A 116,084-nucleotide genomic window follows, 5' to 3' on the forward strand; every position below is an offset into this window, starting at 1 on the left:
GCAGCTCAATCATAATTTCAAGAAAAAATACAATAAGTAATTGAGGGTATTAGCGAAGTTCACAAGGAGATCGGCAATGTAAATATGTTGTTGTGTCAAAACCAAAACCACCTGCACGATTTATGAGTCATAGACTACTTCGGGATAGCACTATAGCGGTTTCTGAAACAGGATATTCAGATCGTGATAGATTATTAGATCCAAACACCGTCAGTGTTTCAGAAAAAAATTGGGTTCCTTTTACATTTCGAAAAGCCCGTGGTATATCCAGAATCACTGATAAACATAGGAATGAATTTGAAAATTTTGTGAAACAAATCAAAGAAGTTAAATGAAAGCCATTACCCGGAGATATATTATTCTCCAAAACATCGCCATTCAGACAACCTCGTATCGAGGAAGAAGAAACAACTGGAAGTGGTCTTGTCACTCGAGGAAGTGGTCTTATTAATCCATGCCCCAATAATGTTCTTGCTGATGTTGATAGACTAGAAATTCTAATTAAAGAAGACGAGCAGGCAATAATTCCCCAGAAATAATTAATGAAGCAGCTGCTATTTGTCAGAGATTATTCACAGGCGGTATCATGGACATTAATGTTTATTATTCCCTTCTAGATGAAATCGTGGATGATTACTACAGTGATTGAGGGTATGCAATTAGATCAGTGACAATAAAATAAGATATCATAAATTATGCTCAACGTGGACCTGTAATGCTCAGGGTGAAAAATTCGCTATTACCAACATATACAATTACCTACGGAGATAGACTCGGCGATGTTGTTCAGGGTCTATTCAAAAGGATAGCCCCAAATACAATACCAATTGTAAAGCAACTAGGAATGGAAGTTAATTACATTGTTCGTGATAAGGGTATTGGAAATGTTGGTGATGTTACCAGTAAAGCATTCTCAGCAATCAAGGATAGACTAACACAATTATTACACAGAACGCAGCCAGTAAAAACAAGCCAGTAAAATTACCCAGCACTAAAGTTATGCCTGCAAATGGTAGTAAAATAATAAGTCAAGCTGGAAGTGAACGGTTGAAAGAATTAGCTGGTGAACAAGCTCGAAATATAACTGCAAGATTTATAGCGGAAAGTGGTCTTCGTGTTAATTGATAGCAAATATAATAAATGTTTAATCGTGTATCTGATCCAGCATTTCATATGGACGCACCAGTCCTTAAGGCTGAATCAGTGCGTGATTATCAGTATTATTCTTATGATACGTGTGTACCCTACTCGCGTGGAAGAATCGAATTACAAGTTCAGGATACAAGTAGATATTTCTTGCCCGCTGAGGCATTCATTGAGAACGAAGGTGGAATTTTGAAAGCAGATAATATAGCATACGGAATTGGCCATCGCTGAATGAAGAACAAGGGTTGCTTTCGTTTACTGATTCAGGTGGTAAATCAACGTTGTCATGGTTGACGATGATCACAGTCAGTATTCAAAGCGATATTAATGGTTTCTTCACATGGCATATAGCATCACAGCATGGGGTGTCAGCACCACGACATATATTTATTGTTTCCAAAATGTTGAACGAGTAGATCCGCAGGAACTAAATCAAATGGTGTTTGACACCCTTGGGGTTAGTGAATTTCTTTGAGGATAAATGGACATTAAGAACCGTCTGAAGAAGTGTTGCTCAATTTTGATAATGATCATGTTGCATGTGCTTATCATCGGTTCATGACATTCATGGGGCGCGATCAGAATGTTGATTTTGGTTTCTAAATATATCAACATTATATCAGATCTATTATTTCTCACTGGAACATTTGGATTTGTTTAAACAATCTGTCGTTGATATACATTTTCCAACTCGTGTGAAAAGAAGAATTATTCCTACTTATAGAGTAATCGTTGTTATACTCTCAAGCAAAACAATGTTGCTTGAAGGTGTTGGTGAACGAATGAGAGTTATTGATGTCCCAGTAGAAAACGTGTAATTAAATCACTCATGACATTATAATGTCATGTCATCGTGTTAGCGTTACTCTGACTCCTGGTCAGATTAAAAAGCTACAACCAGTATCAAAAGAGAAATCTGGAATAAAAACATTGCTGAAATCAGCACATATCGCAGGTGGTCCTAATAAACTATCACTGACTGAACATCAACTCAGGCATTTGAATGACACCAAACGATCAGCGACTGGTGTTATACTTGATCTTTCTGCGGGTGCTATTAAAGATTTTGTCGGGGCCCCGAGTGGCCGAGTTGTCTAAAGCGCTCTCCGTTAAGGATCACTGCCATCTCACCTCTGTCTGCGTGGGTTCGAGTCTCGGATTCAGCCAATGCGGGGTGTGAGAAAGCTTGCCGGTAGCTTCTCGTGGGTCGGTGGTTCTTTCTGGGGTTTTCCCGGGTTCTTCCACCACCATTAATACTGGCCGCCATGTATATCCTATCAAGTGCTGAAAATGGCGTTAAACCCTACAACAACAACAACAACAAAGATATTGTCAAGACGGATGCTGGAAAAGCAGCTGCACTTGGTGCTGTTTGAACTGCCGTTGAGATGGCATTAAAGAAAGCAAAAGGTCATGGACTAAAGACGTCTTAAGAAAGACAAAGGTCTAAGACTACCAGGAACCCCTCATTCGTGGTACGGTCAAACCGCTCGCAGGTCTGAGACTACCCGGGATACATCGTTGATGCTTCCCATGTCCAAGTTTGATTTACTTGATGCTGCTAAGAAATTAAACATCAAAATCTTCAGAGGTGTTTTTATGCGTGATCAATTGCCAAAATAACCCAACCGTGTTGAAAACGGTATGATTAATCTCTATCGAAGTTCTGGTCAAGGTACTCATTGAGTTGCATATGCGGTTGACCCACGTGGAGTTGTTTATTTTGATTCGTATCGATTGGCGCAAAAAAAAAAGAATTATTAAAATATTTCAGCAGAGTGCAAAACACTCCCGTATGGTATTCAGCATTACTAACACAGACAATATCTGATCCACCAATATGTAGCCGTGAAGTACTCGCTGTGCTTGACGCTGTGTCAAGATCTCTGACATCACCCCATAAGGTTGTGAATGAATATATACCATCGTGCAACGTTATAAACATGTCTTAGTGTAATATACAATGATACATATTTACGGAAGATCTGCCAGAGACAAACCCAACGGTACCTTATCCAAACATGCAACCCTTGACAATGTCAAGAATGAGTTCGATGATCTTTTACGTCTCAACGATTTGGACCAAAACGAAGTTGTTTTTTTTTTTCAGGATCAACAAGGAAGGTTAAAGACGAGCAATATCCGGCTGACAGATACTATTCTGCGGGTTCCAGGTGCGACCGAAGATAACTTGGTGGTACTTGCTAAAAACGGTAAAATTAAAAAAATCGGAGGAGTCAATTCTAACACTCATGGGAGAGATTACTGGATGTGTCAGAAGAAATTAGATTATATGTATGGCGATTCAACGTGAGCAGAAATACAATTATTAATGTGAGAGAACACAAAGTAGACGATGAGATGGCAACAAAAAATACGTGGATAACAACAACGCCACGATCAGAACTGAGATTAGTGAATACGTTGTTAAAACCGGTGATACAATGACTGGTTCTCTCATTTTGGCTAATAATAAAATTACTGGTCTTGGAGAACCAGAATCAAACGATTTCGCTTCAACGAAGAAATACTTCGACAACAGTGGCATCCCGATGATGACGTCATTATTTACAATCGATGATGGATAGACCGCGTTTAGATATGATTTTAATAATCATGTAGACACGTTTGTTTTGTTTTTTGGATTTTCGCAAAAAAACATAAATAGAATCGCTGATGATTTCTTTTGGAAAGCCAATAGTCAGCGTTAAGCTCGCTAACATTAAAAAGATTACCGATGGTGGAGCTCATCGTACAACCCCAATCAACGCGGTATATACAATATCGTCTGGATCAGCATTATGGTCCCCAGTTAGTAACTCCATCAAACATACCGCTGCGGTTACCGGCGTGTACAGGTTTTCAGTACTCGGTGTTACAGCATTTAAATATCTACCACAATATCATGGTGTTATGCCGTTAGTGGATCTTCTGGATCTGTGTTACTGATATTGGAGAAAAACGAAGAAGAAACATTCGTTGTGGATCCTTGAATCAAGGGATGGGGGTTCTAACCTGTAACAATCTAGGGATGGGGGTTCTAACCTGTAACAATATTTGTTACAGGTTAGAATCCCCATCCCTTGATTCAAGGACGGATATTCCAAATTTTCTTTGTAACGAGCCCCTGTGATTTGCGGCCATCATTACATGATCCAAACTTCTATATTTTTTATTTGCATCGCCCTTTTCCCAAAGCAGTAAATCTAAACTAATGGTTGCATAGGACATTGAAAGTAAATTTCTCATCAACTCAGCTCGCTGTCTATTGTACTTAGGACAAAACATGAAAACGTCCATGGTGTTTCGATCCCATCGCATGAACATATACATTATATGGTATTGATTGATACGTTTGTCTCCTTCGAAAGGGAGGCAACCCATTGTGTGTAGTCTCGCCTCTAATACAGGAAGCGTACGTGTAATTCCAGGTCGCATGAACGCATTGGGTAAAAATTTAGCCAATAAAATTTCGACACATCCGTTAATCCTTATTTCTTGAAGGTACCGGCGAGAAAGTATCATCAACGCTTACCATTAAGGGTGCATGACCAAATAGCAGAGCCTGCTGAAGTTTATGACAGGTATTGTATATGTGAAGGTTCATTCAGATAATTATGTATTTATTTTTACTGTTTGTTTCTAAATTTTGTATTTGCTTTCAACTGAACAGATGTCACGTGGAAAACAACAGCTGACATTCTCCATTTCACAAAACATCGTTCACAAAACATCTGAAAATATCTTCCTTAACAAGTTTGAATCACTGACACAGGTGCTCGACGCAAGCATGATGTTAAGAAAAAAAATAATCTTAAGAAAAAAAACATACAGAGTGACAAGAGTACATTAGACTAGCCCCATGACCCGTTCTGACGTAGGACCCTCTGTATCATACTATGTAATAGTCCTACATGTAAGACATAGCACATTTTGATTTTGTTTAGGTGCTACTATCCAAATAACGGCCTTGTATAGTGTGTTCCGATGGAATGAGTAATCAAAGTTTCAGGAACATCTCACACACTTGGCAGCCTATATCGACATTTTCCCACTAATTTATGTGTAGTTAATATACTTACTGTGCTGACTTTATCCTGGTGGAATGAAAATACGACACTAGCAAATGGATGCATTTTCATGTTCCGTTGACATTTGAATTTGTTGCAATGCAACAGTAGTCGAGGTATGCCGAAGTAGGTTCATGTTGGGGATCTGTTTCTTGAACGAAACGAACCATTGCTTAAAGTTCCAATATTCATAATATATTTTTTATTCATTTCGTTAAAAAATAATATTTCAACTTTATCTGATTTAGGCATTCTCAGCTTTGATCGCTTTCCAGCCAACTGAAATGTAGGCCAAAGAAACTTGAAAACGGGTCCATTTCTTTTGTGAGAATTTGAATTTATTAGAGAAAAGGCATCATAGTAAGTAAAGTCTGACTAAAACATTATAACTTTGTAGAAAAGCGTCATTATTTTAGTTGTCAGTTGTGTGACATATTCCTGAAAATTTTACTTTTGTAACAATGTTAGTCGACATCAAAATACACTACACAGTGTCGTTAGTTAGGCTGTAAGACCCTGATGCCCAAAACATAAATATCAGCATCAGGTCTTAGTCTTACAGGTAGGACTAACTATGTAAGAGAGAAGGTATTTAACTTCCAAATACTTTGTTCCACCCATGACTCTCGATTTCCTTCTGCTCTTTGTCTTTAAAGGCATACGACCATACTCTACGGCTTGTTTTACTCCTGAGATATTTTTCTATTCATCAAGCCATCATTGACTTTTCTGTATTGTACCAAACTGAAGTTACAGACTCCGAAACGTGAGATTTTCGCAAAAAATTGTCACTTGGGATAAGTGCGAGCACATGTGACAACTGGTGAAAAGAGCTACATGTACCGTGTTTGCGACTCTGCGATACAGTCCTTCTTTAATTGCAGAACAGTGGCAGATGCAAAAGTAAGTTTTTACTTTCCAATGACCTGATCCAACTTTAGGAATCCTGTTAAATGGAAGAATTAGACACTGTCTTCACTGCACATGCATCGTATACAAGCAATTCTGTTTTCAAAAGAGGTAAACTATGTGGCACACAGGTCAACGCCGAAATATGATTGGCTCAAAAGGTTATACTTATTGTCACATGAGCTCGAACTTGTCTGAGCAGTAAAAATGGCACATTTCTGACACCAGTACAGGTCGATAAATCATCCCCGCACCCGTGATGATGTTGATTTTTGGGTAAGGGGCTGATCAGTCATACAACATAAGTCACCATCACCCTGTATTTTTGTTCTGGGGGTGATGGGTCTTACTGCCTAAATAACAGTACTGTGTATCAGTTTTGATGTCCACTAACAGTATAACGACAGTCAAATTTTCAGAAATATCACACACAACTGGCAACCAATAACTCCTACAAAGTAAAGTTATGTTTTTGTCTGACTTTACTTGCCCTGATGTCTTTTCTCTAATAAATTCAAATTCCCACAAAAGAAATGGACCTTTTTTCAAGTTTCATTGGCCTACCTTTAAGTTGGCTGGAAAGCAATGAAAGCCAGGAATGCGGAAATCGGGTTAAGTTGAAATATTATTCTTTAACGAAATGAATAAAAAATATATTATGCCTATTGGAACTGTAAAGCAACATTTCTTTCATTCAAGAAACATATCCACCACATGAACCTACTTAAACATACTTCAGCATACCTCGACTACCATCACATTGCAACAAATTCAAATGGATTCAACGGAACATGAAAATGCATCCATTTGCTTGTCATATTTTCATTCTGCCAGAATAAAAACAGCACAGTAAGTATATTAAGTACACATAAATTAGTGGAAGAGCATCAATATATGCTGCCAAATGTGTGAGATATTCTTGAAACTTTGACTACTCGTTCCAGTGTCAACAGACATCAGAACAGGCTATACAAGGCCATTATTTGGATAGTAAGACAGCAGTAAAACAAAACAAACATGTGCTATGTCTTACACTGTATGACATGGAGCTGATATCACCTGTTCATTAAAAGCTGCAATTAATTGCAGTGAAATTTTGGCTGCACACATTGGGGGACATTTTGTATCGTTACTGGTAATTTCCATGGCTGTGGAGCTACCATCAGCTGAATGGTTCTTTTGTTGACATGTACATTATATTTCCGGAGCAAATCCTATGTTTGTTGACTTGTAAAGCCACGTGGAATAGCACAACCCTCTGTTCTGTGGCCATTTTGAATTTTGCGCTAGATATGGCTGTTACCAGTTTCTGGTATGTGTCTAAAGTGTACACAGGATTGTTCTGGAATGATTTGCATATAGCAAAATTGCACATTTTGATGAACATGTGACATTAGGCCCAGATATCATTTATCCGTATCAACACAGATGGGGGGAGTTGATTTATCAGAAAAACACTAGTTGAGAACAACTAAATAAAGACATATCTATGTTGGACAGTTTGTGTGATTATGTGATCAGTCACTACAAATTAATATATTTATCTTGACAGACATTTTCTCTTGGTCCATGGCTTGAAATCATTTTATTTACAACACTCACTTTTTAGAATTAATCCCTATCAGAACAGAATGTGTATTCAGCAGAACTGATGTATGCATTAAAAGCAACAGCAACATCACCCCAAAGCAAGAGCAGTGCATCTTAACTATCCCAAGCATTTGTCCATTCCTGGTGATGTAGGCCTCACAAGATGGTTGTGATGTGTTGCTCTTGCTTTTATGACTCAATAATTCAACTAAAAAGTCTTAAAGACATTTTTCTTCCAAATTCATCTTATATTGTAATGTTAGTGATAAAAGCTTCTTTGAATATTTGCATATATGTGAAACGAGAATGTTGAAGTAAAAAATTGTCACTTGTGTATGTACACAACAAATTGAATCTACCTAGACCTAAAGATTTGAGGTGTCTTAATTGTTGCCCCAGATGTGTGTTTTGGTGAAGCCGTGCTGTTTCTAGTATCTTATTAAAGCCATCTAGTCATAAAGTGTCAGTAAAGTGTAAGATATTGTTTATTTTTTATGTCATTTCAATTAGAGCTTGGCTGTTGTTGTTGAGTTTAATTATAGTGGTGTGCGCACAATTGTGCATGTGCCATTTTTTTCTGACTGCACCGCTGCCTGCTAGTTGTTCCTCAGAAAGGGAATGGTACCACCTCCCCCATGCTTTTATTGATTCAAGGAACCCTGATAGAGCTAGGTATCACTAAAAATGTAGTGCAATGGTATACTGTAATATTTCTGAACATACCACAGTACACATTGAATGTATACCACAATTATATTAGGGACCAGCAATTAAATGTTATTTCTGTCAATAACTGAAAAATTATCTTGCTATGATTTATGGCAAAATAACACCATATTTTATCCAATATATTATTTTTTTAATATAATTATCTGGAGATAAAAGACAAAATATATATCAGCTGCAAAAATAATTCCAGCTCCCTCTGCTGAAATTTGTATGGTCAGTACCTTACAGTAGATGCATATGTCAATTGTTATGCAAGTTGTAATCATAAAACTTAAGTGTAATGGTTCAGCTTATAAAATAGCTGACACCTTGTGAAAGACATCTTGACGATATTAAAGAACTTGTTGGCACTGAAATGCACAATTTACTATCTATACTATTGACAATAATCGGGGATTTTTTGAGTGTGATGCCAACACCTGGACAAGATATTTATCAGGGAGGGCCAGCAAACATAAAACACTGAATGAATGAGAAAATATTTAGTCTACTTGAGAAATTGTTTTTTTTTATATCAATGTTATATTTATAGGTACAGCTATGAGAACTTGAAATGGTGTGAGCAGAAAATTGTTTAAGTTGCAGTGTACCTGTTTTGAGAGCAAGCTTTATGCCATTGATCAAATAATTCATGTTATGGCAAGTATCAGGCTGATTGACATTTAAATTATGAAAGAATTTGTGGTATCTAAAACTGCTACAATTTAAAAAGAAAAATTCCCAGGGATCTCAGAGAGGGTATCACGGATTAAATATATTTAATGGACTTGAAGTTAACAACCCAGGTCATGATCTTGGGTGGGTGGCATGTCATTGTTGATGGGGCAGTGTGGATTATACAATAAAATGGCTTGGGATTTTACCATGGCAAGCTATGAATACAGCTATAATCAGAATTGATGCTGTTTTCATAGGGATGCCTTTTTAGTTCCTAAAATTTACTGATTTAAACTAGATTTTATCACATCAGTATTTAACAAGATCTGGGAAAGTGGAAATATTCTCAGATGTTGGTTTGGTGATTGAGGTGGGTTTTTTGGGGTAATAATCTGTTATACTCATGTTTTCCATAGTACTTTGCTTTCATTACAGATTCTAACTGACATGATTTTGAAAATGAAGTTGGTCTCCATAGCAACCATTCTTGCTGGTCTGTTCAGCCATACAGGTAAATTTATATTTGACCTAAAAGCTATTGTTAAAAAAGTAAATGTTATTGATTTGGAATGTTTCCTTAGGAATTATGTGTACATAAATTTTGTCTCCTTTTCAGTTTATATGAAAATGAAACAATAGGCTTTTAAGTGCAGTTCCTTGACATAGTTTTTTGTTACCCTATGTCATTACATAAACTTATTATATTTCTTTTGTGATAATTCTGTTTTTGATGGCAAGTGTTTCACCACATTTAAGAAAAATAGTGCAGATTTATACCTGAAAGATTTTTCAGTGATAATCCACATCCCTAACCCCATATTACAAAATGTTAAAACACCTGCCACCTGTTAAAACACCTGCCACCTGATCTTACTGCTAAAGTTAAAATGGTTTGAACAATAAATGAATGATGCAACCATAATATTAAAATATCCATTCACCAGGTTTTCATACGTTTAGTTTCAAACAACACTAGCGCAATGCTGAGACTCTGAATAGGCATCATATTTGCCTGCCTGCTATACCAGATTTTTACAGTATTAGAAATTGTTTGCATGATTTCAACTTTGGTTGTATCATAGAAAAAATATTGTGTGGTCATTAATTTATTTTGATAACTGGCATCGTGACCTTAGCATCAATGATGTTAGGAGATATCAAGATTCGTTTGCTTATGTTAATCCATTCTCCATTTATCAGCTACATGTTTTTATATGAACAAAAGAGCATCCAGAAAAATATATAAATTTGTTACTGGATCTTTATACAATTCTTATTATAATTTAGGATCTGTAAAATTAAACCATTGTATTGTATCTGAAAGTTACGAACTGCTCTGGTGGCCGAGTGGTTAGAGCATCCACCTCGGATGCAGTAGGTCATGGGTTCGATCCCCGACCAAGTCATTCCAAAGTCTTATAGAAATGGTACTAACAGCTGCCTCGCTTGGTGCTCAGCATTAAGAGGTTAGGACTGGTCGGCCTGGTGTCAGGATAATGTGACTGGGTGGCACATGATGCTACATGTCTGCGGCATGATGCCCCAGTGCTAGACATCACTATAAACTGCCACACTGCAGACATCATAGCAATATGACTGAAAAATTGTTAAAGCTACATTAAAAATCCAAATCACACACACAATATCACAGTTACAATGGAAAGAAGCATGTAGTGTTTTACTTGTTATATGTAAGACATTATGAGCTGTCAAATTTGTATAATTCCCACTATTTTGCAGGTAAAGAAGATGAGTCTTTCCTCACTATATCGTGGTTCAGTACATAATGTGGTCATCGTATTTAGTCATAACACATAATTATGGATCCATGTTTTTAATGGGGGAGATCAGTATATTGTACATCTTTCTTTCAGTTGCAAGACTTGCTGTTATGTCTGTTGACTTGGGAAGTGAATACATGAAAGTAGCTATAGTAAAGGTAAATCTTGATAATCTTGTATTGGTTTTTCTGAAAATATATTATCATTAACTAGTTTATTTGCATCTAATTGTGTTGTCCAATTTATCAGCTGAAAGATACAGTGTTTAAATTATCCAAATGCGTTAAAGCTTGAATAGTTATAAGGTTTGATAAACAGAAATAAAAAATAAAGTCTTTGCTTCACATCACCCAGATACATGTATGTTTATTATTTGAGGGGTATGGTTGTGGTGGTGACAGTTTATGCAGTTTGGAGAGAAAAAAACCTAGTAGTGGGAAATTGTTAGCTCATCAGTTCATAAAACCAAATGAGTTTATGGTATGACCATGCATGTATCATGACTTGTGTGAAATGTCCATCAACAATTGCTCTTTACACCATTTCTGATCCAGTTTAAGTCAGACTTGGAATATGGGCTTGTATCATAAAAGTCCAGAGATCGCCCTGGGCTTCACCAATGTCGCAAATTTGCGATTTTTTTCCCCTTACTGGCAACAAAATATACCATCTGATGATCTTTTTGGCAACATTTTTCTTTGTTAAAAATTGTATATACAGTCTTGGGTTTGCAGTTGAGAAATTCAAAGACACTATGACAGGAAGCCTCAAACTTGGATATAAATTGCTCATGAATCAATGGTTACATAAACAAATCATTTTTTCATAGTGACAAATCACCCTAACACAGCATTGTTATATCATAATCCACTTATGCTGATGTCTGGTCTTTGTACTCTGTGTTGTAATATGACCCAAATAGTCATGCTACCTGACAATCTACATTCGACCATCTCAGAAGGCGGGAACGGGAACGACTACAATCTCAGACAATGGCAGTTATTTTCCTTTTTGAAACATGTACCAGAAACAATAGTTTTGCTGAAACTTCAAAAAAATCTGATTACATTTGAACCATCAATCATTCTGTGTATATACTAAGCAAATGAATAAAGATTCTGTTTCCATTAATGTTTTACAATTATCTGATGTTGCCGCAGCAATAACAAATAGGCATTTGTTTGGTCCTTCAAAGACCGCCTTTAGCAGCGTCTGCATAACACATGAACCTTCATTCAAGCAAGCCGAAGACCTTTGATCAAAGAAAGTTGGCAGCAAACTTGAGTGATAATAAATAGTGTTTTGAACATATTTATTGTGCTGTGAAAGTTTCCTGTTTGCAACAAAAAAGTATGTGATTACAGTCGCTACCAATGTCGATTTAAAACCCAAATTAAAGTTCCAATATTTTGAACAATAGATATCTGTTGTTCGAATTAAATGAATGTGGGACATCTCGCAAGAATGTTAAAACTTTTTAATTTGTTCACATCTTTTCATTTCCCTGTTAATAGCCTTATCCCTTTGGTAGCCTCGGCATCATGGTGGTTGTCTCTGGCTGACCAAAATATATGCCAATTTAAGTACATGTACATGTAGCAGATAAACAACTATACAACCACGTGCTACATGGATAATAAATATCAGAGTGAATTGTTTCGTAAAATGTATTTATTGACAATGGGATGAAGATCAAACGAGGACTACCGTTTTTTAATTATATTTTAGTTGTGTTTTCAAACATGTCTTGACAGATACATGAATTTTCTAACATTCAAATTCATGGATTTTTCATATGCATGTGTAGTATTTAACACGTGGAGTGTACTACACAAATGTAAGTAGTCAGTATACAAGTGTATTTCAGACTAGTCATCACTGAATCAAAATTTCCACAAAACAATTCTCTGCGTGAATCCTAGTCATTTCTTAAAATTTCACTTGTATGCGGGAAAAAAATTAAAAAATCAGCCCCCCCCCCCACTTATCTAAACATCCGCTTATGTCGACAATATTTCCTTGGTCCCGAGGATGGTGAGATAAATGGATAGTACTGTATTCTGAAAATGGTGACATTTTTTTCAAAATTGGCAACAAAATATTGAGGTTGGCGATTTTTTTCCTGGTGACAACATTTTTAAAGCCAGGGTCATCCCTGAGAGTCTCTGATGGATTTGATATTGTGCAAGTCTCTGATGGATTTGATATTGTGCCAGATCCATGCACAAGGTGATCTTGTATCTGATTGGCTGAGCTTGTAACTAATTTTGAAGCTATATATTTTATTTCATTTTGATGAATCATACTTAAAATATTGGCTTACATGATTAAGCCTTTGCATAAGGTTTCTGGTGTACATGATCCATGCATATTAAATGGTGTGATCTTGCTTATCATTGACTGAGCTTGTTAACACTCTAGAGACTGCATTTCTGGCTGTAATTTGATGAAACTTTGTCAGTGGGCTTAAAGCGTACAGATCTTAGTTGAGTACAGTAATGAGCAAGATCCATGCATATTAATAAGGTGATTTTGCATCTGATTGACTGAGTTTATGTGCCTTTTGGTGAATAGTTCTGATCATGCATATTAATAAGATAATTGGCTGAGCTTAACACGATTATTGAATGACTGATTATGAGCTAGGTTGCACATATTAATGAGACAATCTTTTATTTGATTGGCTGAGCTTGTTACCACGCTTGGTGGCCAAATTCAGATTCCTCCACCGTAAGCTTGTATGATCATTGTTGTAGATGGGTTGTATAGGAAGTGACAGCAGTATATATTAATGAGATACCTTGCGTTGAATTGCCTGAGCTTGTTGGCTGTCTAGACCTTGAGACTGTTCACATGCAAATTTCAGTAGTACTTTTAAATGTTTCTGCACTCTTAGATGTCTTCAGTTTTGAGCAAGAAACTACATTATTTTTACCTTTATCTTCAGAAAGAATTTTATCAGAATGTCACAAAATAGGTAAAATAAACATGGTATACAGTTTGGGAGCTAGTTCGTATAGGTTTCTGTTTTTACAATACTACACAAGCCTGTTAACCTGCTTGGTAAAATGGTCATTGTTAAGATATTAGGCCCGTGTTTGTCTTTTGTTAAATGGAATAGCAGTAATTTACAAAAACAAAATAGTGTTTGCAGTTCATCCAATTAAAATGTATACATTTATATTTCAGCCTGGGGTTCCGATGGAAATTGTCTTGGATACGTAAGTAGCTTTTTTATATTTTTGTCTGACTTCATTAGCAATTGACAATTGATTGGTTTCACTTTTCAGACATTAGCAACAGAAACAGATTCATTGTCTGTTTTTTATCATGTGCTAAAAGGTTGTTTTAGGTGCAGAGTGAAGACAACTTGGTACAGTTGAGTGCCTGTACTGTACAGGTTCCTTGTGCAACTTACACACAAATAGGCGGTAAATCGAGACCTTAGATTCTTAGATTCAATGTTCAGCTAATGAGGTATTTTGTATTTCCTGGTACAGATTTTATAGTTAAACAAATTTGGAGGCAATGTACTTTCCATATACAGGTATTTGCAGATTTAGATGATTTCAGCTTATGCAAATTTCACATCAGTGTGATATCTTTTTAATTTAATTTGTTTAGTCAAAACTAAAAAATCATGAATATTTTTGTCTAAAGCAAACAAATTAGGATTTGTAAAATGGCTAAAATGAATGGTATTAAAGTTAACTGGATTATTTATTTTCAATGAAAATTAAAGGCTGTGAAAGCAAAGATTTAGAGTTAAGTTATTATGAGTTACGTGACCACTCTTGAGTATGAAAGTATCATGTAAGACCATGGTTAGCTGTATATTCAAATCCATGTACCTTCTGAATAAAAAGATCACAATAGTATAGCAGATGTTCATAACATTTAGTGGTTTTATCTCTAAGTAAAACATATTCCCCGATAAAAGCAAAGTCTGTTTTAAGACATATATATGATTGTAGGATCATGATAATTTTTAAAAACGTGCTGAAAATTAACTAAATGCATGAAAATCACATGTTTTCAAACTATACCTCTGTATTGATATGGCAGCCTTAAGGTTTATTAGTGAGTTAATTTGTGATCTGAACTGATAGGCAGGGTTTCCCTTGGACCCTAAAGAGTCCCTGACTTTAAAAAATGTGTAAAAATTATTGAAGTTGTTTTATGATTTCATTTAAAATGTGCATAAATTTAAGAATAAATTTAATTGAAATCATTTCAAGCATTCTATTTCATTTATTACACTACAAGATAATGTAGTAAAATAACCATGAATGTTAACATGTTAATATCTGTTACATGTAATGTCACAGTATAATTGTAACACAAATAATGTTATAAATATGTTACAACACTTGTACTTTCACTAGCATTGGGTGATGCAAGATAGTATAGAAAGGTCTTCATTTCTAAATTTTCGTGTTTTCTGTGAATATGTAATCAGCAATTTTATTGTTCAGAACAGGAACTGAGTGATATCTTTTTATAATCAATTATTCTTTTACAGTGATTCTGCCAGGAAAACTTCATCAGTCATAGTCATAAGGGATGGAGAACGTTTTTATGGAAATGCGGCAGAAAATTTAGTAAGTTTTTTTAGAAATAAGTCAGAATAAACCATTTTACTTTATATATCTTAAGAAATGTTATCATAAAATACCAGAAAATAAAAGCGTTTTGTGCTTATTCTTCTAAAGGACCCCCACCTCCCCAATCTCTTCTACAGGTGTTAGGGTTAATATTTCTTGTCATTTGGGCATCTCAACTTTAATTGTGTTTACTACCTAGTATGCTGACCTGCCAATGTTGCAAATTGATCATAAGGCTACTGAAATGACCCTTAAATTATGGACTTATGAAAATAAGATAGTTGCACTAGAATCTGGAAACTGACTTGTCCATGTTTGATCTGGATCCAGAATTCATAATAGGTTCATTGGAGTTGGTTAGGACACCAGTGAGACTCACAGTAGTACCTCAGATGCTTTTAACTGTCCATATTTTTCATGCGGAATGCGTGATCAAGCTGGTGCTTACATCTTTTTAAAATGGCATTCAACAAACAAAAATACTATGCAGATGGAAGGTTCAGTAAGCTTCTTGAAACATTTAAATAGCACAGAAGTAGAAAAAGGAATATTAAGATTGGGGGGTGGGGAAAGCAGGAAAGGCAGCATTGTGATATTGATTTGGGAATGTCATGGTGGGTGAGATGATTGCCATAGCCACTTAAATTGAAGAAATAAAATCAACAAGCCCAAAGATTGTCAAGTTGAGAGATCTAGCAAGAAAAAGCCTTTGAGCTCCATGAGGTCTGGAATTGCAGCTTCTGAAACTGTCCTGGAGGTAATTACTGTCTTAAAATTTATTTTAAGTTTAACATAACATCCCCCCCCCCTTTCAATGCATTGATCTCAGATCACACTTCTGAACTTTTAAAAGCATGTTTCCACATAGAAAATAGCAGTACATGAAATTTTGTAACACCTTACTGAAAGAAATATCTGCTGCCTTGCTGTGGTTGGCAGGTGTGGACATTTTTCTGCTCTGAATGTTTCTAAAATAATTACATGGTATTTATCTCTAGTTCATATCTCAAATTCATTGCTGTCTTGCTTGCAATATTTCGGCTAATTGAGGAAAATGCAGGCTGAGATTTAAAGCTCAAGCAACTTTCTTTTGCAAGTCTTAAATTTTTGAGTGATGGATGACTATACTGCAAATCTTTAGCAAAACTCCTTAGAGTACTTTTAATAGTTCAGCAAAATATACATGCATCATTTTGGAACATTAAATAAGCTTGCATTATCATTGATAAATCATCCCACAAATTCTGTATTGTTGTGGGGGTTGGTTTATTGGACCAACTTTGTTATTGATCTCTTTGCGGTGAAATTAGCTGTTCAGGTGAAACATGATAATAAATAAACATTGTACTAGGGAACAACCATTATGTTTTAACCAGATGCAAGATATCTCTTTTGCACACTGCCGTTTCTTGGACAAATACTGAAATATTTCCCTGAAATTATCTTCATTTAGAGAAATCTGTTACTATGAATGCTCCATTATTTTTCGTGTGTCAATTGCAGAACTTTGTGTCTCATATTATCCTGACTCTCCACATAAAACTAATGCATCGTTTCCAATGTATTCTTGTTCATTCTGGTGAGACCAAACATTCAAGGTTAAAAGATACAAACTTACATTTGTAATCTTAGTTTGGTGCATCATCATAATTGAAGTACACATTGCAGTATAAAAAACAAATATGTCAGACAAAAGTTGATTGAGCTCATTTTGAACATGTAGCCAGTTGGTGGCTTATGATTTGTATCCTTGGGCAAGGGACTTTATTCTGCCTGCTTCTGGATGATGTAACACCCAAAGAGTTGCTGTGCCATAAAATAACAAACTAGGCTGCCTATCTTTTACATACCCTTCATTGTGCTGATGTGCCATTAAACCCTGTACATACATTGACCTATTTTTCTCAGGGTTCTACAGCTTCTTGCACATCTAATGTCACCCTGAACCAAAGAGTGCACTTAATATAGAGATATTTTCTTAGAACTAAACATGTTAAATAACCGATCTTAAAATAGTATTTTATTTCACATGATTTCAATGTCCGATTTATGTTTCAGGCAGTGAGATTTCCAAACACAGGATTCTGGTATCTGACACAAGTTATTGGGAAAAAGTTTGAAGACCCTCAGGTTGCTAAGTTTCAGAAGCGATTCCACTATTTTAATCTGATCAAAGATGAAGAGAGAGGAACTGTACTTTTCAAAGTTGATGAGTAAGTAATTGTTTTGTCTCCTGATGAATGCATAAAAAAGATATGTGTCATTTAGTTTGATCATGTCACTTGCACTTTAAAACAATTGCTGCTAGCAGTTATGTTTCTTTTTTTAAAAAAAACATATTTTTGTGGGGGGTTTTGTTGTAATTCTTGCACTTGTATTACATTCAGCTGGCAAGAGCACAAGGCTCAGTTTGTACATGGCTTGCAAAAATTGGAGTCAACCTTGGCAAATCATTCCGTCTTCAGATAAATTGCAGTCCAACTTCCTACAGTAGTGTTGCATGGTTGTGACAATACCTATAACATATGGACATATTTCAGTGAAGTATTTCAGTAGCAGCATTATAAAGTACGAGTAGAACATGGCCAATACACTTTCTTTGTGCTGAATATCCCAAGATGAGGTTAAATTTGGAGATCATTGCATAAATGAAATAGTTTTGATCTTTAACAGATCTGTTAATAGATAATAAACTATTTACACCAGTTGGCACTAAATAACCTACTTGTGTTGCTGTGCCATTAAATTTCAGTGCAGTAGACCGGTTAGTTTGTCAGCATGTTTAAGTCTGTTGTCTTAAAATCTCTTGTTCACATTGCAGTGAGACAACATATAGTCCTGAAGAACTGCTTGGAATGCTGCTAGAAAGAGCCAAACACTATGCTGAGAATTTTGCAGGTGAGACTTTTAGCCAGACTGCATTTGATTTTTCTCTGGTTTTTTTCCTTCATAAAGCTCTTTTTCTTTACTTTTTGTATTCTGAAGTGTTTTACTATATTGGACGAGTTCAAAGAAAAACGGTTTATAAACACTGAAAAAAACGATTATTCAGGCTATTTGAGTTTGCTGATTCATATTTCAAATGTAGTTAAGTTTACTAATGTTTGGGATTCAGTCCGATTTATATTGATTCTTTTACAAGTGAACTATCTGTGAAAGAGTGAATTTTTGGGAAAGAGGTCTGATATGAACATTTAGAATTCAACGATTGTGTAATTGCATTACTGTGGGTGAGAACGATTGCAGCGAATTTATAAAGCAAGTTTTCGTGGTAAACTTGACACAAATGTACAAGACTGTTTTGCATTTAAGCTATGGAAAAGAGGGCTAAACATCCCTATTCTATCAATAGATACTGATTTCTTTCATGTGAGCCATCTTTTTTTTTTTATAGCTCAGCCTGTCAAAGATTGTGTTATCACAGTTCCAGCATACTTCAACCAGGCAGAGAGACGTTCCATTCTTTATGCTGCTGAACTGGGTGGACTGAATGTCCTGCAGTTGATAAGTGATAATGCAGCAGGTAAAGAAAGAAGAAATACCACATGATATTGTCTAGCTTGCATTGGTAGCAAGAGATAGGTATCACTTTCCTGTGTTGACATCAACGGTGTTAAGAATTTGTTATGGCAGTATTGGCATTGTTATCAATGTTAAAAATTTGTTTGGCATTTACATCAGTTTCTCTTTTGTATAGAAGTCATGAAACTTGATGATTTATTTATCATGGAGGGACTGCTCATCACACAAAAAATGTCAGTGTGACTACTTTTCATGGTCCTTTGATTACATGAAGCTTTTGCACTTATTCCATTTTTCTCTGACAATCTTACAGGCAAGGCCAACTGTTCTGTGTAATCTTTATAGCTTAATGTTCAGGTTAATCAGTATCGTGTAGTAAAGATTCTCAAACTGTAACGTGACTCCCAACCAGTGTCTGATGACGATGTCCTGATTAATGCAAAGATAGAATATAAAACTAAAGTTCATTAAACTTCATATTTACAAAACATGGTTGACCATTATGTATGCTACTGGCTACAGTTATTTATATGTTTCTAAATTTTGTATTCTTTGAATACTTATGAAGGATCTTATATCGCCATCTCTCATGCTTTGAAAGAAAAGTCTTGCTTGTGCACAATCTGGCCTTGCTATCGGTACCAGCATTTGATGGGTCCTGCAATATTAAATACTGTTCACAAGCAGTAATGAAATTTAATTGGATAAATTGCCATCACACACAAGGATTTTGTTCAGAAATTGTTATCTATTTTCGTGGGATGGAGCTTGAGAGCAATGATGATGGAATTAATAGAAAGACTACAGCTGCTTGATAACAGCCTTGCATGCTTTACGTAATATTTTAAAGACAGGAAGTAGAATGTGCAGGATATTTCATATTCTTTAGCTCAGTGACATAAAAATTACATTAGTCTTGAGTAATCAGTTATTGTTTATCTGAACTAATGGTCACTAATTCAAGATATCATGACTGTCTAAAACAAAGTAATGGTTGAAGGATGACATTAAAGCTCTTAAAATGTAATTTTTGTATGGTAGTCAGAAGAGGTTCACACACATTACACATTATGTAGTATCTAAGTCATGGAGTTCGAGTCTCGGATTCAGCCAATGTGGGTATGTGAGAAAGCTTGCCAGTAGCTTCTCGTGGGTTGGTGGTTTTTTCTGGGGTTTTCCCGGGTTCTTCCTCCACCATTAATACTGGCCACCATCTATAGCCTATCATGTACTGAAAATGGCGTTAAACCCTACAACAACAAGAAGTCATGGAATGTCACAAACTGTACTTGAATTTTTGTATATGATAATAAATGAACAGGAGATAAAAGCTATAGATGAGGCTTTAATACTATTCATTCTTATATTTATATATTTGCAGTCGCCTTAAACTATGGGGTATTCAGGAGAAAAATGTTCAACTCGACCATGCAGTATTATGTGTTTTATGATATGGGTGCCACAAAAACTACAGCTACAGTTGTTGGTAAGTACACATGGACATATGAAAAGACTAGTGTAATTCTGCATTTATGTGATTTAGTCAGTTTTTGCTTTTGTCCACCTGAGTGGTATAAAAAGGAAAAGTTGTATGCCTGTGATCTCGGAATCAAGGTAAGATAGATTCTCCAGCTCTAGTAGTTTAGTTTTTCATGCCGAGGCTAAATATGTCACAGCATAAGTACAAAAGTGACTTTAAAGATTGTCACAATTCTTGGTTAAAAAAATTTGTATATTCTAAATGTCATGTTTGCTTCCATCAGTATTAGTTTTATATCAATATTAGATTGAGCCAAAATCGGAAACTTGTGAATTCAACTTGCCTTGCATTTTTAGCTCTATAGGTCATAGACCAGAAGAGCTTATGGGATGATCAGTTGTCCATTGCCTTTCTGTCCATTAGCACACTACTTCTCCTAAGTTACTTGAAACTGTGCATACACATTTACTCCATGTTCTGTTTGGTCCTAAATGAATATGGTGCTGCTTGCACAACGAATATGGCCTCCACAGTAGCCATCTTGAAAATTTTATTGCTACTCATCTGGAATGGATGTTTATATCAACATAGGGTTTTTAGTAAAGGACTTCTTATGGTGTCTAGCTGGTTCGAAATGAAAATGGTGGTGATCTGACATCCAGTATGGCCAGCATAGTGGCCATCTTGAAAATCTTGTTATAGCCACTCCTCAGTGAATGAATGATGACCATTCATCAATATGACATCAATATGGGTTTTTTGACAGTACAACTGCTTATGTCTTCTTGGTCCTAAATGACAGTGTGGCCATCTTGAAAACTGTTTTATTGCTACTCCTGAATGGATGGTCATCATAATGTTTTGACTGAAAGATTTCTTATGATGTCTAGTTGGTCCTAAAAAAAGTTATATAAATCTAACATCCAATATGGCCACCATGACAGCAATTTTAACAGTCTTGTTATCACAACTCTACTTGAACAGAAAGTCATATTGGTTGAGGTTTGTACCAGAAGACTTCTTACAATGTCTGATTGGTCTTAAATGAAAATGGTGCTGATCTGACATCCAGTAGGGTCAGATCAGCAGCCATCATAAAAATGGAAAGTCATAGCTTGAAAATATTTTTATCTCTGCACATGGATAGCTGTATTAGCATGGGATTTTCAGCAGTAGCCATATGATATCTAGTTGTTCTTGAGTGAAAATGGTGTCAGTCATAGATCTATTGTGGCTGCAATGACAAATGTCCTAAAAATCTTGTTTTCCCTACTCCCTCTAAATGGATGATCATTAAAACATGTGGTCTTTAACATAAAAATTTCTAATGATATCTAGTTTTTCCTAAATGAAAATGGTACAAAGCTGACATCAATATGTGTACCATGGCAGCTAATTTAGAAAACTTGTTATTGTTGAAGAATATCCACGATGGTTTCTTTGCTTGACAGCTGAAAGGAATAAATGGTCTTCTCTTGTATTCCTGGATAATATGTAAGATATAGACTCTGCTCCGTCATGGGATAATTTTTGTAGTGCGGGAAAGGCAAGGGTATATTTACAGGAACAAGTTGCTCACCATGTCTCTAGTTTTAGTTAGAATTTTGCATGTTTAATTAAATCTTGTCACAAATACTTATATTGCCAACATTACAGAAGTGGGACATGTATATTTCACAAACACTAATTCTTTCATGTCAATACCTACAGGATACCAAGTTGTCCAGATGAAAGAGGGTACTAGAGCTGAGAATAACCCACAGTTGGTTATACAAGGAGTTGGGTAAGAACTTCAACTTGAATTACAGTCGATTTGCTAATACAGTGGAGTGTTGGTCTTGCTGTGAAAGGGGAGTATATTAAATTGGTTGTCATCTGTTAATTAGCCTTGTTGGTGCATTATTTTACTCATTGTAACTTTGTAAATTTTTGTTACATTGGGCATTATCCTGTTATGAGAGCTATAAATAACAGCCATAATTCTGTCTTCTCTCATGGTTCAAACCAGAACTATCACTATGTTAGACCTTTGAACAAATTTGGATTTAGATATATTAAGCATATCATTTTATTGTTTTAAATATTTTAGTTCTATTGGTCACAGATCAGATCTTGTGAGTGTTCTGCCATCTGTCCATTAGCACAAGTGTATTATTGCAACTTCTAAATTACTTGGAGAATTGCCTTGAAACTTCATTCATCCCATGGTCTAGTTGGTCCTAAATGGTAATGGTGCCTCTTGGACATCCAATATGGCCACCACTATGGCCCTTTTGAAAATCTTGTTTATGCATCTCTTTCTGAATGGATGGTCATATCAATATGTGATTTTCACTGAAAGAGCCCATAATGAATTTTAGTTGGTCTTAAGTTACAATGGTATGAATTTGAGGTCCAACATCGCTGCCACAATGGTATGAATTTAAGGTCCAGTATGGCTCTCACAAAGGTATGAATTTGAGGATTAATAAGGCTGTTACAGTGGTATGAATTTGAGGTCCAATATGGCTGTTACAGTGGTATGAATTTGAGGTCCAATATGGCTGTCACAGTGGTATGAATTTGAGGTCCAATATGGCTGTCTCAGGATAATGTTTGATTGTTCCTGAATTAAAAATGCTCATCTGCTGTCCAGTATGGCCACCATGGTGACTACCTTGAAAATCCTCTTGTTGCTACTCTTAAATGGAAAGTCATTTTTGACATGGAGGGGGGTCATCAGAAGAGTTCTTCTGGTGTCTATTTGGTCCAAAATAAAAATGATGAAAACTTGCCCTCAATATGCCCAACACAGTGGTTGTCTTGAAAGTGTTATCTCTACTCCTTCCAGATGGATGCTATATTCAGCACTGGATTCTCACCTTTAGACTTCTTATGATACCTAGTTGGCCCTAAATAAAAATGGGGCCAGTTGTAGAACAGTTATTTTTGCTGTGATGACTGTCTTGAAAAATCATGCTGCTGCTACTCCCCCAGATTGTATACAGGTAAACCACCGATTTTCCAGCAACGGATGGTCCAGCACTTCTTTTAGTCCAGACAAAATTACGAGAGGGCACATGAAATTCCTGACACCACCAAATTAGTTTACTGGGTGTGCACTGACTTGGATTGTTTACACTGCAGTTGGTGGTGGTGATACTTGTATTTTGTGCAATTCTTGGCTTATTTCACTTACATTTAACCCAAGCTGCGGCTTCTAAGAAAGATGCAAGTGTCAGTCACTATCTATACAAGATAAAGTAGAACTGTTGAAAAAACTGGACCATGGTATTTCCTTGCGAAAGCTGTGTGACACATAGAGTATGGGACCGTCCATTTAGTATGTACGAATGGAGGGGAAAGGGAATGTTAACCCAAATGAATACTGTTAGTGTACATACGCATAGAAAATGGGTGCGTGTGTGTGAAACCTCGATAATAATTTGTCTAATATGTAACCTGTTTGACTGCGTTTAGTAGGCGTTTTAATTTTAGCAGACACTAGACAAACTTTTTAAAGTTACACAGCTTATTTATTTTATGCAGCAAGACATTCAACATTGGCGGACTATTTTATTGAACACGTTATTATTAATCCTTGATCGTTTCTGTGTGGATTAAATATAGGCTATTTTGTTGAATTCTGGGGAGGAGGTAGTCAAAGCCTACGTACACAGGTGGGGGGGGTGTAAAAAAGTGTACAGGTGGGGTAGGGGTCACGCTTTGCCAGATTTTTGTGTACATACTAAATGGATGACCCCTGTTGGTTCATCAGCTGTTTATGATATAAAGACGCAGAAGGAAAAATAATGAAATTCTATTCAGACAGTGATTCCAACAAGTGAACGAACATTAGAAAAACTATGAAAGATGGTAAGAGGACTGAGTGATGATAGAATGGTTTCGACAACATCGGAGTGATGGAGTGGACATGTCTGGCAGAATGGTAATGGACCAGTCTCAATTGTTTCATAAAGAACTTCAAGTAGAACATGAGTGTGACTACAGTGAAGAATAGCTTCAAAGGTTCAAGAAGCGTCCTGAAATTTTCATGTATAAAGTGTGTGGAGAAGAACTGTCCACAGACCACGAAGGAGCTGCCGAGTATGTTGACAAATTTCAGAAGCTTGTAGTTGATGAGCACCTCAATCCTGAGCAGGTGTGTAATGCAGATGAAACTGCATTATATTGGCGATGCTTGACCTTGGTTGGTCCGGCAAGGCTTTGGAACCAAGGGTGCCGGAAAATCTGTGGTTTACCTGTATTCGTATTGACATGGGGTTTTCACCAAAAGACTTCTATTGTCTACTTGGTCCCAAAATGAAAATGGTACTAATCTGGTTGCAATATGGCCAGTACAGCAGCTAAATTGAAAATCTTGTTTTCTATGAAGAGTATCATGTATGATTTTAGCACTCTGTGGTTTAAAGGAAGAAATAGTCTTATCCTGAATTCATGAAATTTGATTTTTGCCCAGTGGAGCATCAGGCCCACTGGGGGCCTCCCATTCACAGTATGGCTTCGATTCCTTTCTAGTGTCAGGTCATATAACAAAAACAAAGAAATAATTGCTTACATGATTATAGCAGAGAGCCAATGTAATATTACAAATTGTCAGTGTTAGATGTGTTTTTGCTACTCTTTTGAAGTGATAGAGCATCCGCCTCGGATGCAGGAGGTCGTGGGTTCGATCCCCCAGCTGAGTCATACCAACAAAAATGTCGCTCAGCATTATGAGGCTAGTGTTAGGACTGGTCGTCCCAGTGTCAGGATAATGTGACTGGGGGGACATAATGCCACATGTCTGCGGCATGATGCACCAGTGCTAGACATCACTATAAAACCGTAACACTGCAGACATCTTGGCGATATGACTGAATTTTTTTAAAAGCTATGTTAAAAATTCAAATCACACACACTTTTGAAGTGAATTTTGCAGGTATTTAACATGTTCTTGCATATAAAAACTTGGTTTTATTATACATTTTAGCTATGACCGTGATCTTGGTGGTTTGGAATTTTCCATGAGGTTACGTGATCACCTGGCCAGAATATTTAACAGTCAGAAGAAGACCAAGACGGATGTCTTCACAAATCCCAGAGCTATGGCCAAGCTGTTCAAAGAAGCACACCGAGTGAAGAAAATCCTCAGTGCCAACAATGACCACATGGCTCAGGTCCGAGTTTTATTTATATACTGGTTGCCATGATTAGACCATGCTTGATGATGCACACATTACCCTCCTTCACAAATGTTTTTCAAATGTTTCCTTTAGGATGATTTCTGGTAACATATTAGAGGATTTTTTTTTTTTTAAGTGGATATTTTACGTAGCTAGTGGTCCAAGCAATCCAGAAGCATGAAAATATTATAGGTGCATTTTCTAGTACCACCCTTAGTTGAATATACATCCCTATGTAGTAGTCATTACATAAAAATGTGTAGGAAACTGCTGTGTCACCATCACTTCATAACATAATTGCTGAATGAACAGATTTCTTTTAGCAGATACATAAAAGTGGAAATACCTTGGTGTTTGATTTTCTTCATTATGACGCAGTTGTTGAGCTTATATCAGAATAACAAGACAAAAAAGCCTCTGAGGCTAATTTATGGCAAGTCACTAATAGATGAAGTTTTTCCAAAGGGTTTTTTACACTTTTAGTGGACTCTTATCATTTTCGTTTGCAGCACTATTCTTGCAAATATTAAATATATATATATATATGTAAAAACATACATTTTTTTTTCTATTCATTGTAACAAGTGATGCCATATCAGTGAAGTAATGGAATGAGATGTCGTTTCAGTCTGCATGGTTTTACAAAAGCAGACATCCTTTGCAGAACCTTTTCCTACAGTATGCATACCCTATTTTAAAAAATATGTACAATTGAAAGTGCTGTACAACTAGAATTGGCAAATGGAAATGTGTACAAGATGTATTTGTATGACTCATTTTTTTCTGATCTTTAGTTTACGCACAACTTGCCAAGTGTTAAAATTGACACAATATTATGAATTTCTTGAGCTTTTGAGATTTATGGATTCCCAATCCGTGTTGGAAAAGAATTTGATGCAGATTTTTTCTCTGAAGAACATTTCAAAAGATCATCTAAGCAACCATCATACCTCTGCTCTGATTTTTTTTAAATATGTTGTTTTGTGGGGTTTTTTTGTTGTTTTTTTTTTTCAAATTGTGTGTTGCATATTCTATTGCATTGTTTTTATGGCCTTTTGGGTATGTTCAAATATTGTTTATATATATAAATTCACAGCACCTGTTTATGTTCACAGGGTCAAATTAATAAAGTTCATGCATATTATTATTTATGTAAAATGCTTCCTTTGCAGGGACCAATGGATTTACCTGATAGGGTGACAAGCCAACATCTGATTCATCAGATGGGTGTAAACTTCAAGTGTAGCAAGAAATTTTATTTTGTAAACCTTTTTGTGCATATTTTTAGGATTGAGACAGCACATGATAATAACCTTTTGGGTATATAAATCTAGCACAAGCTACCATGTTATTTTCATATGTAAGCAAAAGCTATTAATATTCAAGCTTTATTGGATTACTAATGCTTTTAATATCTCTACCCACGAGACTGAGCATATCAGGTTCCTTTATCACAACAGGAATTACGATACAAATTGTGTTATGTATTGTGCTGGGACCAAGCCGGTGATGCATAGCAATATAAGGCACCTGTCGATATTGGCTCATTAGGTAACATGTCAGCTGGAGAGAAAAAATGGTTTTAGCAAGAAACCACTTTTCTTTTGCCACCTTGATCAAATTTTGTAAATATTTTTTTTTTAAGCAAGGAAAATACAATCTCAGCTGAAGAGGTCTAGATTAAGGTCACAATGGCTATAACAAAGAGATACTTTTATGTCATGTACCTAGTCCATTAGTAGCCTGCATTACTGGCAGCCATTTTTGCTTGCTTTCATATGACAGGGAAGAAACCTATTGATTTTGGAGTCAATAGGTCAAGGTCACAGCAACTACTTGCATAGTACAAAAGTTAAATGGGTAGTCTTTTGACTACCTGTGTGACTGACCAGTGAAAAAGAAATATACATAAAGACAGTCAAGAATGCATTTTACTATATGGTGGTAGTATAATAAAGCATTTACAGTACTCTTATATGGTACTTGGCTCCTAAACAGCCTAGAGCATAGGGTCCGGCTTCCAAGTCAGCCTTGGTTGGTTGCCATGGTTCGTGGATCATTTCCATGGCACAGTGTAACCAATACTGTGTTAAAGGGATTTTTAAAACCATTTTTTTAAAACTACCTAACATTACATCTGGCCTTTTTGTGTATTTTCTTATTTATTACAGTTTAAGGCTTTCCAGATATTTACCCTTTTGGTCCAGTAGGGAGATATTTTTAAAAAATTAGCTTGAACAGTTTATTTTAACTGTAGCCAGGTACATTGAGTGAAGTTGGGTGTGCACAGCATTCCCTTTTGAAACGATGAGTGCAACTCGTGAATTACCATTAGTCATCCAGCTGAGAATAAAGCTCTCCAATGATTTACCAATGGGTCTCTTGGACTGCTCCAGTTTTAACAGTTAAAACAGAAAAGACTTTTGATCTGAAATTCGTGTACAAAAATCTTGTATGACAAATTCCCATATCCATTAAAGTTTGTTTAACCCATGTATTTTTGTAATGGTGACAAGTCTTTGTCAAGAATGAACTAAATAAAAACTAATCGTGGTAATTTGATTTACATTAGATACCTAGCATCACCTTATTCAGAGATTTGCCAGTCCTAAAACATGTTTAGAAACACCTGTATGAAGCCCCTATTATAAGATTGGCCAGTCCAAAAACATGTTTAAAACACCCATATAGAGACCTTATTTTGAGATTGGCCAGTCCAAGAACATGTTTATAACACCTGTATAGAGACCTTATTTTGAGATTGGCCAGTCCTAAAACATGTTTAAAACACTTATATGGAGACAGTATTTTGAAATTTTTCTGTCCTTAAGCAATTTGAAAAATGCATGTATGAAGACATTATTCTGACATTGGCCTGTCCTAAAGCATGTTTGAAAACACCTGTATGAAAATTGTTGGAGAGCTGTGTGGGTTTGACTGTTTGCAGTATTATTTGCTATTTACAAAGCTCAAATTATCTCATTTGAACTGTATTGTAAAATATGGAAATATGATCTGTTTGCAGGTTGAGGGTTTGTTGGACGATCAGGATTTCAAAACCAGAATTACAAGAGCAGAGTTTGAGGAGATGTGTGCAGATTTGTTTGAGAGAGTCACCAAACCATTAGAGGAAGCTTTGAAAGTTTCTGAAGTAACTTTGGTGAGTTATTCATGATTATTCACATCTTTAGAAACAACTACAGGAGAAACGGTATGAAATTCTAATAATCAGAATGTAGTGTAGAATGTTTGATGTAATTTTGAACACATTGTTTTTGAACGAATTGATGATCTACAATTATTGGCCGTGGTTGAGGTCAGTATGTTTTTGAACCATTAATTCTTACATGAGTGACAGAAAGTGGAGAGCATATTTTAGGTTCATTGAATTTGTATTTACCAAAACAAAGTTATATAATTGTGTTATTACATGATTCCTTTGCAGTCTTCTCAATGTTTGTGTGTGGTGATCTTATCTGACAATACAAAGTGTGCCAACCATTTTTGGGGTACACAAATTAAATGATTCAAAGAAAACAATTAAAATTTACAGTGATGTCAAGTCCATACACTAAATTGTACAATGTCATTTATTGTGTGGGTTATATGCCCCCATAGCACTGCCATAGAGGTTGGCAAGTATGCACTCCACTTCACTGGATTTGTGGGCAGGAATTTTTTTAAAAAGTTTGATCCATGTGTATATATCAAATGCTGACTCTAGCCCATATCGCTGATGAGATTTGAAGTTGCTTCATATACATTTTGGGACTGGAGATTTCTCTTACTGGGGTAAGATAATGTAACTCCTTTTCTCCTCGTGTATACGACCAGAAAAGTGTATTTAAAAAAGAAACCAATTTTCGGAGTTAAGTTGTTTTTTTTTATAAAATATAATTCTTGCCTGATCGTATTACATGCACACCCTTGTAGCCTCATCAGGTACCTTGAAACCAGATACAGCGTGCACATCCATTAAAGCAATAACATATGGACAGCATTTAGTATGAACGCCTTTACACAAGGGGAAATCACTCTTGTTTATCCTACCTAGGTGGAAGGTTTGGTTTGCTTTTGTGAGGGTTTGATGCCATTTGTCATCACATGATAAGCTATGATTTTTAGCATTGCTGCGATATACTGATAATTCAACATTTCAACGACAATACAGTCCTTTCAAGTAATGTACGGAAACAAAAGCAAAGACAAAAACAGGCATATTGAGTGAGACAGAAACATACAAAGACAGAATGAAGAGTCAATATGGTAGAATTTATTTTGTGCTGTGTGTTGAACTTTGTTAATAGTAGCATCGAAGTACTGATAGACAATGAATAAAGTTATTTTTTATGTATTTACATTATTTTATGTAGTTTACATAGTACTTGCCAGCTTTTTAAGACGAGTTGAATGTAAAATTTATGAATGTTGTACATCTTTTATTTACGTATATTCAGGGCGAAATAACTGAAGTCATTTTAATGGGTGGATCAACCAGAATTCCAAAGGTTCAAGATTTACTGATGAAATATATTGGCAGGTATGTGTATTGGAACTTAAATTATATTGTGATGTAATAATTAATTTTGTTTTTAGACATGTAAGATTTTTTAAAATTTAAATTTTTTAACATTTTTCATACATTTCTTCATTTACTTTTCTCATTCTAATACATTCCCAATCAGTTATGTTAGGAATATTAGCCTTAACCTTGCAAATCCAGCCCTACTAAAGGACAAAAATTGTCTTTTCCTATTTCCAATAGACAAAGGTCAATAACTCTTGCCCATTATATCCCTTTGGCACCTCCAGGTGTCTCCAGTTTTCAGCTTCGCTACTGTACTGATCACACTGTGCAGTTTATCCTCCGATAATCCAAGCCATTTTTTTGTTCTATATTCCTTTTGGATCTTTTGTGTGGATTAATAATTCTACTGCAGGTTGTATACTTTTTTCAATGTCTGCCATATCTGAGTGATTTTTTTTTAACTTTAGGGACTTTTAAGTCCATGTCACATCACACCAGTTACCAGTCATCCATCCGTCACCAGCCTTACAGTTGTCACAAAACGTATAGCACCGAAGACCTTTTGAGAAGATGGCCCAGCCAACTAGTTTGTTGCTTTCATTTTGACTTATTGGTGGAACGTTTCTGAATTTTAAGCAGCCCAGTGAGTGCAAGTATCCCTGCACATGCAAGCATCTTTCTGGCTCATTCCCCAATCAGATAGACTTGAAGCAACAGATACCTTCAGTACTGATTTACTGACACTTGACAAGAATGTAGCAGCTGTTCATATGTCTGCTTGTCTGTTTTATAAGGTGGGCGAATATGTTTCATAGCTGGTTTGGGATGTCGTTTCACCGTCTTCATTATTGGCACTTTTCAGACTCGACAGAGACACCTGACAATAGCCATGCTGGGATCATTGACCAGGGCTGTTCACCATACCATGGCCAATTGTTGTTGTTGTTGTTGTAGGGTTTAACGCCATTTTTTCAGTACACGATAGGCTATACATGGCGGCCAGTGGTGGAGAAAGAACCCGGGAAAACCCTGGAAAGGACCACCGACCCATGAGAAGCTACTGGCAAGCTTTCTCACATACCCACATTAGCTGAATCCGAGATTAGAACCCACACAGACAGAGGTGAGATGGCAGTGATCTGTAACGGAGAGCGCTCGGGGCACCCTATGGCCAGTACTTTGAAGGTTTCAGCCAATTTACTCTTGATACGCTATCTTGCATGCCTGCAATCCACCAATGCTTTGGAGGAAAAATAGAGGAACTTCTGAGACAGGCAGCTTGGGAACTGCCCCTCCACCTCGCCGCATATTCCATGTGTACATTGGAACCACTCAACCCCCGCCAGTGTGAAGGTATGTTAAGTGGCCTCAGAACTGAACTTCTCAGTCACATGCACCAATATTGATCCCCAGGAAGCAGTCATACAGAGGCGGTAAGAAGCTGAAGTTTGAGTTCACTAGATCTCCCAATTCCCGCAGAACAAGGGGGAGAGTTCTGAGTGGCTTTGGGTTAAATTAAAACTAACTCTCTTCTCTCTTCCTTCTTCACGGATGCTTCATCAAATTGGAAGAAGGATGCCTTTGTACAACAAGAGATATGGTTGTCATACCCCTACCAAACAAAAACAAAAAGACAGGTGGTGGAGCTTGTGCAAAGACCACAATGCCTGGGGTTTTATTCAAGGCCATTTCTTGTTTGGAAATAAAATCACAATTTGAGACCCATCAATCTGCCTTCACATTCGATGTGACGAGTATTCCATCAGTCTTGATCTGACACATTATTTTCACATCCACCCTGTTTTGAACATTTTCTGTTTTGCTTACCACTTCACAAGTTCAAAGTTCTCCCTTTTGCCTGAACATCAGCCCTTGGGCTTTTCCCAAGATTATGGATTTAGTATCACCATCATCTACAACGATGGCTGTGTAGCTGGATGACGTCCTCCAGAAACATACGGTAAGTTCTATTCTACCCCAGGGCAGGAATGATCTCTTTTTGTTTATAGATCAATCAGGCTTTCTAGTGATCGAGGAAAAAACAGACCTCCATCGATCCCAAAAGTTTATCAACGTGGACATTGATTTTTTGAACCATCTGGAATCTGGTGCCTATTCTCCTGTTCACATAATCAGAATCATTGAGCTCATTTCCAACAGACTTGGATTTCAGTGAGAGCAGTTTATTCAATGCTGCAGCAAACTTGATCCAACTAGGCCATCATTTTTATGCAGACATTGCTAGCACAGTGGCGCCCCTTTTCTACTCCCTCAATCAAATAGAGATCATGTTAGAGATTCAATCATTCCTGCAACCCAGGTTGACTGACCATGGAAATCCTGCTGGAGAAGACCCAAGTGGAAATAATGGTAGGTACCAATGCTAGAGAGAAGCCTGTGGAATTACCTCTGCACATTCAACATCACAGAAATGAAGGCTGTCATCAGCACCTTTCACTTCTGAAAAGATCAAATCTGAGGCCAAGCCGGTCCTCATTAGTTCCTATTAGTCTGTGGTGGTGACCTATCTCGAACAGGGAGGCACTAAATCACCCGACCTTTGTGTCCTGATTTGGCAGTTTCTGCATTGGTATGACAATCTCCATATCAGCATACAAACCAGAGACATTACTGGCAGATTCAACGTCTTCGTCGCTCTGTCCAGAAGAGGTCAGCCCTTCACACGGAATGGTCTCTCTGTCAATCAATCTTCACTCACATGTGCGTACTTTTGGGACATCTGATGATTGACCTCTTTGCAGTGAGGTAAAATCAACAAGCTACCCACTTTATTCTCTCCAGTTCCAAACCCTAAAGCTTGTGCCATGCTATATGCACTACCAATCATTTGGGAGGGGTTGTGGGCATTTGCCTCGCCTCCCACGGTGCTGATACCAAAACTAATCCAGACATTATGGGATCAGAATGGCAAGATGATTCTGATAGTTCCCGTCAGATGGGACGAGTCCTGGGTCACTGATCAGTTTGTTCTAGCGATAGATCTGCCCAGAAAAGACCACTCCAGTGGCCTAGTGGTTAGAGCGTCTGCCTCGGATGCAGGAGGTCATGGGTTCGATCCCCAGCTGAGTCATACCAAAGACTTACAAAAATGGTGCTAACAGCTGCTTCGCTTGGAGTTCAGCATTAAGACCAGGGCTGAGCAAATTTATTTTTTAACCAATAGTCCAGGACAAGTGGTTTCAGAAAATTCACTAGTCCCACTTTCTCTTTACTAGTCCCACCTTACTTTTCACTGGTCCCAAAATGGTAATCACTTGCCAAGATTTGATGAGACGTATATACTTAATCCATAGAAGAAGACGAAATAATATACAACATAATTATTTCTTAAAAGAATTTAATTTTTAAAAACATTGGTTGTTAAACATTTGGCTTCTTCAGGTTCAAGTATATATGTTTTAGCTCACGGATTTGAAAATATGTCCATGTATATGTCTGCCACCTTCCGAGTCATTATATTCAAGACAGGGATTAGAAGCACACTCAGTATCCGTCTTACGTTTTATTCCTCCATTTTCAAACAAATTTACCTTCTCCGAATCGCCGTCATTACCTTCCTTGCGAAAATAATTTAGCAAACTCATTGTATCTGCAGAGTAACTATCAGCTTGCTTGACAACTACTTCTAAAGTGATCATAAGATCAAATTTATCTTTTAAATACGAACTGAAACGGCTCATTAATTAGCGTAATTGTTTCGCTTCAAACACAATATCGCACATGGAAGTTAATCATCTGTAAAGTCAATTATAAATTAAAGAATCGTTACTGTCATTTAATCAGTTCATAAAGGAAACCAACACTGATGTCGGTAAAGTACCTTTCATTAATTTAATTACACTGACTCGCTGGATTAAAATCATAGTGAGCCGCTGGTTATGATCTAGATTGAGTAAACTCATTGCAACAAAACCGCTTACAACACTGCTAATTGATCATACTGGCTTTCATTTGTTTGACGTGTTTTGATTTGCCGATAATTTGGTCGCTTAGCCCAATATGCAGTCAAGCGATAACAGGATGTAAATGTATACACGAAGAGGAGTAGAATCAAGTATTCAGTACACCCAGAAGGCATGACTGGCCAAATAAAGGTCGATATAGTGATTAAAGCACAAAAATAAGGACTAGCCCGATTTTTTTAAAAAGCACTTGTCCCGAACTAGCGACTTGGAAAATTTTACTTGCCAGACTTCAAAAATGACTAGTCCGGGACGTCGGGCTATGGGATTTGCTCAGCCCTGAAGACGTTAGTGTTAGGACTGGGAGGCCTGTTGTCAGGATAGTGTGACTGGTTGGGACATCATGCTACATGTCTGCAGCATGATGCCTCAGTGCTAGACATCGCTATAAACTGTCACACTGCAGACATTGTAGCAATATGACTGAAAAATTGTTAAAGCTATGTTAAAAATCCAAATGACACACACACACACACTGCCCAGGAAGATTCTGGCCAATCCAAATCTCCAGCAACCATGGTCATGGGTGGACCTTCCCTGCCCAGACTGTCCTCTTGTTATATGCTTGGCTATTATCAGAAAAGCATTGTGAGACAGACAATTCAAACCTTTAATTGTGGAGTGAATCTCAAGAGCATGAAGGCCCTCCTTGCTGTAGGCTTATGAGGGAAAGTGGCATGTTTTCAGGAACTGGTGCAATACCAACAACATTGGCCCTCTACATGCCTCAATCCCTCAAATGGCCAACTTTTTTCTCTGGTTCTTTGAAGAGCAACAGTTGGCCCCAATCTCTGTCAAAGGCTACCACCCCATGATATTGAACACATACCAGCATCATGACATACATGACTTTGGGCATGATATAGACCTGTCAGATCTTTCAGACCTTTTTAATTTCAATCAGCCAAAGTCCCTCACTAGCTTTTAAATGGAACAAATCCTAGGTTTCAACATGGCTCGTTTAGAATCCATTCATACATCTAGCCCATACTTCATTATAGTCACTATCAGGTTTCCTGATAGCTTTAGCATCTGCATGTAGGTTAAGTAAGCTGTTAACCCGAACTCTTTTCGGTTCAGATCGGATGTATCAGTGGTTCTCTTGACACAACCAAGCTTTGTAGCCTGAAACAGGTTACCATCTGTAGGTAACCATAGTCATCACCTGCTCACTCTCTTCCAATATATAATACAAGCTGTTGCTTGGCTTGCTGAGTCAACCTTCATGCCTTCATCTCGGCGATTTAGCATCATAGAGGCAACCTTAATTCAATTTAAATCAATCTTTAAGCCAGTTAGCTTTGCTGGATTCGCTAGTAATAATTCATTGATAAGAAGATTTCAATCTTCTTCTTCTTAATCATAGAAAAGGGTTACAGATCTTGTTACCTCAGGCTGTGTTGCTTTTATATTTAGGAGAACACATCATTTTCACGGGAAATCGAACTCTTCTTCCCTAGAAAGTTGCCCAAAGTAGAAGTCAGATGCTCAGCATCTCCTGTATCTATTACTGACTCTCCTAACATAATGTGATTGTGGGAAGTATTCAATGCAGAACGCAAATTTTATAGTAAATTGTTTTTCTAAGAATACTTACCCAATCACATAACTTAAAAACCCACCCCGCCTTAGTATCTCACTCAGATAAAGACCTGGTGCTGCGAATGGGAGGTAATGTGCATGATTTATTGCCCTTTGTCTATTGGAAATGGACAGGAAAATACTATTTTTGCCATATAGCAGGGCTAGATTCATAAGGTACAATGCTAATATTCCTAACATAATGTGATTGGGTAAGTATTCTTGGAGAAACATGATTTACTTGAAAATTTGCATTCACCAAATTAAATCCAATTAAATTTCTATCAGATCTGAACTTGGAAAAAGTATCAATACAGATGAAGCAGCCGCCATGGGAGCCGTGTATCAGGCAGCATACTTGGGGAAGGGATTCAAGGTTAAGACATTTGGTGTCAAGGAAGGAAACATTTACCCAATTGTTGTGAGTACAGTTTTCTGATGTTTAATTTTATTTCAGATCTGTTATATCAGAAATTTTAAAGGAAAAGACTGACATGTCTCAATGGTATGGATGGTGTTCTGAGTTGAAAAAGAGACTGTATTACAAACCACCAAAAATTAGTATGATGCATTAGCTAAATGTGTAATTGTTGTCTCAATATATCCTTTAGTGATATGTGTTTTGGCTAAAGTTGGAAATTTCTGGTTCAGTGCAGTGCAGTATATAAGAACTGAGCTTTTCTCAAAACTTGTACAATATATTTTGCATCATGATACATATAAGAAATAAGAATATATAATACCATAGAATTAAACATTTTTCTGATTTCAACATTACAGAGAGTTCTTTATAATAGAGCAAACAATAGCAGTACAGGAGTATGTTGATGAGTGTTGTATAGCCTGCTGCTTGAAGATTATGTAGCCCAGAGTACTGTGGTATCATCAGTCTTAAATAAACAATAAATAAAAGTATTTATTACCTTTATTACGACTGTTGTCTTAAGTAGCAGAAAAGAGTGAAGTTTTGTAAAATTCAACAAATAATTTATTTCCCTAGAATAGAAAGTGAAAATTAATAAAGGACTTGAGAGTATTGAGAATTAAATCCCAAAAAGTTCTATCACCAGTCCTAATCAGTAAAGTTGGACTAGTAAACAAGTACATGTGATATTGACAAAATGGAAAATTTGTGATTTCAGAGTCCTGATAGGTTAAATTCATGGTACTACTTACATGTAAGTCGCCTATCCAATGTTGCTGTTAGAAAATGTAGAAACAAAATATAGCTCTCTACTATCCAGAATTGAAGCTTATGCGAGTGCTGATGTAGCAGTGTTGTCACAATGATTTTTATTTTGAGGCAGCAGCTTTTGGGGTAGGGTGAAATTTTTAAGATTGAGTTTGATCATGTATCCTTATATTAATAAATTTTTACAAGAATTCAAGTGGCCACATTTCCCTGGTTATGACACTTAAATAAGGTAACCTGCTTATTACAGGTAGAGTTTGAAAAGCACCATTCCAGTGAAGAAAGCTCAGAGCATGGCAAGGTCATCAAGAGAACCTTGTTTGGAAGAATGAACCCCTACCCTCAGAGGAAAGTCATGACATTTAACAAGCACCTGAAAGACTTTAACTTCAATGTCAGCTATGGAGATTTGTCATTCCTTTCCCAAGATGAGGCTGCGTAAGTTTGTTTTAATGAACTTTAAAATCTGGGAAATAAAATGTCTGGTAAATTTTGTACTTTACTTTTGATGTTTGTGTTGGTTATCACGCAGTCATACTGACAATGTAAACAAGTTGTTTGTTGGGTGTAACGCCATTTTTCAGCACACGATAAGCTATACATGGCGGCCAGTATTAATGGTGGAGGAAGAACCCGGAAAACCCCCCTGAAAGAACCACCAACCCACGAGAAGCTACTGGCAAGCTTTCTCACAAATAACAATCTGGTTCTATTTTGGGATTTAGTGGAAATAGGACAGACAATAATTGCAATGAACACGATAAATCTAAAAATATACAGCTAAGCTGAAAGAAATATTAATACATCTAATATGAAATAGTTTAAAATATCCATACGCTGTTTTTAAATAAGCAATAATGTAAAAAAATATCTTTAATTTTTTGGGTTTATGGGGATGAGTGAAGAAAGGAAGGTACTGAAAAAGACACTGAGACAATGACAGCTGATGATGATGACTATGCATTGAAAGTAAAGATCCATAGGAAAATTTATCATGACATCAAAATAATCTGAGGAAAAGTGAAAAGGACAAAATTGCTGAACTTGGAGCTCTTGAAAAACAGCTTGATGACAAGCTACAAGAACTGAAAAATTCACTCTAAAATATTTTGGAATTTGTAAATAGTGTAGTGTAGACAGAATAAAATGAAAATTTGTTCAGTGACTACTTTATTCTAATGCCCAGATGTAGGATGTTAAATATTAATGGGAAAGATATCAGTGATCATACCATTGACCTCCTGTTTTATTTTTATTTTTAAAATAAATTTGCAAGATATGTTCCTCATTTGGAGTAATAGTAAGTATTAACTTGTGTTTACTTACAGTTTCATTTACGTATCCTTTAAAATTAATGTAATAATACACCTTAAAAAACATGATTTGGAACCTTGAAAAACCAAGGGGAAAAAACTTGAAATTTTTTTTTAATGAAATATGCTAATAACCATGGAAAGAGACTGACCTATAAATAAAATGAAATAATTTAATTACATGATTTATTCCTTTGATTTTGTCTCTTTGAAAGTAAATTTGTCATTTTATGTGCCTTCAGTTATCTCTTTCATGCACTATATGACATTGTCACATGACTGGTCATTTGGATCATTACCTGTATGGCAGAATACTATAGACTTGCCAAACCATTCAAGTCTATAAATTCTTTTTGTATGCAAATTATACTTAAATTTTCTAATTTCACATAATAAATAATAAATATGCACAGTCCTAGACTTGAACCCACGCAGACAGAGATGAGATGGCGGTGATCCGTAACGTAAAGCGTTTTAGACCTCTCGGCCACTCAGAGCCCCTGCTATCCTGTAACACAGTTATAGCCCCCATTTGATGTGAAACTTTGCCCATCAATAGCAGTATCATTTCTGCTCCGTGGCTTTTGAAAACATATGGATTCAAACCAAAATTGTGTTTGAGGTTTTCATTTTTCCAGTTATCCAACAAAATTTAATGGAGTTATATCCCCTGTTTGGCAGAGAACGTTATCCCTTCAATTTCATGAAAATTTTGTTTATGCCCATTTAATCTATTTCATGTACAAAAAAACAAATTTGGTAGTAGGCTTTAAATTTGGGAGACCTGTTTGATTTTCACTTTATTTTTCAAAAAGAAAGAATTTTACTGAATGAAGGCCCCTATTATGTATTTGGACTCGAAAATAAGTAAATCAATCAATCACTCAGCTTAAGAAAAATGTAAACTATGATAAAATTTACATTAATCATGTTGGTGGGGTCATCCTCATTGTGTTGACCCATTTCTAGTTTGAAAAGTATCACACAATCAAGATGATAGACATTAAAAGGTGAACTCTGTTCATAACATTTCATCTGATTGGATTCTTAAAAAAGCAAGTAGCCATTCAGAATATCACTTAGAAATGGATTTGGTCTCAGTGTTGAAATTCTTTAGCTGTTTGTTGATGGAGGTACATTTGTTTAATGTCAGCTCTTGGTGGAAGATAAAGACAAAAAGGTGCATCTAAAGTGGAGCCTGCACTTACCAAATGATTTGTTATAGCTAAGTATAGTACAGCTTTTTATGACTGTGACACCTGTGATTGGTTTGAAGATAGCCAAGACAAAGAAGTACAACTTGCCATATGATCTGTTATATCTATGTGTAGTACAGCAGGGTTGCAGAAATCCATTGTCTAAATTGTCTGATTTGTTAATTTGTTTTTCTGGAAGAGCAACTTTTACAAGGTTACATTCCATAGGCAAGTAAAATGCGACTGAAAACGTTAAAGGATGGTAATTCCCTTTTGGTCTTGAATGGTGATATTCATATTTGCCAGTATGTACCATACCATACGCATACATTATTCGTTCTACACGTAGTGAAGGCAGCAATTTATTGAATAGGATTAAAACAAGCTGCAGCTATTTTGGTTACAGCCAACTGATGCAGATGGACTCGTTTAGGAGATATTTTTTATGCTTACATCCATTGTTTTGAACCAATCAGTAGGCTCCTAACAATGATGAGAAAGTGTAATGACAGTATTTTCCTGGTAACTTTCCTCAGTGGATAGTTTTCTTATAAAATGAAAGAAAGTCATTGTGACCTGCACTTCATACTTTACTAACACAAGTTGAATACTTTTGTTCATGATCACATTGATTTGTCCATGACTGCAAACAATTCAGGTCTTTTGTAAGAAACATTGCTTAGTTAACTTTTGTCCATGGTTGTAGGTATATTTTAAGATAATATTTGTAAACATGTTTTATGTGGCCTTTTGAATTTAGAATGTTCGTGAAAGTGAACCAGTTTACAGTTTTGGGTTATTTTCCAATGAGATGATAGAGTTGAATTGTGATATTGGTTAGGTGGGAATGTGACAGTGATCAGCTTGGGATGTATTGCAACATGGAATCCTGGGGATGTATATAAGGAGAAAGAAGTAACAATTATTCATTCTTATTCATGTTTTAATTACAATTTGCAGAAGAATTTAATGTTGTGTTTAGATTTAATTTGAGAGAAATCATTCCTTTAAATTATTTATTACCATTACAAAATGCTCATATGACGGTTTGGACTAAAACACCATTTTAAGATTATTGTGAATTAAAGATATTCAGGATTACATCATTATGACTCATTGTTCACTTGGACGATAATGACAATGTTTGGCCAAATTACTCTACTTTTGTGGTAAGGACACTATCTATCAAAGGAGAAAATTAAAACATTGAAAATGATAAACTGTGCTGCTTGCTTTTGAGAAAAATTCCCTTGTGGGTGTCCACTATAACAATCTGACCTGGCAAGATCCCGCCCTCAACCCCCCTTCACATCCAATAGTACCTCAGGAGCTACAGTAACAAAAAATGAGAATGGTTGGTGGTCCAGATATTTTTATTGCTTGTAATTTACACATACTGAGGCTTCTTCTGAAAAATTTTGTTAATTTTTCCTGCAGCTATTTTTAGCTAGTTAGCAACATTCATTCTCTTAAATACAATATTTTATTCTACCACACCGCTCCAGTGGCCTAGTGGTTAGAGCGTCCACCTCAGATGCGGGGGATCATGGGTTCGATCCCCCGGCCGAGTCATATCATACCAAAGACTTACAAAAATGGTACTGACAGCTACCTTGGTTGGCACTCAGCATTAAGAGGTTAATGTTAGGACTGGTCAGCCTGGTGTCAGGATAATGTGACTGGGTGGGACATCATGCGGCATGATGCCCCAGTGCTAGACATCACTATAAACTGCCTCACTGCAGACATCGTAGTGATATGACTAAAAAATTGTTAAAGCTGCATTAAAAATCCAAGTCACATACACACACACTCATTCTACCAGACATATTCTGGTTCTGTAATTAGGTGACTCTGACTATGTATACCTGTAAAAAGGATGTCAAATATGTATACTCTGAATTTTAACAACTCTCTAAAAGCTTGTACATTATTCATATATAACTGATGGCTACACCTGAATTTAAAAATTATGAGTACTTACCTCATCTGCAAAAAAGAATTATTTGGAGCTCTGATATTGGACATATGTTTTTACCATATGTTCAGGAATTTGTTGTTATACACCTGATAATTTCAGTAAACTTTATAAATGTGCTGTTTACAATTTTAGGTTGTTTGCATCGCCCCTACTTTACCAGGTAAACCTGACTGGCGTGGCAGAGGTATATAGTAAACATGCAGAGAATGTAGACAGTAAAGGTATCAAAGCCCACTTCAGAATGGATGAGAGTGGATTTCTAAAAATAGAGAAGGTAATTATACCATGTATGAACAAGTACCTGTTGATTTAAGTGGCTTTCACAGGAACTTGAGACAAGATAGTGTGTTTTCTCCCCATGAATTGTACCCTCTATATATTAGAGAAAAAGACTTGCTGTCACCATCTTTGCTTCACTAAAGTAGAGTAATTTATTGTGAGTGCAGCACATCATAATGAATAATTATCTGCTGGTAAGACTGTGCTGAAGGGAAGCAAAGATTGCAACTCTACATCATTGTCTTGTTATACAGAGAGTATAATCCATGGGGAATGCATATATTGTTATACAGAGAGTATAATCCAGGGGGAATCCATATATTGTTATACAGAGAGTATAATCCAGGGGGAATCCATATATTGTTATACAGAGAGTATAATCCAGGGGGAATCCGTATATTGTTATACAGAGAGTATAATCCAGGGGGAATCCATACATTGTTATACAGAGAATATAATCCAAGGGGAATTCTTACATTGTTATATAGAGAGTATAATCCTGGGGAATGCATATATTGTTATACAGAGAGTATAATCCAGGGGGAATCCATATATTGTTATACAGAGAGTATAATCCAAGGGGAATGCATATATTGTTATACAGAGAGTATAATCCAGGGGGAATCCACATATTGTTATACAGAGAGTATAATCCAAGGGGAATGCATATATTGTTATACAGAGAGTATAATCCAGGGGGAATCCATATATTGTTATACAGAGAGTATAATCCAGGGGGAATCCATATATTGTTATACAGAAAGTATAATCCAGGAGGAATCCATACATTGTTATACAGAGAATATAATCCAAGGGGAATTCATACATTGTTATATAGAGAGTATAATCCTGGGGAATCCATACATTGTTATACAGAGAGTATAATCTGGGGGATTCCATACATTGTTATACAGAGAGTGTAATCCAGGAGGAATCCATACATTGTTATACATATAGTATAATCCAGGGGGAATCCATACATTGTTATACAGAGAGTATAATCCAGGGGGAAAAAAAACATTACAGACAATATCTTGCTCACGCCGTGGCTTTATACTAGCAAATCCAGCTACAAGGAAAAGCTTTCTACACAGGGTACCAAACTCACGCCTCGGACCCCTTCAGTTTTCAGGAAGAAATGTTAAAGTATTGTCAATCCGACGTGGACAATTTACGGAGTTGCTGTGGAAAATTTCAAGAATTATTCATGGAGTTCAGAGGGATTGATCCTCTAATTTTTGTTTGCCCTGTCATGAATGTAGACGAGATAAACAATATCTGTTTATTTCTTGAGATTGCAAATTCAAAACTTAAGTCCATTAAAAAAAATCATTTTGCCTTGCATGCACATTTTTCGAGATTGAGTATCACTTTTTCATTGATGAGAACAGGAACCACGTTAAAAGAGACCTTCATAGACTAGTTTTTGAAACATTGTCAAAATACTGTCCAGTAGAAAATATACCAAACTTAGCCTCATTACTAGACTTACTTATAGTCAAGTTGTTGGTCAGTTTCAGTTTGATTTATCTTTGTAAAATGAAGAACAATAATATAAAAAAATGTCCTGAATCCTTATTTCCCAAAATTAAACTCCAAACAATGACTGTGTCATCATATGGTATGAACTATAACCAGCTATGTTTACATAACTGAACTCATCAAACCAGTCTGTCAAGAAGAATTAGATTGAAATACTTTGCATCTAGAACATGCAAGGGGAAGAGATACAAGAAAATCCAAACATCATAATCAAGTGCAACAGGAACACCAATGTATGCTTAAAATCCAAACATCATGATCAAGTGCAACAGGAACACCAATGTACGCATAAAATCCAAACATCATGATCAAGTGCAACAGGAACACCAGTGTACGCTTAAAATCCAAACGTCATGATCAAGTGCAACAGGAACACCAATGTACGCTTAAAATCCAAACATCATGATCAAGTGCAACAGGAACACCAATGTACGCTTAAAATCCAAACATCATGATCAAGTGCAACAGGAACACCAATGTATGCTTAAAATCCAAACATCATGATCAAGTGCAACAGGAACACCAATGTACACTTAAAATCCAAACATCATGATCAAGTGCAACAGGAACACCAATGTACGCTTAAAATCCAAACATCATGATCAAGTGCAACAGGAACACCAGTGTACGCTTAAAATCCAAACATCATGATCAAGTGCAACAGGAACACCAGTGTACGCTTAGGCATGTTCAGAAGAATACAAAATAAATAATGCCAGCATGCATCATTTTATAAAAGACACCACATACATCACTTCACCAATGGGTTTTATATGGAGTGAGTTTTCATCTGTATGCCTAATAGAGTGTAGTTCACAAATTTGTGTTAATTTGAGGATATCCATACCAAATGGCAATACTTAACACAAAAACTACCAAAGAATGGTGTAGGTCAGACCATATTAACGCAAGGTATTTGGCATTAAATTTTGTCTTTTTTTAAAATTAAAATTGCTAGCAACAGCCGTTGCCAAGCTGTTAGTGTTAGGAGAGACATCTTAAATGATCATTTGTAAAATTTAGAGATAAAGCAAAATTTAGTGCTACAGCATGGTCTCACTTTGAAGTTAAACCATTATAACATGATCACTGTTCCTGGATCCCATTTCATTATTAGATAGAAGTAGATGTATTATTTACTTCATTATAAGACTGCTTTGTTGGCCTAGTGGTTGGAGCATCTGCTTCAGATGTGAGAGGTCATGGGTTCAAACCCCAGCCAAGTCATACCAAAGACTTGTAAAAATGATACCAACAACTGCCTCTATAGGCGCACAGCATTAAGAGGTTAGTGTTAGGACTGATTGGCCTGGCGTCAGGATAATATGGCTGTGTTGGACATCATGCTACATGTCTGGGCATGATGTCCCAGTGCTAGACATCACTACAAACTGCCACTGGTATGCAGTGATATAACTGATTTTTTTAAAAAGCTACATTAAAAATAAAACACACACACACAGACATACATACATGCACACACACACATACTTCATTATAAGGTGGTCTTACTGTAAGGCTTCCATTGACAGTATTATAAGGAGGGAATGCTGTATTTGTGAAAGAGTTCCTTTAAAATTTTTTGTTCACTTTCATTTGTGAATGCTTTTTCAGAACAGTTCCGTTAAGCATCATAGAAAGGAAGACAAGCAAGGTACCACATTCAGTGGAGTCCTTCTTAAGTTGCTGAAGACTTTCAATTACAAAGCAAGATAGGACATTTAGCAGTTTTTGCAGCAAAGCATAAAGAATGACTTCATGACCTGACACAATAACTTGTTATAATTGCTGTATTTATTAAAGCTGAAACAAACAATGACATTTGAGTCGGAATAATTTTTGCAAATATTTCAGTAGATAATCAGTATTAAAATAAATGTTTACATAATGAGTGGCAACACCAACAACCATTCAAAGTACTCAGCTTTGCTGACCATTGACCACTACTGTGCTGTTTGTAAACTGTACAACTTTAAAGTAGCTTACAAGGAACAACTGTAAATCACCAGAAATGTTTTTACCATCAATACTCACTTATAAGTTGATTTAAACCTTAAATAACAAAGATCTTGATCTGCCATTGCATAATGCACCTGCAGGGCAGAGTCTTTGCTGTTTGTGCTGCAAATTATTCTGAGCAGACGACACTGACTCAGATCTGCAGGCATATTATGTGACAATGGATCTAGGTCTTTGTAGTTGGACTTGCAAGTGAATATACAGTGGAGCCTCGTTAATCCGGACACATTCGTTCCCAGCAAATATGTCCGGATTAATGAGTTTTCTGGATAATTGAATCATGCACATTTTTTATTTTACGATATCATCACACCGTATTTATGTACATGTATATGCTAGCTTTAAATGTAATGTACTGTATGTTCAATAATGGTTGAAATAAATTAATGAATACATCTATTAATTTGTGTTTATTTCACATTATTATGACATGTGCTTGTATGTACATATACAGTAAATAGAAGTTTAGACAATTAACACATCGAACACATCACACTATGTTCATGTACATGTATGTACTGTACATACATTTATTATGACAGTTTCCTGAAGAAGTCTGTAACCTTTGTTTGCCTGGATTCTTTGAAGCCCTATACTGTCCACAGCTTAAAAATGTCAACTGTATTTGCACAGCAAACAATAAACTGTGATTGTTACATACAATTGGTAAACAACAAAGAGGCTTAATGACACTTTTAATTTATTTACCATATGTTATGTCAGAAAGCATGGACGATTTGATCTCAGTGTGTTTATTTAATTAACACCCCCGTCGGCGACTAGCTAAAACAGACATTGTTTATACAATCGCTGGTTACAATATGGTCACGCTACTTTGTTATTGATAGTGGCCATAGATTCTCAAGGGCTTCACTACTGTGTTTTATGTATTATTCTTCTGATTGTATTTTCACATACGATTTTTCGAATTTTCTTATTTTTGGACAGATTATTTCCGGATTATCAAGACAAGTTTTAATGTAATTTTACACTTTGGTCCCTGATTTTGATTTCGGGATCCGGAACGCGGATTTCTTGATTAACAGAGCAAATTAACGTTTAGGAATTCCGTTCCTGTTGAATTATGTCCGGATAGCGAGGTTTCTGCATAAACGGAGTCCAGATTAACGAGGTTCCACTGTATATGGTAATTCCTTTTCAGTATGGTTTGATGAGGGTGGCATGGGCAGAGTCAATAAATACAAAAGGAGACTAGAAAGACATATCTTAATTTATTTTATGAACAGCAATATTTGGTATTTATTGCTGCTATAATATTTTTGCTATAGGTTGAGGCAGTGTTTGAAAAGACAGAAGAGGAAAAGGCAGAGGAATCAACATGGAGCAGTAAGCATCATAACTTGATTTTCTTTATCATTATGCACGTGTATAGACATTGAAAACAAAAAATAAACTTTTCTCTTCAGGATGGGATTTCAAGGCAAGGGTACGCATAATGATAATTATTATGCCAGGAAAAATTGGGTTTACATTTTTCAGTTTTATTTAGCTACCATAAGTTGGGATATATTAAATTATTAATTCATTTGTCTGTTGCTACATACATCAGGATGTTCCACACAGTAATTCAACTTCTCCACAATTTGCCAATACCCACTTTGTAAGTAGCTTGCATTTAGGGGCAAGGAAGAAGTCCATCATTTTATGCACCAAAGGTCAAATGTCAAGGTCACAGGTGACAAAAGAATTAAAATGTTTCCACATAACTGACGTATAACAGATAACTTGACCAAACTTTGGAAATGGCTTGCATTTGAGATAAGAAAGACTTCAGAAGTATTTAGGGTCAGAGGTCAAGATCACATAATTCTAAATGAAGAAAAATTGTTTCATCATGATTTCTTTATTTTTTCATTAGCTACTGTGACCAAACTTTATGGATGTCTTGCATATGAAAAAAATAAAGACTATTCATTTGTGGTCAAAAGGTAAAAGGTCATGGTCACAAGAATTAAAATGAGGAAAAACAATTTCCTTAAAGCTAACTTCTGTCCTACTTAGGTGGCTTGTATTTGAGCAAGGATTTTGAGGCTTTAGTAACATGTTACACATCTTTCTTTTAAGTAATTGTCATATGAGAATTGTACAGATTATTTTATTGTATAGTAATTGTTTCCTTTACTGATCAAAGACTGACATAAGCTAAGGAACTTTCAAATACAAATAAATTCACTTTTTTATTTTTTAACAGGTCAAGCCAAAAGTTCAATTTCTATTTACATTTTCTGATTCTATACATTAGTTGAACTGCGCTTTGAATAATTATTAAGAAAGCCATTACAGTTAAACATTTTTGAGACCAGCAAAATTCATCCATTAAAATCAAAATTATAACAAACTGGAAAAGTTATTTAGTCAAAATTGTGTACCTTGATTTTATTTTAAATTGATTCCACTTTGACTGGGAATTATTTATTTTTACCAAGTATTATCTTGAACATACAAAACGAGTCAAGTATTATAACAGTATCTTGGCAAAAAGGTTTTTGAATGTTCAGATTGTTTGGAAATTGATTATTTTTAATTTGACTCTTCAGAGCTTGGGGATACAATTAGTGGTCTTTTTGGGTCGTCTGAAGGTAAAGATGCTGAGGTTAAACCAACAGAAAGCTCAGAGGTAAGTTTTTCACATGTTCTGGTGTTTGTTTTCAGTTATTTGGTGAATGGCAGTGAAGGTTATTTCAAAATGAAATGTCAGAAGCAGGAGGCACTTTTTAAAAAATTTGTCACTTTTATATTGGACTTGTACAGTACATTGTCAGTATGCTTTCTTTGCACCTTTGCATTCATGGGGTTTGATCCTCAGCTTAGAGGGCCTTCTAGTTTTTGTCTCATTTGCAAAGTCTAGGTACAACATTTCTGATGGTGTTTGTGTTGGAGTAGGTGTCAGCATTATCAGTGTTTTGCATTTATCTAACTTTCTCCGAGACTGATTAATGTACAGTCATGACATTTGATGGGTGCATTCATCACAAAGGGTACTACCCATCCTTGGCAGAAGGGGTCACTATGACCTACTTTTCATGTTTCATTGATTTTGCTCAGATTTTGGAATAAGCTTTGGTGTAGAGTCAGTGAAAGTATGTAAATAATGTAAATATAAGATGCAAAGGATAATAGTACCATTAGCAGAATGACCTGCTATATAAACACTTTTACGTAATTCTGATTGTTTGGTTTGGAGTCCAGCAACACAAGTAGGTTATTTAGTGCCAAGGCAATTGAAGTAAAAACCTTGTTCAGGGACACACCACAGTAGCTAACCCAGGGGTAGGATTTGAACCTACACCCATTTGGTCTAAAGTACTCTTCGTTATGGATCACTGCCATCTCACCTGTCTGTGTGGGTTCAAGTCTCGGATTCAGCCAATGTGGGTATGTGAGAAAGCTTGTCAGTAGCTTCTCATGGGTCGTTGATTCTTTCCAGGGTTTTCCCGGGTTCTTCCTCCACCATTAATACTGGCCGCAATGTATAGCCTATTGTGTGCTGAAAAATAGTGTGAAACCCTATAACAATAACAATTAGACTGGCATGGCGGGTATCAAACTCGTGACCGTTAGGTTATGAGTCTGACACACTACCATGGCTCCCTCAGGACATATTTTACATTGGATTGCACTATTACAGCATGACATAAGCATGCCTAATGAAATGGTCTGCTGTTAAAATATATTTTGTTAAATTGTATAAGCCAGGAGAGTGATATCGGGCCCCTGCTTGTTTTTGTTACTCCTCCGCGTATCACGAATGGCCCACATCAATTGCCTTCACCCTAAATGTTCAGCAGTATAGTGAAGTTTATAATATGCCATCATTTCCTGTGGCCTTGATATGTTTCTATTTGAAATTTGGCAGAATTTTTTTTTTATAGATCTGGGGGTTTATTTGTTTGGTGTTTTATGGCACAGCAACACAAATAACACATGTAGGTTATTTAGCATTGAGGCAAGTGGAGTAAAGTGCCTTTCCAAAGGATAAGCCATGGCAGCCAACCTAGGCTGATCCAGTGTTAGGATTCAAAATCGTACCCTATCAGTTGTGAGTCTGGCACAACTATAAACCATGAAGCTAGCATTGCAGGACTACAGGTACTGACATTAATTTCTTCCCCTATGGTATTCAGAGCACCACAGTCTTTACACTCATAAAAATAGTCTGTCCCTGCCAAATATACATAAAATGATTCAAGTTAGTATAAATTATAGATTTAAATTATGTTCAAAACTGAGAACACAGAGTACCATTGCTACAGCAGTTGCCTCCCCTTCATGGTTTATTTCATTTTGGATCAACCTCTTTCAGATAGTTAGAACTAATTTAATAAATATTTGGATTTTTAAGGATGCATGCTTTTTTAAATTGTATGAATATTTTCAAAACTTGGTTAGCTGTTATTTTATTTATATTTAATAACATGGTACATATTCATATAGTTTTTTATAGGAGAAATGACCATTACATGGGGATGTATATTCAGCTAAGAGTAGTACAAGAAAATGCACATTAACCTATATATTTTTGATTGCTTGGATCCTTAGTGATATAAAAATATCAGATTTTCAAAATGCTAGATATTCCAACATCTGTAAGGCCTTCTATTTCATGCAGCACCACAACAATGGTTAGGACATAGTGTTAACCTTATCTATCCATATGTCCATCTATCACAGTATGCTAGAAGTTTTATCATTTTAGGCACTGTGGTGGGGCATTCTCACTTGATGAACATGTTTATTATTTTTGTAGCTGTTGTTTTTGCATGTTTTGTGTCCTTTTTTGTAAACTTTTCTGTTGAATATCTTTTGAAAGCTTTTAGCACAACTCGGGATAATTTATTTAGATGGCAGACCCAGTTTATGATGAACATCTTGAGATTTATTAGTCATGAACAGAATTCTGTTTTAATTGGAAACAATTACATGTCTTACATTTTTTAATTGAATCAGATTTTTGATAATCTGAATTTAGGTGAAATTGTCCATTGTTCATCAGCATTTGCTGTTTTAATTTCTCAAATTGTACTGGACCAGTTTCCACCCATTGTTTGGCATTGAGCTTTCTGCATTAAATATAAATAATGCCAGTCTGCCATCAAACAAATGTTACAAAAATAAAAAATGTTTAAATAACTTCTGTCCAAAAACTGCTTGACATAACTACTAAATTTCACTGAAAGCACCTTCACAGCTAGGCTTTTGAGGTTGTTACCCATGATGCCAAAGTCTACCATAAGATATGGTCACGATTACTAAAAATAGAAGGACCTTTGATCAACTTCTAAACAAAAACTGCTCAGCTGATATGGAACTGATTTGCCAGAAAGAATTGTGACATCAAGGGCTTTCCAGTCTGTGATCATACATGTACGTAGCCACCATTACTATCAATAGAAAACCTTTAAACAACTTGCTGTCAAAAACCACTTGCCAGAATTTGACCAAATTTTACAGAAAACACCCTAAAAATTTGAGCCTTGCACATGTGTAAAAAAAAAGATAGATGTTCAATTAAATATGGCCACCATTATTACTAAAAAAATCAGAACCTTTAAACAACTTAATGAAAAAAATTCTCAACAGAATTTTACCAACTTTGACTGAAGGCATCCTGGCATAAAAGTCCTTTTATTCTTTTATGAACAAGGCTGATCAACCATTGAAAGTGAAATCAGATGGAAAAAAATAGAGAAACATTGAATTGGTTGTTTTTATAATTGTCCAGTTGACAGAACTGGTGGAAAGTTTGTACTGAAATCATTCTGCTAACCCAAGGTGTTCCTTTTCATTTTTGGGGGGTCCAACTGTGACAAGTTATTGTTCTTTTGCCATTGAATTCACCCTTTTGCATATCATTTTCCATGGTGTTGGGGAAAGTGACCTTTATGTTAGTGGATTTTGGAACAGTTTTTCTTGTTTATGAAGAGCAATCATTCTTTGGGTCTTTACATTTGTGGTTTATAGCAACCATTAAAACCATGAAAACTGATGTTCAACAAAAAAATCATTTTAAGTTAAATGGATAGCTTCTATTTGTGAAAGGTTTTATCAGTTTGTACTCACCATTTTGCTTTTGTGGACAGGTTTGCTTTTTTTATTGCATGCCTTTTATATTCTTAACTTTGCATTGTTGTATTACAATAAGGGAAAGAAAGAGGAAGAGGGTTCAAACCAGACTACAGCAGATCAAACCAGTTCAGACCATTCTGAATCTGAGGAAACCGGATCCACAGAGAAGGTCGGCACTAGATCTGACAGCTAAAATATATATCACATTATCTCGGCATATTTTATTGTATGAATCTGCTGTTATGCTATTTAGTAAATTGTCTTTTTCTTACTAATATGGATTTTTGTTACATTATGCTAATTATATTTAGCTTGCATGTACAGTGATGAGAGGAGTTGCTTATCATGAATGAAAAGGGCTTTTTTGGCAGAGTTTGAGTGGGTGAGGTGGGGACAGTAGCAGGAATAAAGCAAGAAAAATTATAATGTGTAGATTTTTTTTCTCGTACAAAAAAATATTGAAACCTCACAATACAGAAGGAATGCTAGGCATGTATGGGCAAGACGTAAGAACCACATTCTTAGCAATTGTGGCATGAACGCTAAGGTGTTGCTATTAGCTCAGTTACTGTGACATTGTTGTCAGGAAACTTGATGTGTGCTTTTTAGTTTTACAGACAGTATTGAATGTACAGTCATTAAACTTGTTGGGTGCATTTACCATGGAGGTTAGTATGCACTACAGGCCAAAGTAGGTCACAGTCACCTACATTTCATGTTCCAGTGATTAAGTTTTGGGGTGTACTGCTCACTTCAGTCAACTACTGTGGTTGCCATGCTTGAGCAATTTGACATTTTTTATTTTTTATCACCTATTCGTCTTTTTTCATTACAAATAACACAAATTTAGAGCACGTTTTGTTTTGTCATTCTTTGCACTACATTGTCAGCCATCTATACCATGTTGTATGGATTGTTCTACTTTCAAAGGTTTTCCATTGAAGAATGTATGATGACACATGTCATGCACTTTGTGATATTGTAGGAGTTTATAACCCATCACTTTTTCTACCTTTGTTACATTGGCATAGGAATTGATTAATTATGCATATTGTACTACCTTGCTAGACATCTATACACAATTCTTGTTTATGATTTTACACGTCGTTGAATGATAAAGGGTGTGGGAAGACATCAGAATGTTTCCATTTTGGAGAATTTGGTTTAATTTTCCCTATTGACCCAGCTTTTGAAGATGTCTTATTACGTGCAGTGGTGATCCATATTTTGTAAGTTTCTTTTACAAACACAGTCCAAAGCCAACTTTTCTTTAAGTCGATTATGTATGGCTTTGCCATCGATCTTGTTGCATTTCTTATTCTTCAGTCTTCATTCGTATTATGGGAATCTAGCTTGAACTTTTACATAAAGTTAGAATTTGAAGACAAAAAGTTATTCTGGTTGATTTTTAAACGAAGTCATCACTCTTTGCTCTGATTCTTTGGAAGTGTTTTGTGTGCAGTGGTGAAAGTTGCTGAATGTTTTCAGCTTTTAGGGTAGTACTGACCATGGGCGGGAGGTCATAGTTACCCACTTTTTATATTCCTTTGAATAGACCAGTTTTTTGCATTTATTTTCTTTCTCTGACACTGTACAGTCATGAATAAATTTTAATCTAAACTACATTAGATTCTTGTGACTCACACATCTCAGGAATCATTCACATATTCTGATACAGTTTGGATTATGCGTGGACTATAGCCTTGTGTAGGTTTGTCTCCATTGTTTTAAATCGAGCATTCTACATTATTATTGTAAAGCTGTATTACATTATTATTGTAAAGCTGTATAGTGGCTAAATGCCCATCCTCCTTACTTGACTTTATGCAGCATAACTTTATGTAGGAATATTAGATTTAAACCAGAGTTATTAGGCAGGTTTACATTGACACCTTGAATGAACTGAGTTTCCCTCATTTAAAAGAGTTATGGCCCCTAAATGCTCTTCAAAATTTCTGTTTTACAAAAATTGTTTAAAGCTTGGCAGAGCAAGCCACAGTGAGTGTGTCTTTGTGATAGACCCCTCTCAGATAGTTTTGTTTATTATTGCCTCATCAAGGAGAGTTAACAACTGTTTTACTGGTGATTGTTAATGTAGAAGAAGAACTGAACCAGTATCAGGAGACTTGTTGAAGTTACCTTTCTCAACTTTGATTTTTCCAGCTTTTGAATTTTTGTATATATTCATTCTGCTGCTTACTAACCATGCATCAATCTACCATGTATGTCAGTCTGTCTGAGGTTTTATCAATACATGCATCCTTCATCTGTCCATCCATAAATCAGTATACAAGCTATTTACCTTATTTTTGACCTAATAAAACCATGTACCAAACCGTTGATAGGTTACATTTTTTGTCTGTCAGTCTGTCTGCCTGCTTTTCAGCTGTTCTTGTCATGTCGCTTGGTCTTACACATCACTTTAACTGAATTTTACCCCAACAGCAGTCTATATTGATTTAGATAAATAATTAAAACTTCATTGTAGACAGATACTTCCTAATGCTCAATTTAAAAAAAATACTGGCAGAATACTCAGATTTGCAGGATGCCGCTTACTAAGGCAAACACTGTCATGAAAAGGAAAATAAGAGTGCTAAATATTTTCACTTGTACTTCAGCCTGCTGAAGACATAGGAACAGAAGAGGACCAGAAGTCTGGAGGGAACCAAAAGCAAGAAGAGACGAAAAAAGAAAAGGACGAGGGCAAGTCACAGGAGGATGAGCAAAAGACAGAGGAAACAACAGAGAAGGAGAAAGAGGGCAAGAAAGAAGAAGAGAAAAAAGTTAGTATAGTATGGCGAATAGAAATCCAATTACCATTTTTTCCCACTGTTGATTACAGTCATTCTTTGTAGATATACAGGATTGAAAGGTGGTGGAAACTGCAGTTCACTTTGCAGAGAGCATGCAGGTATAAAGGTATTTCAAGTTTACCTAAATTATGCCATTCCACAATCAAGTATATTAGCCTGCTGATGAGATTTTCACCAAATTTTGGGTGAAGTCCTGACATAAAGGTGAAGTCCTGACATAGAAGATGAAATCCTGACATAAAGGTCTTTTGATGTATGCATATCTGGTCCTGGCAGAATTTTATCTTTGTTTATTTTTACATTTATTTTCCAAACATTGATTATTTGAGTATGTCCCTTGAATTGAAGTAATTCACCTGTCCAAAATCCTGTAATCCTATTGAAATTTATATATGTTACCTGAATGTGAAAACCATCATGACACTTGTCAGTCCAAACTGAGTACTGATTAACTGAAAAGTGGGGTATGATTATTTTTGTCTCTGATCTAATAATTTACTGACCTTTTATTAACCCAATATTAATTAGTTAGTGGCAGTAATTTTATGTAAAGTTTGTTTCTTAAAAGAAAGTCTAAAAATCTTATAAACCTTTTTTTTTTTAAACTAGAGCAAATCTCTTGGTTTTTTGTCTTTGTTTTATATTGTACCAAAAGAAATGGCTTCCAAGATATGCAGTAATGAAACAGAATACAAAAATAATTAAAATGATTCTTTGTTTTATTCCTGTAGAAAATATGTGTATATAAAGTATTGGATTCATCTAATGAGATGCATTAAAATTTTCATTAAACGTTTCGTCACTGAGATGCAGTAAAATTGTCATTAAACAAAACTGAGAAGAGTGTAAATTACAGCATTATGTAGGAAAAGAAATGCATTCACACTTACACATTTATGGCCTTCGATTATTCAAACCCTGGTCTGATTAAAAAAAAATTCTTCTAGTCACCCCCCAAATTCACATTCATATAATGCCAACCCACTATGAGATATGGCTGCCATTACTAAATATATATAACCTTAAATTACCTCTTTTCAGTAACCACTGAAAATGAATTGACAGCATCTAACACAAGTCTCTGAAGTTGGTGGAGATAATACCAGTCAGTCATAAAATGTGGCCTCAATTACTTGAATAGGAAACCTTGAAAGGACTTGTTCTCAAACACTGAATTTGACCAAATTTGACAAAGCTAGACATGATGGCTTTCTGAAGTTTTACAGATAGGGAAGATCTGCCATCATATGCAGTAGCAGGTACTAAAAAAAGAAATCCTATGACAATCTCTTAACAATTTGCTACAAGGAGTGAACAACCTTTTTACACAACAAACTTGCATAAATGCCTTTAAAACATGTACAAATGATAACAATCAATCATTAGCTATGGTGACAAAGACAAAAAAATCTCAAAACAACTTCACAGAAACCACTGAAAAGAAATTTACCCAATTTCAGTGCTTTTTAAATTGGTACAGATGATGTGGATCTACTTTGTGTGGTTGACTTTATGAATTTGAAAAAAAAAATGTTACAACTTCTCCAATACTGCTGGGTGGAATTTGACAAATTCTGATAGAAATAATCCTGACAAGAAGGCTTTTCAGTTTTATATCAGTGATGCTGATCTTCCTGCAAAAAAGTTTTTAAAAGAACATGCTTAAAATGTAAGAAAGCATCATATTAACCCAATTTCCTGGCACACTGCTCTGTCCACTGTGGCCCATACCTGGCACACTGCCCTGTCCACTGTGGCCCCTTCCTGGCACACTGCCCTGTCCACAGTGGCCACTTCCTGGCACACTACCATGTCCACTGTGACCCCTTCTTTATGAATCCAAAATCAGAATTTTCGTAGTATAATTAGACTTTTACAACAAAAGGTTGGGGTTTTTTTTAGCCGTCAAGGAGATCTGAACTTGCATCTGTTGACTACAATTGTTATGCCCAACTTGAATTTGTTGTGCATATATATTAACTTTGTATGATCATACAATTCTGGTTTGTTGGTTTTATTGGCACCATTTAACACATTATTGGCTAGGAAACTGTAGCCAAGTGCCTTTCCCAAGGACACACCAAGGCAGCCAACCCAGTCTGACCTGGATGAGTATTGAGCCTGTGACTCTTGGAGTCCGGTGCTCTACCACCTGAGATATGGCAGCTCCCCACGTATTTAGCATAGCTACCAGGCATTGTAGCAAGCAATTCATCCTCCATGAACTAATTTTGACATTTTTGTCAGTCTCTTGCAACGACATTCGGTAATTGTGTGTACATTTAGTTTAATGAAAATAGGTCTTAACTAGTATTGTGATATAGCTGGAGCCTTGTGTATGGTCACCAATTTGCTTGACTTCTAGTTGAAGGGATTTATAGTATCACTTTCATGTCATTTTTGCAGTCTTGCAGATTTTTTAACTGAGATTTGTCATTTGAAAACAATATTCTTGTGAAATGCTTTATTTTGCTTCTGTAGGACAAGATGCATCTTTCCTCTGTCCATCATACTTTTGTCTGCTTGAGATGTGTCCATCTCTCCATCACACTCCTGTACTAATATCTCCTGAACTATTTGAGAAATCTTTGTTCACATGGTATACATTTCTTTCTTGATAGTTGGTTTTGTCAGATTTGCACAAAGCAGGTTGGTTCAGTGGCTAGCATGTGGGACCCATGACAGAAACAGTGTTTTTTTCTTCATTCTACTATTGGATCAGTCTTGGTTGGCTATCATGGTGTGTCCATGAGCAAACCACTTTATGCCAATTGCTTGGCATTAAATAACCCACTTGTGTTGCTGAGTGGAAAACACATCAACTCAACCCGTCAGCCAACCCTCACGAATTTGGCATGAATTTCATGACTTTTTCAGCGATTCACAGGTTCACGCCGCAAGCCAAAAATTCACAAATTCTCCAATTCTCAATTACTTTAAATCTTTAATAAAAGAACCGATTTCCCATGATATTGGCAGTTGCAGAAACAGTCCGGTACTACTGGTCGCGATATTAGTAGAACTACAGCCAATTAGTACAGTTGGCCTGGTATCAAGCATTTTAGCATATTTTAATATATATGTATAGGTGTAGTTTTACAAATGCTTTAGAGAGAAACTGGGGCCTAACTAGAATTTTGCTCCGAGCATGTGTCACCAACACTGATTTGAGTTACTGTTCAGCATTGCCTGTAAGATCTTGAACATGTCTTCACCACCAAGGAGAAAGAAATGTATTGCTCAAAAAGTGAAGTTTAATTTGGAATATATCAAAAATTGGCCGTGCATTCTGTCATTAAACATTGATATACATCATGCTTTTTGCACACAGTGTGCCACAAATTGTAGTATTGGGTATGGTGGCAGAGACGTTGTGAGGCAGCACATCGGTTGCAAAAAACATGTAGAAGTTGGGAAATGAATAATTGGCAGATTTCAGCTCTGGAATATTTTAAGCCATCGGCGAAAGACCTGCAAGCTACCAACGCTGAAGCATTATTTGTGAGTTTTCTTGTTGATCACAAGCTACCTTTATCAGCTGGAGACCATGCTAAACATTTGTTCCGACAAATGTTCCCAGATTCAAAAATCGCTTAGAACCAAAAGTGCTGCAGTTCCCGTGCCTTCCTCACAGCAACAGTGACAGCAAAAGAGTATTTTCTCTAGTGATGAAAAATAAGACGGTCTTTAGGGCCTCCTTAGCTGCAGAAAATTTGTCAGCAATTTTAGTCACCAACATCAACAAGCAGTCATGAAGTCTACTGTTTAGAAAACAAATTTACGACTAAGCAGTTGAGGAAGTACAAGTCTGCCACAGTATCATGTCTTGATAAATAACCACAAGAACAAGAGAAGTTTATGAACACCATAATAAATAGAATTGCAGATATATTTCTGCAAATATATAGTGTTTTAGTTTTATATTGTGATCTTGATATAGCTTAGTATTAATGGTCAGAGTGGATGGAATTATTGTCGTGGCATTTTTCACTAGTTTATGTCCAGATTCACTACTTTTTATCCCTGTTTTCACTAATTGCGAGCCTGGAAGGTTGGCAGCTACGTGTCAGATTAGTACCTTAGAGTTATCTCAACATTTCTGACAGTTATACTTTCTTAACCATCTGAAGACTCATAACATGAAAGTTTGATTGCTCTTGTATCATGATTGACAGTGTGTCATGTATAAAATTGGGCTCTGTCCGATAATCATTTTAAAGGTTATCTCCCCATTATTCAAATAAAATTGCATATGTCCATCTCTCCACCTCACTCTTGACAGTTCATGTCTTCCAAACCGTTTGAGATATATTTATCAAATACACCATGCATTTGTACCATGGTGAGTTTGTGTCTCATGTAAGAATGGGTCTTGTCAGAGTATCGCTTTAAAAGCACGTACTGACCAATATAGCTTCAGCTGGTGGCCATGAATGCCAGAGCAATAGCATAGTGCTATGCGAGCCAGGTTTCTTTTATAGTTTCAGCATTCATTATAATAAAATGATTATTAATATTCTTATTTAGGAGGAGAAAAAGGAGGAACCAAGCAAAAAGCTGAAGCAGGTTGTAATCAGGGAAAACATCACCTTTGATTCAGAGGTCAAGGATATTCTCATGCCATCCAAGGAGAGTATGAGACAGTCAAAAAAAAAGTAAGTCACAACCTTGGAAACCTTTGGAAATAATGTACAGGTAGGCTTGTAAATTCTAATACAGTATGTAAGACACTTTGATATATTATAATTTAGATGTAACACATTCATATTATGGCTTGCAGTCTCCATCCACCCCACCTGCACCCCCAAACATTTCTTTTATCATCAGATTTCAGTCAAATTTGGCTTACAGTTTGGTACTGATGAGACCTTTGCTATTTCAGTTTTCAATATTTTTTGTCATCGTTCAACAGAATTATTGCACCTGTTTGTCAGACCCACCCACTTTCTTTAGACATTATCTAAGTTTATTTGTCAGCATTTTTTATCTTTATTTTGTGAAGTTATAGTCCCTAATTTTTTGGACTCACCCACCTTTCTGGACAGTAACTCTCTTTATAATTGTGCATTTCAACCTTTTGAGATTGGTATAAAAATAATTGATATTGATGAGAGCATGGCAGCTTTATATAGCTCTCTACATCATTGCTTAACACCCCTCATAGTAAAATGAAACAAATTGTCTTTGTACAGTTTATATACTGAAAATTTGTGGGAAGTATTTTAACTCAGTGTGTGGGGGTGTGTATGTGTGTGTGTGTATATATATATATATATATATATATATATATATATATATATATATATATATATATATATATATATATATATATATACACTACCTCCCCTGGTTACCACCGGGTGTAACCTATATACTTAATGTTCTTCACTTTAAGTTTTATTTCAGTACAGGTAACATAAATAGAGGCCCCTTGAAATCCATCTTTCAAACATCTGTCTGCAGCCAAATTAGTATTGTTTTGTTGTGTTGTCATTGCATCAAGCATCGGTACTTTCAGTTTCTATTTTGGCTTATATTTTCACTACTGAGGACTTGTTGACTGTTACATGTTTGCTGTTTGCACATCTTTACATTTCCTTAGTCATAATGTCTGTGTGTTGATTGGTATTTATTTGGCACCTTTTTGTGGTTCATTACATGACTTGGTCATTTTTCATTGTCTTTAACAGTTGCACAATAGCAGTTAGGGCACAAAGTTTAAAAAGTTCAAGGTCTCGGGTCATAGGTCTTTCATGAGATCTGCATTTGTTGTACTAAAGTTTCATCGTCTTTATCTTTATGTGCATGTTGATCAGAAGAAATAGTTTAAAGGCAGGAAAAATATGTATGCCACCTACTCATTTGCTGCTTAACTGTCATACAAAAAGATTGATGCAAGACACAGGTGTCACTTGTTTGCTTCATGGGATTCTCATTTTATTGTGCCCAAAATCCCTTCTACTGACATTGATATATTGGGATATATTGCTCCCCTGTTTCTGCAGCTTCGTTGTCTTAAGTATCACCCTTCCCCTTCTTGCACACTGGATTTGGGTCAGAATATCAATATGTCTTGGTGCTTGGGGTTTTCTGCAGACCGCACGAAAACTTACGATCACTGCATCAACCATCTATTCCTTCTGTCACTATCCCTGGCTCTGACAGGTCCATTCAGCTTGTCAACTGGTTTTCCATCAGTGCTGTTGTTACAAGTTGGGCAAAAAAGCAGCAGACCATAATATTTTTAACAGGAATCACTTCATCCATCCACATGTCTATCCAGAGATCTGATTAGCCAGGCATTGCCACTTTTGATGAGAGGTTGGTTGCAACAGTGGATTGGAATTCTGACCAGCCATCTGTTCTATCAGCTATGGCCTACTACAAGGAACCATCGGATCATCCTCATACCTTCCGCAGTGCCCTCATCAATTCAGGCTTCTCTGACTGCCTTGCTGTCTGTTCAGATGATGGATCTACAATTTGTGGCTTATCTTGTGTTTTTCATTTGTGGAATGAGTAAACTAAACATGAATAATCTTTATGCCTTGTTACTAAGGCTAACATTTCACTGTCATGGTCATTTTAGTACAGATTTATTTCTGCATGATAATTAATGTTTACATTATATCTAATTTAGACTTGCTGATTGGACAGCTAAAGACAATGAAAAGGCAATGCTTGAGAAGTCCAAGAATGAGCTGGAGGCCTTTATCTATGACATGACAGACAAGCTGTCTCAGACAGTATATGAGAAGCACTCTACACAAGAAGAACGTGACAGCATTAATCAATACTTGGCAGCTGCTTCAGACTGGCTGTCAGAAACAGACCAGGACACTACAATGGAGGTTAGTTGTCTTCTTGAAAGAGTTAAACGAAGTAAGAAACACTGCTATTAAATCCTATAGTATTCTATGAATTCATTTTGTAGTCTTGTTTAAAAAGAAATATTGAACTTGGAGCCATGAAATTTTAAACACTTTATCATGGGCACAAGATGACCTAATTACATTTACAGTCCATTATAGCAGTTTTTAGCTCACCTGGCCACAGGGCCAAGATCATATGGTTAGTCCCTGCATCTGTCATGCATCATTTGTCAACAAATACTTGCTACCAATTGGGAGTCCATATTTCTCATCCTGTTTCAGTCACACTTGGAATATGGGTTCATATCATTGAAATCTTGGAGGTATTTGATAACAAGCAAGAACCATGCATATTAATGAGGTTATCGTGCACCTGACTGGCTAATCTTGTTACCACTGTGGAGGCCATATCTCTGATCTGATTTTTATCAAACTTGGATCTTGTGCTTATATTATGATGGTCTTGGACAAGCTGGATAATAAGCAAGATCCTTGCATACTAATGATATGCTTTTATATCTGATTGGCTGCCCTTAAGACCATACTGGAGGCCTGATTTGTTTGGATTTCAATCAGGTTTAAATACATACATGTATCATGAAAATCTCAGTCGAGTTGGAAAATGAATGAGATCTGTGCATATTAATGAGGCTATCTTGCATCTGATTGGCTCAGCCATATTTCTCAGCAGATTTTGATCAGATTTGAAATATAAGGTTTAATGCCATATTTTGGCACATTATATGCTGTATTAATGGCAGCCAGTATATTTTGAAGAAGAACCCCTGGGGGGAACCACTTTGACTTGCAACAAAACTGTTGGCAAGCTTTCTCACATATTCACATTGATTGAGCCAAGACTTTAACCAATGCATACAGAGGTGAGATGTGCGTGATTTGTAAAGGCAAGTGCCTTAGACCAGGGCCCCCATATTAATCAAGTAACATTACATCTGATTGGCTGACATTGTTACCACTCTAAAGGTCATATTCTTGATCTCATTTTGATCAGGCTTGGAATACATTGAGATGTCAGATGAGTTTAGTAATAAGAAACATCGAAGCATATTAATGAGGTTATCCAGCATCTGATTGGCTGAGATTGTTACCATGGTGGGGGCTGTATGTCGGATCCAGTATTGCTCAAATGTGGAATATATGCTTGTATCATCAAGACCTTGTACAAGTTTGCTAACGAGTGAGATTCATGCAAATTAGTAAGTTGATCTTACATTTCATTAGCTGATCTTGATGCCATGTTAGAATCATGAGCATGTTTATATTGGAATCTGCAGTCAAGAAATGGCATGTCACGCTCATAAAAGATGAATTCAGTTCTGGCGCAGTGTGGACTGTTCCAGGTGAGGATGTGATAGAAAGTAAATCAAGATCGCATCATGCCCAGGCAGCTTTACTGATACAGTACATGTAGTGTAATCTTCACTTGCAAATAGAACCTTAAAGAAGCCTTCATGTACTCGCCCTGATAGTCAGTTTTTAAAGGGAGATGCAAATTTAATGTTATATTGCATCATGCCAGATATGGAGAAATATCTACATCTGTTAGAATTACCCTTGGAGAATTAGCACCATCAGAATATGTAGAATCACACAAAAATTCAATAGGAAAAGGTCAGAACATATAGAACAGTACATCTTGACCAATCAAGCATGCCTCATGTTTCTGACCACATTTTGATCAGACTTGTAATCTTCAAGAGCTTATGTGGGTATGAAAATGAATGAGTTCATTGCATATTAATGATATAATCTTGGAAGTGATTGGCTGTTTTCGTTACCACTGAGGAAGCCACAAATTTTATCAGATTTTGAACAAACTTGAAATTTTTTACTTTTATCATCAAGGTCTTGGACTGTTTTATTGATAGGTGAGATTCATGCATATTTATGATATAATCTAGGATGTGATTGATCTTATTACCAATCTGCAACACATAATTCCAATCTGATTTCAATCAAAGTCGAATATGGGTTAATGTCATCAATTCTTAATAATGAAGTGATCTTGCATCTGATTGCCTGACGTTACCATTCTTTAATCCATTCCATCATCCAGATCTGGATAACTTCAGCATAACATGCCAACCATTACACTTTTTTTCACTAAATTACACCTTACGCTTGTCCAAAGACTTGCATGCACTTTCCTAACAGTATTATGTTCTATTTATAGCAGTTGCCCTACTTAAAGAAACATGCTGGTTTCTACTTTCAACTTTTGACCTCGGTTTCTATTTATAGCAGTTGTATGGCTTAGTAAGGAGAGAACAGACTGGTTTTCTAACTTTTAATCTTTGCTTGCAGATTCTTTGTTCAAATTCAGAACAACCACTCTGTAGGTGTTTGGTGCTAGAAGTCAGATTTATTTTAGTTGATGCATGTTAGAGCAAAAATATTTTTCAAATAATTTCACAGATGGATTAGGAAAAGACAAAAAACCAACTCAGAGATGAATTCATGAATTACACAATACAGCATTCCATTATAGAGATACTTCACTTAAAATTGCATGAAAATTGGGCCGTTTAGTATTGCAACAGACAGGAATAGTGATTGTGACAAAAAGTTGTACCCAGTCTGTCTAAAAGACTTTGACAATGAAAGGGGCAAAGTCAGAGTGCTCTTCTTTCATTACCAGAATTAAAAGTAGATTCCACTGGAGAAAACATTTTATTTATTTGCTTGAAAATACTTTGAATAAACTTGAGTTGGCATAATTGTATGTGGTTTTAAGCTGATACAGCATCAGTGATGACTGGAATTCATAAAGGAGTTGCATTCTCTATTTGAAAAATGTCTCCATCATTGGTACATATCTGGTTGTCTCTGTCATATGATGCACTGTGTTGTAGGAAAAGCTGCTGATAAATTAGAAGAACTCCTGAAGTATCAAGTTGGTACTTCACCCTACCTGACAATGTACTTCATAAGTATAGAGTTGATTTTTTTTCCATCTTATTTCCCAGCTAAAAGACCAAATAATTTAAATTTCCTCTTCTTTGTCAGGTTATGAAAAGAATATTGGTTTTTTACCATTCTAATGCTGACTGTGAGAGATTTTTCAGTATTGTTCACAAAAATAAAACTGAATTCAGATCCAGGCTGTCTAACCCAGCACTTAGTGCTCTACTGGTGTGCAAAACATTCATGATCTCTGCTGGTACAAAGTGTTTTGAAATGTAATATGAGAGTTGGTTGTTTCTTAAAGCTCAAAGTGTTACATACGAAAACTTGAAGCAGTAATTGTTGTTAAAATTCCAGAGGGATAAAGAAGTCATTTTGTACATATGCTTATTGAATTCTTATCATGTTATATGTGGATTACTCTTTCTCCTTGGATTACTCTTTTTGTCCACTTGGATTACACTTTTTCCTTGCCAGGGGTTGGCATGTATGCTTCAATTATGAATAGAGGATATGCATATTAATTTTGCCTTTATCTTTAGAAAGTATTTTTATGAAGATATAGTGAAATAGATAAAATCAACATAATATAAAGTTTGGAGATATTTAAAAAATTGGATATATTCTTACAGTACTACATTGCTGGAGTCCCACTAGCTCAGTTAGTAATCAGACTTGTAATCCAAGGGTTACAGGTTCAGCAGCTAACCAGGCCAGTCAGGGTCAGTTGCCTTGGTGTGTCCTTTAGAAAGATACTCCTGTTTCCTTAGCAACATATAATCAGTAATGTGTTGAAAGTGCCACTAAAACCAACAAAAACAAACAAATTAACACAAGCCTGTTAATTGAATTGGATGCCTGTTAATTGAAATGGATGACTGTTAAGTATTTCAATCCAGGTGAGCAACCTTTTGGACTTGGACCTTTTTGTTAAAAACAAAAAACAAGGAATAATATAGAGTTGACTTATTTGTATTCACATGTAGCTGACTTGATAGATTTACAGTCCATTACAGCACTTTTACGATATTTTTAGAAAAATACTTTTAACTTAATTGGATTTATTTTATGAAAACCCTTATATCACAGAAGCAGTGACTGCTTAAATTACAAAAATGAAAATAAGTGAAATTTTATAAGCATATTTTTTATTCATATGTAGATGACCATCTTTAATGGGTTTTGATGTCACATGTAATTTTTTAATTTTTTTAACACTTTTTTGAACAGTTTGGAACCTCTTTAACAAAACTTTGTATGTACAATTAAAGAAAAATCCTGTTTTTGTATACAAATGAAATTGTGCTGAGCATACACATTAGTAACTGACCTGGTTAGATTTTCATGCCATTTGAACATAAGCATGCTTTACAAGCACAGATGTACATGCAGTAACTTATTCCATGTTATAATCATATTTTCTTTTTGATCTTTTAGGCATACACTGACAAATTGAAGAGCCTTAAGAAGTTGACCAAAGATCTAAGTTTTCGTGTGAAGGAAGCCACTGAAAGACCAAAGGCTTTGGAGGCCTTAAAGTCTATGTTAAATCATTCAGAACATTTTGTAAAGACTCTGAAAAATCTGACTGAATTAGAAGATCCGATTTTTACCGCAGTGGAGGTGGAAACCTTGGAGAAGCTTATTAATAACACAAAGGTGAGGTTTCCCATCTCATCTGTCTGTAAATGACTGGGCATTTGTATAATTGTACTTGGGGAAACAGTAATGTTTCCCTTAGCATTAAGATTCTGTATGAAAGTTTCTGCAAGACACAGATGGGGTACATTGTAGATGCAGTGTACAGGCGAGACCATGCATTTCATGGAATACCTATTTTAACCTAAATAGGGTATCACTGTCTCCATCCTATGTCATGGGCAATTTGAATCACTTTGGGCTTTTTGCATTAGCTCAAATCTCTGCTTATTTAAAAATTTGATTTGGGTATTCAAAATGGAGTTGTTTGTGAAAACTCCCTTATATATTTTGGTGAATAAGAAAATAAACTGAGACATCACACAGGACATGTTCTTAACACTGCTACATAAACCAGTATAGTGAAATAGGCATTTGTTAAATCAATGATATCAAGTAGATTAATGGCTTTTTGCAATGCCAGCAGCACCTTATGAAGTACTTCACTTTGTACAAGAATTGACGAGTTGATTAATTTTTACAGGAATTCTGTTCTTTGGAATTTCCTTGGGGAAAATGGTGTGTAGAAAAGTGTAAATTGACTTGGTGGGAAAATGTACTCCATTTTATGTTTGTTTTTGGACAGCAAAAATATTATTATTTTACTGTCCAAAAGTATAGAAAAGAATTTTATTACATTTTCAAATGCAAACCAAACAATTCCAAGCCTATGCAAAAGAGACCTTCAGTGCCTCAGTGGGTAAGGCATTGGAATTGTGACAACAATGGTATTGGTTCAGTTCCTACCATCAAATCAGCCTGGATCAGCTACCATGTTGTGTTGTTGGGCACATTATACCCTTAAAAGTATTGCTGGGCCATACATTGAACCAAAAAAATCCAAACCAGCCCAGTCCACATGTGATGTCAGACAACCTACTCAAGTTACACAGCTAACTAGTGCCATGCAGTGACCCCAAGAAATTCATCCTAGTCCATACATGTGATATCAGACAACGTACTGAAGTCACACATTAATGTAATAACACTATTTATGTACAGTATTGAAAGAAAATGTGTTTAATGCTTTGTTTCCTCTACTCTATTACATGGATGATGCAAGCAAACATGAAAGCAGCATGACAAAATATATCAAAACAATCCATTGTTTTACTCTCCAGTCATCTACCATTCTGATTTATCATGCATCACTTTCACTCAGTGTTTCCTTTCATTTGGAATGCATTTATCAGTCTGGATTTTCATTCTTCATTTTATCTGATGCAGAAAACTAATACATTCATGTTTGGTCTTGTTTAAAATGTGAAATTCATAAAATTAAAAACAAAGCATCGAGTTTTTGATAACTAAAATGATAACTGCCTTAAATATTGAAATGCAGTTAGAGACTGTTTGTCAGCAATGTTACTTCATGTTTTGTGTCATTCAAATACAAATTTTACAGATACAACTACCAGTAATGGTGTCATTACATCATTGTGGTCATTAGGATAATATCATGCCTTGTCAGTAGTTAAAACTTGTCAGCCTCAAGAATCTGGTCCGAGAGCATCATGTAAAAGTTCTTTTTAGTGAAAATTGAACAGTGTCCTGAAATACAGGTAAATAGATTCCCAGATCTATTGATGACATGCTTTCTTGTTTGGTTTCATTTGTTTGTTCATCATTTTGTGATTTGCATTTGTGTTAGCCGTTTCCACCAAATTGCATTCATCACTGAATTTGAGTTTATTCATTTGCATTCAGTTTGCATTGGGTTTTTTCACTAGTAGATTTACCCTATGCAGGTTCCATATATAAAACACAATAAATAAGAATCTTTTTTGCATTAGCTATTTTTTAATACAAGTTTATATCCACAAATGTTGCACAGCCATTATGTGATCAGTTGGAGGTTTTAGTATTACCCACAAGGGAGGTGTTAAAACAAGTTTTTCAGATCAGGCTTTCACCTAATTGGTTTTCTATTTTAGTAAAGGATTACATATTCTTCTTATGTTTTTACAACCGAGTTTTCTTCTAAATGGAAATAATTTAAGCATACAGTCTTTGTCAGCAACCTTGGTCCCCGAGTGGCCGAGTGGTCTAAAGCGCTCACTGTTAAAGATCATGCTATACATAAGACGTGTATATATAAACAGTATACACATATATGTATCAATCCGTGGTTCTCTGAATAAAGTAAAATATTATATATGCCTTCTCTATTTTCACTACAGTTGTATTTCCTATTTCATATGCATTGATTTAAGATGGTAACTGCCAATGAAAGACGTATTTTACTGCCCACATTTATAACCTGCTTCTCTCCCCCCTCACAAATTTGTTGGGGTACATGCATCATTTTCTTAGCTATAACACTGTCGGGTTCTATGGCTCCCAACTACCATGTTATAGCGGGGTCACACTGTATTTTTTTTCAAATGTTGATGACATGATTACAGTTTTAGTTAATTACAGAAGTTGACAAAAACCTTGTTAGCATAAATTAGCAAAGATCTCTTCAGGTAATAAAGTAAATTTTATTGACTTGCCTGGATATGCAAATGACCTGATTAGATTTCCTTGCTGTTACAGCGATTTTACAATTTTGTACACATTTGTATTTTAAAAAATTGACATAAATCTTAAGCAAAACCACCTGAAATAGACAAATTAGATTTGGTGAGCATATTGTTATATTTATATCTAAATGATCCAGTTATATTTTCAGGCCTTTTACAGGTATTTTTTTATGTTTTGGGGGGGGTTGTAATTTTTGTTTTAATATTTAGATTTTTAGCATGATAAAACAAAAACTACTTGAGGTAAACCAATGAAATTAGGTATGCATGTTTATATGTATATGTGGTTGACCTGGTTTTTATTCAGTTGTAGCAATATTTCCAATTGTTCTAAACTTTTGAAGAATGGGTATATATGTATTACAGAACACAAATGTAGTTACAGTAGTCCCCCTCTTGAACGGCCCCCCTGACCAGCGGCCACCCGCTCCTTACGGCCAGAATCCGTTGGCACCGACGAGTTTGTGTTCAAAAGTACCCCTCGCGAAAGGCCACCCGGCTAACGCGACCAGCAGCCAGCATATTAGTGCAAAATCATAAAATTTACCCCTCACAAGCGGCCGCATTTTATTTGAATATGTATCCAGAACCAGTATTGTATTCATAACGTGTGTTAAGTAATCCGATTTCTATTTCCCGATGTCAGGTTTTCGTTACTGAAAGAAGTGTTGAGTAAAGTACATTTACCACTAAGGTTAATTTACGCCTCATGAGAAGCCAAATTTATTCCATAAAAACCGAGAAAGACTCAAATTTTAATCCATACAAAAGGGTACGTACATGTAATCCAATTAGCCTTACTGCTGTGTTATCATAAGATGTCCGGTTTAGTCACTGATAATTGTTAAGAATACAATTATCGAACAGTAGAAACAGCTGAGAAGTGGCAGTATCGATGTACAATACCCAAGTCAGCAGGAAAATGGTTTAATAGCCTTTATGGCTTCCCTTAGTAAGATGTTGAGCTTGTTCACTTTGGTAATCAGTGGCTATTACTACTGACAATAATTGTCAAAATTACGAATCCTAGCTGCCGCGAGGTCAAATCTGCGTGATGTTAATGGTACATATCGAAGCCGTTTTGGCTTCTCTCATCTAGTTTCAAGAAATGTATAAAAACAATAGGGTACCAGACTGCGACTAACGAATCACGTGACAAGATCACTTCCTTTAAAAACACACGGCAATTTGTTTAGATGCATACAAAATTGTTTTATCAGTATTGTAGTTGGCAACATGAATAACTTACTGCAAAAAGATCAACATGTCATCGAGGAAAATAAAAATTCTAAGTTTAGAGGAGAACGTGAAAGTAATTCAACTGACGGGGGGGGGCGCGCGTCAAGGATCCTTGCAGAAAACTAACGTCGGGAAGACTCAGATAAACAATATCGTGAAAGATAATGAAACAGTTCTGCAGAAGTGGAAAGGTGAAATGGACGGAGAAAGGAAGATTGTTTGAGCCAGGAGACATTTGAATCCTGATTTGAAAGACAAGAAAAAGCAAAAATTTTGTCAGTTGAACTGGGATATGACGACTTTACCGCAAGTAACGGATGGTTCCACAGATTTCAAGTGCGACACGGTATCAAGTGTTCTGTCATTAGCGGCGAATCAGCTGATGTTAATAATGAAGTTGTCGAAGACTGGAACAAAAGACTAAACGATATATGCAGGGGATATGACAGCAAGGATATTTTTAATGTGATGAGACTGGTTTGATTTTTTAGATTGTTACCAACAAAGTGACGTGATGTGAACTTTAACATAATTATAAAGACAGTGTTAAAACTGTATCAATGGTTATTCATAGCATTCTTTTGCAAATGATGACAAAGTTTGTTTTACGTTTATTTCACATCATGCATGTAATTTTTTAATTAAAATATTAAATATTTAAAATTAAATGTACTTGTGACTTTTTTCATATGTATTTACTATTCGCATTTGTCATCCCCCTCTAGAAAGGCCACCCGCATTATAAGGCCACTTTCCTGCTGCATTAGGGGTGGCCTTATAAGAGGGGGACTACTGTACATGTATTATGTTTGTTATTGTGGTGTGAACTAATGCTTTGAAGGTAAGATTGGTGACTATTTTCATGTAAATTCCTAACTGTACCTATGCTACTTGAACATTGTCTTCCATCCTGCCATGTGTTGTAGCTGAGTGAATACTATCCTATTATAATCATATCCTTTCTCTCTTCAGGAATGGAGAGGAAATATGCTGAAAGAACAAGGACAGACAAAGCCAACTGAAAAACCAAAGATTTTGGTTGAAGATATTGCCGACAAAATTGCAGCTTTGGATAGAGAAATAAAATACATGATAAATAAAGCAAAACATTTCAAGCCCAAACCAAAAGCCAAAGCTGGTAGTAACAAGAGTGATACAAATGAAACAGTTATAGAAGAGGAGACAGTTGCTAATGAAACAAAAGAAGCCAAGGATTCAGCTGATCAGGAAGAAGATGGCCAATATACTGAACAAGGTAAGTCACATGACCTTGATTCAGCAAGTCCATACGAATTAACCAATCCTGCTTCAAGACAGGCCATTCAAACCTTCTGATTTAGCTTGGGCAGGTATGGGGCTAGACTGGCCAGTCAAAATAGGTTGGACAAATCTGGTGCCAATTCAGTGGTCAGTTCAGAGTCACAGCCAAGAGAAAATTACACCATCTAGTTTAATATTCACCTTTTATACTTCCACCCTGTCATTGTTGGCTTTTGGTGAAGAATCCATTCAATTTGAAATATTTGCTAAACTATGTTTCTTCTTTAAAGCAGTTTAAATTTTATGTAATGCAGTTATTTTTAAAGTGATGCACATCATCAGTCATCTGTACAGAACCAAATACTTTTGGTTAAGACCATTGCATAAATAATGTGATTACAAACGTGTAAAAATAAAAATGGTGCTCTTCTGCATCTTATCCATGTGATATAAAGACGTGTGGGTAATTTAGAAAGTTCATAGATGAATATTCAGACAGGAAGAAGAAAAAACTGGATTTAGATCATTTAATAACAATCCAAAACTGTTTTGTACACTAAAAACTTTTGTTGGTGCATATATTCACAGTCAGCAGATAGACAGAGGACATTGATCAATACAATTCATATTTCAGGCAAGCTGTATTCATACATAATACATTCATGTCTTTTATTTCTTTTCTTATTGCATGCACATTTTAATTTTTAAAAAACTTCATTCAAGTTCACTCTTTCAAAATATTTTGAGCTAGAATTTTTTAGAAATTTTATTCATGACAGTTTATGAAATTTGTTAAATTATAATTTGGCTTACAAATGTAACAAAAAAGGGAATGTAGAAATTATACATATCATTTCAACAGTTTTGCATGAAATTATTATTAGCACAATGTCTTCTGTTTGCGGCATGTCTCGTGCTAGCTTTAAAATTTGACAACCATTGTTTTGGCCACTTATGTTGATGTTTGACAGACTTCTTACAGGTCTGGTAACAAGTGGTGATCAGCCTATGAATTTTTATAATAAGTTAATGTATTGCGCTATAACATTTATCTGTAAATACATACTGTTCCAGAGATTTTGTGCAGGCAGTCTATGTATGTATTGCTTTCATAGCTCATCAACAGTCATGGCTATACAGTGCTGAATAAGTTTAGTTATTCCCAATATGCACAAAACAAGGAAAAAGCCCAAAAGAATCAAATTCTTAAAATACAAAGACAATTTTTTTTCGTATATAAATCTCTTTTGAAATGCTCATACCTTCTCAGTTGGATCAACATCACATGAAACATCCCAGGGCAAAAGGGATGCCTCCGTTATTCACCTCTTATGACATGCAGAAGGTATCATCATTCCTGACAGGTCAGAACATAACCATCTTCAAATCATGATGTATTGATAAGTGTGCATCTGTTTAAGAAAGATGTGAATATCTTGTTGGTTACCTTTTTAAATGTAAGAGGGCTCAGGGTGGCTTAATGTCACTTGCCTTTACAGATCATTCAAACATTCCACCTCTGTGCGAGTTCAAGTCTCAGATTGACCAAAATCACTATGTGAGAAAGCTTGCCAGTAGATTCCCATTGGTCAGTGGTTCTTTCCATGTTCTTCGTTCACCTGATATACTGGCTGCTATATGTAGCCTGTCATGTGTTGAAAAATGGCGTCAAATCCCACACAAACTCTGAAAAAGTAAATGTAAGAAAAGTTCTGAATTTTAATTTTGCCTTGGCCTCAGTGAAAGGTGACAAACACAAAAGCTCTTCATGGATGAGTATTCTTTCTGAAATAATTCTGCTCTTGTTATGAAATTTGATTTAATTTAATTGTAAGTTTTAAAATCTTTTTATTTTTAATTTCATTGCATGTCAGAGTAATGTAATTTTGTTTACTAGGAATTTTATATTTTCTAGAAATTAGTTTGACCAGACTGTTCAGTTGAAAACACCTAAAAATAGAACTTTGTATCTTTTGCTGACCTGGTTCCTGGCCTTTATTGAGAATCAAGTAAACAACTTCTATTTTTTAATCATTCTTAATGTGTGAATGGTAATAGCGAAATCGAGGCTGACTGGGACTATGTGACTTTAGATGTAAATACTTCTATTCTATTCTCGAAATTCTGGAGGGTTGACTCTCATCCGGGAATCTGTTTTGCATCTCAGGTTACTGTATAACCTTTGTCTATAGAGAAATAATCTCAGTCGGGCTTCTAAACACCAGGACTTAAGGTGTTCGTTTCGTTTTGACCAGTTTGGAGTTACATTTTAAATTTTATTCAAATTATTTGGATTTTAAAAGATTAATTCTTTATCTTGGAAATATTTGAGCACTCATACAGAATTCTTGGAGAAAGACATTACGTGAAATTTTATTTGGAAATTCAAGCACTGGAATATTGTTTGTGAATCAACACAGAACTGTAGACACATCCATAATATTAAGGCTACAGTATACGTCATTGCCTTCCATTTTGGATTTTTTGTTGGGACTCTAAAACTTGAATTCATTAGAGCATTTTATTACTAGGACTTCTAAAATTTAATTTGTGGATTATTCTTGGATTACTTTTGGGATTAGATTCTTAAAACCATAAGTTATATTTTCATTTTTACGTTGTTTTTTCCCAGGGAAATAAATTGTTTATAAAAAATTTCAAAACTTGTTGTTTTCACTCTTTCTTTTGTTACTGTTTATTAGAGCCAAAATACATAACACTCTTGTGACTTTCTTTTTTAGATTCCTGGACTGAAGGTGGGGACCAGTCTGAGGGGGATGGTCCCAGTCTAGATACACCACCTGCTGAAGAATCTGCTGATAATGAAGATGAAGAAGTACCAATACTGGAATTGGGTATGTATGACTCCCACATTATCAATGATTAAAGTTGAAAGATGGAGTCTTTCAGATCAATTGTGAACTGGCTTTTCTTTTATATCTAAAATGAGATTTTTGTGCAAATTTATTGCCAAATCATGTTTCTAAAACAACTAAAGTGGGGACCATGTGGTACCATCGTCTTTTTATGCATTATAATTGCATTGTTTTGTGCATGTTTTTGAATAATGTTAGGCAGCAACTTTGTTGTCTAAAATAGAGACTTAATACTGTGGTATATGACTTTGGAGCTTTTATAGATAAGCAAAAATTACTTGAGTTGTTTTGCCTGTGACTTTCCTGTTTTAGTCTGCATCGTGCCTCATCCATCATGACGTTCAAACATGCTCAAGCTATCAGATTATTTAAGGGGTTTGTGGATTCAGACTAAGTTTAATATGAGGGCTATAGAAAGAAGACCATTGATGTTTTTATTTGCATCATATTCAGAGATTCAAAGTTTTACAAAGTTAGGGCCTCTGTTTTGACCTCAGAACTTTTTTATGTTCCAGGTGATGGAAGAACTACAGGTACTGAGGAACCTTCAAAGAAAGAAGAGAAAGAAAAGAGTACACATGATCCAAGTGATTTATAACCTTGGTTTACACCTAGATTGTCAGTTGTATGTCACTGTGATTCCTTGTCAACATGTGTGGGCATGTCTTATATGTCATAAAAAAGGAAGAAGAAATCTCTTGGATGTGATATGGAAAAATGGAGAAAGTATATGGGATGAATACTATCATTTAACCCAGAAATCGAAAGATTTTTTTATATCTTTCTTTTTCACAATTTAAGGATAGTTAGATCATTTCAGTTTTCCTGCAGTTCATTTCAAGTTCATTGAACAAAAATGATCACCTTTTGAACGCTTGTCACAGTTGTAGTTGCTTGTGGAGTTGTTACCAGTTGAAGATGCAACAGTGATTGTCATTTGCATTATTCATGTATATATATGTGGAATTATTTTTAGATCCTATTTTGGTATCATTTAAATTTTTTGTTTTTGTTCTTTGTATTCACTTCTTTTGGATTAAATTCCAACTAAAGGAGATTCATGGTTTGAAAATTGTCATTTTAGGTAGCCCAGCTATCAATAAATATTACTTAATTGGTGAGTCATAATGGACATCAGGTAATAAAATATTCTATATCAACTGAATTAGAGCATTTGTACAACATTATAGTTTATTTATTTCAATTTCATTTAGTATGTCAAATTTCATTTCATTTATATGAGGGAGCCATGGTTGATCTGGTTGAACCCAAGATTCATAATACAAGTATTGCAGGTTTCTTACCTTTCCAGGCCAGCTTGGGTCAGGTGCCTCACTGTTCCCTTGGGAAGGGCACTTAGCTCTCATTTCATCTGCATGATACACCAGTAATGTTTAAAGGGCCAGTTAAAAGCAACAAAAACAAACAAATCATTTATATGGAATTTTTTTAATTTAAATCATTGGAAATTGTATTATGAAATTTTACAACTTTTCATTTGGATCATTCCATATTTTCCTTTTTTTCTTAATGGTTTAAATTTATCGGGTAAAGTTGAAAGAAATTTGTACATGAATTGAGTTTTTAACTCCCAGATCTTCTACTGTCATATTTATAGCAATGATTCATTGAAAGCGAGAAGCAGATCAAAATTCTTTTGCAGTATCCGATTCACTTACACTGTCAAACTTTGAGTGGCAGATATGTGCATCAATAGGTAAATGTTTTAGAGGTACCTCCTCAGAAACCTTAAGTCATGAGACTGAATCCACAAATTTGCATTAGGCCATTTTGGTGTTCAGCCCTTTCATGCTTTTGACATAGTATCCATTCTCTCTTACCAAATATGGTTGGTATTACTAATACAGAAAGTATGTGTAATCTACATAAAACAAATAAGTAAATACAGAAATATTGTTGCATTTGTTAAGAAGCATGTCAGTCTAAATCAAATGTGACTTCTCAGAGTTGAACTGAACTATATATATATGAAATTTAGTTAATTTCGTTGCCACTTCATCCAAATTATTTGTTAATGCACATATTCATCACATCACATCTTGGTCATGATTGCCCATGTAGGTATAGTGATTGTGGTCTTACGGATTAAATTTTGGGGCATGTGAAAGTATAAATCTTCTTTTTGACACCACAATTGCTACTGGCTCAATTTTGAATTGTTAACAGGATAGCTGCAAACTTCATCAGTCCCACTGGCATGACCACTGTTCACTTACTTCCAGCATGCCAGGCCTGAATCTATAAGAAAATAAGCTCAATGGAGTGTCAGCCAGTCTAGAAAATCAACAACAGTTATTTGTTCTCCTTGAATTGCTTGGCTACAGGTTAATGGAAAATCCAAGTGACATCATGGCTAGTTACAATATTAAAGTGCCTGCTGCATTTTGGAGAGCTGCAGAGTTGGTTACTAACACTGAGTCAGATCAAAACAAATTTAGGCATTTAGTTCATATGAGCTAAGCACATCAAATGAAATACCATGTGTATGTTAATTTCATGCATCATATAGGTAATTGATATTAAACAGCCCAAATAGAATTTCCATATCCATGCCATTGGTAGTTGCTCGTGGACAAGATGTTTTGTCCCACCACACAGAAAATTGGTATGAAAAGAGCTCCAGTTGTACTTCTCATAATCTTGTGTACAGTAGTTGATTTTGGACACGGTGTACCCAAATGACAAACTTTAGACCTAGCAGTGTAGACCTTGAGGCTGTCTTTATGTTGTTTATTGGCATGTCTGGGTCTTTGCAATTTGCAGCTGGGCTCACTTTGTACTCTACAGTACATCAAGATACATGTACTGTTTTGTTTTCATCTATACTGCATTCCCATGCTTTAACAGTATTTGGGGTCCAGATCATCTAAAACCTCCAGCCGGCTTGAGGATGTAGAATATGTCCAGTATATTCTGTAAGAGGTGACTCGTGTAAGCAAATGGAGGCAAGTACTATTGTGATTTAATAGTTGGTGTGCCAGACAAAAGGGTGCAGGTCAGAATCCTACCATTGCATCAGGATGGTTTAACTACCATTGTGTAACCTTGGGCACTAAAGTAATCTACATGAATTTCATTACTATAGGTCACCAAACCAGATTAGTTATATATCATAATGAAACAATTTATATAATGTAGTGGTTTATGTTTACATGTCATCTTGGGTCCAGCAGAAGGGTGTTCATTTTGTCCATAAACTCATTAGCATAATTCCTGTAATAGAGACCATTGTATTTTTTAAATGAATCATGATGTTTTGACTGTGTATGTGTGTATTTCTGTGTTTTATTGACTAGTATGTCAGGTTCAAGACATTTCTTCCTTCCATATTTATCCAGTAATAAACCTGTATGATCATTAGCCCTGTCCTATTTTTGCAAAATTGTACCCATTATTTACTTAAAATATCTTGGATAATAAGCCCACCCCTAACTTTTGACAGATTTGCTACATTGCCCCATCACAATTGTTTTATTAGATCTACTGGTCATAGACCCGAAGAGCTTGTGGGATGATCTGTTGTCCATTGTCTTTCCATCTGTTAGTACAAGTTTGTTATTGCTACTCTTCCTAAACTGATTAGAGGATTGCCATGACATTTTGCGTACACATTCATCCCATGGTGTAGTTGGCCCTAAATGTCACACGGAAATCCAATATAACCATCACATCTTGAAAATCTTGTTATTGCTACTTCTCCTGAATGGAAGGTCATATTGACATGGGATTTTGACCAGAAGATGATTGATGTCTGCTTTTTCCCTAATGAAAATGGTACTGAGCTGATGACTATAATAGCTGTCAGAGTGCTCATCTTGAAAATATTTTTGTTAATGCTACTCTTGATTGGATGGTCATATGAACATTGGTTTCTTGTTCAAGGTCTTATCTGATGCCGAATGTGGCCACCACAGCTGCCGTATTCAAAATCTTGTCATCACTTTTTCTAAACAAAATATTGCAATGGGGTTTTAGCAAAAAGATCTCATATGTCTGGTTTTCTCCTAAAGAAAGTGGTGCTGAACCAATGTCTGATATGGCTGCCACAGTGGCCATCTTGTTTTTGCTGGTCTCGCTGAATGAAAACTTGTATTGCCGTAGGATTTTAACCCAACAACTTCTCATGATGTATGATTATTCTAGAATGAAGATGGTGATGATCTCATGCCCATGGACACAACAGAAGCCATCTTTAAATCAATATCACCTCTCAATGAATGGTCATATAAGTATGGAGTTTTCACTGAAAGACTTCTTATAATGTCTTTTGTCATAAATTAAAATGGTGCTGATCTAAGAAGACTGCCAAAAGACCCTTTGTGATGTCTAATTAGTACTAAAGGTAAATGACGTTAATCTGATGACCAATATGGCCACCATGGCATCCCTCTTAAAAATCTTGTTATCACTGCTTCTTTAAAATGGAAAGTCATTATCATCATGCAGTTTCCACCAGAGGACTGTTTATGATACAGTACCTTGTTAGTGCTTGACCAACATGGGTATGAGACTAATCTTGCCAGTAATTTCCTATGGGTCCTTTATTCTTGCAGAGGTCTTTCCAGGTTCTTCAACCACCAGATATACTGGCTACTACTGCTGAAAAATGGCATGAAACCCCACAAATAGATTCCCATTAAACAAACAATATCAGCAGTTCATTTGAAAATCTTGTAATCCCTGAAGAATATCAAAGATAGTTTCAAAACTTGACAGTTAAAAGGATGAAATGGTCTTATGTTAAATTCTTTAACATTCTTTCAGCAAGTAGAACATTGGTCCCTTCAAGGGACTCTTGTTGTGGAAGAAATACTGTATGTGGATGACAGATTTGGTAAATGGATATAGTCTTGTGATGAGGATGAGAGATTTGGTAAATGGATATAGTCTTGTGAATGTCCCAACCATTCCATTTGTCATTGTAATTGCTAATGTACTAAGAACAAACACTAATTTACTTATAATGATAATCCTGCTTGTTCTTAATTGGTGTAAATTTTTCCCATATTTAATTATAAGAAGAAAAGGCCTATTTATTGCAATATGTAAATACTTATAGTGGATAGTGGGCAATTATGTACTGTAAATTACTTATTTTAATGACATTTTCAGAGTTTTTCACCTGAAAATGAAACATAAATATAATTTGTTATAAATAACATTTACTTGATCATTTCTTTTTTGCTGATGCTGTTGAAAATACATAATAATGTGGCATACCTTTAATGATGGAACAATGATAGCTCAGTTAATAGAGCATCAGACTTCCGTCCAAGAATCATGGGTCCAAACTCTGATACCTGCCGATTCCAGTTTGCTGTCCCATTGCCATCTTGGGAAGCTCATTCCTCAGCATTAGAATAGTCAATAATGTGTTAAAAGGGTTATTAAAACCAACAAAAACAAAACCATTAACATTAACAATCATATTTTGAAATGTAAATCAATTGCACAATGACCATGGTCCTTCTTGATGGTCTCAGTGCAGATTTTGCACGGATTTTAAGACTGCTTTAACAACTAAGATTGATGTACATACATTTAGTACACAGACCAAACTTGTTTAATTGTAGTCATAGATAGAAATATCTTAAATAAACATGATGTTAGACAGTTGATTTAGAGAGAGTTGACTGATTCATTTTTATCCCTCTTCAGGTATTCATAACTAAGTAAATATATAAATAGTAAGTAATGAAAGGCGGTAAAACATCTGATTGCTGAACAGTTTTCAGAAATTCATCAAGAAATCTACATGTAACTTGGACCATCCAAGTGTCGCAGGTTCGATACCTTCCCAGGTCAGCCCAAGTTGGCTACTTCAGTGTCTTTGAAAAAGAAGTTATCCCCCAATCACAAAGCTTTAGATCACTTGACAGTGTAATTTTATTTTTGTCCATCTGAGACTCCAGTTTACGACATTGAGGACTCAGATTTGGTTTTTCCAGTAAATACATTTAGGTACATCATGGTGCAGTTCTATTTTCATCCTATAAGGGAAATTTATATGTTAATGAATGTGTGAATCTGGACATTTTCAACTTGTGCATTTATGTGTTAGCCATTTGTAAGTGATCTTGGAATATTTGATGACTACTCAAAGTTCGGATCATACGGGGATATTATAAAGATCAGAATTTTCCTGTATCAATTATACATGCTGAATTTTATGTATCTTGACATTTGTTGACTTCAATCATTTGTAAGGTTAGATCTTCAAGTCGATGTTCAGATTAAAGAAAATTGCTTGATCTTTAATGGCTGCATGATAAACATCTTGTTCAACAGTTTGTGAATGTGTTAATAAAATTGTAAATTATCTTGTCCAGATGCATTTTGTTATTATTATTATGATTATGTTTATGGTTTTGGTGTCACTAAGCTGTTACATTGTTCAAACCTTTATCTGGATTTTGTGACAAAGTATGCTAACAGGTTTCTACCAACTCTATCAGTCCATCTTTGTTGATTCAAAATTCCAGTGGGACATCAACTAGTTTAAAGCCAGGTTACATTATGATGCGCTTTTGGTTATTCAAATTTCCAGTGGGACAGCAGCTGGCTTCAAGCTAACAGTGGGACAATAGCTAGTTTAAAGCTAGTCCTATCTATGAATCATGGTCTTTGTGTTTTCAAAATTCCAGTGGGATGGCAGCTAGTTTAAAGCTAGGCCTACCTATGAATCATGGTCTTTGTGTTTTCAAAATTCCAGTGGGACAACAGCTAGTTTAAAGCTAAGCCTACCTATGAATCATGGTCTTTGCGTTTTCAAAATAACAGTGGGACAACAGCTAGTTTAAAGCTAGGCCTACGTATGAATCATGGTCTTTGTGTTTTCAAAATAACAGTGGGATGGCAGCTAGTTTAAAGCTAGGCCTACCTATGAATCATGGTCTTTTGTGTTTGCAAAATTCCAGTGGGACAACAGCTAGTTTAAAGCTAGGCCTACCTATGAATCATGGCATTTTTTTTTATATTTTTTTTTTCTTCTTCAAAATTCCTGTGGCAAGTAACTAGTTTAAAGCCAGGCTACATATGAATCGTAAAAGACCTGTGAGCAAAAGTTTGTTGAACTTCGAAACCATCATCATTCACTGATCATTCGACACCTTTGCAATTTAACGTGTACAAAAATGTACAGGATGACATACCTGTCTGGACAACCAAATGAACTAATAATCATGTGAAGCGTGCATTATGTATCTATCATCCTGTGTTGCCCAGTATTATTTTCAACTTATTTTCCAAAACCGACAGCACCGGATTTGGCATTCATAATTCTGGCATGAAGGACCTGATTTTCCTTTTTCTTTTTGCAATGATAAGTTCTGCCATCCAGTATAGTTGTCATTAAAATGAGAAAGCTTTAGCAACAACTCAAAGACTGAACAACTGAATTAAACCAAACTTGGCAAAGCTTTTCAAACGTTGACAGAAGCTATAGATTTTCTATACGACTGCCATGCTAGAATTAGAAAAAGATAAAAATGACCTAATACATGCTTAACATAATTTGACCCTGTATTGCAGCACGAGAGCGTCTCATTCATTGGCTGCGCACTAGTCATGATGCTACAATATTGCATTGTATAATGAGCATTACTGTTGGTGTCACGCACCTCCAAAAGATGTATGTATTCCACAAGATAAATACATCAGATTCTCCATACCTTGTGAAGGGAGGCAAAACGTATTAATGTTAGAATACTTTATAGCTCAACTGGCCATCCAACATCTTTTCTTTAGCACAAGTTTGTTAATGCTATTCCTCCTAAGCTACTTAATAATAATAATAATAATAATAATGAAGACTTTGTATAGCGCCTAATCTTTAGAAGCTCTAAGTGCTTTACAACATTATACAACACCTATAAGATAAAACATAATGATATGATTACAAAAACAAACACCATGAAATTAGAAAACAAAAAAAAACATGCTCAGAATATTTAAGGTAGGAAACATTATTAGATCTTTAAGTTTGTTCTTGCAGTCGAAATAAGTGAGTTTTGAGAGCACTCTTGAATGTGATCACTGTGTCTTTGTGTCGAAGTTCAGTGGGCAATTCATTCCACGTTGTTGGGCCCAGGTATGCAAAAGAACGCTGTCCATACGACTTTGTTTTCATAGTGGGAATAATGAGTATACGATTGTCAGAAGAGGAGCGTAAGTATCTTGCTGGTGTATACACATGGGTGAGGTCGAATAGGTATGTTGGACTAGAGTCCGACAGTGAAACGTAGTACAGAGAACAAATTTTGTGTTTGATTCTGGATCGAATGGATAGCCAGTGTAGGGTACAGAGCAGCGGGGAGGTGTGCTCTGATCGTGGTACTCTAAGTATGATCCGAGCAGCTGAGTTTTGAAGTTTCTGGAGCAGATATTGAGATGAACCAGACATAATTGAGTTAGAATAGTCCAGTCTTGAAAGTACTAATGAACACACAAGTGTTTTAGTGGCATCAACTGAAACATATTTGCGAATTGAGCTGATGCGTCTCAGCTCAAGATATGCAGCTTTGCATATGTTCATGACATGTTGGTGCAATGTGAGAGTACTGTCCAGAGTAACACCTAGGTTTCGTACTGATTGTGTGAATTTAATGTTGGTTTTGCTGATATTTATTGTTTGAGGTAAAGGATGTGAATGAGAAAGTCTGTGTTGTGATCAGAATGACTTCAGTTTTGTCATCATTCATCTGCAGCTTGCTACATGTCATCCATGATTTCACATCAGAAATGCACCTCTCTACACCTTGGATGGTAGCATCAACTTCAGTTGGGTGGCTAGATTTGTATATTTGGGTGTCATCAGCGTACAATGGGTTAGACACTGGATGATGATCTATGACACTTGAGAGCGACTGAATGTACAAAATGAACAGAACAGGTTCAAGAACAGACCCCTATGGAACATCACAACATAGATTAACTGGGCTGGAGTGTATTCCATCTGCAGATACAAATTGTGTCCTGTTGACCAAGTAGGACTTGAACCACGGTAAGGCTGTATCATGAATGCCAAATACATGCTGGAGACGGTGAAGTAATATATCATGGTCTATTGTGTCAAATGCTGCAGACAAATCAAGGAGGGTGAGGACTGTAATATTTTCGCTATCCAACGCAGAATGTCATTAATATGCAGACTGTACATTGCTAAAAAGACTGTTTGAATTTAGATGAGATACAAGCTGGGATAGAACAACCTTTTCTAAGATTTTTTTTATATGAATGAGAGATCAGAAATTGGGCAGTAGTTCTTTAAATCGTTATGGTCTAGTGTTGGTTTGTTCAGCAGAGGCTTTACAATGGCAGTTTTCAAAAATGATGGGAATTCCCCGGATGAGAGAGAGGTATTACTAACATCAGTTAGTGAAGGCAATACTGGATCTAAGCTTTCAAGCAACAGTGATGTTGGAATTGGATCAAGTTCACATGACTTTGGTGCACTCTTCATCAGGATTGTACGTACGAAATCCATGGAGACAGGTTCAAATGCTGCTAATGGTTGCCGCTCAAATTCTGTATCCCAACCGTATGGTGACCACGAGTCAATTGAAATTTTGGTGTCAAGCTGATCTCTAATGGTTTGTACTTTGTCACGGAAGAAATTTGCAAACATGTCCGAAAGGTTGACTGGAGAGAAGGTAGTTGAAGTGGTGTAGATTTGTTCCTTGACATTAGCTTGTTAGTAATCTCGAAGAGCTCTTTGCAGCTGGAACTTTCCATGATCTTAGTAGTGTAGTGAGCTGATTTCGCTGCATGGACTATATTTGTGACATTCTTCTTAGCGGCTTCATAGATTTGCTTATGAATAGTGAGTCTGGTGGAAAGCCAAAGCCTCTCAGCTTTACGGCGGTCTCTTTTAGCAGTGCGAAGCTGGTCCCTAACACTGCTATACCATGGAGAACACTTTTGAATTGACACTCTGCACTTGGTAGCTGTGGCATGTTTGTCAAGCAATGAACGCAGGCAGTTATCGAGTTGTTCTGCGGTAGGAGGTAAGCAAGTTGTTAGGTTAGCTTGGATGTCGTGCATTAGTTTGGTTCTATTTATCATACGGAGGTTTCTTTTAGTAGCAGATAAAGGTGGAGGGTTAGGGACTGATACGTCAAGATGGCATATAATGCAGAGGTGATCTGATGCAAGGCCATGGGATACCAGGGAGGACCATAGAATGTTATCATCAGGTCTATGAAGAATCCAGTCTAAAATGTGACCATGTTTATGGGTGGGTTGGTTAACTGACTGTTTAAGGTTGAAAACATTAATGGAATCTATGAGTTTTGATGTATTTGGGTTTCCGGGGCAGTCAAAGTAAAAGTTGAAATCTCCAAGAATAATCAGGTTGCCACTTATCGAATTTCCATTGTCCAGGAGATTAGGAAACTGCTCCAAAAAGAGAGCGTCAGCCAGCTTCTTTTTTCTACTAGGAGGAGGCCAGTATAGGCAGAAAAAATGGACTGACCTTTGCTCCAGTGTGAGTGTGGTTTGGATTAGAGGGTTGCAGTTAAACTTCACACACGCATTCACCCCAAGGTTAGTAAATCCTAAACATAAATTGTGCTGCTTATAAATCAAATATGGCCACCAAATCCGCCATCTTGAAAATCTTATTACTAATTCTTCTGAAACGAAATTCATATGGACGTGGTTTTCAACAGAAGAGTTCTTATTACCTCTAGTAGGTCCTGAATAAAAAAGGCTCTGCTCGGCCATCTTGAAAATCTTATTGCTTTTCCTCCTTGATGGAAAGTCTTATTGACATTGGGTTTTCAGCAAAAGACTTCCAGTGCTGTCTTGTAGTGCTAAATGAAAATTGCCGATCTGACATCTAGTATGGCCATCATAGCAGTCATCTGGAAAATCTTGTCACTGCTACTTCTCGATGGAAAAGTCATATCGACATAGGATTTTCACAAGAAGGTTAATTATGATATCTAGTTGGTTCCGAATGTTCCAGATGAAAATAATGCCGTACTGACATCCAATATGGACACCATAGAAGCCATTTTGAAAACCATGTTACTGCTACTTCTCCAGACTTTATGGTCATATCTACATAGTGTTTTCACAAAAAGCTATTGATATCGTATTGGCCGTGAGTGAAAATTGTGCACTGCAGACGTCCAGTATGGCTGCCACGATGAACACATTGAAAATTATATAACTAATTCACCTGAATGGATAGTCATCTTGGCATGTGCATTTTACCAAGTCATCTAATGGTGTTTAGTTTGTCCTACATAAAACTGATGTCGATCTTACAGTTTCAGTTACATGACAGTTAAAAATACGAAATACTTATCTTGTTTCCTTGGACATAGTTTTCGGTCAGTAGAGCAGATTCCCATTGAGAGACTCTTGATATTCCATCAATTATGCACCAGTAAAAGGAGGCGCTGTGGTTAAAAAAATACGAATTTGAATCCTACCACAGCATCAGCCAGGGTCGCCTACTGTGTTGTATCGGAATGTATCCTTGCACATTGCTCCAATTTCCTTGGCACGGATACCTACTTGTGCTGCTGTCCCCATAAAACACAAAACTTAGCCTAAAATAAAAACCGCGCTGTTTCACAATTATTTTCGTTTGTGAAGTTAGATGAGCTATATAAATATAAAGCTGATCATTTCTTGAACTGATATATGTACCTTTCAATCAGGATTGACGTATGTGATACACTTATGGATTGATGAAAATACATATTAATTAATCAATCAACTACTGTGTTGTTTAGTTTATTAAAGCCATATACTATTTTTTCTTGCTTGCATACGCGTTATAACACCTAATATGTGCAAATAACTTAGTGACGTCGTATGAAGCAGAAGAGTGATGTTTGAGTTATTATTGGGCGTTTTACTGTAAGAAAACCACTAATTGATGTCATGTTAGAAATGGAATCTTAATTTGTATTAATTATCTGTAAAACTCGTACAATTTAAATCTTTTTGCCAGGAAATGACTGGAGTAGATTCATAGGTTTCATTTGTTTGTTTGAAATAAGTATTCGGGTCAGATCCTCTGTCTCTATGCAAAGTCTAGCGCTTTGATGACTTCGATTGATAATGCGAGACTGGCGCACAACTTTTTCAGCATATCGAACGAACAATTTACAGTGACGTCCTTTGACCTCAATGACATGACATTATTATTTTCTTTTCATCTAATAAGTACCAAGGACGTAAGTCAAGAAATGGAAAACTATCGATTCAGTAAAGCATGCTGTTCAAATGTGAACGAAACTATGTCCTATGTTTACTCTCAGTCTAAAGAATAGTTAATTCGTTATTCTTGAACAATTAGGCCACAAAGTTATTCGATTATCAACGACGGAATAACCTGGTCACCAGTTGTGTGTCAGTGTGTTACGGTTTTTCAGACATATCCAGTTAACCAGTCCATTTTAAGTTGAAATTATTGACCATCAAATTGGTCTACTCCATTTTGTGACGTGGTTTTTCTTTAACCGATACAATAGCTTCTACAAAAATAAAAAAATAAGAACAAAACGAAAATATCTGACAGCTTGATATCAGGTCCACTGTTAACAGATTCAGTTTTAAAACCCTTTCAACAATAAATTTTTCTTTTTATGAAAAAAGAAGGAACACAACAAACTGCAACAGCAGATGATTAATTTATCTTTTCAAAGTTTTCGAGGAAATATCCGATATTGTTTAAAATTAATTATTCTAAATTGTCTTGATTTTGTCATGCTAAATAACGTTTGGGCACAAATAGAAATTACAAGTTGTACCTAGTCAACATTCCTGTTGATTTGGTAGGAAGTTTTGAAGTAGGATAAATTGGAATTAAGACAGGCAAATCAGCTGTACCAGTAGTTTCACCCGATATTAAAATCTTAGTACCAACATTGGAGTGAGATCGCGAAATATTTTTTACCATGAGATTATGAAAATATTAAAGTAACAATCAAAATATTGGAAACTAAATAGAGTAAATCATTAATTCAATTATACAATTTTTCTCGTTCTTTTAAAATTGTCTTACCTAGCGAGGGTTTCAACAGTTACTGACCACAAAATTGTTTTTGAAGCACTTTCAACGAATGTTTGGATAGGGTTTAAGGGCACGTGAGTACAAATCTGGCTATATACGTTCTACAAATGTAGAACTATAAACTATGCAAACGTTAGAAAGAAAAACACTTCAAACAAAAGTAGGCATGCAGTCCTACAAAATAAGAAAGTTAAAATGCTAAAATGCTTGAAAGGTATGTAAAATAAAAGTTAATACTTTAACAAAATATATATCATATTAAGCTTCTTAATTGAATTAACTTTTTAAAAAAAGAAGGAAAAACTGTCATTAAAAATGTTGCCTCACAGGTTAGAAATAGATTTACACTACAAAAATGTGTTCTGCTCTTCGTGAGTAATGGCAAGGAATGCACTCTGGCCAAAGTTCGCCCTTGAGCATGCATGCATGAACCAGGTATACGCGAACTACACACAAGTGGCACAATACCACACCATCTCTGCGATTTGTTTGTATGAGGGATGCTACTCTTCAACCGTGGGCTTGATGTTCCATGGTTTGTTTGTGCAGTTTTAATTCCTCATATTTTGACAAGGATAAACAACATGCCGATTTATATATTAAGTCAATATATTAAAGCTTCAATTCAGAAACGGGTTACTACAGGGTAGCTTTGGCTGCTTTATCTACCCTTTTATTACGTTTAATACCAATGTGACTTGGCAGCCAACTGTACATGATACGTTTTTCAAGATGTTATGAGCAAATCATGCTTCTGAAAGGCTAGGTATATTAAAGGATTCTCAAATTTAAGGTTTTGCGAGACTTTCAATGTGGAATGGAATCAGAAAAGATTATACATATTTACAATTTGTCTTTGGTTTTGATGTGGTTTACCGATGTTAGAATGGCTGTAATGTCTGCGTTTAAAATGGAAGCTACATCAGTTAACCGGATCCAGATGGTGTTGCGTCTTGAAGCAACCGCATCTGCTATATTGTCTTCATCTTTCGAACATCTTTATACATGGATGTGTGCCCACGATACGAGGCTCTAATCTGACCGAATTTACTCTGAAAAACAAGATGTTTTGTCGAGGGTCATCTGTAATTGCAAAGATCTCATATTATTTTCTGGGCTTTTAATAACCCAGGTAGTAATTTGGGAATGGAGAATTGGCAAGATTGAATTTTGCTGCTTCCAGACATAAGACGACATACTGTCTGGGGTTATCAATCAAAAGATAGTTTGGTATCTTCATGTTGTTCGTCGGAGATAATGTGATGGTTCATTCACCTCAACACGAATGCTTTCTAAATGGGGTGTTCTTAATGATCCCAGTAAAAGTCTAACTCCCTAATATTGGATCCGATCAACATACGCAGGTAAGATTTCTGAAATAATCCGTAAACAATCGAGCCTTAGTAAATATTAGATCTTAAAAAGTGTTGCATAACCATATAATGACCGTGAGACCCCATTATGTATTTGCCAAGACTCCTATTAAATACATTTGTTTTCCATTTTACTCTGAGGTATCGATTATGCTAAATGTGAGTTAGTTCAAAGCTACATATTAGTCCTAAACATTTAGTTTATTCAACAGGAATAAAAGAACAACCACGATTTGTTTTGGGTCGTCATGAATTGTTTGTATTATGCAGAAATGCCTTTACACTGTACTTTTTAAAAATTTAAACCCGTTTTCTTTTGACCACTTCTGTACTCTATTTAAGCCTGTCTGTAGTATGCACACCTTTTTATCTATCACAGATAAAGTTGTTAACGTTTGATAAGCAGTCAGTTCCTGTATTAACACCTTTTACTATGTTGTAAATGTTGATGTTGAAAACGGAGACTGACACTATGCTGCTCTGAGGTACATCAGTTTCATTGGGAAAGCTTTCAGAATGGGTGGTATCTACTTTAACTCTAAAATGTATGTCTTTATGACAGTAAATCTAAAGGTATGTATGCGGACCCTTAGTCATAGGGTGAATATAATATTTATTACACAGTACTTTAAGTTGGTGTCACAAACCTTCATCAAGTAAGAACATTTGGCTACTATATAAATTCTTTATTAAATCTGCTATAATAAATGTTTATAGTGTGATTAAAAGGTACATTCTGTTTCTAAGATATTTAAATCCACATTGAAAGCTTAAAAGTAGTTTGATATTTTTGAAATATCGGCGGGGTCTGACATTTATCATTTATTTCGTGATTTGCAAATATCATTTCTTGCTGATACGAATCGTATCAAGCCACATGCAAAAATCCGCTACACTCTCTTTTCACCCATGGCTGCATGCGATGAGATCTCGTTTTCCATGAAAATACATACGAAAAGATACCTCATCAACGAGCTAGTGAAATAAGCTCTTGTACAAGCAACGAAAGTGACCTGTTATCGATGGATCAGCAAAAGTATTAGGAACAGAAAATCTGTTTGGCTCACTGAGTCAGCATGAAAGGTCATGTCCAGTCAAGCTTCGGGTAAATTATTTATTTTGCAGACAATGATTGGTTAATCGGGTATTTGTATATTCATACGAAACAACTAAATAGCATTGCAGGCAACCGCATTTGAAAAGAGATCGTAAGGAATATTCGCCTGTGGCTTACGACGATTATGCCGTGGGACGATTGTTCTAAGGGTTGGCATGGCCCATTCCAAGTCTGGCTACTGGTCATGGCGGGAAGTTGCCAGTTTCCAAAATTGTATTTAAAATGTTTTCTAGTGTGTTCAGAACTGGATTAGGTACGTGTTATATGTACATATCATCTGTTCCAGCTGGAGGGTCATGAACTCGATCAAAAGGGTCTTGTAGTTCTCACAGAGTGAAAGGTTTATTGTACTCTTCAGTCGTAGAAGAATAAACATTTAAACAAACAGTTTCTTTCATGTTCAGACACGACGGAAATCGTCCAATTAGTTATGTGAAGCTGGTGAAGACATCTTGGGAGAATACTTCTGCAAATATATTTGAGGTTTCTGTTTGAGTAGAGGGCCAATATATCATCATTTTCTTTGATACGTTGATTTTTATTTGTGGCAATGATTTAGTTTAAACATATTTTACTGTCACGATAGGATTATATATTTGCATACATTATCTAAATTATATATGTTCATTTGCATACCCCTTTATTCAAGCAGTAAATCTAAGCTAATAGTGATGATTTTGTATACCATATTCCATCGAATGAGAATTCAACATAGAGACATGGGATTTCCATGTTTTTCCTCTTGCTATCTGATAGTACGACGAGGTTTAGCTTGGTATATAAGTACTTATTAACATTTCCAGACTGACGTTGAAATCTCAAAAGAACCGTTTTCCGTTCCACGAAGACGTCGTTGCAAGTATCATCAAACCGAGGTTTGCTCGTACATTTTTTATATTGTACCCGCAACCATATCTGGAGTACATAATAAAGTAAGTTTATATGTCCCGCTACGTTTTTGAAACGATCAGTTGTCAAATTTGATTTCGCAGATGGTTTCAAACGTTTCCAAATCTGCCTTATTCCATTGTATCCATGGACAATCCCCTGTGGTTTGGTGTATTACTTTTTAAGTATACAGGAAAGTGGTTACTTCCACTAGTTCGACACTAACTTACCAAGAAAAGTCAAGTCGAAGAGATGGATCACGGATGTTTGGATCTAAGGATGGGTAGATCCAGGAATTTTGTACATATGCGTATAATTTAGCCCTCAAAGGTGACCAACCTTCTCTCGTCTAACCACTAAAAAGAAACGAACTCTCCGGTGGCCTAAGTGGTTAGAGTATCCGTCTCGGATGCGGAAGGTCGCGGGTTCTAACCCCGGCTGACTCAAACCAAAGACTTAAAAAATAGTACTAGCAGCTACCTCGCTCGGCACTCAGCATTAAGATGTTAGTGTTAGGACTGGTTGGAAAGGTGTAAAGATAATGTGATTAGGGTGGGACATGATGGTACATGTCTGCGGCATGATGCCCCAGTGCTTGACATCACTATAAACTGCCACACTGCAGACATCGTGGTGATATCACTAAAAGTATTAAAGCTACGTTAAAAATCAAACACACACACGCACTGAAAAGAAACAACCAATTTTCTAAACTTTATTACGTAAAGACTGGTCATTGGCTGACGATTTAATTCGTCCGGTATTCATTTGAATTTCTATTAAAGATGATAAACATATACCACACGCGGTCAACTGTTCAGTTATGGCTGGTCTGTTCACAAGATATACCACTATCCTAAAGGGCAATGCACTGAAAAGAATTTACTAATAATTGCGATCTCGAGGCACCAGGTACAGATTTTGACCAAAGGAAAATAAAAACAAATTCGAATAGGCATAATCACTCTTAGAGACGTTCAATTTGGATGATTTTAGTAAACGTTAAAGTTAGCGGTCTAGAAAAAAGAAACAAAACAAAATTAGTACTGGACCGTTAGAAAATATATGTTGATCCGCCTGCTTTTCCTCGACTGTATTTGTTGTTGACATGGTTAAGTTCCTGTTTTGTGAAGAAGCTGGTCTGTACACATCTTAAACGAGGAAGGGGAGATGTTTTTTTAAAAAAAGATTTCATTCTCTCTAAGGTTGAGAGGGATGCGATAAGAAAGAAAAGAAATAAAGATTGTCAAAATAATGTAATTGTACAGGATATCGGTAAAACAACTGAATATTTACGCAATCAGAGAATGTTTACATTTTCATTTGATAAAAAAACTTTAGTTGTCTTTGTTCCTTTGAGTACATAGATAAAGCCCACACAAATAATGTACAAAGCTCAGTAAGAAGAAAATTACAGTAAAAATATTGACACGAAATATATTAGGTATTTGCTTTCGCTGTCATCATCATCGTCAGCATCATTGTCGTCATTATCATCCGTTCATTTTTATTCTTTATCATTATTTATTTTCATCTTTCTTACTCTTCTTTCTTCCTCTACTTTCTCTTTCCTTTTTTCTATTTGTCTGTCTTCTTTCAGATTCAGAAATGAAATTAAGTTTGTGATTTAATATGCCAAATGGAATTGATTGATTAACTTGCTAGCTGTATTTTCATGGCTTTTATTACATGATTTTAAATTTCATTTCTATGTTCATATATGCAGAGGGACATAATTCCAAATTCTCAATGTTATGTCATTTACGCAATTATTCAGCAGTTACCGAACAGGATGAACTACGCCATTATGTTGTCTGATGGAAATAAACTAGCCTATAGTGTACGCAATATGGCGCCGTGTTAGTATGGAAAGTCCGTAAGGCGTGAAATGGTGCCGGGGATGCCAGCATTAGTGCCATTCTGGTCACAGTCAGGTTAGAAATTATAAATCAATGATTCAATTGACTTAGTTCTGTGCACTTTATATCACATTAAACTTTCTCGTCTTTTAAATCGGTAGGGGGTACAAACAAACGGGGATGTAGAGTCAGGTTATAACATATCACACTGCACACTGTTACCAGATACTAGACTGCAAAATATTACCAGATACTAACATGCCACGCTCTTTACGTGTATAGGCTCGAAAAAACAGTAACACAGAAAGAGTGAAAACAGCAAGCTTTTTAAAATTTAACAAATAATTTATTTTCCTGGAAAATTCTGTAAAAATGAAAAAAGGAGAAGAACTTACTATTTCAAAAATCAAATCCAAAAATAATCTAAGAATAATCCACGAATTAAATTGCAAAAGTCCTAGTAATAAATGTTCTAATAATTTTAAGTTCGCATCCTGATGCAAAATCCAAGATGGATGACGATGACGTATGCTGTAATCAGTACTGTGCTTATCTACAGTTCCTTGTGGAAATACAAATAATGGCACTCCGATGTTGGAAATCCAAATTAAATTATTAAATTTGTGAGCAATGTCTTTTCTACATTTCTGTGTGAGCACTCCTAAAAATGTAATGAAAAAAGTAACTAAATTTGCGATTTTAATTCCCTAGGACTGTGACTGTCGAAAAGGACGGGATTGCTGTGGGCATGATACACGCAGGCCCGGCCCTAAGGCAAAGCGAACGAGGCAACCGCCTTGGGCCCCGCGCTTTCAGGAATTCAACTCCGCAATGCAGCTTTTTTGCTTGGGGCCTCGCTCATCGCTTGCTGCCTTGGGTTCCTCATGCTGCCTTGGGCCGGGCCTGAACACACGACGAAGAAGACGAGAGCAATGGAAATTGGACCCAAAAACATCGACAGAAAATTGTTCGTGATTAAATGACAAAATGCAAATAATTAATGATTTGAAATCATACGAAAGACGAGTTAAACAGGCCAATGCACTTTTTCAATCCATAAAATCAACGGAAGAGAAAGGAGCTTTGTGTGTATTAATGATCCAGAATTTCCGATGCTGATATCTCTGTATCTATCAATCAAGATATAAAGTAAACCAAGTGACTCTCACTAGTATATACTCCCAACCAGCTGTCATCTCAAGCACGTAATAAAGCAATATGCGTATGCTGTAAACCGGCTGTCATGGAAAAGAGACTCAGAGAGTGTGTGTGTTTTGGATTATTACCGTAGCTTTAACAAATGTCTGTCATATTGCTACGAAGTCTGCATTGTGGCAGTTTATAGTGGTATCTAGCACTGTGGCATCATGCCGCAGACATGTAGCATGATGTCCCACCCAGTCGCATTATCCGGAAACCAGGTCGACCAGTCCTAGCACTAACCTCTTAATGTTCAGCACCAAGCGAGGCAGCGACTTGGAGAATTTTTACAAGTCTTTGCTATGACTCGGCCTGGATTAGAACCCACGACCTCCCGCATCTCAGGCGGATGCTCTAACCACAAGGCCACCAGATCGGTCGAGATCAAGAGGTACCTTGAAAGCAGATGAATCAGAACTAGCTACATCGAGAGTAGTAAAGTGGGGCACATTAGGGACAATGGGACTTAGCATTAAAAAGACCCCTGGGTCAGATTAGGGACAATGGAAATTTAACATGGAGAGAAATCGTGGGTCACTTTAGGGACAATGGGAATTTAACATAGAGTTTGGGTCTGTCTAGGGACAAGGGAAATTAACATGGGGAATAGAGTTTGGGCTTTTGGGATTTTTTTTTTTTTTTAAATTTTTTTTAATTTAAATTTAAATTTAAATTTAAATTTAAAAAAAAGGGGTAGGCAATGGAAAGGCTATCTCTTTTCGAGAAATATGGCTGGCCCTGAAAAGGGCCTTTGGGTTTATGTTAATGTATTCATTAACATAAATGGTACCGCATTGGTCTTCTTCTTGTCCTTAGGCTACGTCTCACTGTTGGTCCGTAAATCAGCACTCTTTTCAGGCATCCTTGTCTTTCTACGTAGATCCTACGTATCCACAGGCTGGTGTTTGTCCTGTGGACAACGGTCCACTTGGATCGGACATACATGGGTATGTCCGTCCGGAACATCATGGAAGACACAAGCGTAGAAGATTGCACATCGGTCCACATCTTGAAGCGACGAGAACAAGTGAATCAATGCACTGAACTGCGCTTATTTACAGGTAGAGGCAGGATTGAAACGGATTGAGTTCATTCACCAATCCAAACACGCGTTACAAAATTCAGTCAGCCCGCATCCAATCCGAAGAGAGTAGTCTGTGACGTCAGTTGGTCTATATAGATTCGCTAGTGCTTGTGTGCAGTCAATCTATGCGACAGTGATTCAACATGACGGAAACTCAGAAAACGATCCATTGGGGTGCACCAGCAGGGGAGACTGCCCAAGGGAACCCGGACTTACTTTCAGAAGAGGTACATTGGGATTTTGTGGATTTTCTTACCTCGCAAGAATTTGTTCCGGAACCTTCGTTACCTTCTTCATTACCGCAAGTGGAGAATTTTAGACAGAGACAGAAAGAAGAATTGGAGAAATTTATGCAACGACATAAGGAAGCGGAACAAGCTTTTCTCCTACAGCAACAGCAACAGCAACAAGAAGAGGTAAGAAAAAAACAACAGCAACAACAGCAAGAAGAAGTAGCAGCAAAGAAACAAGAGGGTGAAATGTTGGACATTTTAGCGGAGTTAAGAAGTCTGAAACAAATGTATCAGACTTCTTTATCACGACCGAAGAGAATACGACCTTCCCGAGCTAAACACGCCAACCCTGTGACTAAGCCTGTCGTACCACCCTTAGTGATTTCAACCCAATCATCAGAAGTAGGCCTTGGCCGTGGCAAAGGCTTAAGGCAGTTAAAGTTGATTGGTTAAACTCACCCCTACACCAAAATAAAAAGGCCCTTTTCAGGGCCACCCACATTTCTCGAAAAGAAATACAATTTCAATTTGCCAATAACTCAAAAATAAACCCCACCCATTTTACCCTTATAGTACGTGTCTGTGTATGAGTGCGTGAGTGTAGCTTCTTATTTTAAAATCAAAACTCAAAGACACTTACCTTATATCATTCATGTATTCTTTTATCCATTTTTTACAATCCAATTCACAATTCACCACAGAACACTTTAATTAAAAGTTCATTGACTTCTTCTTTCTCCTTGTTTAGTCTCTCTGTTTTTTGAATTTCTTCACCGTTTTCTCCTCATTTTCTTCCCTTCTTCTTTTCTTCTCCTGTTTCTTTGCTTCTTTTAAATAGAATTGTCTTCTTTCTTCCTCTTCTTCCTCTGAAGAATCCCTCTCTTCTTTCGAAGAATCCCTCTCTTCTTCCGAAGAATCCCTCTCTTCTTCCGAAGAATCCCTCTCTTCTTCTGAAGAATCCTTCTTTTCTTCTGACTCCTCTTGTTTCTTTTTTGGGCAATCTGGAGACCAATGTCCTTTTTCTTTACAATAATAACAGGTATCTTGACTTTTGTCTTTTTTAGCCTCTGTTTTTTTCTTTCTTGACGGTCTGGACACTCTGAAGACCAATGCCCTTTCTTCTGACAGATATAGCAAGTATCCTGACTCTTATCTCGAAAGGAAGGAGAGTAGTCCGTCGGCTGGTCTGAAGAGAATTTTCTAATGACCCCTCGCAAAGCTCTGACGAAACGTTCCATCTGGGTAGTCTCTTCCATCGTTCTCCTCGGTTTGAGAGTGAAATGAATAGTGAAAGGACAAGACACACCCTTTTTATATACGCTGGTTTGCCATGACTATAAATTAGTCTATGGTGTTTGAACTTGAGTCATTTGACGTTTTGCACTCAAGATGAAACGATCATATTCATTCGAGAAGAAAGAAGAAGAAGAAAGTAAGAGGCAGAAACGTGATCTATCGCCTCGTACCAGGGCCGAAATCTTGGCACAAATTCATGCCAGTGATTTTGAAGAGGACATGAGTGAACCAGAATCCGAACCCTCTAAACCAAGTTCACCACCCTTAGTCAACCCTGAAAAGTACTATTCCATTCGAGAGACGGAAAAGCGCTCCTCTAGAAAATTTAGAACCACGGCTTACACCTACACGGTGAAGTTTAAAGATTTCAAGACCGACGTACCCTTGGAGAAAGCAGAAGGGTTTATCACCGAGATGTGGGATTCTTTGCTCACCGCACTCAAGCGACAATGTCAACCCAAAGAAGACGATCGCTTGACACTATCCATAGATCACGACGGTTTGAAATCCCCTGTTTGGATCGAGTTTAGCAGACCCGCAGAACTAACCAATTCCAAAGTCATGGACAAGATTCAACACGTACAACAATCTAATGACCAGTTTGACATCACCGATGGTAAAGCCACACTGAAAATGGCTCACGTCTCTCTTCCTCAAGGGACAGGACGCAAAAAGGTCCTACTGGTGAACGACCTTCGCAACACCAAAAAGAGTCTCGTCCGAATTAACAACCCTCAAGACCAGATGTGCTTAGCCCGTGCCATCGTGGTGGGACGAACCTATGCCAACAAGAACGACACGGTAGAATGGAAAAGAACCTGGGAGAACATTCGAAAATCGAACCGAACCAAACAACGAAACGAAGCAGAACTCCTGTTGCAACAAGCTGGCCTGTCCAAAGACACACCCTGTGGCATTCCTGAGATGCAAAAATTGCAAGATGCCCTAGCTCCACGCTACACCTTGAAAGTGCACCCTCAAGAAATGCGCGGGTCTCTGTTGTTTCGAGGCCAGGATTTTAAGGACGGAAAATACATTCACCTTTATTATCACGATGACCATTTCGATACCATTACCAGTATCACCGGATTCCTGGGATACAGTTATTATTGTGAGAAATGTGATTATGGTTATAACAATCGAGAGCAACACAAGCATTGTGGATTGAAATGACCAGGATGTTTGGCCTCTCCACTCTGTCTGAGCGAAGAACCAGTGCCTTGTTCGACTTGTCTGCGCACGTTTGTCAGCCCTGCCTGTTACCAGCAACATTTGAAAACACAAGGTTCACAGAAGAAATGTGCTTGTCAACTCCTGAGATTGTGCCCTACGTGTGGATAAGGCATACTTACCAACAATGCCAAGGCACACGTATGTCGAGGAAAGAAAAAATGTCACATTTGTCATCACATCGTGGACTTGGAACACGAATGTTACGTGCAAAAATACCAACCCCCACCAGAGAAAGAGGACGGTCACAAGAAGAAAGGCAATTTCATCTTTTTCGATTTCGAATGCATGCAAGAGACTGGCATTCACATCCCTAATTTCTGCGTGGCTCATCGAGCGTGCGAGAAGTGCATTCAAGAACCTATCTTCAGTCATTGCCCTCACTGCAGCAAGATTCCTGGAGGACGTGAAAAAATCTTTCGGGGACCAAACACGTTAGCCGATTTTGCCCAATGGGTCTTAGACCCCATCGACAAGACGTGGAGCCAAGAGGACATCGAACGTTACGGAGATTGTCATCGTCATGCCACGGTGATGGCTCACAATTTCTCCGGATACGATGGACAGTTTCTTTTGAGGTACTATGCGGAACAAGGCACCGAGCGTCCTAAAGTCACTTTGAACGGAGCCAAAATCATTTTCATGCAAGTGGGACAAGTACAGTTTAAAGATTCGATGAGTTACTTGGCCATGCCTTTGAGTCGAATGCCTAAAACGTTTGGAATGACAGAAATGGCTAAAGGGTACTTTCCACACTTTTTCAATACGGAAGCCAATCAACATGCCGTTCTACCCCATTTACCTGAGGCTCACTATTACGACCCCGACAACATGCGTACCGAACAACGAGAAGATTTCTACGCTTGGTACCAGGCTCATGCCTCTGACCCCTTCGACTTTCAGGAAGAAATGTTAAAGTATTGTCGTTCCGACGTGGACATTTTACGACGTTGCTGTGGAAAATTTCGAGAACTGTTCATGGAACACGGAGGGGTCGATCCTTTGAAAGAAGCTTGCACCATTGCCAAAGCGTGTTCCTTAGTGTACCGCCAACGATTCATGCCTGAAAAGACCGTGGCTGTCATCAGTCCTCAAACGACCCACTATGTCAAGCGTCAATACTCGGTCAAAGCCCTACGCTGGTTACATTACTTGTGCGACAAGGAAGACAAATGGATTCAGCATGCCCGCAACGGAGGAGGCGAAAAGACCATCGGAACGTATTCGGTAGATGGCTGGGACTTAGAAAACCCCAAGATCGTGTACGAGTTTAACGGTTGCTTATTTCACGGATGTCCCGTCTGTTACCCTGACCGTGACACTAAAAATCAGTTTTTGCAACGAACCATGGAAGACTTGTACCAGGACACTTGTCAGCGACGCCTAAAGTTAGAACAGCAAGGATACCAAGTGGTGGAAATGTGGGAACACGAGTACGATCACCGTTTGAAAACCGATCCCGAGTTTAAACGCCTCGTGGAAAGTTACTAGTTCATGGACCCGCTGAACCCGAGGGATAGTTTGTACGGAGGAAGGACCAATGCCACCTGTTTGCTGTACCAAGCCGACGAAGAGAAAGGAGAAGAAATCAAATACTTGGACGTGTGTTCGCTGTATCCCTACGTGTGCAAATATTGTCGCTTTCCTGTAGGGCACCCGCAATTGTTCACGGAACACATCGACCTGAAAAACATTCGACAATACGAAGGCTTGATCAAGTGTAAAGTTTTGCCCCCCACGAACCTATACCATCCCGTCTTACCTCACCATTGTCAAGGCAAACTGATGTTTCCCTTGTGCCGTACTTGTGCCGAAACGTGCAACCAGGACCAACCTTGCCATCACAGCCAGGAAGAACGTGCCTTGACGGGAACCTGGGTCAGCGTGGAATTGTTCAAAGCTCTGGACATGGGATACCAACTGTTAGAAGTGTACGAAACTTGCCACTTTCCCAAGACACAACAGTACCACAAGGGTGACCCTACTCAGAAAGGCATTTTCGCCGACTACGTGGATGCCTTTTTGAAACTGAAACAAGAACCCAGCGGCTATCCTTCCTGGTGTCACACTCCCGAAGACCAAATACAATTCAAAGAGAAATACTACGCACAAGAAGGCATCTCTTTAGACCACATCGAAAAAAACGAAGGCAGGCGATCGTTTGCCAAAGTGATGTTAAATTGCTTGTGGGGTAAAATGGCACAACGACCGTGTTTACCCAAGACGGAATATTTGACAGAACCTTCCCGCTACTTCCAGATGATTCACGACAAAACCAAATACATGAAACACGTGGACGTCGTTCGAGAGGATTTGATCTTGGTCAATTACGAAGAAGATCTGGACTTTGTACAAGACGACCCTTTTGGAAATGTCATCATTGCGGCTTACGTGACAGCTCATGCTCGCTTAAAATTGTACGAGGCTTTAGAACTGTTAGAAGAACGCGTCCTGTACTTTGACACGGACAGTTGCATTTACATCCATCACCCGATTAAACAGCACCCTGACATCGAAGGAGACCGTTTAGGAGCCTGGACAGACGAGCATCCCGACGACAAGATTCTAAGTTTCGTCAGTGGTGGTCCCAAAAATTTCGGCTACGAATACCGGGACAAACAAGGAGAAGTGCACACGACGTGCAAAGTGAAAGGACTGACTCTGAATCATCGTACCAGTCTAGTGGTCAACTTTGGGGTATTGAAAGAAGCCTTGCAATCGGGAGAGGATGGAAACTTTAAAGTGACCACCTATCAACCGAACAAGATTGTACGTTTACCCACTCACCACATCGTCAGTCGACCCTTGGAAAAAGTCTATCAAATTGTATACCAGAAGCGAGTGCGACTTCCCAATCACTTCACCTTACCGTACGGTCACGTCGGTATTGGTCTGTATATGAAAAGGAACCCTAGGCAAGATCAATAGTTCATTGTTCATTGAAGTAACTTACCATGTCGTTGACGAAGAAGAAACCAGATTGGTTAGGAGTCAAATGTTGGACATCACCGAGACCAGGGTTTTGAGGCTTGGACACAAGAGGTGGCCCAGTATGCACGAGAGTTATTCAAGGAAAAAAGTTACTTTTCAACCTGTGTTAGTGACGGTGCCAGAAGAACCCGTCACCCAGGACAGGACTGTCGTGGACAGGCCTGAAAGACCCTTTCGGGAGGACACTTGTGTGACCTTACCCCTACTATAGAACTGGTTAGAACTTTACCCAAAACATGTTGTACAGACACTTGTGTTTATTCCACGTTAATGGTTATCATGTGCCTTTTATTCTTGTACTTAAGCCTTTGGCTTTTATGCATTTTTGTCTTTCGTATTCATGTTTGAAACATTCAATAAACGTGTTCTGAAAAAGTATATAAACTCTTGTCTTGTTTGTTTTTCGTGTTACAAGTGACATTTCTCACACCATGGCTACCTCTGCTGTCTCTGCTCCCTCTTCCTCTACTGTCAAAGTCATCGACGAACACTTAGATCGTGCCAGTTGGGAGGCTTTGTATCTTTGCCATCCCTTTAACATGCTCATTGCTGGACCTAGCGGTTACGGCAAAACCGAATTCGTCAAACGTTTGATCGAACATAAACATCATTTGATCGATCGACCCCCTCAACGAATCGTGTGGTGTTACAAAGAGTGGCAATCGGCGTACAGCCTCTTGCGAGAAAGTCAAGGCGATTCCATCGTGTTTGTGGAAGGCATTCCTAAAGAAGACGACGGCATCGTCTCTGACTCCCGTCTAACCCATTTGGTCATTTTCGACAACATGTTAGGAGAAGACGAAGAAGAAATTAAACTGTGGTTCACGCGCAAAGGGCATCACCGTAATGCCAGTGTCGTTTACATCACCCAAAATTTGTTTCAACAAAGTAAAGCCCATCGCACCATCAGTCTCAATGCGCATTACGTGGTCTTGTTTAAAAGCCCTCGAGATAAATCGCAAGTGCAAGTCTTAGCCAAACAGTTAGGAACGCCTTGGCTGACTCAGGCGTACGACGATGCCACTAAAACTCCACACGCCTATTTACTCGTCGATTTGAAACCTACGACTCCCGAGGATTTGCGATTTCGTACCCACTTGTTTCACCACTGGTGCCAAGACGGAGGGCCTGTCCTGTACACGTCTCCGTCCTTGACTTAATTTCACTCCCCATAAAAAAATCTATAAAAACCTCAGACCCTTTTTCGTCTGTCTCACTCTCAGTGCGAACATGACGTCCCTTCAGTCGCATCTTCCCGTCAAATTGATTCGTGCCTTGTATGGCATCAGTCGAGAAAAAGATCCACAAACACGAGCTCGTGTCTTAGAAGCTAGTCTCAAAGAAGTCTTACGATGGTTCACGGTGACGGCACGTCAATTACTCCAAGGAATCATTCAGATTCCTCATCAAACCAAACGCTTTTTCGATCGAAACAAAGTCGCTTTGGTCCAACTGGCCGCATCGACACTCAAACCAAAAAACAAATCATTTTGAAACCTGGAGGGAGCGGTACTCTAGGAGGGGTCATCATTCGCTCACTCTTAAGATGGAATCCTAATGCCCCCAAAGTTATACCCAAGACAAAAGTCCAACGAAGCCCCAAGAAGAAAAAGACCAGGTCCCCAAGGAGAACTTCTCCAGTGGCAGGACCCTCCTCTGACCAGACACCACCACCACCCCGGAAAAAGAAAAGAAGCCCCCACAAAAAGAAAAGTCCACAGAAAACTAGCCGCAAGAGAGGCACTTCGGCCAGGACGCAACCTTACACTCGCAAACCACGACCAGCCACGGCGGTGACTGCGTCTCCGGCAGCTTCACGTTTGTCCACTTCTCCGTTAATGACACCCAGAACTGAAGAGTACTTGGAGACGTTGGTCACACCAAGAACTTCTCCGTTGATGACCCCCAAAAGAACTTCCCCAGTGGCAGGACCTTCCAATTTAGTGGCAGTGGCTGCTGCTCACAAAGTACCTTCTCCCAAAATCAAAGTTCAAGAAAGATCGGGCATGTTACAAAGTTTACTGGATTTGTCCAAGCAAGAACTGGCTCGATTTAGTCCGTTACGTACCCCTGCACGACGTGTCATGCCTGTCCTCAAACTAATACGACGTCAAGACAATCAGTGGCGACGCGTTCCAGTATAAAAAAGGCCTGTGACCAAGTCGGGTATCAGTGTTTTTTGGTGCTCCTGAAGACTCAAAGATGTCACCCTCCAGAAAACCCCAAGGAAAGAAAAGGAAAGGACTGCCACCACGTTTAGCCAAACATGAGGACATGTTATCTGTCCTGTCCAAAGCTTCTCCACCCCTACGAAAAAAACTCATTCAAACAGCCTCCAAAGAGGTCATGGATACCGTGTGCGAATGTTGTTTGAACGTTTTGAAAGGCACGATCCCATTGTCCAAACACCAGAAACAATGCTTAGGCAAACATCGTCACGTTCTTCGCCAAATGGTTCAAAAGAAAATTCCCATTCGTCAAAAAAAGAAGATGTTAGTGCAACGTGGAGGTATTTTACCTCTCTTGTTAGGCCCCATACTGAAAGGAGTCTTGGGAACCATGTTGGGAGGACTGGTGGGAGCAAGATAAAAAGGCCTCGGAAGTTCCAAGATCTCAGAATCGACCCCTGACAACCCCATGGAAGGACGAAAACTAGATTTACTGCCTTACAAACGATGGATGGAATACCATCGGTGGCAAGAACAACACACCCCGCATTTACCTCCCAATCCCAATTTGAGCGAGATGTCCCAGTTACAACACGAATTGCAGTCCTTGATGGATCGCCAAGATTTGTCCGAAACAGAAAAATCACAAAAGTACGGTCAACTCTTCCAACGACTGCAACTCTTTCACCAGAAAGCTTTAGACGAAACAGCTCTACCCACTCTGAAAGATTTTAAGACCTTGATGAAAAGTCCACCACCAGTACCAGTACCACCAGTACCCGTGACCAAGACAGAAAAAGGAGAAGAAGAGGAAGGGTTTCAAACTCCACCAGAAAAAGTACGCAAGTTAACAACACCACCTACCTCCAGAATTGGATGGATTAAAAAGATGATGACCACCCCTTCTTCCTCACAAGAGAAAAAGAAAGTGAAGACAGAAGTGAAACAAGAACCGATATCCCCCGCACAGACATCCTTCTCCTCTTCGACACCTATTGCTGACCGCACACGCAAAGCATTGCAATCCAAGAAAATACCCCAAGAGAAAAAGAGTAGCATCCTCCAAGAGTGGGTGTCTTATTAACACACCAACCAACACAAAAAAAATGGAAAAAGTCTTAGCCAGCATTTACTACGATCCCTCCCATCCTGCAGGTTACGCAGGAGTTCAAAAATTGTATCGTGCTGCCAAAACTCGACTGAAAAGTCTCCGTTTACCTCAAGTGCAACGATGGTTACAAGAACAAGCTACCTACACTTTACACAAACCCATTCGACGCAAGTTTGCCAGAAGTCGCACCCGAGTGGAAGGCATCGATCATCAATGGCAAGCCGATTTAGCCGATGTCTCTCATTTGGCCAGCTACAATCGTGGCTACAAATATTTGTTTTGTGTCATCGACGTCTTTTCCAAATTTGCTTGGGTCGTGCCCTTGACTTCCAAATCGAGCAGCGAGTTAGTGCGAGCCCTACAACGGGTGTTGAAACAAAGCGGTCGTCACCCTCTTCGATGGCAAACGGACAAAGGCACCGAATTTCTGAACCAAGCTTTCCAAAAAGAATTAAAGAAACGTGACATTCATTTTTTTACCACCGAGAATCCCGAAACCAAAGCCAGCATCTTGGAACGTTTTCAACGCACTTTGAAAGAATGCATGTGGAAATATTTTACGCATCACCACACTCTGAAGTACATCGACATCTTACCGCACCTGGTGCAAGCGTACAACCAATCTTACCATCGAAGCATCGGACGTGCCTCGCAAGACGTGACTCCCGACAACGAAGTGCTGGTGTTTGAGCGCCTGTTTGGTACGTCCCCGACGAGGGCTGTCCCCAAGAAAAGTGGAGTGTTGGCCGTAGGAGATTGGGTGCGCATTGGCAAAACCAAACGCACTTTCGACAAAGGCTACTTACCTAACTGGACGACCGAATTGTTTCGCGTCACTGGACGAGTGCATGGCCGTCATCCTGCCGTCTATAAATTGGAAGACATGAACGGAGAAGTGCTCAAAGGAACGTTTTATTTGCCCGAGTTACAACGTGTCACCAAAAAAGAAGACGACGTGTACGACATCGAAAGCATTCTCGAACGCAGAACCCGTAAAGTGGGCAAACGACGTGTCAAAGAAGTCAAAGTACGTTGGAAAGGATATCCACCCAGTTTTGATTCTTGGATCGACGCTTCGCAAGTCATCGACTATAAAAAGAAGTGACCATCATGCCCTTTCACACAGCAGACGCAGCTACGTCGACCACTCCTCCGTCACCTAGTTCTTCTGTGCAAGATTTACAAAAACAACCCTTGTGGGTGTGGTGTGGAGAACGTGTGCCTAAAACGCAAATCGTCTTTTTCTGCCAAATCTAGGTGGTGTATTGTGTCATCGGGGCAGCCATCGCCAATTTGAGTTTGCAACAAGGAGACAAACAATTGTGGACCATTTTATTGAGCAGTTGCATCGGTTACCTGCTTCCTAATCCCTCCCTGAAATTCACCTCGAACGGGAACCCCGGGAACCTTGTGTCCAGTGCCAGTGCCAGTCACCACTTCAATCACAACCAGAACCCCATTTTAGACGGAGACACGCCTCTGACGTCCAGTAACCCCTCGGACAGCCACAGAACTCTGGAATTATGAGTCACCAAAACCAATTTTACTTAACCTTACCCAGTAACAGTTCCATGGAGGTGTTTCCCAAGAACACGTTGTGCTGTTACACGGCCAAATTACCTCAAGCCATCCAGTTAGATCACGAAGCCCATTGGGAAGTGGCTTTAGTAGAAATGATTCACCCGACCCAAGTCCTCAATGTCCTTCCCAATCAAAATTTTTTTGATGTGGAAGTTCATGACGAGCAAATGCAACAGTGGATGGATAGCAATGTCAAATATGACAAGAAAACCCGTACACAAAAGTACACCACCTATCACTTGTTCATTCCCCCAGGCTATTATTTTAGTGGTCAACATTTGGTCAGCACCATAACATCCAGGTTTAATGTCGTGTTTCTGAAAGCTTTGGAGCATGTCAACAAAAATGTCAGCATGGAGTACCACAAAGCATCTCGTCGCTTCTTGATGAAATTTGAACGGAGTAAAATCCTGTCCATTTTATTTTGTCCTGAATTGTTTGACATATTGGGCGGAGACATGGACATGAGAAAAACCATGATGAAGAAAAACGAATTACCCATCGTTTACGACAACGAGTCTTTTAGCAAGTTATTTCGTGCCCCGGTAGAACTGAACCAAGGACTGAATTTGATGTTCGTGTATTCCGATGTGGTGGAATACAACGTGGTGGGACACACCTCCGTACCGTTACTGCGTGTCATTCCTTTCAAAGTGGATTCTGCCACGAACACTGACGAGGAAGGTGGAAACACTTACCACGTCCACCGCGAATTTGTCCATCCTCACTATTTGCCTGTCAGTAAGTCGTATTTGGACACGGTCAACATTGCTATAAAAGGAGATCTGGGACAAAATATTTCATTCACCAAAGGAAAAGTCACGGTGAAACTCCATTTTCGAAAACGGTTCTCTCACGACTCTTAAGTCATGTATCCAGTGTACCGAGGGGTTGCTCGACAGCGAGGACACGGCTTAGGAGATATGTTAAAATCGGCCTTTCGTTCGGTGGCCCCGGTGTTGAAACCGATGGTGACACGCGGATTGCACGCCTTGAAAGATGCGGCACTGACGCAAGGCAAAGAATTTCTCCAAAATGTCATCATCGACAAACAAAACCCTAAAGAAGCCTTCATGAGGGCAGGCAAAAATGTCTTGCTGCAAACGGGCAAAGACATTTTAGGCCAACGAGAAACACCTATAAATGCCCTGCACGCTACCGAATCAGGCATTCAGCAAGGACAAGGCAGAAAGAGACGACGAAGAAAACACCCTTTCACCAGACTTCAAGCTAGAAAGGCCAAGAAAAGAAGAACCGTTCGAGACTTAGACGTTTTCGATTATTGAGAAAAGAGACAAAAAAATGATGCACCGAGAATCTTGCGCTTGTTCCAAGACGGAACTGGATCTGTTTGCCATGCCCCCCACGATGATGACGATGCAAGAATCCCAGTGGGTGGAATTTCACCCCGTCTCTTCACTGACCGATTCCGCTCCCATCGAGTTTGAAATCAAAGGACAGCCCGAAGATTACATCGATCTGAATAGCAGTTACTTGTACCTGAAAGTCAAAATTCTAGATAAGACTGGAGGTGCTATAGACGATGAAGCAGTAGCTCCCGTCAACAATTTCATGCATTCCTTGTTCAGTGGAGTGGACTTGTACTTGAATAACAAACTGGTCAGTAGCAGCATGGATACTTACCCTTATCGTGCCTATCTGGAAAATCTCTTGACGTACGGAATAGATGCCAAGAACACTCATCTCAATGCCTGTGTGGTACGGGAAGCTGACGAACCTACCAAGTTTGAAATATTGGAAACTGATGAAAAGAAAGACAACAATGATGGATTTGTAGAACGAAGAAAGAGAATCACGGGAGCCGACACAAGTTTAGAACTGATGGATCGTTTGCATTTGGACATGTGGTTGCAAGAAAAGTATTTGCTGAACGGTGTGGATGTCCGCCTGAGACTGAATCGTAGCAGTGCCGCTTTCCATTTGATGGCTGATAGTGACGGTTACAAAACCAAAATCCTAGAAGCCAGACTCTACGTACGCCGTGTGGAAGTGTTACCTAAAGTGGGAAACGACATCAGTCAGACGTTGAGCAGAACGACCGCCAAGTATCCCATACGACGCGTGGAAGTGAAAACCTTCACCATTCCCAAGGGACAGCGATCCATGATCGAAGATCATCTGTTCCAAGGACAGTTACCCAAACGTTTGATCGTTGGTATCGTCGAGAATACAGCCTTCAACGGAGCTGCCGAAAAAAATCCTTTCTACTTTCAACACTTTGGCGTGTCCAAAATCGAAGTCAGTCGCGATGGCAAGACCTTGTGTACCCGACCTTTCGAACCTGACTTTAAAAAGAAGAATTACTTGAGATCGTACTTGTCCTTGTACGAAGCCACCGGACAGTTAGGAACCAATACCAGTCACGGTATTACGTACGAGGATTATGCAGGAGGCTACGCTTTGTGGGCTTTCGATTTCACTCCAGACCAAGGCAGCGACGAGGGACATTTCCACCCTATAAAATCCGGCCAGATTCGTGTGGAAATTCAGTTTAAAGACCGAGACCCTGATGAAACGGTGAACGTCATCCTGTATGCAGAATTCGATAATACCATAGAAATCAACAGTTTGAGAGAAGTCATCCTAGATTACTAGAAACCATGGAAGACTGTTATCCCTCTTTACCTAGTGGAGAAACGTTTAGTGTTGCATTGTTGTTAAAAAATGTTAGAGTTGTTGTTGTTTAGTGTTAAGTGATTTTTGAATAAAAAATGTTGTGTTTTGAAAAAATTGTTTGATGTTATATTGTTGGATTATTGTTAAAAATGTTAGAGTTGTTGTTTAGTGTTAAGTGATTTTTGAATAAAAAATGTTGTGTTTTGAAAAAAAAATGCCTTTGTCTTTTGTTTAGCTATAAGAATGTTGGATTGATGCTCTTTCATTTCTTACTATCCCTCTCATGACACTCACTAAACGTTGCGACTCAAAAACCGTGTGGGGGATGTTTTCCTTCACGTCCGCGCTTTGACTTTAAGAACCGGGTTGTTTCCAGTCTAACCATCCATTGTCGACTCATCCTCCTAAGAAGATGTGCTCCAAACTAGCTAAACTCAACGAAGCCTACGTGAATTTGCATAGGGTCAGACACAGTCTGATACCGAAGCCAGAAGAAATAGAGAATGTGAGAATGTTAAAAATCACTGAAGACCTGATAGAAGAGCTCTTCAGAGAAGAAATGAACAGGGAAAAAGAAGAATTGACAGAGAAGTACAGACTTCAGAGACAGCAGCAACAACAACAACAAGAGCAGCAGCAGCAACCTGAAGCTGACAGAAGGGCTTTGTCGATTGTCGTATCGACACCAAAGAGCTCTTCTTCTCTTTCCGAAGAAGCAGACCTATCGCCAGAAAGTCTATCCTCAGAGGACATCGCATTCTTAGAAACTAAAAAGAATGCCATAGCAAACAAAAAAAAACCAGCCCTTTTCAGGGCTACCCAATACTCTAGAAAAGAAATAACAATCGATTTGCCAATGTGTGTAGGTAGAGTAGTGTGAAAATAAACACTAACTCTTTTTTTAAAAAAATGTGAGGGTATGTGTTTGTGTGTTTGTGTTTGTAAGTGGTTAAGTAAGTTGGTATGGATAGTAGATTAAAATGATGTCTTTTTTTTTTTTTTGGTGTTTGAGGTGTAAATTTGGGGTTAGATTGGATTGCTTTGCGTATGTGGATAGTCTATTGAAGTGATTTATAAAAAATTTTAAAATAGTGATGGGTAGCATAAAAAGTGAGTGAGTGTTTCTTTTAGGTCCACGCGTTGTTGTTTTTTGGTCATGATGTAGGTAAGATCAATTTTATGTTTTTAGGGGATGTTTTTCTTCACGTCCGCGCTTTCACTATAAATTGAAACTCGTTCGGCAGTCCAGCTACCCTTGTTGATTGATCAACACCAAAAATGAACACGAGACTGGAGAAACTGTTGGAACTTCATGTGCATCTGGAATATGCCAGGCGCATATTAAATGAACTGGCCGCGGAAGCCATTGTGGAGGAGGGAAGGATAAGAGAGGAGGAGGAAAGAAGAAACAAAGAAGAGGTGGAGAGAAGATATAAAGAAGAAGAGGAAAGAAGATACAAAGAGGAGGAGAGAAGATACAAAGAAGAGGAGGAGGAGGAAAAGGAGAGAAGAAGAAGAAATTTCAGAATCCCAGAGAGCGAAAATTGGGATTCTGAAGCGACATATCCTGCCTCTGCTCTCTCCCCCAAAAAGGTAAAAAGTAACTGGGGGACAAGATGTGTATGCGGCGCCAGGCCTGGAAGGTGCCACCATTAACCAGGTGTCCATGAAGTTCCAAACAAAAAAAAACAGCCCTTTTCAGGGCTATCCAATACTCTAGAAAAGAAATAACGATCGATTTGCCAATGTGTGTAGGTAGAGTAGTGTGATTATAAACACTAACTCTTTTTTAAGATAGTGTGAGGGTATGTGTTTGTGTGTTGGTGCTTGTAAGAGCTAAGGTATGTTTGTGGGAATAGTAGATTATGGGTTTCTTTATTGTTTCTTAGCGTAGGTGAAGAGTATAGTTAGGGTTCTGTAAGCGCTCACGTACGATTGTGTGGACAGTAGATTATGGATTAGTTTATTGTTCTTAGCGTATGTGGAGAGTATAGTTTGGGTTTTGTAACCGCTCACGTACGATTGTGTGGATAGTAGATTATGGATTTGTTTATTGTTTCTTAGCGTATGTGTTTGTGTGTTTGTGTTTGTGTGTTTGTGTTTGTGTTTGTACCCGCTCACGTACGATTGTGTGAATAGTAGATTATGGATTTGTTTATTGTTCTTAGCGTATGTGAAGAGTATAGTTTGGGTTTTATTATATGAAATGAAAAAGTAGGGGGATGTTTTCCTTCACGTCCGCGCTTTTCGTATAAGAACCCACAGTATTCGTCGTTCAAACCATTCTGCAAAGAATAAAAAAAGAAGATGGCTTCTAACCAAATGGACAAAATGGAAAAATTTCAAAACGTCCTCGACAATTTAGGAATGATAGAGCAAATGTTGGTTAACCTAAACGAGGATCACTATTCTTATAGTCCCCATCGAGTGAAGATGGAGATAAACAATTTACGAAAAATGAAGGTAATCATCAGAGTTCTGTTGAAAGAAATAAAGGAGGAGAAGGAGGATGAAGAGGAAAGGATAAGGATGAGAGCATGGAATGAAAAAATTGAAAAAGAAGAAGAAAATGAAAAGAGGAAGAAAGAAGAGGAGGAAGAGAAGAAGAAAGAAGAACAGGAGAAAAAAAAGAAAGAAAAGAAGAGAAAGAGTGTTGGAGATAAAATAAGAACTTGGTGGAGAAAAAGAAGAAACTAGAAGCAGAAGAAGAAGAAAACCCAAAGGCCCTTTTCAGGGCCAGCCATATTTCTCGAAAAGAGATAGCCTTTCCATTGCCTACCCCTTTTTCTTAAATTTAAATTTAAATTTAAATTAAAAAAAATTAAAAAAAAAAAAAAATCCCAAAAGCCCAAACTCTATTCCCCATGTTAATTTCCCTTGTCCCTAGACAGACCCAAACTCTATGTTAAATTCCCATTGTCCCTAAAGTGACCCACGATTTCTCTCCATGTTAAATTTCCATTGTCCCTAATCTGACCCAGGGGTCTTTTTAATGCTAAGTCCCATTGTCCCTAATGTGCCCCACTTTACTACTATCGAGGTTTCTATTATATAGAGAATCCCTCCTGAAATATAAGACCTAGAAAACCAACAGATGCTGGTGGTTACTTTTCACCCCGATGCCCTGAAGTAATAACAGATCATTCCGAAGCATTGACACTAGATGAATTTTCCGAACATTTTAATGGCAGATTCCAAAAAGGTTGCGTACCTAACTATCCCAACGACTATCTGATACGTGCCGAAGTAACTTCAAACCAGGCAACATATTCAGGCGCATATTGCTGCATAAACAAGCGTTGCCTATTTGCAAACATATGTCGGAGACCGACTAGTTTAGGAGTTCGACGACAGGAACTAGATATACTATCAATCAGAAGTTATGATGTCAAGCTAAAAATTTAGTCTGTCTTCTAACACGCAAGATCTGTGCCATTCAATATCTTGGAGAACCATTAATTTCAGAAAACTAATAAATAACCGCAAGAGCCACATTCGCAATAAAATCAACGCGAAACTCGACAACCACCACAACTGAGCATTCAGTCGAGTCTCTCTAGATTCTCCAACTACTACAATTTGACAAGACATTCAGTCAAGTCCAGATCGCGGGTTCGAACCTCGGCCGAGTCATACCAAAGACTTATTTTTTTAAAAAAGTACTAGCTGCCTCGCTTGGCGCTCAGCATGAAGAGGTTAATGTTAGGACTTGTCGACCTGGTGTCAGGATAATGTAAGTGGGTGGGACATGATGGTACGTGTCTGCGGCATGATGTCCCAGTGCTAGACATCCGAGTAAACTGCTACACTGTAGGCATCGTAGCGATATGACTGGACAGTTTTTATAGCTACGTTAAAAGTCCAAATCTCTCTCTCTCTCTCTCTCTCTCTCTCTCACGCACACACACGCGCGCATGTACGCACACGCACACACACACACTCAGGGTCAAGTCCCTGTAGGTGCTCCCGATTGAAACTATCCTGGGATGGACCAATAAACAACGCACACGTAAGGAATGGCTCTGGATACTACAAATGAAAACTCATGCGGAGTTTTCCTAATGATAAAGTCTAACCTACCTAATGCATTCTCATAAAAAGGACGGCGAGGCATACGTTTATCAGACGTACACAATTATGCGATACTATTTACCCAATTATGTATTCCAGACTTCTTAACATGTATTAGTAGTAGTAATAATAGTAGTAGTAGTAGTAGTAGTAGTAGTAGTAGTAGTAGTAGCAGTAGTATTTTAACTTTTGTCACAATGTTATTGACATGTTTCCTCCCTACCTCTATGCATAACGTTACCGGGATATAATTTCTAATGTACATTTTGTAGATGGCGTTGATTTGTCGCCACTCATCGTATCCGTCCTTTGTTCCTAGTCTAAATTAAGCCAAAACATGCACGATGATTGTCAGTTTCATAAGCATGGCAATAAGTTCCAGTAACCATTAAGCGCACAAAGCACGTGCTTAGGACATCTGCTCAACAGGGGAAGCAGAAACAAGTTCCAGTTAATTGCTGATGATAAAATTGGATGAATTATATATGACAATTTCGATCTGCATGTACGAGTATTTTGATTTGGAATGATGGAAACACTGGCACCTTTTTAGCTTTTAATTTTTTTTTCATTTTTGTTTTATTTTTATATTATTTATTTGAGTTTCGCATTTTGTAAGAGAGACGGGAACCGAAATATCTTTAGTGGCAGCGGAAAATAAATTGCTTATATATATGTATGTGTGTGTGTGCTTTCTGTACATCGTAGGCAATAAGTCTCTCAGTTAAAATTAATACAGTCAAACTAGCGTGGTCACTACTGCAGGAATATCAATACATAGCAACAATGAAAATTATATCATAAGCACCACATGGGGGCATTATCATTTCTACCTGTATGTTCTTGCTTACGGAGTGTTAGAGCAAAAGAGAACTGTAATCTACAGGATTGCAAAAATCAATAACCGGCTTCGCAATTTCTCTTAAACTTTTATTGCTAATAATTATCCTCTAATTGGAAATGTTTTCGCTTCATCACAAAGTTAGTTAAGGCTCTTTAATTTTGGTCACATTTGCATTGACATAAATGGTGTCTGCATCATTGAAACCGCATCTCCATAAGAATTTATCTCGCAACAGCGTCAACGGTGTCATATCCTAGGATGATTGTCGTTTCTGGTTAAGACCTTTCACGAAGAGTTACGTGTACTTGTAAATTTCATCAAAATTGTCTGATAATGAGATCGACTGATTGATAGACAAACAGACACAGAGACATAGATGTGCACAGAGGTAATAGAAATTGTATTAGCAATTACTACTTTTAGTCACGTCCATTTTAGTGTTGCTCTGAGTTGCTTCGCCTAATTAAAACTATTTATAATATCATTACAATATATGCAATTTTACTAATACTTCCAACATGATTTTGAGGTGTAGGTAATACTTTATATATAAATCTTGGTTGTACACATATAACCATTAGACAGTAGGTCACTAAACATATGTGTTGATAGAATAATGAGTTCTGTTGGATTGTAGATGGCTGGGTATTGGTCACTACACACGGTGTGTCCATGTTGTACTGTAGGGTGTTGATTAATAGATGACTGGGGATTGAACACTAAACACGGCGTGTTCATGGTATAACGTGTGCCGTTATGTAGTAGATAACGGGGTATTGCTCACTACATACGGCGTGTTGATGACATAGTGTTGGGTTTTGAACTGTAGATGACGGGTTATTGGTCACTACCCATGGTGTGTTCGATAGCATCTGTGGGGTGTTGGATAGTATATGACTAAGTTGTTGTTGTTGTTCTAGGGTTTAACGCCATTTTTGAGCACAAGATAGGCTATACATGGCGGCCAGTATTAATGGTGGAGGAAGAACCCTGGAAAACCCAGGTAAGAACCACCGACCCACGAGAAGCTACTGGCAGGCTTTCCCACGTACCCACGCTAGCCGAGCCTTGGACTCCAACCTACGCAGACAGAGGTGAGATCGCAGTGATCCGGAACGGTGAGCGCTTTAGACCGCTTGGCCACCCGGGGCCCCCTTTATGACTAAGTATTTGTTGGATAGTGTATGTCGGGTGATGGATAGTGGATTACTTGGTCCCTACACACGGCGTGTTAATGGTATAGTGTGGAATATTCGATATTAGATTACATTGGTCACTACCCCATAACATTCGAACCTTTGTCCCCATATAATATCTGTCCTTTGTCCCTATAAAACGATTTAACCCAATAAACTTGTGATACCATGAACACTTTTGAGCCCAATAAACAGTTATGACCCATAAACACTTTTGACGCCATAATACCATCTTCTTGTTAAACATAAGGACACTTGAAACATGGGATTTCTTATATGACCCCAAAGTGGCTCTCGCGTGCTAACCTACGGCGTAATGATAATACCGTATGTTCCTAGAGACTGATACAGTTATTGATAGATGGATAGATATAGAAAGATGAACGGATAAATATAGCTTTGATCGATCGAATCATATATAGATGGACTTGCTTTTAAGTAAATGATTTTTTTCAAAATATTTAAACTTTAAATTGTTTGTTTTCTGCCTTTTTACTAACACGTGAACATTATGCCAATTTCGGTATACTCGCGGATGTGCAAGACTTTCTTGTAGAACCAAACCAAAATAAACTAAAACTATACAGCAAAATTAAAGCAACAGAACCAAACCAAAATAAACTAAGACTATACAACAAATTAAAGCAACCGGTCGCCAGTTTACTTAGCGGTTGTCTTCTCCTCGCAGCCACAACTGCTTAAATGATTAAAACCTTCTCTAAATAGGCATTAGAAGAGGAATGCACGAAATACACGTACACGTATGCAGAAGATCTTTCAGATAATCAAGCGCCCTTGCAAGATATATATCACGCTAACACAAGAAACGTATAACGTAATTCCCGTAGGACAAAAAATTGCAAAAGCCGCGAAATCACCCCACCCAACCGATTTCAATCTAATATGACTATTTATTTATTTATAGCTTATTATCCTAGGAAAACATACATGTAGCTTCTTTACATTCAAATCCATCCAGATTGTCCAGTTCGGCTTGTTTTGTTCTGGGGAAAACTCCGTGCCGTGGGATAGAAAGAAAAATGACTACAAACCTGTACATGGCGATAATGAAAGCAAGACTCACTTTTCCAGGTTGTAAACATGCACACTGTTCAAATGATTGTTTCATTGTCTACTGGCTCTAATAAACCTTTCTCTCCTTACGAGTTTGAAAAGGTCGTATGTCAAACACAAATCGTTTGGTCGCGACACAAGGAGAGTGAGAGCAAGAACCAAACAAATGCGTGTGTTGTGTACGACTGCATATTGCCCTGCTGATGTCTGGGTTTATTTACTTCTGACTGATTAAAAACGCACTGGAAATCTGCTTTGCTTCATTCATATAGCATTGTGTTCCTTTTTAGTCATGCCGTCTTTATTTTCATTTAATAGTTTGTTTATTGTTCACTTTGTTTTGCATTGTTCTACTCTTGGATGATTTATACAAGAAACTTTGGTACTCAGAGCACAATACGCTTTATGACATTTCCTGCAAAAATCTAAAACTTTCAGACTTTTTCTCATCTCAACAGTAGATGACATTTGATCACAGAACAGCCAGACAGTGTTCTTTTGGACTGAAAACAACAATGAAATTATTTTAAGACTAGTGGAATCATGCTAAAGCGAAATTCATGTCAGTCTGGTAGAATCCTGCCGCGATGAAATTAATGGTCAGTCTGGTGCAATCTTGCCACAATTAAAATTAGAATTAGTCTGCATGTAGTAATGATTTTAAATGTGTTTCTCTGGTACATCGAATGCTTACAAACTTGTAAAACAAACTTCCACTTATATTGAAATGCCGATTTGCTAAATAGCACGTCAATTATCTTCTAGTATATTTCCGAACATATAACGTTTTTATCCAAACATACGCGCTAGTAATTACTATCTACTGGAGTAAGTTTTTTATTATTTGGCATATTCATGGACAGTTTGTATGATTCACAAATGTCTGGAACTCAATACCGTTTGAAAGAACTAGTAAAATTGAAATGTCATCTCGTGTGTCTGTGAAAGACAACAGATCTTATTGTATGTATAAAAAAAAAAAAAACAAATATCAAGATGCCATAATAGTGGGGATATACGATAACAATTGAATAGAAAATTATAGTTTTCCTGCAGTTAATGGAGCTAGTAATAATCTTTTTGAGCTATTGGCATTGTTATGATTTTGATGACTGTCACTCTTTTGAATGAGATCATGTAGATTTCAATCGATACGTGTGTTCCAGCTGTGAAAATGCCATATTTCATTTTCATTTCAACGCAGTGCATCGGTGGGACAAAGTTACCACGACCTCTTAAAAGATGGAATACTTCAGATATTCATTTATTCTTATGTTTGGCTATATTATTGGAGTTGGTAAGTAGATTGATTTGATAAAAATAATAATAATAGTAATAATAATAATAATAATAATAATAATAAAGTTTAGAATCTCTGGAAAAAATATTATCAAAGGTGTTTAAAACTCATTTTCAGAATCTCATCAAAATTATTATCGCATGATGGTGATTATTATTATTATTATTATTATTAAATCACAATTCGTTTGAAATGTTCAACTCCGGCTTCGGTCA

The 116,084-nt window shown here is 37.2% G+C and overlaps 1 protein-coding gene across 2 annotated transcripts; it reads left to right on the top strand.

Annotated features, from left to right (window-relative positions):
• The first annotated feature begins 4,611 nt into the window (after positions 1-4,611).
• Positions 4,612-79,912, top strand: LOC149794226 (hypoxia up-regulated protein 1-like). Of its 2 annotated transcripts, XM_089968346.1 has the most exons (26): positions 4,612-4,730; positions 9,537-9,612; positions 10,976-11,040; positions 14,072-14,103; positions 15,405-15,483; positions 17,545-17,699; positions 18,308-18,384; positions 18,881-19,009; positions 20,390-20,494; positions 22,199-22,271; positions 25,461-25,647; positions 28,679-28,813; positions 30,111-30,193; positions 36,034-36,166; positions 37,188-37,375; positions 41,560-41,701; positions 46,557-46,614; positions 47,826-47,905; positions 51,431-51,523; positions 53,976-54,140; positions 58,698-58,825; positions 60,811-61,021; positions 65,405-65,626; positions 70,402-70,684; positions 73,431-73,544; positions 74,081-79,912. In XM_089968346.1, the coding sequence occupies exons 2-26, from the start codon at positions 9,549-9,551 to the stop codon at positions 74,161-74,163; spliced, it is 3,084 nt and encodes a 1,027-aa protein (XP_089824472.1). In that variant the 5' UTR covers positions 4,612-4,730; positions 9,537-9,548; the 3' UTR covers positions 74,164-79,912. The 2 variants fall into 2 exon arrangements, with proteins under 2 accessions (XP_089824472.1, XP_089824473.1); XM_089968347.1 differs by lacking the exon at positions 51,431-51,523.
• Positions 79,913-116,084: the final 36,172 nt, after the last annotated feature.

This window comes from Sinohyriopsis cumingii, chromosome 8 (assembly GCF_028554795.1).
Source record: "Sinohyriopsis cumingii isolate HCF-2022 chromosome 8, ASM2855479v2, whole genome shotgun sequence".
NCBI classification, from domain to species: domain Eukaryota; kingdom Metazoa; phylum Mollusca; class Bivalvia; order Unionida; family Unionidae; genus Sinohyriopsis; species Sinohyriopsis cumingii.

Excerpts from the sequence above, each read along its gene's own strand:
- LOC149794226 (XM_089968346.1), top strand. The coding sequence starts at position 9,549 with ATGATTTTGAAAATGAAGTTGGTCTCCATAGCAACCATTCTTGCTGGT. Across the intron at positions 15,484-17,544 it reads GAAATGCGGCAGAAAATTTA|GCAGTGAGATTTCCAAACAC; the intron begins GTAAGTTTTTTT and ends TTTATGTTTCAG. Across the intron at positions 20,495-22,198 it reads AACTACAGCTACAGTTGTTG|GATACCAAGTTGTCCAGATG; the intron begins GTAAGTACACAT and ends CAATACCTACAG.